Consider the following 122,658-nt stretch of genomic DNA (forward strand, 5'->3'; position numbering starts at 1 on the left):
GTTAATTTTTAAAGAGCAAGAGAACATAAATGTTGTAGATTGTAGTTTTGCTAAAACACTTGATGTGCAATATATATTCTTTGATGCCTGTGTTTAAGCACACAAAATCCTCCTTACTCCGATACCTGATGGATCCACAAATAGGAAATGAAGATGAGATTCATTACTGAAGATTAATTATAGTTTTTTTTACGAACAGGAAAATATAAAAATAAAATACCAGATTTCTTAATGGTATTTTGACTTGCTATTGTTTTTCTTGATGAATGAGTTGGAGACTTTGTAAATGATACGTAAAATAAAAAGCAAGAGAACATAAAAAAGCTGATATGTTAATTGAGTTCTGCCCTCACTGAAACATGTATTATGTTTAATGTAAGAACTGTATGTGTACTAATCTGGGAATAGTTATAGTAAAGACATTAAGGTCTGAGACAGCTGTTTCAGTTTACTTAGAGGTGTTGAGTTTATAAACAGCATGAATGTAAAGTACTGAAGGTAGTTTGAAAAGACAAAAACAGACCAGAGGCCGGCAGGGAAAAAAAGGATCAATTAAGTGAGTGTGAGAACTCATAATGGCTGATTATTGATTAATTGCATGTCTTGTTTCCTCTTGTTAATGGGTGCAGGTCCAGTCTCTGGAAGAGGCCAATCAGAGGCTGGAGAGTCAGATCCAGAAGGAGCTGGACAGAAAGAGTCCCAGAGAGCTGAGAGAGCTGGAAGGACACCTAAGGACCGCATCCCTGCTGCAGGACCAGGTCTGCTCACCAACACTGGAGACACATAAAGGAGCAAATAAATCCAATCAAATCCAATTATCAATTAACATAAATTAAAACAAAACAAAATAAGGAAAGCGAAATAAATCACTCAGAGTGAAATAAAAAAATAACACCGTAAAGTGAAAATATTTGAGAAAATGAATAACACTGCATTGGACCGCATACACTAGGAGGATTAGGAGGACACTCAGGAGGATTTTCAACACACATAACATCCCTGTGTTTTTTAAACCCAAGAACACACTAAGACAGATGCTGGTCCACCCCAAAGGCCGCACACCCAAACACAAGAAAAGCAATCTAGTGTATGCGGTCCAATGCAGTGAGGAATGCACAGACCTGGATATTGGGGAGACTAAACAACCACGACACAAACGCATGGCTCAACACAGAAGGGCCAACTCCTCAGGTCAAGACTCTGCAGTCTACTTACATCTGAAGGACAGAGGACACTCGTTTGAGGACCACCAGGTGCACATTTTAGAAAGAGAAGATGGATGGTTTGAAAGAGGTGTCAAGGAAGCCATCTACACCAGGGTGGAGCAGCCGTCATTGAACAGGGGAGGGGGTCTACGCCACCACTTATCCCCCACTTACAATGCTGTCCTTTCATCACTTCCCAGGAAACTCAACAAACGTAACCTATTGGCCTCAGGTGAAGATACCAACGATGGTCGTTCAGTCTTGGCCACAGGTAGTCTTAACGACTGTAACGACTGTCGTCACAGCAACCAGGAACACTAACGAACCAGCGGTATCGATGACCCGGGCCAACGACCCCACTGAGGTTAAATAGCTGAGTTTCCCTGCCAGTCAGTCAGAACTGAAGAAGTCCTTCGGATGAGGGATGAAACGTCTTCCAGTATCTTCAACCAAGTCCAGTTGCCCTTGATTTTAACCTTCATTGGATATATATGAGGTGGCCCTGCGATGGACTTGCGACCTGTCCAGGGTGTACCCCGCCTTTCGCCCAATGTCAGCTGGGATTGGCTCCAGCCCCCCCGCGACCCTGTACGCAGGATAAGCGGCTGACGATGGATAGATGGACATTATATATGAGATATTATAAAATAATAATAATAATAATAGGTGTAATAAAAAAGACCAAATATAAATCAAATATAATTAGAATAAATAAAAATGTTAATGTAAATTAAAACAAACAGAACTACAAAAAAACAATATGACAAAAAATTAACAAAATTAAATAACATAAAGATAATTCACTGATCAAGTATTGACACAGAAATCAACTGATGGAAGAAAAGTTAAAAATAATGTTTTCACCCACAAAGAGTTTTACAGTTTAACAAAAGCCACACTGGGGACATTACACTGATCAACCACAAATAAAAGAACCATCTTCACATGACATACATTAAAACCCTGCTGTCCTAGGGCTAAATTTACAAGCCAAAAACAGGGAAACCCAGGGCCAAAAACTAGGAACAAACCAAACCAAAGTCCAAACTAGGCCAGATGCAGCTCAGCAGGTAAACTGAGGTGCAGCATCTCAGGCCGGTTGTGACTCGTCAGGAACTGGTTCAAGGTCAAACAGGTTGAGACAAGTCTGACTCGTGTCTGAAATGTCATTGATTAAAATGTCAAGCTCAAACTTGAACTTCAGCATGTCCTTTAAAAACAAAAGTGTCTTTTGTTAATGAACGATTACAGACAACAGAGTCAGCAAGCCTGAGACTGACTTCATATTGAATATATTCTAGCAGCTTCCTGATCAAACAGGACTAAATATGATAACTCACATTCATGAAGGTTTTTAACGCTTGAAATCCATAAATTTTCACAGCTGTCATGTGAAGACCAATAAGTCCTGAATCTGTTACGTTCAGTGGTGTTTATGGCAGAGTAGAGCAAGTTGGAGGACCCAAACACAGGACACGTACACTAGCAGGTAAAGTTCAGATGGTTTATTCCAAGCAACAAAAAGCGAGCACACCTTCAAACTGAGTGGCTGATGACAAAGTCCAGAAACACAAAAGCTGTCCAAACAGAAATCCAACAGTGAAGGGAAACACGATGAATAGGCAGACAACGAGGGATCATAACGCACATAGAAAGCAACACGAACAATGACTGGACAAGGGCTGAACAGAAAGACCACACATATATACCAGGGATAACGAGCAGGGCAGGAGCAACACAGGTGACAGGCATGAGGGTAACGAGGCAGAGAGACAGCAGGAAAACAGAGAGGCAGGCAGGCAGAGACAACAGAGAGAGCACTTGGACAAGCAGACATGGGGCAGAGTGAATAACCAAGAATGCGACAGAGCTAAACAGAACCAGTAAAAGAACAAGGGAATACACAAGACTAAACAGGGAACACAAGACCAGGAGTAAACACAAAAGATATTAACTAACGTACAGGACTAGGAACTAACTGAACAATTCAATTCAATTCAATTTTATTTATATAGCGCCAAATCACAACAACAGTTATCTCACAGCGCTTTTCATAAAAGAGCAGGTCTAGACCGTACTCTATGATGCTATTTACAGAAGCCCAACAGTTCCCACCAAGAGCAGCACTAGGAGACAGAAGCAAGGAAAAACTTCCTTTTAAGAGGCAGAAACCACGAGCAGAACCATGGCTCAGGGTGGGCGGCCATCTGCCTCGACCGGTTGGGGTGAAGGAGAGAGAGAGAGAGAGAGAGAGAGAGAGAGAGAGAGAGAGAGAGGGAGAGAGAGGGAGAGAGAGGGAGAGAGAGGGAGAGAGGGAGAGAGCAGGAGAGGAACAGAGAGGAAAAGAGAGGGATGTAAGGAGAGAGAGAGGGGGAGGGAGGCAGCCTACACAATATACACACAGAGGTACAGACAGTAAAGGTGATGTTGCTATAGACTAAATGAAAAATGGTACAGATATTTATAGTAGTGTTAATGGTAACAGTCATAATGTTAATGATTATAATAACAATAATAACAATAAGACTAGCAACAATAGTCGTTGCAGCAGAGGGTGTCGAGCAGGAACACGGGGGCAGCAGGTGACCCGCAGCCACAGATCCAGACTCCACAGCTCCAGAGCCAGAAAACCTGCAGGAAGTGATAGGAGGAGAGAGGAGAGAGACGAGAAAGCACAAGACTACCAGAAAGGGGAGAAGTTGTGTTAGTAACATGCAATAATGGGATGAGGTTGCATACAGAGGGAGAGAAAGTAGAGGAGAGAGGAGCTCAGTGCATCATGGGAAATCCCCCGGCAGTCTAGGCCTATAGCAGCATAACTAAGGGATGGCTCAGGACTCACCTGTGCCAGCCCTAACTATAAGCTTTATCAAAGAGGAAAGTCTTAAGCCTACTCTTAAATGTGGAGATGGTGTCTGCCTCCTGAACCCAAACTGGAACCTGGTTCCACAGGAGAGGAGCTTGATAGCTGAACGCTCTGGCTCCTAGTCTACTTTTGGAGACTCTAGGAACCACAAGTAACCCTGCATTCTGGGAGCGCAGTGCTCTGGTGGGGTAGTAAGGTACTATGAGCTCTTTAAGATAAGATGGTGCCTGACCATTAACAGCTTTGTAGGTAAGAAGAATGATTTTAAATTCTATTCTGGATTTCACTGGAAGCCAATGCAAAGAAGCTAAAACAGGAGAAATGTGATCTCTTTTCCTGGTTCCTGTCAGAACACGTGCTGCAGCATTCTGGATCAGCTGAAGAGTCTTAACGGACTTTTTAGAGCAGCCTGATAATAAAGAATTGCAGTAATCCAGCCTAGAAGTAACAAATGCATGGACTAGTTTTTCTGCATCATTTTTAGACAGGATGTTCCTGATTTTCGCAATATTACGTAGGTGAAAAAAGGCGGTCCTTGAAATTTGCTTAATGTGAGACTTAAACGACATGTCCTGATCAAAGATAACTCCAAGATTCCTCACAGTGGTGCTGGAGGCCAGGGTGATGCCATCCAGGGAAACTATATCTTTAGATAATGCATCACGGAGGTGCTTAGGCCCCAGAACAATAACTTCAGTTTTATCTGAGTTTAACATTAGAAAATTACAGGTCATCCAGGTTTTAACATCCTGAAGGCACATTTGAAGTTTAGCTAACTGATGAGTTTCATCTGGCTTGATCGATAGATATAACTGAGTATCATCTGCATAACAATGAAAGCTTATGGAATGTTTCCTGATAATATTGCCTAAAGGAAGCATATATAAAGTGAAGAGGATTGGTCCGAGGACAGATCCTTGAGGAACTCCATGACTAACTTTGGCATGCATGGAGGACTCATCGTTAACATGTACAAACTGAAATCGATCTGATAAATAGGACTTAAACCAGCTTAGAGCAGTTCCTTTAATGCCAATGAAATATTCCAGTCTCTGCAATAGGATCTGATGGTCAGTGGTATCAAATGCAGCACTAAGATCTAATAAAACCAGTACAGAGACAAGTCCTTTGTCTGATGCAATAAGGAGGTCGTTAGTAATTTTCACCAGTGCTGTCTCTGTGCTATGATGAGCTCTAAATCCTGACTGAAAATCCTCAAATAAACTATTGCTCTGTAGAAAGTCACACAGCTGTTTAGCAACTGCTTTCTCCAGAACCTTAGAGAGAAATGGAAGGTTAGATATAGGTCTATAGTTGGCTAAAACATCCGGATCAAGTTTGGACTTTTTCAGAAGAGGTTTAATTACAGCTACCTTAAAGTACTGTGGTACATAGCCTGTTGATAAAGATAGATTGATCATATCTAGTATAGAGGTGCTGACTAAAGGTAAAACATCTTTAAGCAACCTAGTCGGGATGGGGTCTAAGAGGCAGGTTGATGGTTTAGATGAAGAAATTATTGAAGTTAGTTGGTAAAGATTGAGGGAAGCAAAACAGTCTAAACATGTATCTGGTTCTACAGCTGTTTCTAAAGTTCCTGAGTTTAGAGATAAGTTGGTGCCAGTTGAGGGCAGGTCTTGGTGAATTTTGTCTCTAATAGCTAGAATTTTATCATTAAAGAAGCTCATGAAGTCGTAACTACTGAGAGCTATGGGAATACTTGGCTCAATAGAGCTGTGACTCTCTATTTTCCTCTATTAATGACGAGTAGTACGCTGCTCTGGCATTACGTAGGGCCTTCCTATAAGTTTTAAGACTATCTTGCCAAATTAAACGAGAATTTTCCACTTTGGTGGAACGCCAATTCCTCTCAAGTTTCTGCGATATTTGCTTTAATTTGCGAGTTTCAGTATTATACCATGGAGCTAACCGTCTTTGTTTTAGTATTTTCTTTTTTAGAGGGGCTACAGAGTCGAGTGTCATTCGCAGCGAGCCTGCAGCACTATCAACAAGATGATCAATTTGGGAGGGACTGAAATTAGCATAGGAGTCCTCCGTTACTTTGTGACTAGATAATGTATTTAGAGCTGATGGAATCGCATCCTTAAATTTAGCTACAGCACTATCAGACAGACATCTTGTGTAGAAGTTTTTGCCCAAGACTACAGAGAAACATAGAACCAAAAACAGACTTAAACAGGAAAGACATGAACACAAATACCACACTCCTAACAGAATCACGTTCAAAAAGTCCTGAATCAGATTCAGAAAGTCCCAATTCAAGACCAACAAGTGAAGACCAGCAAGTTACAAGTCAAGACCAACAAGTCCTGAGTCAAGTTCAAAAAGGCACAAGTCAAGACAAAAACGTCTCAAGTAAAGACCAACAAGTCAAGACCAGCAAGTTACAAGTCAAGACCAGGAAGTCCCAAGTCAGAACCAAAAACTCCCATGCAAGACCTATAAGTCCCAAGTGAAGACCAGCAAGTCCCAAATCAAGACCAACAAGTCCCATATCAAGAGACAAGATCAAAAAGTCCCAAGTCAGGACCAACAAGTCCTGAGTCAAGTTCAAAAAGGTACAAGTCAGGACAAAAACATCTCAAGTAAAGACCAATAAGTCAAGACCAGCAAGTTACAAGTCAAGACCAGGAAGTTACAAGTCAAGACCAAAAACTCCCATGCAAGGCCTATAAGTCCCAAGTGAAGACCAGCTAGTCCCAAATCAAGACCAACAAGTTCCATATCAAGAGACAAGATCAAAAAGTCCCAAGTCAAGACCAACAAGTCCTGAGTCAAGTTTGAAGAGTTACAAATCAAGACCAACAAGTCCTGAGTCAAGTTCAAAAAGTTACAAGTCAAGACCAACATGTCCCAAGTCAAGACCAACACGTCCCATGTCAAGACCAACAAGCTCCAAGTCAAGTTTAAAGAGTTACAAATCAAGACCAACATGTCCTGAGTCAAGTTCAAAAAGTTACAAATCAAGACCAACATGTCCTGAGTCAAGTTCAAAAAATTACAAGTCAAGACCAACATGTCACATGTCAAGTTTAAAAAGTTACAAGTCAAAACCAACTAGTCCAGAGCAACAACTCCCAAGTAAAGTTTGAAAAGTCCCATGTCAAGACCGACAAATCCCAAGTCAAGACCAACAAGTCCTGAATCTTAAACAGGTCCCTAGTCCTAAACAGGTCCCGAGTCCCAAACAAGTCTTTTTTGATTTATGACTCGAATCTGTCCAAGTCATGAAACTCAAGTTCACATACCTCTGACTGTTACTAATAATACTGCAACTACTGTTACAGTAGCAGTATAACTTCCAGCTGGTTGTGCCACATTTGCTGCTAGTAATAAAGCTTTCTGAAAAATAAGATCAAACCTCATCCAGATAATATCTGTTCTTCTCTCTCACTTTCAGATCAGCGAATGTCTCTCGGCCCAGGCCCAGGTGAAGCTGCAGCTGCTCAGTGCAGAGCTCACCGCCTTCGACCTCAGCGCCAGGTAGATCCACATACCTTCAACACACATACAGAGCACATGTAGACATATCCCATTATCTCCTGCTGTGTGGACAGGTGTGAAAAGGAGCGTGAAAGTCGTGGTTGTGTGGAGGCAGAGCTTAGCGACCTGAAGCTGCTGGAGAAGGAGCTGAAGGTTCACAGACTGCCAGAGCTTGAGACTAAGCTGGACAATCAAGCACAACAACTGATGGAGCTGCAGATACAACACCAACAGGTAAAACAAAAAAACCCACATGGATAATTCAAATGGGTGAACTGTATCTACTGTATATTGTGTTTACTTGCGCAGGACATGCAGGGTCTCCTGGACCAGGTGTCAGGGGGCATTGCCGTAGAGGTGCAGCCTGCTGAGTCAACAGATCTGATCCAGCAGATGGACGACCTGAGACAGACAGGTGTGATGCAGCTCGACAATTACCAGGACGAGAGGTGGTTCAACACCCAGGTGGATAAACATTTACAGCATTTTGAAATAAACTAATGATGAGTGAAAATAATCCATTTTAAATATTCTTATTTCAGTGAAGTTTTAATGTGCACAAACACAAATACGTTATCAGGTTTTGTTGTGTTCAGGTGTCCAAGCTGAGTTCTCAAGAGACGACCTCTGACCCTCCAGCAGGGTCAAAGGTCATCCAGGAACTGAGGAGAAAAGCAGCGAGTCTGGAAGAAGAGCTGACACAGTTGCAGGCGCTGGTGAGAAAAAACTACTAGACACTAATTTAAAAACAAAAAACATTGTTAGTCCAATCATGGCTTAGCATCAGTAACTACGTGAGCATGGAGATGTTCCCACAAAGTGTATACATAGAGTTTGGAGGGTAGTGACTTTTTTATCTTTCAAGAACCAAAAACAGAATATATTAATAAATACAATAATTCTTGTTACGATTTATTCATTATAAATCCCATAAAAATGACAGAGTCTGATGTAGAGCATGTGTTTTAATGTGACGCACCAGAAGAAAATGAGTTATTGTCACAAACAATTATACACAGTACAATGCATGCAAGATATGTCCTCTGCATTTGAACACATCCTAACTAGGACCAGTGGACAGCAATTGTGCAGCTCGCAGGGGATGCCTAGTGGTTCAACCCCCGTTGGATTTCAAGTCCAACGCCTTAACCACTCGGCCATCACAACCACGTACTGACAGCATATTCGCTATCCTGCTGATGGTGTTGCCTAACCAAAAGTATAGAGCTGCCTAACTTGGCTTATTAACTACTGTAAGTCAAAACACACCCCAGACTGTCAAACCAGCGTAAAAACTGTAACGATGCGTGATCAACCTGTTTTTCGCAGAGCACAACCATGTAATGTGCAATGCAATCAAGGACAGCTTAAACTACTGTAAGTCAACACACCCCGAAGACTCTCAAACCAGGGTAACATTATAATTAAATAACACTGTAACGTTCCATGATCAACAATAAACCTGTAACCTGTTTGCAGTCGGCGTTTGGTTCTCTGGTTCAGGGTCTTGCTCAAGGGCACCTTCAGCAATGTGTTCAGTCCGTGCTGGCCTCAAACCAGCGACCATAGCCTCCGGAACATTTTCAAATATTAGACTGTGTCATCATAAAGGACGCTGTGAGCAGGGTTCGAACCTGCGCGGGGAACCCCCATTGGATTTCAAGTCCAACGCCTTAACCACTCGGCCATCACAGCCACGTTCGGACACCATTTTCGCTATGAAATGTGAAATGCAATCAATGACAGCTTAAACTACTGTCAGTCAACACACCCCGCAGACTCTCAAACCCGTTATGTTACATGATTAACAATAAACCTGTAACATGTTTTTCACAGAACACAACCATGAAATGTTGATGGTGTTGCCTAACCAAAAGTATAGAGCTGCCTAACTTGGCATCATTGAACTCGAACGGTTTGTTAAACCCCTCCCTGAACAGTGATAATCCAATCATAGCTTAGCATCAGTAACGAGGTGAGTACGGAGATGTTCCCACAAAGTTTGGAGGTATTTAAATTGAGCATGTCATAAGTATGGAATCCAGTCAAGTCTCAAGTCTCTGAGCTAGAGTCCATGTCAACTCTCAAGTCACTTGGGTTATAATGAATGTTGTATCAGCTGCTGCGTTCAATCCAGGCTGCTTATAACACTGCATAGCTACAAGGAATTCTGTAACTGTGAGCCGTTTTTCACTTACAGAGCACAACCATGTAATGTGCAATGCAATCAATGACAGCTTAAACTACTGTCAGTCAACACACCCCGAAGACTCTCAAACCCAGTGTAATGTTAAGTAATGTTAAATAGAAATGTAACGAGCACAACCATGTAATGTGCAATCCAAACTAAATTGAACTTTACGAGGCAAACAGCAGCAAGTCTGGAAGAAGAGCTGACACAACTGCACGACACTAATTTGAAAACAGGGAGAACAGACCCTTTGTTAAACCCCTCCCTGAACAGTGATAGTCCAATCATAGCTTAGCATCAGTAACGAGGTGAGTACGGAGATGTTCCCACAAAGTACATACAAAGAGTTTGGAGGGTAGTGACTTCTTTGGTCGTTCCAAAACCAAAAACACAAGATCAGAAGTCTAAGGAATGGATTAAACTGCATGTTTATCTGCTGCTAACTTTAGCATGTCCAGCTAACTAGCTTACAACCTGCGAAAGTAACCTACTGTTACTTCCAAGGCCAATAGTTAGCATAAAGTTGAGTTATTATCACACATTTTTACACAGTACACGGGATATAACCGATCCTAACTAGGAGCCGTGGGCAGCCATTGTGCAGCTCTTGCTCGATGGCACCTTTGGGCTGGACTCAAACGGGCGAGTATAATCTGCAAAAAAGTCGAATATGGGTCACTTTGGCCTGCAGTCTGAAGTTTAACCTAATATTGGTGGCTGTGATGGCCGAGTGGTTAATCCAATGGGGTTTCCCCGCGCAGGTTCAAACCCTGCTCACAGCGGTCCTGTAATGTGTTTAATGACATGGTTCAACATGTAACATAAAAAACTATCCTATCATTTAAATAATATGCTACTTAGCATGTCATAAGTATATATATAATACAATTAACCAAATGAGATCTATGGTATGAAGGTCAGGTAAGTTACAGTATAGGTAAAACAACAATAAATCTACATTGAACTTTACACTGGAGTCTGGAAGAAGAGATATGTTAAACCCCTCCCTGAACAGTGATAATCCAATCATAGCTTAGCATCAGTAACGAGGTGAGCACCACAAAGTTTGGAGGTATTTAAACTGAGCATGTCGTAAGTATGGAAACCAGTCAAGTCTCAAGTGTCTGAGCTAGAGTCCATGTCAACTCTCAAGTCACTTGGGTTATAATGAATGTTGTATCAGCTGCTGCGTTCAATCCAGGCTGCTTATAACACTGCATAGCTACAAGGAATTCTGTAACTGTAAGCCGTTTTTCACTTACAGAGCACAACCATGTAATGTGCAATGCAATCAATGACAGCTTAAACTACTGTCAGTCAACACACCCCGCAGACTCTCAAACCGTGTAATGTTAACCAATGTTAAATAAAAATGTAACGTTACATGATTAACAATAAACCTGTAACATGTTTTTGACAGAGCACAACCATGAAATGGGAAATGCAATCAATGACAGCTTAACCTACTGTCAGTCAACACACCCCGCAGACTCTCAAACCCAGTGTAATGTTAAGTAATGTTAAATAAGAATGTAACGAGCACAACCATGTAATGTGCAATGCAATCAATGACAGCTTATTAACTAGCCTACTGTCAGTCAACACACCCCGCAGACTCTCAAACCGTGTAATGTTAACTAATGTTAAATAAGAATGTAACGAGCACAACCATGTAATGTGCAATGCAATCAATGACAGCTTAAACTACTGTAAGTCAACAGATTCCCCAGACTCTCAAACCCAGTGTAATGCTAACTAATGTTAAATAAAAATGTAACGTTACATGATTAACAATAAACTTGTAACCTGTTTTTCACAGAGCACAACCATGTAGCCTAATGTACCATGCGTCTACAAGTAATGGCAGCTTATTAACTACTGTAAGTCAAAACACACCCCAGACTGTCAAACCAGCGTAAAAACTGTAACGATGCATGATCAACCTGTTTTTCGCAGAGCACAACCATGTAATGTGCAATGCAATCAAGGACAGCTTAAACTACTGTAAGTCAACACACCCCGAAGACTCTCAAAGCAGGGTAACATTATAATTAAATAACACTGTAACGTTCCATGATCAACAATAAACCTGTAACCTGTTTGCAGTCGGCGTTTGGTTCTCTGGTTCAGGGTCTTGCTCAAGGGCACCTTCAGCAATGTGTTCAGTCCGTGCTGGCCTCAAACCAGCGACCATAGCCTCCGGAACATTTTCAAATATTAGACTGTGTCATCATAAAGGACGCTGTGAGCAGGGTTCGAACCTGCGCGGGGAACCCCCATTGGATTTCAAGTCCAACGCCTTAACCACTCGGCCATCACAGCCACGTTCGGATGCCATTTTCGCAATGAATTGTGAAATGCAATCAATGACAGCTTAAACTACTGTCAGTCAACACACCCCGCAGACTCTCAAACCCGTTATGTTACATGATTAACAATAAACCTGTAACATGTTTTTCACAGAACACAACCATGAAATGTTGATGGTGTTGCCTAACCAAAAGTATAGAGCTGCCTAACTTGGCATCATTGAACTCGAACGGTTTGTTAAACCCCTCCCTGAACAGTGATAATCCAATCATAGCTTAGCATCAGTAACGAGGTGAGTACGGAGATGTTCCCACAAAGTTTGGAGGTATTTAAACTGAGCATGTCATAAGTATGGAAACCAGTCAAGTCTCAAGTCTCTGAGCTAGAGTCCATGTCAACTCTCAAGTCACTTGGGTTATAATGAATGTTGTATCAGCTGCTGCGTTCAATCCAGGCTGCTTATAACACTGCATAGCTACAAGGAATTCTGTAACTGTAAGCCGTTTTTCACTTACAGAGCTCAACCATGTAATGTGCAATGCAATCAAGGACAGCATAAACTACTGTCAGTCAACACACCCCGAAGACTCTCAAACCCAGTGCAATGTTAAATAAAAATGTAACATTACATGTTGTAACCTGTTTTTGACAGAGCACAACCATGAAATGTGCAATGCAATCAATGACAGCTTAAACTACTGTAAGTCAACAGATTCCCCAGACTCTCAAACCCAGTGTAATGCTAACTAATGTTAAATAAAAATGTAACGTTACATGATTAACAATAAACTTGTAACCTGTTTTTCACAGAGCACAACCATGTAGCCTAATGTACCATGCGTCTACAAGTAATGGCAGCTTATTAACTACTGTAAGTCAAAACACACCCCAGACTGTCAAACCAGCGTAAAAACTGTAACGATGCATGATCAACCTGTTTTTCGCAGAGCACAACCATGTAATGTGCAATGCAATCAATGACAGCTTATCTACTGTCAGTCAACACACCCCGAAGACTCTCAAACCCAGTGTAATGTTAAGTAATGTTAAATAGAAATGTAACGAGCACAACCATGTAATGTGCAATCCAAACTAAATTGAACTTTACGAGGCAAACAGCAGCGAGTCTGGAAGAAGAGCTGACACAACTGCACGACACTAATTTGAAAACAGGGAGAACAGACCGTTTGTTAAACCCCTCCCTGAACAGTGATAGTCCAATCATAGCTTAGCATCAGTAACGAGGTGAGTACGGAGATGTTCCCACAAAGTACATACAAAGAGTTTGGAGGGTAGTGACTTCTTTGGTCGTTCCAAAACCAAAAACAACAATAATGTTAACTAATGTTAAATAAAAATGTAACGAGCACAACCATGTAATGTGCAATGCAATCAATGACAGCTTAAACTACTGTCAGTCAACACACCCCGAAGACTCTCAAACCCAGTGTAATGTTAAGTAATGTTAAATAAAAATGTAACGAGCACAACCATGTAATGTGCAATCCAAACTAAATTGAACTTTACGAGGCAAACAGCAGCGAGTCTGGAAGAAGAGCTGACACAACTGCACGACACTAATTTGAAAACAGGGAGAACAGACCGTTTGTTAAACCCCTCCCTGAACAGTGATAGTCCAATCATAGCTTAGCATCAGTAACGAGGTGAGTACGGAGATGTTCCCACAAAGTACATACAAAGAGTTTGGAGGGTAGTGACTTCTTTGGTCGTTCCAAAACCAAAAACACAAGATCAGAAGTCTAAGGAATGGATTAAACTGCATGTTTATCTGCTGCTAACTTTAGCATGTCCAGCTAACTAGCTTACAACCTGCGAAAGTAACCTACTGTTACTTCCAAGGCCAATAGTTAGCATAAAGTTGAGTTATTATCACACATTTTTACACAGTACACGGGATATAACCGATCCTAACTAGGAGCCGTGGGCAGCCATTGTGCAGCTCTTGCTCGATGGCACCTTTGGGCTGGACTCAAACGGGCGAGTATAATCTGCAAAAAAGTCGAATATGGGTCACTTTGGCCTGCAGTCTGAAGTTTAACCTAATATTGGTGGCTGTGATGGCCGAGTGGTTAAGGCGTTGGACTCGAAATCCAATGGGGTTTCCCCGCGCAGGTTCAAACCCTGCTCACAGCGGTCCTGTAATGTGTTTAATGACATGGTTCAACATGTAACATAAAAAACTATCCTATCATTTAAATAATATGCTACTTAGCATGTCATATTTAAATAATATGCTACTTAGCATGTCATAAGTATATATATATAATACAATTAACCAAATGAGATCTATTGTATGGTATGAAGGTCAGGTAAGTTACAGTATAGGTAAAACAACAATAAATCTACATTGAACTTTACACTGGAGTCTGGAAGAAGAGATATGTTAAACCCCTCCCTGAACAGTGATAATCCAATCATAGCTTAGCATCAGTAACGAGGTAAGCACCACAAAGTTTGGAGGTATTTAAACTGAGCATGTCATAAGTATGGAAACCAGTCAAGTCTCAAGTCTCTGAGCTAGAGTCCATGTCAACTCTCAAGTCACTTGGGTTATAATGAATGTTGTATCAGCTGCTGCGTTCAATCCAGGCTGCTTATAACACTGCATAGCTACAAGGAATTCTGTAACTGTGAGCCGTTTTTCACTTACAGAGCACAACCATGTAATGTGCAATGCAATCAATGACAGCTTAAACTACTGTCAGTCAACACACCCCGAAGACTCTTAAACCCAGTGCAATGTTAAATAAAAATGTAACGTTACATGTTGTAACCTGTTTTTGACAGAGCACAACCGTGAAATGTGCAATGCAATCAATGACAGCTTAAACTACTGTCAGTCAACACACCCCGCAGACTCTCAAACCGTGTAATGTTAACCAATGTTAAATAAAAATGTAACGTTACATGATTAACAATAAACCTGTAACATGTTTTTGACAGAGCACAACCATGAAATGTGAAATGCAATCAATGACAGCTTAACCTACTGTCAGTCAACACACCCCGCAGACTCTCAAACCCAGTGTAATGTTAAGTAATGTTAAATAAGAATGTAACGAGCACAACCATGTAATGTGCAATGCAATCAATGACAGCTTATTAACTAGCCTACTGTCAGTCAACACACCCCGCAGACTCTCAAACCGTGTAATGTTAACTAATGTTAAATAAGAATGTAACGAGCACAACCATGTAATGTGCAATGCAATCAATGACAGCTTAAACTACTGTAAGTCAACAGATTCCCCAGACTCTCAAACCCAGTGTAATGCTAACTAATGTTAAATAAAAATGTAACGTTACATGATTAACAATAAACTTGTAACCTGTTTTTCACAGAGCACAACCATGTAGCCTAATGTACCATGCGTCTACAAGTAATGGCAGCTTATTAACTACTGTAAGTCAAAACACACCCCAGACTGTCAAACCAGCGTAAAAACTGTAACGATGCATGATCAACCTGTTTTTCGCAGAGCACAACCATGTAATGTGCAATGCAATCAAGGACAGCTTAAACTACTGTAAGTCAACACACCCCGAAGACTCTCAAAGCAGGGTACATTATAATAAATAACACTGTAACGTTCCATGATCAACAATAAACCTGTAACCTGTTTGCAGTCGGCGTTTGGTTCTCTGGTTCAGGGTCTTGCTCAAGGGCACCTTCAGCAATGTGTTCAGTCCGTGCTGGCCTCAAACCAGCGACCATAGCCTCCGGAACATTTTCAAATATTAGACTGTGTCATCATAAAGGACGCTGTGAGCAGGGTTCGAACCTGCGCGGGGAACCCCCATTGGATTTCAAGTCCAACGCCTTAACCACTCGGCCATCACAGCCACGTTCGGATGCCATTTTCGCTATGAAATGTGAAATGCAATCAATGACAGCTTAAACTACTGTCAGTCAACACACCCCGCAGACTCTCAAACCCGTTATGTTACATGATTAACAATAAACCTGTAACATGTTTTTCACAGAACACAACCATGAAATGTTGATGGTGTTGCCTAACCAAAAGTATAGAGCTGCCTAACTTGGCATCATTGAACTCGAACGGTTTGTTAAACCCCTCCCTGAACAGTGATAATCCAATCATAGCTTAGCATCAGTAACGAGGTGAGTACGGAGATGTTCCCACAAAGTTTGGAGGTATTTAAACTGAGCATGTCATAAGTATGGAAACCAGTCAAGTCTCAAGTCTCTGAGCTAGAGTCCATGTCAACTCTCAAGTCACTTGGGTTAAAATGAATGTTGTATCAGCTGCTGCGTTCAATCCAGGCTGCTTATAACACTGCATAGCTACAAGGAATTCTGTAACTGTAAGCCGTTTTTCACTTACAGAGCTCAACCATGTAATGTGCAATGCAATCAAGGACAGCATAAACTACTGTCAGTCAACACACCCCGAAGACTCTCAAACCCAGTGTAATGTTAAATAAAAATGTAACGAGCACAACCATGTAATGTGCAATGCAATCAATGACAGCTTAAACTACTGTCAGTCAACACACCCCGAAGACTCTCAAACCCAGTGTAATGTTAAGTAATGTTAAATAAAAATGTAACGAGCACAACCATGTAATGTGCAATCCAAACTAAATTGAACTTTACGAGGCAAACAGCAGCGAGTCTGGAAGAAGAGCTGACACAACTGCACGACACTAATTTGAAAACAGGGAGAACAGACCGTTTGTTAAACCCCTCCCTGAACAGTGATAGTCCAATCATAGCTTAGCATCAGTAACGAGGTGAGTACGGAGATGTTCCCACAAAGTACATACAAAGAGTTTGGAGGGTAGTGACTTCTTTGGTCGTTCCAAAACCAAAAACACAAGATCAGAAGTCTAAGGAATGGATTAAACTGCATGTTTATCTGCTGCTAACTTTAGCATGTCCAGCTAACTAGCTTACAACCTGCGAAAGTAACCTACTGTTACTTCCAAGGCCAATAGTTAGCATAAAGTTGAGTTATTATCACACATTTTTACACAGTACACGGGATATAACCGATCCTAACTAGGAGCCGTGGGCAGCCATTGTGCAGCTCTTGCTCGATGGCACCTTTGGGCTGGACTCAAACGGGCGAGTATAATCTGCAAAAAAGTCGAATATGGGTCACTTTGGCCTGCAGTCTGAAGTTTAACCTAATATTGGTGGCTGTGATGGCCGAGTGGTTAATCCAATGGGGTTTCCCCGCGCAGGTTCAAACCCTGCTCACAGCGGTCCTGTAATGTGTTTAATGACATGGTTCAACATGTAACATAAAAAACTATCCTATCATTTAAATAATATGCTACTTAGCATGTCATAAGTATATATATAATACAATTAACCAAATGAGATCTATGGTATGAAGGTCAGGTAAGTTACAGTATAGGTAAAACAACAATAAATCTACATTGAACTTTACACTGGAGTCTGGAAGAAGAGATATGTTAAACCCCTCCCTGAACAGTGATAATCCAATCATAGCTTAGCATCAGTAACGAGGTGAGCACCACAAAGTTTGGAGGTATTTAAACTGAGCATGTCATAAGTATGGAAACCAGTCAAGTCTCAAGTCTCTGAGCTAGAGTCCATGTCAACTCTCAAGTCACTTGGGTTATAATGAATGTTGTATCAGCTGCTGCGTTCAATCCAGGCTGCTTATAACACTGCATAGCTACAAGGAATTCTGTAACTGTAAGCCGTTTTTCACTTACAGAGCACAACCGTGAAATGTGCAATGCAATCAATGACAGCTTAAACTACTGTCAGTCAACACACCCCGCAGACTCTCAAACCGTGTAATGTTAACCAATGTTAAATAAAAATGTAACGTTACATGATTAACAATAAACCTGTAACCTGTTTTTGACAGAGCACAACCATGAAATGTGCAATGCAATCAATGACAGCTTAACCTACTGTCAGTCAACACACCCCGCAGACTCTCAAACCCAGTGTAATGTTAAGTAATGTTAAATAAGAATGTAACGAGCACAACCATGTAATGTGCAATGCAATCAATGACAGCTTATTAACTAGCCTACTGTCAGTCAACACACCCCGCAGACTCTCAAACCGTGTAATGTTAACTAATGTTAAATAAGAATGTAACGAGCACAACCATGTAATGTGCAATGCAATCAATGACAGCTTAAACTACTGTAAGTCAACAGATTCCCCAGACTCTCAAACCCAGTGTAATGCTAACTAATGTTAAATAAAAATGTAACGTTACATGATTAACAATAAACTTGTAACCTGTTTTTCACAGAGCACAACCATGTAGCCTAATGTACCATGCGTCTACAAGTAATGGCAGCTTATTAACTACTGTAAGTCAAAACACACCCCAGACTGTCAAACCAGCGTAAAAACTGTAACGATGCATGATCAACCTGTTTTTCGCAGAGCACAACCATGTAATGTGCAATGCAATCAAGGACAGCTTAAACTACTGTAAGTCAACACACCCCGAAGACTCTCAAACCAGGGTAACATTATAATTAAATAACACTGTAACGTTCCATGATCAACAATAAACCTGTAACCTGTTTGCAGTCGGCGTTTGGTTCTCTGGTTCAGGGTCTTGCTCAAGGGCACCTTCAGCAATGTGTTCAGTCCGTGCTGGCCTCAAACCAGCGACCATAGCCTCCGGAACATTTTCAAATATTAGACTGTGTCATCATAAAGGACGCTGTGAGCAGGGTTCGAACCTGCGCGGGGAACCCCCATTGGATTTCAAGTCCAACGCCTTAACCACTCGGCCATCACAGCCACGTTCGGATGCCATTTTCGCTATGAATTGTGAAATGCAATCAATGACAGCTTAAACTACTGTCAGTCAACACACCCCGCAGACTCTCAAACCCGTTATGTTACATGATTAACAATAAACCTGTAACATGTTTTTCACAGAACACAACCATGAAATGTTGATGGTGTTGCCTAACCAAAAGTATAGAGCTGCCTAACTTGGCATCATTGAACTCGAACGGTTTGTTAAACCCCTCCCTGAACAGTGATAATCCAATCATAGCTTAGCATCAGTAACGAGGTGAGTACGGAGATGTTCCCACAAAGTTTGGAGGTATTTAAACTGAGCATGTCATAAGTATGGAAACCAGTCAAGTCTCAAGTCTCTGAGCTAGAGTCCATGTCAACTCTCAAGTCACTTGGGTTATAATGAATGTTGTATCAGCTGCTGCGTTCAATCCAGGCTGCTTATAACACTGCATAGCTACAAGGAATTCTGTAACTTTAAGCCGTTTTTCACTTACAGAGCTCAACCATGTAATGTGCAATGCAATCAATGACAGCTTAAACTACTGTCAGTCAACACACCCCGAAGACTCTCAAACCCAGTGTAATGTTAAGTAATGTTAAATAGAAATGTAACGAGCACAACCATGTAATGTGCAATCCAAACTAAATTGAACTTTACGAGGCAAACAGCAGCGAGTCTGGAAGAAGAGCTGACACAACTGCACGACACTAATTTGAAAACATGGAGAACAGACCGTTTGTTAAACCCCTCCCTGAACAGTGATAGTCCAATCATAGCTTAGCATCAGTAACGAGGTGAGTACGGAGATGTTCCCACAAAGTACATACAAAGAGTTTGGAGGGTAGTGACTTCTTTGGTCGTTCCAAAACCAAAAACACAAGATCAGAAGTCTAAGGAATGGATTAAACTGCATGTTTATCTGCTGCTAACTTTAGCATGTCCAGCTAACTAGCTTACAACCTGCGAAAGTAACCTACTGTTACTTCCAAGGCCAATAGTTAGCATAAAGTTGAGTTATTATCACACATTTTTACACAGTACACGGGATATAACCGATCCTAACTAGGAGCCGTGGGCAGCCATTGTGCAGCTCTTGCTCAATGGCACCTTTGGGCTGGACTCATACGGGCGAGTATAATCTGCAAAAAAGTCGAATATGGGTCACTTTGGCCTGCAGTCTGAAGTTTAACCTAATATTGGTGGCTGTGATGGCCGAGTGTTTAAGGCGTTGGACTCGAAATCCAATGGGGTTTCCCCGCGCAGGTTCAAACCCTGCTCACAGCGGTCCTGTAATGTGTTTAATGACATGGTTCAACATGTAACATAAAAAACTATCCTATCGTTTAAATAATATGCTATTTAGCATGTCATAAGTATATATAATACAATTAACCAAATGAGATCTATTGTATGGTATGAAGGTCAGGTAAGTTACAGTATAGGTAAAACAACAATAAATCTACATTGAACTTTACACTGGAGTCTGGAAGAAGAGATATGTTAAACCCCTCCCTGAACAGTGATAATCCAATCATAGCTTAGCATCAGTAACGAGGTGAGCACCACAAAGTTTGGAGGTATTTAAACTGAGCATGTCATAAGTATGGAAACCAGTCAAGTCTCAAGTCTCTGAGCTAGAGTCCATGTCAACTCTCAAGTCACTTGGGTTATAATGAATGTTGTATCAGCTGCTGCGTTCAATCCAGGCTGCTTATAACACTGCATAGCTACAAGGAATTCTGTAACTGTGAGCCGTTTTTCAATTACAGAGCACAACCATGTAATGTGCAATGCAATCAATGACAGCTTAAACTACTGTCAGTCAACACACCCCGAAGACTCTCAAACCCAGTGTAATGTTAAATAAAAATGTAACGAGCACAACCATGTAATGTGCAATGCAATCAATGACAGCTTAAACTACTGTCAGTCAACACACCCCGAAGACTCTCAAACCCAGTGTAATGTTAAGTAATGTTAAATAGAAATGTAACGAGCACAACCATGTAATGTGCAATCCAAACTAAATTGAACTTTACGAGGCAAACAGCAGCGAGTCTGGAAGAAGAGCTGACACAACTGCACGACACTAATTTGAAAACATGGAGAACAGACCGTTTGTTAAACCCCTCCCTGAACAGTGATAGTCCAATCATAGCTTAGCATCAGTAACGAGGTGAGTACGGAGATGTTCCCACAAAGTACATACAAAGAGTTTGGAGGGTAGTGACTTCTTTGGTCGTTCCAAAACCAAAAACACAAGATCAGAAGTCTAAGGAATGGATTAAACTGCATGTTTATCTGCTGCTAACTTTAGCATGTCCAGCTAACTAGCTTACAACCTGCGAAAGTAACCTACTGTTACTTCCAAGGCCAATAGTTAGCATAAAGTTGAGTTATTATCACACATTTTTACACAGTACACGGGATATAACCGATCCTAACTAGGAGCCGTGGGCAGCCATTGTGCAGCTCTTGCTCAATGGCACCTTTGGGCTGGACTCATACGGGCGAGTATAATCTGCAAAAAGTCGAATATGGGTCACTTTGGCCTGCAGTCTGAAGTTTAACCTAATATTGGTGGCTGTGATGGCCGAGTGTTTAAGGCGTTGGACTCGAAATCCAATGGGGTTTCCCCGCGCAGGTTCAAACCCTGCTCACAGCGGTCCTGTAATGTGTTTAATGACATGGTTCAACATGTAACATAAAAAACTATCCTATCGTTTAAATAATATGCTATTTAGCATGTCATAAGTATATATAATACAATTAACCAAATGAGATCTATTGTATGGTATGAAGGTCAGGTAAGTTACAGTATAGGTAAAACAACAATAAATCTACATTGAACTTTACACTGGAGTCTGGAAGAAGAGATATGTTAAACCCCTCCCTGAACAGTGATAATCCAATCATAGCTTAGCATCAGTAACGAGGTGAGCACCACAAAGTTTGGAGGTATTTAAACTGAGCATGTCATAAGTATGGAAACCAGTCAAGTCTCAAGTCTCTGAGCTAGAGTCCATGTCAACTCTCAAGTCACTTGGGTTATAATGAATGTTGTATCAGCTGCTGCGTTCAATCCAGGCTGCTTATAACATTGCATAGCTACAAGGAAATCTGTAACTGTAAGCCGTTTTTCACTTACAGAGCACAACCATGTAATGTGCAATGCAATCAAGGACAGCATAAACTACTGTAAGTCAACACACCCCGAAGACTCTTAAACCCAGTGCAATGTTAAATAAAAATGTAACGTTACATGTTGTAACCTGTTTTTCACAGAGCACAACCATGAAATGTGCAATGCAATCAATGACACATTAAACTACTGTCAGTCAACACACCCCACAGACTCTCAAACCGTGTAATGTTAACCAATGTTAAATAAAAATGTAACGTTACATGATTAACAATAAACCTGTAACATGTTTTTGACAGAGCACAACCATGAAATGTGAAATGCAATCAATGACAGCTTAAACTACTGTCAGTCAACACACCCCACAGACTCTCAAACCCAGTGTAATGTTAAGTAATGTTAAATAAAAATGTAACGAGCACAACCATGTAATGTGCAATGCAATCAATGACAGCTTATTAACTAGCCTACTGTAAGTCAACACACCCCGAAGACTCTCAAACCATGTAACGTTCGGACGCCATTTTCGCTATGAAATGTGCAATGCAATCAATGACAGCTTAAACTACTGTCAGTCAACACACCCCGCAGACTCTCAAACCCGTTATGTTACATGATTAACAATAAACCTGTAACATGTTTTTCACAGAACACAACCATGAAATGTTGATGGTGTTGCCTAACCAAAAGTATAGAGCTGCCTAACTTGGCATCATTGAACTCGAACGGTTTGTTAAACCCCTCCCTGAACAGTGATAATCCAATCATAGCTTAGCATCAGTAACGAGGTGAGTACGGAGATGTTCCCACAAAGTTTGGAGGTATTTAAACTGAGCATGTCATATGTATGGAATCCAGTCAAGTCTCAAGTCTCTGAGCTAGAGTCCATGTCAACTCTCAAGTCACTTGGGTTATAATGAATGTTGTATCAGCTGCTGCGTTCAATCCAGGCTGCTTATAACACTGCATAGCTACAAGGAATTCTGTAACTGTGAGCCGTTTTTCACTTACAGAGCACAACCATGTAATGTGCAATGCAATCAATGACAGCTTAAACTACTGTCAGTCAACACACCCCGCAGACTCTCAAACCCGTTATGTTACATGATTAACAATAAACCTGTAACATGTTTTTCACAGAACACAACCATGAAATGTTGATGGTGTTGCCTAACCAAAAGTATAGAGCTGCCTAACTTGGCATCATTGAACTCGAACGGTTTGTTAAACCCCTCCCTGAACAGTGATAATCCAATCATAGCTTAGCATCAGTAACGAGGTGAGTACGGAGATGTTCCCACAAAGTTTGGAGGTATTTAAACTGAGCATGTCATAAGTATGGAAACCAGTCAAGTCTCAAGTCTCTGAGCTAGAGTCCATGTCAACTCTCAAGTCACTTGGGTTATAATGAATGTTGTATCAGCTGCTGCGTTCAATCCAGGCTGCTTATAACACTGCATAGCTACAAGGAATTCTGTAACTGTAAGCTGTTTTTCACTTACAGAGCACAACCATGTAATGTGCAATGCAATCAAGGACAGCATAAACTACTGTCAGTCAACACACCCCGAAGACTCTCAAACCCAGTGCAATGTTAAATAAAAATGTAACGTTACATGTTGTAACCTGTTTTTGACAGAGCACAACCATGAAATGTGCAATGCAATCAATGACAGCTTAAACTACTGTAAGTCAACAGATTCCCCAGACTCTCAAACCCAGTGTAATGCTAACTAATGTTAAATAAAAATGTAACGTTACATGATTAACAATAAACTTGTAACCTGTTTTTCACAGAGCACAACCATGTAGCCTAATGTACCATGCGTCTACAAGTAATGGCAGCTTATTAACTACTGTAAGTCAAACACACCCCAGACTGTCAAACCAGCGTAAAAACTGTAACGATGCATGATCAACCTGTTTTTCGCAGAGCACAACCATGTAATGTGCAATGCAATCAATGACAGCTTAAACTACTGTCAGTCAACACACCCCGAAGACTCTCAAACCCAGTGTAATGTTAAGTAATGTTAAATAGAAATGTAACGAGCACAACCATGTAATGTGCAATCCAAACTAAATTGAACTTTACGAGGCAAACAGCAGCGAGTCTGGAAGAAGAGCTGACACAACTGCACGACACTAATTTGAAAACAGGGAGAACAGACCGTTTGTTAAACCCCTCCCTGAACAGTGATAGTCCAATCATAGCTTAGCATCAGTAACGAGGTGAGTACGGAGATGTTCCCACAAAGTACATACAAAGAGTTTGGAGGGTAGTGACTTCTTTGGTCGTTCCAAAACCAAAAACAACAATAATGTTAACTAATGTTAAATAAAAATGTAACGAGCACAACCATGTAATGTGCAATGCAATCAATGACAGCTTAAACTACTGTCAGTCACACACCCCGAAGACTCTCAAACCCAGTGTAATGTTAAGTAATGTTAAATAGAAATGTAACGAGCACAACCATGTAATGTGCAATCCAAACTAAATTGAACTTTACGAGGCAAACAGCAGCGAGTCTGGAAGAAGAGCTGACACAACTGCACGACACTAATTTGAAAACAGGGAGAACAGACCGTTTGTTAAACCCCTCCCTGAACAGTGATAGTCCAATCATAGCTTAGCATCAGTAACGAGGTGAGTACGGAGATGTTCCCACAAAGTACATACAAAGAGTTTGGAGGGTAGTGACTTCTTTGGTCGTTCCAAAACCAAAAACACAAGATCAGAAGTCTAAGGAATGGATTAAACTGCATGTTTATCTGCTGCTAACTTTAGCATGTCCAGCTAACTAGCTTACAACCTGCGAAAGTAACCTACTGTTACTTCCAAGGCCAATAGTTAGCATAAAGTTGAGTTATTATCACACATTTTTACACAGTACACGGGATATAACCGATCCTAACTAGGAGCCGTGGGCAGCCATTGTGCAGCTCTTGCTCGATGGCACCTTTGGGCTGGACTCAAACGGGCGAGTATAATCTGCAAAAAAGTCGAATATGGGTCACTTTGGCCTGCAGTCTGAAGTTTAACCTAATATTGGTGGCTGTGATGGCCGAGTGGTTAATCCAATGGGGTTTCCCCGCGCAGGTTCAAACCCTGCTCACAGCGGTCCTGTAATGTGTTTAATGACATGGTTCAACATGTAACATAAAAAACTATCCTATCGTTTAAATAATATGCTACTTAGCATGTCATAAGTATATATATAATACAATTAACCAAATGAGATCTATGGTATGAAGGTCAGGTAAGTTACAGTATAGGTAAAACAACAATAAATCTACATTGAACTTTACACTGGAGTCTGGAAGAAGAGATATGTTAAACCCCTCCCTGAACAGTGATAATCCAATCATAGCTTAGCATCAGTAACGAGGTGAGCACCACAAAGTTTGGAGGTATTTAAACTGAGCATGTCATAAGTATGGAAACCAGTCAAGTCTCAAGTCTCTGAGCTAGAGTCCATGTCAACTCTCAAGTCACTTGGGTTATAATGAATGTTGTATCAGCTGCTGCGTTCAATCCAGGCTGCTTATAACACTGCATAGCTACAAGGAATTCTGTAACTGTAAGCCGTTTTTCACTTACAGAGCACAACCGTGAAATGTGCAATGCAATCAATGACAGCTTAAACTACTGTCAGTCAACACACCCCGCAGACTCTCAAACCGTGTAATGTTAACCAATGTTAAATAAAAATGTAACGTTACATGATTAACAATAAACCTGTAACATGTTTTTGACAGAGCACAACCATGAAATGTGAAATGCAATCAATGACAGCTTAACCTACTGTCAGTCAACACACCCCGCAGACTCTCAAACCCAGTGTAATGTTAAGTAATGTTAAATAAGAATGTAACGAGCACAACCATGTAATGTGCAATGCAATCAATGACAGCTTATTAACTAGCCTACTGTCAGTCAACACACCCCGCAGACTCTCAAACCGTGTAATGTTAACTAATGTTAAATAAGAATGTAACGAGCACAACCATGTAATGTGCAATGCAATCAATGACAGCTTAAACTACTGTAAGTCAACAGATTCCCCAGACTCTCAAACCCAGTGTAATGCTAACTAATGTTAAATAAAAATGTAACGTTACATGATTAACAATAAACTTGTAACCTGTTTTTCACAGAGCACAACCATGTAGCCTAATGTACCATGCGTCTACAAGTAATGGCAGCTTATTAACTACTGTAAGTCAAAACACACCCCAGACTGTCAAACCAGCGTAAAAACTGTAACGATGCATGATCAACCTGTTTTTCGCAGAGCACAACCATGTAATGTGCAATGCAATCAAGGACAGCTTAAACTACTGTAAGTCAACACACCCCGAAGACTCTCAAACCCAGTGTAATGTTAAGTAATGTTAAATAGAAATGTAACGAGCACAACCATGTAATGTGCAATCCAAACTAAATTGAACTTTACGAGGCAAACAGCAGCGAGTCTGGAAGAAGAGCTGACACAACTGCACGACACTAATTTGAAAACAGGGAGAACAGACCGTTTGTTAAACCCCTCCCTGAACAGTGATAGTCCAATCATAGCTTAGCATCAGTAACGAGGTGAGTACGGAGATGTTCCCACAAAGTACATACAAAGAGTTTGGAGGGTAGTGACTTCTTTGGTCGTTCCAAAACCAAAAACACAAGATCAGAAGTCTAAGGAATGGATTAAACTGCATGTTTATCTGCTGCTAACTTTAGCATGTCCAGCTAACTAGCTTACAACCTGCGAAAGTAACCTACTGTTACTTCCAAGGCCAATAGTTAGCATAAAGTTGAGTTATTATCACACATTTTTACACAGTACACGGGATATAACCGATCCTAACTAGGAGCCGTGGGCAGCCATTGTGCAGCTCTTGCTCGATGGCACCTTTGGGCTGGACTCAAACGGGCGAGTATAATCTGCAAAAAAGTCGAATATGGGTCACTTTGGCCTGCAGTCTGAAGTTTAACCTAATATTGGTGGCTGTGATGGCCGAGTGGTTAAGGCGTTGGACTCGAAATCCAATGTGGTTTCCCCGCGCAGGTTCAAACCCTGCTCACAGCGGTCCTGTAATGTGTTTAATGACATGGTTCAACATGTAACATAAAAAACTATCCTATCATTTAAATAATATGCTATTTAGCATGTCATAAGTATATATATAATACAATTAACCAAATGAGATCTATTGTATGGTATGAAGGTCAGGTAAGTTACAGTATAGGTAAAACAACAATAAATCTACATTGAACTTTACACTGGAGTCTGGAAGAAGAGATATGTTAAACCCCTCCCTGAACAGTGATAATCCAATCATAGCTTAGCATCAGTAACGAGGTGAGCACCACAAAGTTTGGAGGTATTTAAACTGAGCATGTCATAAGTATGGAAACCAGTCAAGTCTCAAGTCTCTGAGCTAGAGTCCATGTCAACTCAGCTGCTGCGTTCAATCCAGGCTGCTTATAACACTGCATAGCTACAAGGAATTCTGTAACTGTAAGCCGTTTTTCACTTACAGAGCACAACCATGTAATGTGCAATGCAATCAATGACAGCTTAAACTACTGTCAGTCAACACACCCCGAAGACTCTTAAACCCAGTGCAATGTTAAATAAAAATGTAACGTTACATGTTGTAACCTGTTTTTCACAGAGCACAACCATGAAATGTGCAATGCAATCAATGACAGCTTAAACTACTGTCAGTCAACACACCCCACAGACTCTCAAACCGTGTAATGTTAACCAATGTTAAATAAAAATGTAACGTTACATGATTAACAATAAACCTGTAACATGTTTTTGACAGAGCACAACCATGAAATGTGAAATGCAATCAATGACAGCTTAACCTACTGTCAGTCACACACCCCGCAGACTCTCAAACCCAGTGTAATGTTAAGTAATGTTAAATAAGAATGTAACGAGCACAACCATGTAATGTGCAATGCAATCAATGACAGCTTATTAACTAGCCTACTGTCAGTCAACACACCCCGCAGACTCTCAAACCGTGTAATGTTAACTAATGTTAAATAAGAATGTAACGAGCACAACCATGTAATGTGCAATGCAATCAATGACAGCTTAAACTACTGTAAGTCAACAGATTCCCCAGACTCTCAAACCCAGTGTAATGCTAACTAATGTTAAATAAAAATGTAACGTTACATGATTAACAATAAACTTGTAACCTGTTTTCACAGAGCACAACCATGTAGCCTAATGTACCATGCGTCTACAAGTAATGGCAGCTTATTAACTACTGTAAGTCAAAACACACCCCAGACTGTCAAACCAGCGTAAAAACTGTAACGATGCATGATCAACCTGTTTTTCGCAGAGCACAACCATGTAATGTGCAATGCAATCAAGGACAGCTTAAACTACTGTAAGTCAACACACCCCGAAGACTCTCAAAGCAGGGTAACATTATAATTAAATAACACTGTAACGTTCCATGATCAACAATAAAGCTGTAACCTGTTTGCAGTCGGCGTTTGGTTCTCTGGTTCAGGGTCTTGCTCAAGGGCACCTTCAGCAATGTGTTCAGTCCGTGCTGGCCTCAAACCAGCGACCATAGCCTCCGGAACATTTTCAAATATTAGACTGTGTCATCATAAAGGACGCTGTGAGCAGGGTTCGAACCTGCGCGGGGAACCCCCATTGGATTTCAAGTCCAACGCCTTAACCACTCGGCCATCACAGCCACGTTTGGAAGCCATTTTCGCTATGAAATGTGAAAAGCAATCAATGACAGCTTAAACTACTGTCAGTCAACACACCCCGCAGACTCTCAAACCTGTTATGTTACATGATTAACAATAAACCTGTAACATGTTTTTCACAGAACACAACCATGAAATGTTGATGGTGTTGCCTAACCAAAAGTATAGAGCTGCCTAACTTGGCATCATTGAACTCGAACGGTTTGTTAAACCCCTCCCTGAACAGTGATAATCCAATCATAGCTTAGCATCAGTAACGAGGTGAGTACGGAGATGTTCCCACAAAGTTTGGAGGTATTTAAACTGAGCATGTCATAAGTATGGAAACCAGTCAAGTCTCAAGTCTCTGAGCTAGAGTCCATGTCAACTCTCAAGTCACTTGGGTTATAATGAATGTTGTATCAGCTGCTGCGTTCAATCCAGGCTGCTTATAACACTGCATAGCTACAAGGAATTCTGTAACTGTAAGCCGTTTTTCACTTACAGAGCACAACCATGTAATGTGCAATGCAATCAATGACAGCTTAAACTACTGTCAGTCAACACACCCCGAAGACTGTCAAACCCAGTGCAATGTTAAATAAAAATGTAACGTTACATGTTGTAACCTGTTTTTGACAGAGCACAACCATGAAATGTGCAATGCAATCAATGACAGCTTAAACTACTGTCAGTCAACACACCCCGCAGACTCTCAAACCGTGTAATGTTAACCAATGTTAAATAAAAATGTAACGTTACATGATTAACAATAAACCTGTAACATGTTTTTGACAGAGCACAACCATGAAATGTGAAATGCAATCAATGACAGCTTAACCTACTGTCAGTCAACACACCCCGCAGACTCTCAAACCCAGTGTAATGTTAAGTAATGTTAAATAAAAATGTAACGAGCACAACCATGTAATGTGCAATGCAATCAATGACAGCTTAAACTACTGTCAGTCAACACACCCCGAAGACTCTTAAACCCAGTGCAATGTTAAATAAAATGTAACGTTACATGTTGTAACCTGTTTTTGACAGAGCACAACCATGAAATGTGCAATGCAATCAATGACAGCTTAAACTACTGTCAGTCAACACACCCCGCAGACTCTCAAACCGTGTAATGTTAATCAATGTTAAATAAAAATGTAACGTTACATGATTAACAATAAACCTGTAACATGTTTTTGACAGAGCACAACCATGAAATGTGAAATGCAATCAATGACAGCTTAAACTATTGTAAGTCAACAGATTCCCCAGACTCTCAAACCCAGTGTAATGCTTACTAATGTTAAATAAAAATGTAGGTGAGGTGAGTACGGAGATGTTCCCACAAAGTTTGGAGGTATTTAAACTGAGCATGTCATAAGTATGGAAACCAGTCAAGTCTCAAGTCTCTGAGCTAGAGTCCATGTCAACTCTCAAGTCACTTGGGTTATAATGAATGTTGTATCAGCTGCTGCGTTCAATCCAGGCTGCTTATAACACTGCATAGCTACAAGGAATTCTGTAACTGTGAGCCGTTTTTCAATTACAGAGCACAACCATGTAATGTGCAATGCAATCAATGACAGCTTATTAACTAGCCTACTGTAAGTCAACACACCCCGAAGACTCTCAAACCCAGTGCAATGTTAACTAATGTTAAATAAAAATGTAACGAGCACAACCATGTAATGTGCAATGCAATCAATTACAGCTTAAACTACTGTCAGTCAACACACCCCGAAGACTCTCAAACCCAGTGTAATGTTAAGTAATGTTAAATAAAAATGTAACGAGCACAACCATGTAATGTGCAATTCAATCAAGGACAGCATAAACTACTGTAAGTCAACACACCCTGCAGACTCTCAAACCGTCATAAGTGCATGTCATAAGTATGGAAACCAGTCAAGTCTCAAGTCTCTGAGCTAGAGTCCATGTCATCTCTCAAGTCACTTGGGTTATAATGAATGTTGTATCAGCTGCTGCGTTCAATCCAGGCTGCTTATAACACTGCATAGCTACAAGGAATTCTGTAACTTTAAGCCGTTTTTCACTTACAGAGCACAACCATGTAATGTGCAATGCAATCAAGGACAGCATAAACTACTGTAAGTCAACACACCCCGAAGACTCTTAAACCCAGTGCAATGTTAAATAAAAATGTAACGTTACATGTTGTAACATGTTTTTGACAGAGCACAACCATGAAATGTGCAATGCAATCAATGACAGCTTAAACTACTGTCAGTCAACACACCCCGCAGACTCTCAAACCGTGTAATGTTAACCAATGTTAAATAAAAATGTAACGTTACATGATTAACAATAAACCTGTAACATGTTTTTGACAGAGCACAACCATGAAATGTGAAATGCAATCAATGACAGCTTAACCTACTGTCAGTCAACACACCCCGCAGACTCTCAAACCCAGTGTAATGTTAAGTAATGTTAAATAAGAATGTAACGAGCACAACCATGTAATGTGCAATGCAATCAATGACAGCTTATTAACTAGCCTACTGTCAGTCAACACACCCCGCAGACTCTCAAACCGTGTAATGTTAACTAATGTTAAATAAGAATGTAACGAGCACAACCATGTAATGTGCAATGCAATCAATGACAGCTTAAACTACTGTAAGTCAACAGATTCCCCAGACTCTCAAACCCAGTGTAATGCTAACTAATGTTAAATAAAAATGTAACGTTACATGATTAACAATAAACTTGTAACCTGTTTTTCACAGAGCACAACCATGTAGCCTAATGTACCATGCGTCTACAAGTAATGGCAGCTTATTAACTACTGTAAGTCAAAACACACCCCAGACTGTCAAACCAGCGTAAAAACTGTAACGATGCATGATCAACCTGTTTTTCGCAGAGCACAACCATGTAATGTGCAATGCAATCAAGGACAGCTTAAACTACTGTAAGTCAACACACCCCGAAGACTCTCAAACCAGGGTAACATTATAATTAAATAACACTGTAACGTTCCATGATCAACAATAAACCTGTAACCTGTTTGCAGTCGGCGTTTGGTTCTCTGGTTCAGGGTCTTGCTCAAGGGCACCTTCAGCAATGTGTTCAGTCCGTGCTGGCCTCAAACCAGCGACCATAGCCTCCGGAACATTTTCAAATATTAGACTGTGTCATCATAAAGGACGCTGTGAGCAGGGTTCGAACCTGCGCGGGGAACCCCCATTGGATTTCAAGTCCAACGCCTTAACCACTCGGCCATCACAGCCACGTTCGGATGCCATTTTCGCTATGAATTGTGAAATGCAATCAATGACAGCTTAAACTACTGTCAGTCAACACACCCCGCAGACTCTCAAACCCGTTATGTTACATGATTAACAATAAACCTGTAACATGTTTTTCACAGAACACAACCATGAAATGTTGATGGTGTTGCCTAACCAAAAGTATAGAGCTGCCTAACTTGGCATCATTGAACTCGAACGGTTTGTTAAACCCCTCCCTGAACAGTGATAATCCAATCATAGCTTAGCATCAGTAACGAGGTGAGTACGGAGATGTTCCCACAAAGTTTGGAGGTATTTAAACTGAGCATGTCATAAGTATGGAAACCAGTCAAGTCTCAAGTCTCTGAGCTAGAGTCCATGTCAACTCTCAAGTCACTTGGGTTATAATGAATGTTGTATCAGCTGCTGCGTTCAATCCAGGCTGCTTATAACACTGCATAGCTACAAGGAATTCTGTAACTTTAAGCCGTTTTTCACTTACAGAGCTCAACCATGTAATGTGCAATGCAATCAATGACAGCTTAAACTACTGTCAGTCAACACACCCCGAAGACTCTCAAACCCAGTGTAATGTTAAGTAATGTTAAATAGAAATGTAACGAGCACAACCATGTAATGTGCAATCCAAACTAAATTGAACTTTACGAGGCAAACAGCAGCGAGTCTGGAAGAAGAGCTGACACAACTGCACGACACTAATTTGAAAACAGGGAGAACAGACCGTTTGTTAAACCCCTCCCTGAACAGTGATAGTCCAATCATAGCTTAGCATCAGTAACGAGGTGAGTACGGAGATGTTCCCACAAAGTACATACAAAGAGTTTGGAGGGTAGTGACTTCTTTGGTCGTTCCAAAACCAAAAACAACAATAATGTTAACTAATGTTAAATAAAAATGTAACGAGCACAACCATGTAATGTGCAATGCAATCAATGACAGCTTAAACTACTGTCAGTCAACACACCCCGAAGACTCTCAAACCCAGTGTAATGTTAAGTAATGTTAAATAGAAATGTAACGAGCACAACCATGTAATGTGCAATCCAAACTAAATTGAACTTTACGAGGCAAACAGCAGCGAGTCTGGAAGAAGAGCTGACACAACTGCACGACACTAATTTGAAAACAGGGAGAACAGACCGTTTGTTAAACCCCTCCCTGAACAGTGATAGTCCAATCATAGCTTAGCATCAGTAACGAGGTGAGTACGGAGATGTTCCCACAAAGTACATACAAAGAGTTTGGAGGGTAGTGACTTCTTTGGTCGTTCCAAAACCAAAAACACAAGATCAGAAGTCTAAGGAATGGATTAAACTGCATGTTTATCTGCTGCTAACTTTAGCATGTCCAGCTAACTAGCTTACAACCTGCGAAAGTAACCTACTGTTACTTCCAAGGCCAATAGTTAGCATAAAGTTGAGTTATTATCACACATTTTTACACAGTACACGGGATATAACCGATCCTAACTAGGAGCCGTGGGCAGCCATTGTGCAGCTCTTGCTCAATGGCACCTTTGGGCTGGACTCAAACGGGCGAGTATAATCTGCAAAAAAGTCGAATATGGGTCACTTTGGCCTGCAGTCTGAAGTTTAACCTAATATTGGTGGCTGTGATGGCCGAGTGGTTAAGGCGTTGGACTCGAAATCCAATGGGGTTTCCCAGCGCAGGTTCAAACCCTGCTCACAGCGGTCCTGTAATGTGTTTAATGACATGGTTCAACATGTAACATAAAAAACTATCCTATCATTTAAATAATATGCTACTTAGCATGTCATAAGTATATATATATAATACAATTAACCAAATGAGATCTATTGTATGGTATGAAGGTCAGGTAAGTTACAGTATAGGTAAAACAACAATAAATCTACATTGAACTTTACACTGGAGTCTGGAAGAAGAGATATGTTAAACCCCTCCCTGAACAGTGATAATCCAATCATAGCTTAGCATCAGTAACGAGGTGAGCACCACAAAGTTTGGAGGTATTTAAACTGAGCATGTCATAAGTATGGAAACCAGTCAAGTCTCAAGTCTCTGAGCTAGAGTCCATGTCAACTCAGCTGCTGCGTTCAATCCAGGCTGCTTATAACACTGCATAGCTACAAGGAATTCTGTAACTGTAAGCCGTTTTTCACTTACAGAGCACAACCATGTAATGTGCAATGCAATCAATGACAGCTTAAACTACTGTCAGTCAACACACCCCGAAGACTCTTAAACCCAGTGCAATGTTAAATAAAAATGTAACGTTACATGTTGTAACCTGTTTTTCACAGAGCACAACCATGAAATGTGAAATGCAATCAATGACAGCTTAACCTACTGTCAGTCAACACACCCCGCAGACTCTCAAACCCAGTGTAATGTTAAGTAATGTTAAATAAGAATGTAACGAGCACAACCATGTAATGTGCAATGCAATCAATGACAGCTTATTAACTAGCCTACTGTCAGTCAACACACCCCGCAGACTCTCAAACCGTGTAATGTTAACTAATGTTAAATAAGAATGTAACGAGCACAACCATGTAATGTGCAATGCAATCAATGACAGCTTAAACTACTGTAAGTCAACAGATTCCCCAGACTCTCAAACCCAGTGTAATGCTAACTAATGTTAAATAAAAATGTAACGTTACATGATTAACAATAAACTTGTAACCTGTTTTTCACAGAGCACAACCATGTAGCCTAATGTACCATGCGTCTACAAGTAATGGCAGCTTATTAACTACTGTAAGTAAAACACACCCCAGACTGTCAAACCAGCGTAAAAACTGTAACGATGCATGATCAACCTGTTTTTCGCAGAGCACAACCATGTAATGTGCAATGCAATCAAGGACAGCTTAAACTACTGTAAGTCAACACACCCCGAAGACTCTCAAAGCAGGGTAACATTATAATTAAATAACACTGTAACGTTCCATGATCAACAATAAAGCTGTAACCTGTTTGCAGTCGGCGTTTGGTTCTCTGGTTCAGGGTCTTGCTCAAGGGCACCTTCAGCAATGTGTTCAGTCCGTGCTGGCCTCAAACCAGCGACCATAGCCTCCGGAACATTTTCAAATATTAGACTGTGTCATCATAAAGGACGCTGTGAGCAGGGTTCGAACCTGCGCGGGGAACCCCCATTGGATTTCAAGTCCAACGCCTTAACCACTCGGCCATCACAGCCACGTTTGGACGCCATTTTCGCTATGAAATGTGAAAAGCAATCAATGACAGCTTAAACTACTGTCAGTCAACACACCCCGCAGACTCTCAAACCCGTTATGTTACATGATTAACAATAAACCTGTAACATGTTTTTCACAGAACACAACCATGAAATGTTGATGGTGTTGCCTAACCAAAAGTATAGAGCTGCCTAACTTGGCATCATTGAACTCGAACGGTTTGTTAAACCCCTCCCTGAACAGTGATAATCCAATCATAGCTTAGCATCAGTAACGAGGTGAGTACGGAGATGTTCCCACAAAGTTTGGAGGTATTTAAACTGAGCATGTCATAAGTATGGAAACCAGTCAAGTCTCAAGTCTCTGAGCTAGAGTCCATGTCAACTCTCAAGTCACTTGGGTTATAATGAATGTTGTATCAGCTGCTGCGTTCAATCCAGGCTGCTTATAACACTGCATAGCTACAAGGAATTCTGTAACTGTAAGCCGTTTTTCACTTACAGAGCACAACCATGTAATGTGCAATGCAATCAATGACAGCTTAAACTACTGTCAGTCAACACACCCTGAAGACTGTCAAACCCAGTGCAATGTTAAATAAAAATGTAACGTTACATGTTGTAACCTGTTTTTGACAGAGCACAACCATGAAATGTGCAATGCAATCAATGACAGCTTAAACTACTGTCAGTCAACACACCCCGCAGACTCTCAAACCGTGTAATGTTAACCAATGTTAAATAAAAATGTAACGTTACATGATTAACAATAAACCTGTAACATGTTTTTGACAGAGCACAACCATGAAATGTGAAATGCAATCAATGACAGCTTAACCTACTGTCAGTCAACACACCCCGCAGACTCTCAAACCCAGTGTAATGTTAAGTAATGTTAAATAAAAATGTAACGAGCACAACCATGTAATGTGCAATGCAATCAATGACAGCTTAAACTACTGTAAGTCAACACACCCCGCAGACTGTCAAACCCAGTGCAATGTTAAATAAAAATGTAACGTTACATGTTGTAACCTGTTTTTGACAGAGCACAACCATGAAATGTGCAATGCAATCAATGACAGCTTAAACTACTGTCAGTCAACACACCCCGCAGACTCTCAAACCGTGTAATGTTAACCAATGTTAAATAAAAATGTAACGTTACATGATTAACAATAAACCTGTAACATGTTTTTGACAGAGCACAACCATGTAATGTGCAATGCAATCAATGACAGCTTAAACTACTGTCAGTCAACACACCCCGAAGACTCTCAAACCCAGTGTAATGTTAAGTAATGTTAAATAGAAATGTAACGAGCACAACCATGTAATGTGCAATCCAAACTAAATTGAACTTTACGAGGCAAACAGCAGCGAGTCTGGAAGAAGAGCTGACACAACTGCACGACACTAATTTGAAAACAGGGAGAACAGACCGTTTGTTAAACCCCTCCCTGAACAGTGATAGTCCAATCATAGCTTAGCATCAGTAACGAGGTGAGTACGGAGATGTTCCCACAAAGTACATACAAAGAGTTTGGAGGGTAGTGACTTCTTTGGTCGTTCCAAAACCAAAAACACAAGATCAGAAGTCTAAGGAATGGATTAAACTGCATGTTTATCTGCTGCTAACTTTAGCATGTCCAGCTAACTAGCAACCTGCGAAAGTAACCTACTGTTACTTCCAAGGCCAATAGTTAGCATAAAGTTGAGTTATTATCACACATTTTACACAGTACACGGGATATAACCGATCCTAACTAGGAGCCGTGGGCAGCCATTGTGCAGCTCTTGCTCGATGGCACCTTTGGGCTGGACTCAAACGGGCGAGTATAATCTGCAAAAAAGTCGAATATGGGTCACTTTGGCCTGCAGTCTGAAGTTTAACCTAATATTGGTGGCTGTGATGGCCGAGTGGTTAAGGCGTTGGACTCGAAATCCAATGGGGTTTCCCGCGCAGGTTCAAACCCTGTAATGTGTTTAATGACATGGTTCAACATGTAACATAAAAAATTATCCTATCATTTAAATAATATGCTACTTAGCATGTCATAAGTATATATATATAATACAATTAACCAAATGAGATCTATTGTATGGTATGAAGGTCAGGTAAGTTACAGTATAGGTAAAACAACAATAAATCTACATTGAACTTTACACTGGAGTCTGGAAGAAGAGATATGTTAAACCCCTCCCTGAACAGTGATAATCCAATCATAGCTTAGCATCAGTAACGAGGTGAGCACCACAAAGTTTGGAGGTATTTAAACTGAGCATGTCATAAGTATGGAAACCAGTCAAGTCTCAAGTCTCTGAGCTAGAGTCCATGTCAACTCTCAAGTCACTTGGGTTATAATGAATGTTGTATCAGCTGCTGCGTTCAATCCAGGCTGCTTATAACACTGCATAGCTACAAGGAATTCTGTAACTGTAAGCCGTTTTTCACTTACAGAGCACAACCATGTAATGTGCAATGCAATCAATGACAGCTTAAACTACTGTAAGTCAACACACCCCGCAGACTGTCAAACCCAGTGCAATGTTAAATAAAAATGTAACGTTACATGTTGTAACCTGTTTTTGACAGAGCACAACCATGAAATGTGCAATGCAATCAATGACAGCTTAAACTACTGTCAGTCAACACACCCCGCAGACTCTCAAACCGTGTAATGTTAACCAATGTTAAATAAAAATGTAACGTTACATGATTAACAATAAACCTGTAACATGTTTTTGACAGAGCACAACCATGTAATGTGCAATGCAATCAATGACAGCTTAAACTACTGTCAGTCAACACACCCCGAAGACTCTCAAACCCAGTGTAATGTTAAGTAATGTTAAATAGAAATGTAACGAGCACAACCATGTAATGTGCAATCCAAACTAAATTGAACTTTACGAGGCAAACAGCAGCGAGTCTGGAAGAAGAGCTGACACAACTGCACGACACTAATTTGAAAACAGGGAGAACAGACCGTTTGTTAAACCCCTCCCTGAACAGTGATAGTCCAATCATAGCTTAGCATCAGTAACGAGGTGAGTACGGAGATGTTCCCACAAAGTACATACAAAGAGTTTGGAGGGTAGTGACTTCTTTGGTCGTTCCAAAACCAAAAACACAAGATCAGAAGTCTAAGGAATGGATTAAACTGCATGTTTATCTGCTGCTAACTTTAGCATGTCCAGCTAACTAGCAACCTGCGAAAGTAACCTACTGTTACTTCCAAGGCCAATAGTTAGCATAAAGTTGAGTTATTATCACACATTTTTACACAGTACACGGGATATAACCGATCCTAACTAGGAGCCGTGGGCAGCCATTGTGCAGCTCTTGCTCGATGGCACCTTTGGGCTGGACTCAAACGGGCGAGTATAATCTGCAAAAAAGTCGAATATGGGTCACTTTGGCCTGCAGTCTGAAGTTTAACCTAATATTGGTGGCTGTGATGGCCGAGTGGTTAAGGCGTTGGACTCGAAATCCAATGGGGTTTCCCCGCGCAGGTTCAAACCCTGTAATGTGTTTAATGACATGGTTCAACATGTAACATAAAAAATTATCCTATCATTTAAATAATATGCTACTTAGCATGTCATAAGTATATATATAATACAATTAACCAAATGAGATCTATTGTATGGTATGAAGGTCAGGTAAGTTACAGTATAGGTAAAACAACAATAAATCTACATTGAACTTTACACTGGAGTCTGGAAGAAGAGATATGTTAAACCCCTCCCTGAACAGTGATAATCCAATCATAGCTTAGCATCAGTAACGAGGTGAGCACCACAAAGTTTGGAGGTATTTAAACTGAGCATGTCATAAGTATGGAAACCAGTCAAGTCTCAAGTCTCTGAGCTAGAGTCCATGTCAACTCTCAAGTCACTTGGGTTATAATGAATGTTGTATCAGCTGCTGCGTTCAATCCAGGCTGCTTATAACACTGCATAGCTACAAGGAATTCTGTAACTGTAAGCCGTTTTTCACTTACAGAGCACAACCATGTAATGTGCAATGCAATCAATGACAGCTTAAACTACTGTCAGTCAACACACCCCGAAGACTCTCAAACCCAGTGTAATGTTAAGTAATGTTAAATAGAAATGTAACGAGCACAACCATGTAATGTGCAATCCAAACTAAATTGAACTTTACGAGGCAAACAGCAGCGAGTCTGGAAGAAGAGCTGACACAACTGCACGACACTAATTTGAAAACAGGGAGAACAGACCGTTTGTTAAACCCCTCCCTGAACAGTGATAGTCCAATCATAGCTTAGCATCAGTAACGAGGTGAGTACGGAGATGTTCCCACAAAGTACATACAAAGAGTTTGGAGGGTAGTGACTTCTTTGGTCGTTCCAAAACCAAAAACACAAGATCAGAAGTCTAAGGAATGGATTAAACTGCATGTTTATCTGCTGCTAACTTTAGCATGTCCAGCTAACTAGCAACCTGCGAAAGTAACCTACTGTTACTTCCAAGGCCAATAGTTAGCATAAAGTTGAGTTATTATCACACATTTTTACACAGTACACGGGATATAACCGATCCTAACTAGGAGCCGTGGGCAGCCATTGTGCAGCTCTTGCTCGATGGCACCTTTGGGCTGGACTCAAACGGGCGAGTATAATCTGCAAAAAAGTCGAATATGGGTCACTTTGGCCTGCAGTCTGAAGTTTAACCTAATATTGGTGGCTGTGATGGCCGAGTGGTTAAGGCGTTGGACTCGAAATCCAATGGGGTTTCCCCGCGCAGGTTCAAACCCTGTAATGTGTTTAATGACATGGTTCAACATGTAACATAAAAAATTATCCTATCATTTAAATAATATGCTACTTAGCATGTCATAAGTATATATATAATACAATTAACCAAATGAGATCTATTGTATGGTATGAAGGTCAGGTAAGTTACAGTATAGGTAAAACAACAATAAATCTACATTGAACTTTACACTGGAGTCTGGAAGAAGAGATATGTTAAACCCCTCCCTGAACAGTGATAATCCAATCATAGCTTAGCATCAGTAATGAGGTGAGCACCACAAAGTTTGGAGGTATTTAAACTGAGCATGTCATAAGTATGGAAACCAGTCAAGTCTCAAGTCTCTGAGCTAGAGTCCATGTCAACTCTCAAGTCACTTGGGTTATAATGAATGTTGTATCAGCTGCTGCGTTCAATCCAGGCTGCTTATAACACTGCATAGCTACAAGGAATTCTGTAACTGTAAGCCGTTTTTCACTTACAGAGCACAACCATGTAATGTGCAATGCAATCAATGACAGCTTAAACTACTGTAAGTCAACACACCCCGCAGACTGTCAAACCCAGTGCAATGTTAAATAAAAATGTAACGTTACATGTTGTAACCTGTTTTTGACAGAGCACAACCATGAAATGTGCAATGCAATCAATGACAGCTTAAACTACTGTCAGTCAACACACCCCGCAGACTCTCAAACCGTGTAATGTTAACCAATGTTAAATAAAAATGTAACGTTACATGATTAACAATAAACCTGTAACATGTTTTTGACAGAGCACAACCATGAAATGTGAAATGCAATCAATGACAGCTTAAACTACTGTAAGTCAACACACCCCGCAGACTCTCAAACCCAGTGTAATGCTAACTAATGTTAAATAAAAATGTAACGTTACATGATTAACAATAAACTTGTAACCTGTTTTTCACAGAGCACAACCATGTAGCCTAATGTACCATGCGTCTACAAGTAATGGCAGCTTATTAACTACTGTAAGTCAAAACACACCCGAAGACTCTCAAACCCAGTGTAATGTTAACTAATGTTAAATAAAATGTAACGAGCACAACCATGTAATGTGCAATGCAATCAATGACAGCTTAAACTACTGTCAGTCAACACACCCCGAAGACTCTCAAACCCAGTGTAATGTTAAGTAATGTTAAATAGAAATGTAACGAGCACAACCATGTAATGTGCAATCCAAACTAAATTGAACTTTACGAGGCAAACAGCAGCGAGTCTGGAAGAAGAGCTGACACAACTGCACGACACTAATTTGAAAACAGGGAGAACAGACCGTTTGTTAAACCCCTCCCTGAACAGTGATAGTCCAATCATAGCTTAGCATCAGTAACGAGGTGAGTACGGAGATGTTCCCACAAAGTACATACAAAGAGTTTGGAGGGTAGTGACTTCTTTGGTCGTTCCAAAACCAAAAACACAAGATCAGAAGTCTAAGGAATGGATTAAACTGCATGTTTATCTGCTGCTAACTTTAGCATGTCCAGCTAACTAGCAACCTGCGAAAGTAACCTACTGTTACTTCCAAGGCCAATAGTTAGCATAAAGTTGAGTTATTATCACACATTTTTACACAGTACACGGGATATAACCGATCCTAACTAGGAGCCGTGGGCAGCCATGTGCAGCTCTTGCTCGATGGCACCTTTGGGCTGGACTCAAACGGGCGAGTATAATCTGCAAAAAAGTCGAATATGGGTCACTTTGGCCTGCAGTCTGAAGTTTAACCTAATATTGGTGGCTGTGATGGCCGAGTGGTTAAGGCGTTGGACTCGAAATCCAATGGGGTTTCCCCGCGCAGGTTCAAACCCTGTAATGTGTTTAATGACATGGTTCAACATGTAACATAAAAAATTATCCTATCATTTAAATAATATGCTACTTAGCATGTCATAAGTATATATATATAATACAATTAACCAAATGAGATCTATTGTATGGTATGAAGGTCAGGTAAGTTACAGTATAGGTAAAACAACAATAAATCTACATTGAACTTTACACTGGAGTCTGGAAGAAGAGATATGTTAAACCCCTCCCTGAACAGTGATAATCCAATCATAGCTTAGCATCAGTAACGAGGTGAGCACCACAAAGTTTGGAGGTATTTAAACTGAGCATGTCATAAGTATGGAAACCAGTCAAGTCTCAAGTCTCTGAGCTAGAGTCCATGTCAACTCTCAAGTCACTTGGGTTATAATGAATGTTGTATCAGCTGCTGCGTTCAATCCAGGCTGCTTATAACACTGCATAGCTACAAGGAATTCTGTAACTGTAAGCCGTTTTTCACTTACAGAGCACAACCATGTAATGTGCAATGCAATCAATGACAGCTTAAACTACTGTAAGTCAACACACCCGCAGACTGTCAAACCCAGTGCAATGTTAAATAAAAATGTAACGTTACATGTTGTAACCTGTTTTTGACAGAGCACAACCATGAAATGTGCAATGCAATCAATGACAGCTTAAACTACTGTCAGTCAACACACCCCGCAGACTCTCAAACCGTGTAATGTTAACCAATGTTAAATAAAATGTAACGTTACATGATTAACAATAAACCTGTAACATGTTTTTGACAGAGCACAACCATGTAATGTGCAATGCAATCAATGACAGCTTAAACTACTGTCAGTCAACACACCCCGAAGACTCTCAAACCCAGTGTAATGTTAAGTAATGTTAAATAGAAATGTAACGAGCACAACCATGTAATGTGCAATCCAAACTAAATTGAACTTTACGAGGCAAACAGCAGCGAGTCTGGAAGAAGAGCTGACACAACTGCACGACACTAATTTGAAAACAGGGAGAACAGACCGTTTGTTAAACCCCTCCCTGAACAGTGATAGTCCAATCATAGCTTAGCATCAGTAACGAGGTGAGTACGGAGATGTTCCCACAAAGTACATACAAAGAGTTTGGAGGGTAGTGACTTCTTTGGTCGTTCCAAAACCAAAAACACAAGATCAGAAGTCTAAGGAATGGATTAAACTGCATGTTTATCTGCTGCTAACTTTAGCATGTCCAGCTAACTAGCAACCTGCGAAAGTAACCTACTGTTACTTCCAAGGCCAATAGTTAGCATAAAGTTGAGTTATTATCACACATTTTTACACAGTACACGGGATATAACCGATCCTAACTAGGAGCCGTGGGCAGCCATTGTGCAGCTCTTGCTCGATGGCACCTTTGGGCTGGACTCAAACGGGCGAGTATAATCTGCAAAAAAGTCGAATATGGGTCACTTTGGCCTGCAGTCTGAAGTTTAACCTAATATTGGTGGCTGTGATGGCCGAGTGGTTAAGGCGTTGGACTCGAAATCCAATGGGGTTTCCCCGCGCAGGTTCAAACCCTGTAATGTGTTTAATGACATGGTTCAACATGTAACATAAAAAATTATCCTATCATTTAAATAATAGCATGTCATAAGTATATATATAATACAATTAACCAAATGAGATCTATTGTATGGTATGAAGGTCAGGTAAGTTACAGTATAGGTAAAACAACAATAAATCTACATTGAACTTTACACTGGAGTCTGGAAGAAGAGATATGTTAAACCCCTCCCTGAACAGTGATAATCCAATCATAGCTTAGCATCAGTAATGAGGTGAGCACCACAAAGTTTGGAGGTATTTAAACTGAGCATGTCATAAGTATGGAAACCAGTCAAGTCTCAAGTCTCTGAGCTAGAGTCCATGTCAACTCTCAAGTCACTTGGGTTATAATGAATGTTGTATCAGCTGCTGCGTTCAATCCAGGCTGCTTATAACACTGCATAGCTACAAGGAATTCTGTAACTGTAAGCCGTTTTTCACTTACAGAGCACAACCATGTAATGTGCAATGCAATCAATGACAGCTTAAACTACTGTAAGTCAACACACCCCGCAGACTGTCAAACCCAGTGCAATGTTAAATAAAAATGTAACGTTACATGTTGTAACCTGTTTTTGACAGAGCACAACCATGAAATGTGCAATGCAATCAATGACAGCTTAAACTACTGTCAGTCAACACACCCCGCAGACTCTCAAACCGTGTAATGTTAACCAATGTTAAATAAAAATGTAACGTTACATGATTAACAATAAACCTGTAACATGTTTTTGACAGAGCACAACCATGAAATGTGAAATGCAATCAATGACAGCTTAAACTACTGTAAGTCAACACACCCCGCAGACTCTCAAACCCAGTGTAATGCTAACTAATGTTAAATAAAAATGTAACGTTACATGATTAACAATAAACTTGTAACCTGTTTTTCACAGAGCACAACCATGTAGCCTAATGTACCATGCGTCTACAAGTAATGGCAGCTTATTAACTACTGTAAGTCAAAACACACCCCAGACTGTCAAACCAGCGTAAAAACTGTAACGATGCATGATCAACCTGTTTTTCGCAGAGCACAACCATGTAATGTGCAATGCAATCAAGGACAGCTTAAACTACTGTAAGTCAACACACCCCGAAGACTCTCAAACCAGGGTAACATTATAATTAAATAACACTGTAACGTTCCATGATCAACAATAAACCTGTAACCTGTTTGCAGTCGGCGTTTGGTTCTCTGGTTCAGGGTCTTGCTCAAGGGCACCTTCAGCAATGTGTTCAGTCCGTGCTGGCCTCAAACCAGCGACCATAGCCTCCGGAACATTTTCAAATATTAGACTGTCATCATAAAGGACGCTGTGAGCAGGGTTCGAACCTGCGCGGGGAACCCCCATTGGATTTCAAGTCCAACGCCTTAACCACTCGGCCATCACAGCCACGTTCGGACGCCATTTTCGCTATGAAATGTGAAATGCAATCAATGACAGCTTAAACTACTGTCAGTCAACACACCCGCAGACTCTCAAACCCGTTATGTTACATGATTAACAATAAACCTGTAACATGTTTTTCACAGAACACAACCATGAAATGTTGATGGTGTTGCCTAACCAAAAGTATAGAGCTGCCTAACTTGGCATCATTGAACTCGAACGGTTTGTTAAACCCCTCCCTGAACAGTGATAATCCAATCATAGCTTAGCATCAGTAACGAGGTGAGTACGGAGATGTTCCCACAAAGTTTGGAGGTATTTAAACTGAGCATGTCATAAGTATGGAAACCAGTCAAGTCTCAAGTCTCTGAGCTAGAGTCCATGTCAACTCTCAAGTCACTTGGGTTATAATGAATGTTGTATCAGCTGCTGCGTTCAATCCAGGCTGCTTATAACACTGCATAGCTACAAGGAATTCTGTAACTGTAGCCGTTTTTCACTTACAGAGCACAACCATGTAATGTGCAATGCAATCAAGGACAGCATAAACTACTGTCAGTCAACACACCCCGAAGACTCTTAAACCCAGTGCAATGTTAAATAAAAATGTAACGTTACATGTTGTAACATGTTTTTGACAGAGCACAACCATGAAATGTGCAATGCAATCAATGACAGCTTAAACTACTGTCAGTCAACACACCCCGCAGACTCTCAAACCGTGTAATGTTAACCAATGTTAAATAAAAATGTAACGTTACATGATTAACAATAAACCTGTAACATGTTTTTGACAGAGCACAACCATGAAATGTGAAATGCAATCAATGACAGCTTAAACTACTGTAAGTCAACAGATTCCCCAGACTCTCAAACCCAGTGTAATGCTAACTAATGTTAAATAAAAATGTAACGTTACATGATTAACAATAAACTTGTAACCTGTTTTTCACAGAGCACAACCATGTAGCCTAATGTACCATGCGTCTACAAGTAATGGCAGCTTATTAACTACTGTAAGTCAAAACACACCCCAGACTGTCAAACCAGCGTAAAAACTGTAACGATGCATGATCAACCTGTTTTTCGCAGAGCACAACCATGTAATGTGCAATGCAATCAAGGACAGCTTAAACTACTGTAAGTCAACACACCCCGAAGACTCTCAAACCAGGGTAACATTATAATTAAATAACACTGTAACGTTCCATGATCAACAATAAACCTGTAACCTGTTTGCAGTCGGCGTTTGGTTCTCTGGTTCAGGGTCTTGCTCAAGGGCACCTTCAGCAATGTGTTCAGTCCGTGCTGGCCTCAAACCAGCGACCATAGCCTCCGGAACATTTTCAAATATTAGACTGTGTCATCATAAAGGACGCTGTGAGCAGGGTTCGAACCTGCGCGGGGAACCCCCATTGGATTTCAAGTCCAACGCCTTAACCACTCGGCCATCACAGCCACGTTCAGACGCCATTTTCGCTATGAAATGTGAAATGCAATCAATGACAGCTTAAACTACTGTCAGTCAACACACCCCGCAGACTCTCAAACCGTTATGTTACATGATTAACAATAAACCTGTAACATGTTTTTCACAGAACACAACCATGAAATGTTGATGGTGTTGCCTAACCAAAAGTATAGAGCTGCCTAACTTGGCATCATTGAACTCGAACGGTTTGTTAAACCCCTCCCTGAACAGTGATAATCCAATCATAGCTTAGCATCAGTAACGAGGTGAGTACGGAGATGTTCCCACAAAGTTTGGAGGTATTTAAACTGAGCATGTCATAAGTATGGAAACCAGTCAAGTCTCAAGTCTCTGAGCTAGAGTCCATGTCAACTCTCAAGTCACTTGGGTTATAATGAATGTTGTATCAGCTGCTGCGTTCAATCCAGGCTGCTTATAACACTGCATAGCTACAAGGAATTCTGTAACTGTGAGCCGTTTTTCACTTACAGAGCACAACCATGTAATGTGCAATGCAATCAATGACAGCTTAAACTACTGTCAGTCAAAACACCCCGAAGACTCTTAAACCCAGTGCAATGTTAAATAAAAATGTAACGTTACATGTTGTAACCTGTTTTTGACAGAGCACAACCATGAAATGTGCAATGCAATCAATGACAGCTTAAACAACTGTCAGTCAACACACCCCGCAGACTCTCAAACCGTGTAATGTTAACCAATGTTAAATAAAAATGTAACGTTACATGATTAACAATAAACCTGTAACATGTTTTTGACAGAGCACAACCATGAAATGTGAAATGCAATCAATGACAGCTTAAACTACTGTAAGTCAACAGATTCCCCAGACTCTCAAACCCAGTGTAATGCTAACTAATGTTAAATAAAAATGTAACGTTACATGATTAACAATAAACTTGTAACCTGTTTTTCACAGAGCACAACCATGTAGCCTAATGTACCATGCGTCTACAAGTAATGGCAGCTTATTAACTACTGTAAGTCAAAACACCCCGAAGACTCTCAAACCCAGTGTAATGTTAACTAATGTTAAATAAAAATGTAACGAGCACAACCATGTAATGTGCAATGCAATCAATGACAGCTTAAACTACTGTCAGTCAACACACCCCGAAGACTCTCAAACCCAGTGTAATGTTAAGTAATGTTAAATAGAAATGTAACGAGCACAACCATGTAATGTGCAATCCAAACTAAATTGAACTTTACGAGGCAAACAGCAGCGAGTCTGGAAGAAGAGCTGACACAACTGCACGACACTAATTTGAAAACAGGGAGAACAGACCGTTTGTTAAACCCCTCCCTGAACAGTGATAGTCCAATCATAGCTTAGCATCAGTAACGAGGTGAGTACGGAGATGTTCCCACAAAGTACATACAAAGAGTTTGGAGGGTAGTGACTTCTTTGGTCGTTCCAAAACCAAAAACACAAGATCAGAAGTCTAAGGAATGGATTAAACTGCATGTTTATCTGCTGCTAACTTTAGCATGTCCAGCTAACTAGCAACCTGCGAAAGTAACCTACTGTTACTTCCAAGGCCAATAGTTAGCATAAAGTTGAGTTATTATCACACATTTTTACACAGTACACGGGATATAACCGATCCTAACTAGGAGCCGTGGGCAGCCATTGTGCAGCTCTTGCTCGATGGCACCTTTGGGCTGGACTCAAACGGGCGAGTATAATCTGCAAAAAAGTCGAATATGGGTCACTTTGGCCTGCAGTCTGAAGTTTAACCTAATATTGGTGGCTGTGATGGCCGAGTGGTTAAGGCGTTGGACTCGAAATCCAATGGGGTTTCCCCGCGCAGGTTCAAACCCTGTAATGTGTTTAATGACATGGTTCAACATGTAACATAAAAAATTATCCTATCATTTAAATAATATGCTACTTAGCATGTCATAAGTATATATATATAATACAATTAACCAAATGAGATCTATTGTATGGTATGAAGGTCAGGTAAGTTACAGTATAGGTAAAACAACAATAAATCTACATTGAACTTTACACTGGAGTCTGGAAGAAGAGATATGTTAAACCCCTCCCTGAACAGTGATAATCCAATCATAGCTTAGCATCAGTAACGAGGTGAGCACCACAAAGTTTGGAGGTATTTAAACTGAGCATGTCATAAGTATGGAAACCAGTCAAGTCTCAAGTCTCTGAGCTAGAGTCCATGTCAACTCTCAAGTCACTTGGGTTATAATGAATGTTGTATCAGCTGCTGCGTTCAATCCAGGCTGCTTATAACACTGCATAGCTACAAGGAATTCTGTAACTGTAAGCCGTTTTTCACTTACAGAGCACAACCATGTAATGTGCAATGCAATCAATGACAGCTTAAACTACTGTAAGTCAACACACCCCGCAGACTGTCAAACCCAGTGCAATGTTAAATAAAAATGTAACGTTACATGTTGTAACCTGTTTTTGACAGAGCACAACCATGAAATGTGCAATGCAATCAATGACAGCTTAAACTACTGTCAGTCAACACACCCCGCAGACTCTCAAACCGTGTAATGTTAACCAATGTTAAATAAAAATGTAACGTTACATGATTAACAATAAACCTGTAACATGTTTTTGACAGAGCACAACCATGAAATGTGAATGCAATCAATGACAGCTTAAACTACTGTAAGTCAACACACCCGCAGACTCTCAAACCCAGTGTAATGCTAACTAATGTTAAATAAAAATGTAACGTTACATGATTAACAATAAACTTGTAACCTGTTTTTCACAGAGCACAACCATGTAGCCTAATGTACCATGCGTCTACAAGTAATGGCAGCTTATTAACTACTGTAAGTCAAACACACCCCAGACTGTCAAACCAGCGTAAAAACTGTAACGATGCATGATCAACCTGTTTTTCGCAGAGCAAACCATGTAATGTGCAATGCAATCAATGACAGCTTAAACTACTGTCAGTCAACACACCCCGAAGACTCTCAAACCCAGTGTAATGTTAAGTAATGTTAAATAGAAATGTAACGAGCACAACCATGTAATGTGCAATCCAAACTAAATTGAACTTTACGAGGCAAACAGCAGCGAGTCTGGAAGAAGAGCTGACACAACTGCACGACACTAATTTGAAAACAGGGAGAACAGACCGTTTGTTAAACCCCTCCCTGAACAGTGATAGTCCAATCATAGCTTAGCATCAGTAACGAGGTGAGTACGGAGATGTTCCCACAAAGTACATACAAAGAGTTTGGAGGGTAGTGACTTCTTTGGTCGTTCCAAAACCAAAAACACAAGATCAGAAGTCTAAGGAATGGATTAAACTGCATGTTTATCTGCTGCTAACTTTAGCATGTCCAGCTAACTAGCAACCTGCGAAAGTAACCTACTGTTACTTCCAAGGCCAATAGTTAGCATAAAGTTGAGTTATTATCACACATTTTTACACAGTACACGGGATATAACCGATCCTAACTAGGAGCCGTGGGCAGCCATTGTGCAGCTCTTGCTCGATGGCACCTTTGGGCTGGACTCAAACGGGCGAGTATAATCTGCAAAAAAGTCGAATATGGGTCACTTTGGCCTGCAGTCTGAAGTTTAACCTAATATTGGTGGCTGTGATGGCCGAGTGGTTAAGGCGTTGGACTCGAAATCCAATGGGGTTTCCCCGCGCAGGTTCAAACCCTGTAATGTGTTTAATGACATGGTTCAACATGTAACATAAAAAACTATCCTATCATTTAAATAATATGCTACTTAACATGTCATAAGTATATATATATAATACAATTAACCAAATGAGATCTATTGTATGGTATGAAGGTCAGGTAAGTTACAGTATAGGTAAAACAACAATAAATCTACATTGAACTTTACACTGGAGTCTGGAAGAAGAGATATGTTAAACCCCTCCCTGAACAGTGATAATCCAATCATAGCTTAGCATCAGTAACGAGGTGAGCACCACAAAGTTTGGAGGTATTTAAACTGAGCATGTCATAAGTATGGAAACCAGTCAAGTCTCAAGTCTCTGAGCTAGAGTCCATGTCAACTCTCAAGTCACTTGGGTTATAATGAATGTTGTATCAGCTGCTGCGTTCAATCCAGGCTGCTTATAACACTGCATAGCTACAAGGAATTCTGTAACTGTAAGCCGTTTTTCACTTACAGAGCACAACCATGTAATGTGCAATGCAATCAATGACAGCTTAAACTACTGTAAGTCAACACACCCCGCAGACTGTCAAACCCAGTGCAATGTTAAATAAAAATGTAACGTTACATGTTGTAACCTGTTTTTGACAGAGCACAACCATGAAATGTGCAATGCAATCAATGACAGCTTAAACTACTGTCAGTCAACACACCCGCAGACTCTCAAACGTGTAATGTTAACCAATGTTAAATAAAAATGTAACGTTACATGATTAACAATAAACCTGTAACAGTTTTTGACAGAGCACAACCATGTAATGTGCAATGCAATCAATGACAGCTTAAACTACTGTCAGTCAACACACCCCGAAGACTCTCAAACCCAGTGTAATGTTAAGTAATGTTAAATAGAAATGTAACGAGCACAACCATGTAATGTGCAATCCAAACTAAATTGAACTTACGAGGCAAACAGCAGCGAGTCTGGAAGAAGAGCTGACACAACTGCACGACACTAATTTGAAAACAGGGAGAACAGACCGTTTGTTAAACCCCTCCCTGAACAGTGATAGTCCAATCATAGCTTAGCATCAGTAACGAGGTGAGTACGGAGATGTTCCCACAAAGTACATACAAAGAGTTTGGAGGGTAGTGACTTCTTGGTCGTTCCAAAACCAAAAACACAAGATCAGAAGTCTAAGGAATGGATTAAACTGCATGTTTATCTGCTGCTAACTTTAGCATGTCCAGCTAACTAGCAACCTGCGAAAGTAACCTACTGTTACTTCCAAGGCCAATAGTTAGCATAAAGTTGAGTTATTATCACACATTTTTACACAGTACACGGGATATAACCGATCCTAACTAGGAGCCGTGGGCAGCCATTGTGCAGCTCTTGCTCGATGGCACCTTTGGGCTGGACTCAAACGGGCGAGTATAATCTGCAAAAAAGTCGAATATGGGTCACTTTGGCCTGCAGTCTGAAGTTTAACCTAATATTGGTGGCTGTGATGGGCGAGTGGTTAAGGCGTTGGACTCGAAATCCAATGGGGTTTCCCGCGCAGGTTCAAACCCTGTAATGTGTTTAATGACATGGTTCAACATGTAACATAAAAAATTATCCTATCATTTAAATAATATGCTACTTAGCATGTCATAAGTATATATATAATACAATTAACCAATGAGATCTATTGTATGGTATGAAGGTCAGGTAAGTTACAGTATAGGTAAAACAACAATAATCTACATTGAACTTTACACTGGAGTCTGGAAGAAGAGATATTAAACCCCTCCTGAACAGTGATAATCCAATCATAGCTTAGCATCAGTAATGAGGTGAGCACCACAAAGTTTGGAGGTATTTAAACTGAGCATGTCATAAGTATGGAAACCAGTCAAGTCTCAAGTCTCTGAGCTAGAGTCCATGTCAACTCTCAAGTCACTTGGGTTATAATGAATGTTGTATCAGCTGCTGCGTTCAATCCAGGCTGCTTATAACACTGCATAGCTACAAGGAATTCTGTAACTGTAAGCCGTTTTTCACTTACAGAGCACAACCATGTAATGTGCAATGCAATCAATGACAGCTTAAACTACTGTAGTCAACACACCCGCAGACTGTCAAACCCAGTGCAATGTTAAATAAAAATGTAACGTTACATGTTGTAACCTGTTTTTGACAGAGCACAACCATGAAATGTGCAATGCAATCAATGACAGCTTAAACTACTGTCAGTCAACACACCCCGCAGACTCTCAAACCGTGTAATGTTAACCAATGTTAAATAAAAATGTAACGTTACATGATTAACAATAAACCTGTAACATGTTTTTGACAGAGCACAACCATGAAATGTGAAATGCAATCAATGACAGCTTAAACTACTGTAAGTCAACACACCCCGCAGACTCTCAAACCCAGTGTAATGCTAACTAATGTTAAATAAAAATGTAACGTTACATGATTAACAATAAACTTGTAACCTGTTTTTCACAGAGCACAACCATGTAGCCTAATGTACCATGCGTCTACAAGTAATGGCAGCTTATTAACTACTGTAAGTCAAAACACACCCCAGACTGTCAAACCAGCGTAAAAACTGTAACGATGCATGATCAACCTGTTTTTCGCAGAGCAAACCATGTAATGTGCAATGCAATCAAGGACAGCTTAAACTACTGTAAGTCAACACACCCGAAGACTCTCAAACCAGGGTAACATTATAATTAAATAACACTGTAACGTTCCATGATCAACAATAAACCTGTAACCTGTTTGCAGTCGGCGTTTGGTTCTCTGGTTCAGGGTCTTGCTCAAGGGCACCTTCAGCAATGTGTTCAGTCCGTGCTGGCCTCAAACCAGCGACCATAGCCTCCGGAACATTTTCAAATATTAGACTGTGTCATCATAAAGGACGCTGTGAGCAGGGTTCGAACCTGCGCGGGGAACCCCCATTGGATTTCAAGTCCAACGCCTTAACCACTCGGCCATCACAGCCACGTTTGGACGCCATTTTCGCTATGAAATGTGAAAAGCAATCAATGACAGCTTAAACTACTGTCAGTCAACACACCCCGCAGACTCTCAAACCCGTTATGTTACATGATTAACAATAAACCTGTAACATGTTTTTCACAGAACACAACCATGAAATGTTGATGGTGTTGCCTAACCAAAAGTATAGAGCTGCCTAACTTGGCATCATTGAACTCGAACGGTTTGTTAAACCCCTCCCTGAACAGTGATAATCCAATCATAGCTTAGCATCAGTAACGAGGTGAGTACGGAGATGTTCCCACAAAGTTTGGAGGTATTTAAACTGAGCATGTCATAAGTATGGAAACCAGTCAAGTCTCAAGTCTCTGAGCTAGAGTCCATGTCAACTCTCAAGTCACTTGGGTTATAATGAATGTTGTATCAGCTGCTGCGTTCAATCCAGGCTGCTTATAACACTGCATAGCTACAAGGAATTCTGTAACTGTGAGCCGTTTTTCACTTACAGAGCACAACCATGTAATGTGCAATGCAATCAATGACAGCTAAACTACTGTCAGTCAACACACCCCGAAGACTCTTAAACCCAGTGCAATGTTAAATAAAAATGTAACGTTACATGTTGTAACCTGTTTTTGACAGAGCACAACCATGAAATGTGCAATGCAATCAATGACAGCTTAAACAACTGTCAGTCAACACACCCCGCAGACTCTCAAACCGTGTAATGTTAACCAATGTTAAATAAAAATGTAACGTTACATGATTAACAATAAACCTGTAACATGTTTTTGACAGAGCACAACCATGAAATGTGAAATGCAATCAATGACAGCTTAAACTACTGTAAGTCAACAGATTCCCCAGACTCTCAAACCCAGTGTAATGCTAACTAATGTTAAATAAAAATGTAACGTTACATGATTAACAATAAACTTGTAACCTGTTTTTCACAGAGCACAACCATGTAGCCTAATGTACCATGCGTCTACAAGTAATGGCAGCTTATTAACTACTGTAAGTCAAAACACACCCCGAAGACTCTCAAACCAGTGTAATGTTAACTAATGTAAATAAAAATGTAACGAGCACAACCATGTAATGTGCAATGCAATCAATGACAGCTTAAACTACTGTCAGTCAACACACCCCGAAGACTCTCAAACCCAGTGTAATGTTAAGTAATGTTAAATAGAAATGTAACGAGCACAACCATGTAATGTGCAATCCAAACTAAATTGAACTTTACGAGGCAAACAGCAGCGAGTCTGGAAGAAGAGCTGACACAACTGCACGACACTAATTTGAAAACAGGGAGAACAGACCGTTTGTTAAACCCCTCCCTGAACAGTGATAGTCCAATCATAGCTTAGCATCAGTAACGAGGTGAGTACGGAGATGTTCCCACAAAGTACATACAAAGAGTTTGGAGGGTAGTGACTTCTTTGGTCGTTCCAAAACCAAAAACACAAGATCAGAAGTCTAAGGAATGGATTAAACTGCATGTTTATCTGCTGCTAACTTTAGCATGTCCAGCTAACTAGCAACCTGCGAAAGTAACCTACTGTTACTTCCAAGGCCAATAGTTAGCATAAAGTTGAGTTATTATCACACATTTTTACACAGTACACGGGATATAACCGATCCTAACTAGGAGCCGTGGGCAGCCATTGTGCAGCTCTTGCTCGATGGCACCTTTGGGCTGGACTCAAACGGGCGAGTATAATCTGCAAAAAAGTCGAATATGGGTCACTTTGGCCTGCAGTCTGAAGTTTAACCTAATATTGGTGGCTGTGATGGCCGAGTGGTTAAGGCGTTGGACTCGAAATCCAATGGGGTTTCCCCGCGCAGGTTCAAACCCTGTAATGTGTTTAATGACATGGTTCAACATGTAACATAAAAAATTATCCTATCATTTAAATAATATGCTACTTAGCATGTCATAAGTATATATATAATACAATTAACCAAATGAGATCTATTGTATGGTATGAAGGTCAGGTAAGTTACAGTATAGGTAAAACAACAATAAATCTACATTGAACTTTACACTGGAGTCTGGAAGAAGAGATATGTTAAACCCCTCCCTGAACAGTGATAATCCAATCATAGCTTAGCATCAGTAATGAGGTGAGCACCACAAAGTTTGGAGGTATTTAAACTGAGCATGTCATAAGTATGGAAACCAGTCAAGTCTCAAGTCTCTGAGCTAGAGTCCATGTCAACTCTCAAGTCACTTGGGTTATAATGAATGTTGTATCAGCTGCTGCGTTCAATCCAGGCTGCTTATAACACTGCATAGCTACAAGGAATTCTGTAACTGTAAGCCGTTTTTCACTTACAGAGCACAACCATGTAATGTGCAATGCAATCAATGACAGCTTAAACTACTGTAAGTCAACACACCCCGCAGACTGTCAAACCCAGTGCAATGTTAAATAAAAATGTAACGTTACATGTTGTAACCTGTTTTTGACAGAGCACAACCATGAAATGTGCAATGCAATCAATGACAGCTTAAACTACTGTCAGTCAACACACCCCGCAGACTCTCAAACCGTGTAATGTTAACCAATGTTAAATAAAAATGTAACGTTACATGATTAACAATAAACCTGTAACATGTTTTTGACAGAGCACAACCATGAAATGTGAAATGCAATCAATGACAGCTTAAACTACTGTAAGTCAACACCCCGCAGACTCTCAAACCCAGTGTAATGCTAACTAATGTTAAATAAAAATGTAACGTTACATGATTAACAATAAACTTGTAACCTGTTTTTCACAGAGCACAACCATGTAGCCTAATGTACCATGCGTCTACAAGTAATGGCAGCTTATTAACTACTGTAAGTCAAAACACACCCCAGACTGTCAAACCAGCGTAAAAACTGTAACGATGCATGATCAACCTGTTTTTCGCAGAGCAAAACCATGTAATGTGCAATGCAATCAAGGACAGCTTAAACTACTGTAAGTCAACACACCCCGAAGACTCTCAAACCAGGGTAACATTATAATTAAATAACACTGTAACGTTCCATGATCAACAATAAACTGTAACCTGTTTGCAGTCGGCGTTTGGTTCTCTGGTTCAGGGTCTTGCTCAAGGGCACCTTCAGCAATGTGTTCAGTCCGTGCTGGCCTCAAACCAGCGACCATAGCCTCCGGAACATTTTCAAATATTAGACTGTGTCATCATAAAGGACGCTGTGAGCAGGGTTCGAACCTGCGCGGGGAACCCCCATTGGATTTCAAGTCCAACGCCTTAACCACTCGGCCATCACAGCCACGTTCGGACGCCATTTTCGCTATGAAATGTGAAATGCAATCAATGACAGCTTAAACTACTGTCAGTCAACACACCCCGCAGACTCTCAAACCCGTTATGTTACATGATTAACAATAAACCTGTAACATGTTTTTCACAGAACACAACCATGAAATGTTGATGGTGTTGCCTAACCAAAAGTATAGAGCTGCCTAACTTGGCATCAATGAACTCGAACGGTTTGTTAAACCCCTCCCTGAACAGTGATAATCCAATCATAGCTTAGCATCAGTAACGAGGTGAGTACGGAGATGTTCCCACAAAGTTTGGAGGTATTTCAACTGAGCATGTCATAAGTATGGAAACCAGTCAAGTCTCAAGTCTCTGAGCTAGAGTCCATGTCAACTCTCAAGTCACTTGGGTTATAATGAATGTTGTATCAGCTGCTGCGTTCAATCCAGGCTGCTTATAACACTGCATAGCTACAAGGAATTCTGTAACTGTGAGCCGTTTTTCACTTACAGAGCACAACCATGTAATGTGCAATGCAATCAATGACAGCTTAAACTACTGTCAGTCAACACACCCCGAAGACTCTTAAACCCAGTGCAATGTTAAATAAAAATGTAACGTTACATGTTGTAACCTGTTTTTGACAGAGCACAACCATGAAATGTGCAATGCAATCAATGACAGCTTAAACAACTGTCAGTCAACACACCCCGCAGACTCTCAAACCGTGTAATGTTAACCAATGTTAAATAAAAATGTAACGTTACATGATTAACAATAAACCTGTAACATGTTTTTGACAGAGCACAACCATGAAATGTGAAATGCAATCAATGACAGCTTAAACTACTGTAAGTCAACAGATTCCCCAGACTCTCAAACCCAGTGTAATGCTAACTAATGTTAAATAAAAATGTAACGTTACATGATTAACAATAAACTTGTAACCTGTTTTTCACAGAGCACAACCATGTAGCCTAATGTACCATGCGTCTACAAGTAATGGCAGCTTATTAACTACTGTAAGTCAAAACACACCCCGAAGACTCTCAAACCCAGTGTAATGTTAACTAATGTTAAATAAAAATGTAACGAGCACAACCATGTAATGTGCAATGCAATCAATGACAGCTTAAACTACTGTCAGTCAACACACCCCGAAGACTCTCAAACCCAGTGTAATGTTAAGTAATGTTAAATAGAAATGTAACGAGCACAACCATGTAATGTGCAATCCAAACTAAATTGAACTTTACGAGGCAAACAGCAGCGAGTCTGGAAGAAGAGCTGACACAACTGCACGACACTAATTTGAAAACAGGGAGAACAGACCGTTTGTTAAACCCCTCCCTGAACAGTGATAGTCCAATCATAGCTTAGCATCAGTAACGAGGTGAGTACGGAGATGTTCCCACAAAGTACATACAAAGAGTTTGGAGGGTAGTGACTTCTTTGGTCGTTCCAAAACCAAAAACACAAGATCAGAAGTCTAAGGAATGGATTAAACTGCATGTTTATCTGCTGCTAACTTTAGCATGTCCAGCTAACTAGCAACCTGCGAAAGTAACCTACTGTTACTTCCAAGGCCAATAGTTAGCATAAAGTTGAGTTATTATCACACATTTTTACACAGTACACGGGATATAACCGATCCTAACTAGGAGCCGTGGGCAGCCATTGTGCAGCTCTTGCTCGATGGCACCTTTGGGCTGGACTCAAACGGGCGAGTATAATCTGCAAAAAAGTCGAATATGGGTCACTTTGGCCTGCAGTCTGAAGTTTAACCTAATATTGGTGGCTGTGATGGCCGAGTGGTTAAGGCGTTGGACTCGAAATCCAATGGGGTTTCCCCGCGCAGGTTCAAACCCTGTAATGTGTTTAATGACATGGTTCAACATGTAACATAAAAAATTATCCTATCATTTAAATAATATGCTACTTAGCATGTCATAAGTATATATATAATACAATTAACCAAATGAGATCTATTGTATGGTATGAAGGTCAGGTAAGTTACAGTATAGGTAAAACAACAATAAATCTACATTGAACTTTACACTGGAGTCTGGAAGAAGAGATATGTTAAACCCCTCCCTGAACAGTGATAATCCAATCATAGCTTAGCATCAGTAACGAGGTGAGCACCACAAAGTTTGGAGGTATTTAAACTGAGCATGTCATAAGTATGGAAACCAGTCAAGTCTCAAGTCTCTGAGCTAGAGTCCATGTCAACTCTCAAGTCACTTGGGTTATAATGAATGTTGTATCAGCTGCTGCGTTCAATCCAGGCTGCTTATAACACTGCATAGCTACAAGGAATTCTGTAACTGTAAGCCGTTTTTCACTTACAGAGCACAACCATGTAATGTGCAATGCAATCAATGACAGCTTAAACTACTGTAAGTCAACACACCCCGCAGACTGTCAAACCCAGTGCAATGTTAAATAAAAATGTAACGTTACATGTTGTAACCTGTTTTTGACAGAGCACAACCATGAAATGTGCAATGCAATCAATGACAGCTTAAACTACTGTCAGTCAACACACCCCGCAGACTCTCAAACCGTGTAATGTTAACCAATGTTAAATAAAAATGTAACGTTACATGATTAACAATAAACCTGTAACATGTTTTGACAGAGCACAACCATGTAATGTGAAATGCAATCAATGACAGCTTAAACTACTGTCAGTCAACACACCCCGAAGACTCTCAAACCCAGTGTAATGTTAAGTAATGTTAAATAGAAATGTAACGAGCACAACCATGTAATGTGCAATCCAAACTAAATTGAACTTTACGAGGCAAACAGCAGCGAGTCTGGAAGAAGAGCTGACACAACTGCACGACACTAATTTGAAAACAGGGAGAACAGACCGTTTGTTAAACCCCTCCCTGAACAGTGATAGTCCAATCATAGCTTAGCATCAGTAACGAGGTGAGTACGGAGATGTTCCCACAAAGTACATACAAAGAGTTTGGAGGGTAGTGACTTCTTTGGTCGTTCCAAAACCAAAAACACAAGATCAGAAGTCTAAGGAATGGATTAAACTGCATGTTTATCTGCTGCTAACTTTAGCATGTCCAGCTAACTAGCAACCTGCGAAAGTAACCTACTGTTACTTCCAAGGCCAATAGTTAGCATAAAGTTGAGTTATTATCACACATTTTTACACAGTACACGGGATATAACCGATCCTAACTAGGAGCCGTGGGCAGCCATTGTGCAGCTCTTGCTCGATGGCACCTTTGGGCTGGACTCAAACGGGCGAGTATAATCTGCAAAAAAGTCGAATATGGGTCACTTTGGCCTGCAGTCTGAAGTTTAACCTAATATTGGTGGCTGTGATGGCCGAGTGGTTAAGGCGTTGGACTCGAAATCCAATGGGGTTTCCCCGCGCAGGTTCAAACCCTGTAATGTGTTTAATGACATGGTTCAACATGTAACATAAAAAATTATCCTATCATTTAAATAATATGCTACTTAGCATGTCATAAGTATATATATAATACAATTAACCAAATGAGATCTATTGTATGGTATGAAGGTCAGGTAAGTTACAGTATAGGTAAAACAACAATAAATCTACATTGAACTTTACACTGGAGTCTGGAAGAAGAGATATGTTAAACCCCTCCCTGAACAGTGATAATCCAATCATAGCTTAGCATCAGTAATGAGGTGAGCACCACAAAGTTTGGAGGTATTTAAACTGAGCATGTCATAAGTATGGAAACCAGTCAAGTCTCAAGTCTCTGAGCTAGAGTCCATGTCAACTCTCAAGTCACTTGGGTTATAATGAATGTTGTATCAGCTGCTGCGTTCAATCCAGGCTGCTTATAACACTGCATAGCTACAAGGAATTCTGTAACTGTAAGCCGTTTTTCACTTACAGAGCACAACCATGTAATGTGCAATGCAATCAATGACAGCTTAAACTACTGTAAGTCAACACACCCCGCAGACTGTCAAACCCAGTGCAATGTTAAATAAAAATGTAACGTTACATGTTGTAACCTGTTTTTGACAGAGCACAACCATGAAATGTGCAATGCAATCAATGACAGCTTAAACTACTGTCAGTCAACACACCCCGCAGACTCTCAAACCGTGTAATGTTAACCAATGTTAAATAAAAATGTAACGTTACATGATTAACAATAAACCTGTAACATGTTTTTGACAGAGCACAACCATGAAATGTGAAATGCAATCAATGACAGCTTAAACTACTGTAAGTCAACACACCCCGCAGACTCTCAAACCCAGTGTAATGCTAACTAATGTTAAATAAAAATGTAACGTTACATGATTAACAATAAACTTGTAACCTGTTTTTCACAGAGCACAACCATGTAGCCTAATGTACCATGCGTCTACAAGTAATGGCAGCTTATTAACTACTGTAAGTCAAAACACACCCCAGACTGTCAAACCAGCGTAAAAACTGTAACGATGCATGATCAACCTGTTTTTCGCAGAGCACAACCATGTAATGTGCAATGCAATCAAGGACAGCTTAAACTACTGTAAGTCAACACACCCCGAAGACTCTCAAACCAGGGTAACATTATAATTAAATAACACTGTAACGTTCCATGATCAACAATAAACCTGTAACCTGTTTGCAGTCGGCGTTTGGTTCTCTGGTTCAGGGTCTTGCTCAAGGGCACCTTCAGCAATGTGTTCAGTCCGTGCTGGCCTCAAACCAGCGACCATAGCCTCCGGAACATTTTCAAATATTAGACTGTGTCATCATAAAGGACGCTGTGAGCAGGGTTCGAACCTGCGCGGGGAACCCCCATTGGATTTCAAGTCCAACGCCTTAACCACTCGGCCATCACAGCCACATTCGGACGCCATTTTCGCTATGAAATGTGAAATGCAATCAATGACAGCTTAAACTACTGTCAGTCAACACACCCCGCAGACTCTCAAACCCGTTATGTTACATGATTAACAATAAACCTGTAACATGTTTTTCACAGAACACAACCATGAAATGTTGATGGTGTTGCCTAACCAAAAGTATAGAGCTGCCTAACTTGGCATCATTGAACTCGAACGGTTTGTTAAACCCCTCCCTGAACAGTGATAATCCAATCATAGCTTAGCATCAGTAACGAGGTGAGTACGGAGATGTTCCCACAAAGTTTGGAGGTATTTAAACTGAGCATGTCATAAGTATGGAAACCAGTCAAGTCTCAAGTCTCTGAGCTAGAGTCCATGTCAACTCTCAAGTCACTTGGGTTATAATGAATGTTGTATCAGCTGCTGCGTTCAATCCAGGCTGCTTATAACACTGTATAGCTACAAGGAATTCTGTAACTGTAAGCCGTTTTTCACTTACAGAGCACAACCATGTAATGTGCAATGCAATCAAGGACAGCATAAACTACTGTCAGTCAACACACCCCGAAGACTCTTAAACCCAGTGCAATGTTAAATAAAAATGTAACGTTACATGTTGTAACATGTTTTTGACAGAGCACAACCATGAAATGTGCAATGCAATCAATGACAGCTTAAACTACTGTCAGTCAACACACCCCGCAGACTCTCAAACCGTGTAATGTTAACCAATGTTAAAAAAATGTAACGTTACATGATTAACAATAAACCTGTAACATGTTTTTGACAGAGCACAACCATGAAATGTGAAATGCAATCAATGACAGCTTAAACTACTGTAAGTCAACAGATTCCCCAGACTCTCAAACCCAGTGTAATGCTAACTAATGTTAAATAAAAATGTAACGTTACATGATTAACAATAAACTTGTAACCTGTTTTTCACAGAGCACAACCATGTAGCCTAATGTACCATGCGTCTACAAGTAATGGCAGCTTATTAACTACTGTAAGTCAAAACACACCCCGAAGACTCTCAAACCCAGTGTAATGTTAACTAATGTTAAATAAAAATGTAACGAGCACAACCATGTAATGTGCAATGCAATCAATGACAGCTTAAACTACTGTCAGTCAACACACCCCGAAGACTCTCAAACCCAGTGTAATGTTAAGTAATGTTAAATAGAAATGTAACGAGCACAACCATGTAATGTGCAATCCAAACTAAATTGAACTTTACGAGGCAAACAGCAGCGAGTCTGGAAGAAGAGCTGACACAACTGCACGACACTAATTTGAAAACAGGGAGAACAGACCGTTTGTTAAACCCCTCCCTGAACAGTGATAGTCCAATCATAGCTTAGCATCAGTAACGAGGTGAGTACGGAGATGTTCCCACAAAGTACATACAAAGAGTTTGGAGGGTAGTGACTTCTTTGGTCGTTCCAAAACCAAAAACACAAGATCAGAAGTCTAAGGAATGGATTAAACTGCATGTTTATCTGCTGCTAACTTTAGCATGTCCAGCTAACTAGCAACCTGCGAAAGTAACCTACTGTTACTTCCAAGGCCAATAGTTAGCATAAAGTTGAGTTATTATCACACATTTTTACACAGTACACGGGATATAACCGATCCTAACTAGGAGCCGTGGGCAGCCATTGTGCAGCTCTTGCTCGATGGCACCTTTGGGCTGGACTCAAACGGGCGAGTATAATCTGCAAAAAAGTCGAATATGGGTCACTTTGGCCTGCAGTCTGAAGTTTAACCTAATATTGGTGGCTGTGATGGCCGAGTGGTTAAGGCGTTGGACTCGAAATCCAATGGGGTTTCCCCGCGCAGGTTCAAACCCTGTAATGTGTTTAATGACATGGTTCAACATGTAACATAAAAAATTATCCTATCATTTAAATAATATGCTACTTAGCATGTCATAAGTATATATATAATACAATTAACCAAATGAGATCTATTGTATGGTATGAAGGTCAGGTAAGTTACAGTATAGGTAAAACAACAATAAATCTACATTGAACTTTACACTGGAGTCTGGAAGAAGAGATATGTTAAACCCCTCCCTGAACAGTGATAATCCAATCATAGCTTAGCATCAGTAACGAGGTGAGCACCACAAAGTTTGGAGGTATTTAAACTGAGCATGTCATAAGTATGGAAACCAGTCAAGTCTCAAGTCTCTGAGCTAGAGTCCATGTCAACTCTCAAGTCACTTGGGTTATAATGAATGTTGTATCAGCTGCTGCGTTCAATCCAGGCTGCTTATAACACTGCATAGCTACAAGGAATTCTGTAACTGTAAGCCGTTTTTCACTTACAGAGCACAACCATGTAATGTGCAATGCAATCAATGACAGCTTAAACTACTGTAAGTCAACACACCCCGCAGACTGTCAAACCCAGTGCAATGTTAAATAAAAATGTAACGTTACATGTTGTAACCTGTTTTTGACAGAGCACAACCATGAAATGTGCAATGCAATCAATGACAGCTTAAACTACTGTCAGTCAACACACCCCGCAGACTCTCAAACCGTGTAATGTTAACCAATGTTAAATAAAAATGTAACGTTACATGATTAACAATAAACCTGTAACATGTTTTTGACAGAGCACAACCATGAAATGTGAAATGCAATCAATGACAGCTTAAACTACTGTAAGTCAACACCCCGCAGACTCTCAAACCCAGTGTAATGCTAACTAATGTTAAATAAAAATGTAACGTTACATGATTAACAATAAACTTGTAACCTGTTTTTCACAGAGCACAACCATGTAGCCTAATGTACCATGCGTCTACAAGTAATGGCAGCTTATTAACTACTGTAAGTCAAACACACCCCAGACTGTCAAACCAGCGTAAAAACTGTAACGATGCATGATCAACCTGTTTTTCGCAGAGCAAAACCATGTAATGTGCAATGCAATCAAGGACAGCTTAAACTACTGTAAGTCAACACACCCCGAAGACTCTCAAACCAGGGTAACATTATAATTAAATAACACTGTAACGTTCCATGATCAACAATAAAGCTGTAACCTGTTTGCAGTCGGCGTTTGGTTCTCTGGTTCAGGGTCTTGCTCAAGGGCACCTTCAGCAATGTGTTCAGTCCGTGCTGGCCTCAAACCAGCGACCATAGCCTCCGGAACATTTTCAAATATTAGACTGTGTCATCATAAAGGACGCTGTGAGCAGAGTTCGAACCTGCGCGGGGAACCCCCATTGGATTTCAAGTCCAATGCCTTAACCACTCGGCCATCACAGCCACGTTCGGACGCCATTTTCGCTATGAAATGTGAAATGCAATCAATGACAGCTTAAACTACTGTCAGTCAACACACCCCGCAGACTCTCAAACCCGTTATGTTACATGATTAACAATAAACCTGTAACATGTTTTTCACAGAACACAACCATGAAATGTTGATGGTGTTGCCTAACCAAAAGTATAGAGCTGCCTAACTTGGCATCATTGAACTCGAACGGTTTGTTAAACCCCTCCCTGAACAGTGATAATCCAATCATAGCTTAGCATCAGTAACGAGGTGAGTACGGAGATGTTCCCACAAAGTTTGGAGGTATTTAAACTGAGCATGTCATAAGTATGGAAACCAGTCAAGTCTCAAGTCTCTGAGCTAGAGTCCATGTCAACTCTCAAGTCACTTGGGTTATAATGAATGTTGTATCAGCTGCTGCGTTCAATCCAGGCTGCTTATAACACTGCATAGCTACAAGGAATTCTGTAACTTTAAGCCGTTTTTCACTTACAGAGCACAACCATGTAATGTGCAATGCAATCAAGGACAGCATAAACTACTGTAAGTCAACACACCCCGAAGACTCTTAAACCCAGTGCAATGTTAATAAAAATGTAACGTTACATGTTTAACCTGTTTTTGACAGAGCACAACCATGAAATGTGCAATGCAATCAATGACAGCTTAAACTACTGTCAGTCAACACACCCCGCAGACTCTCAAACCGTGTAATGTTAACCAATGTTAAATAAAAATGTAACGTTACATGATTAACAATAAACCTGTAACATGTTTTTGACAGAGCACAACCATGAAATGTGAAATGCAATCAATGACAGCTTAAACTACTGTAAGTCAACAGATTCCCCAGACTCTCAAACCCAGTGTAATGCTAACTAATGTTAAATAAAAATGTAACGTTACATGATTAACAATAAACTTGTAACCTGTTTTTCACAGAGCACAACCATGTAGCCTAATGTACCATGCGTCTACAAGTAATGGCAGCTTATTAACTACTGTAAGTCAAAACACACCCCAGACTGTCAAACCAGCGTAAAAACTGTAACGATGCATGATCAACCTGTTTTTCGCAGAGCACAACCATGTAATGTGCAATGCAATCAATGACAGCTTAAACTACTGTCAGTCAACACACCCCGAAGACTCTCAAACCCAGTGTAATGTTAAGTAATGTTAAATAGAAATGTAACGAGCACAACCATGTAATGTGCAATCCAAACTAAATTGAACTTTACGAGGCAAACAGCAGCGAGTCTGGAAGAAGAGCTGACACAACTGCACGACACTAATTTGAAAACAGGGAGAACAGACCGTTTGTTAAACCCCTCCCTGAACAGTGATAGTCCAATCATAGCTTAGCATCAGTAACGAGGTGAGTACGGAGATGTTCCCACAAAGTACATACAAAGAGTTTGGAGGGTAGTGACTTCTTTGGTCGTTCCAAAACCAAAAACACAAGATCAGAAGTCTAAGGAATGGATTAAACTGCATGTTTATCTGCTGCTAACTTTAGCATGTCCAGCTAACTAGCTTACAACCTGCGAAAGTAACCTACTGTTACTTCCAAGGCCAATAGTTAGCATAAAGTTGAGTTATTATCACACATTTTTACACAGTACACGGGATATAACCGATCCTAACTAGGAGCCGTGGGCAGCCATTGTGCAGCTCTTGCTCGATGGCACCTTTGGGCTGGACTCAAACGGGCGAGTATAATCTGCAAAAAAGTCGAATATGGGTCACTTTGGCCTGCAGTCTGAAGTTTAACCTAATATTGGTGGCTGTGATGGCCGAGTGGTTAAGGCGTTGGACTCGAAATCCAATGGGGTTTCCCCGCGCAGGTTCAAACCCTGCTCACAGCGGTCCTGTAATGTGTTTAATGACATGGTTCAACATGTAACATAAAAAACTATCCTATCATTTAAATAATATGCTACTTAGCATGTCATAAGTATATATATATAATACAATTAACCAAATGAGATCTATTGTATGGTATGAAGGTCAGGTAAGTTACAGTATAGGTAAAACAACAATAAATCTACATTGAACTTTACACTGGAGTCTGGAAGAAGAGATATGTTAAACCCCTCCCTGAACAGTGATAATCCAATCATAGCTTAGCATCAGTAACGAGGTGAGCACCACAAAGTTTGGAGGTATTTAAACTGAGCATGTCATAAGTATGGAAACCAGTCAAGTCTCAAGTCTCTGAGCTAGAGTCCATGTCAACTCTCAAGTCACTTGGGTTATAATGAATGTTGTATCAGCTGCTGCGTTCAATCCAGGCTGCTTATAACACTGCATAGCTACAAGGAATTCTGTAACTGTAAGCCGTTTTTCACTTACAGAGCACAACCATGTAATGTGCAATGCAATCAATGACAGCTTAAACTACTGTAAGTCAACACACCCCGCAGACTGTCAAACCCAGTGCAATGTTAAATAAAAATGTAACGTTACATGTTGTAACCTGTTTTTGACAGAGCACAACCATGAAATGTGCAATGCAATCAATGACAGCTTAAACTACTGTCAGTCAACACACCCCGCAGACTCTCAAACCGTGTAATGTTAACCAATGTTAAATAAAAATGTAACGTTACATGATTAACAATAAACCTGTAACATGTTTTTGACAGAGCACAACCATGAAATGTGAAATGCAATCAATGACAGCTTAAACTACTGTAAGTCAACAGATTCCCCAGACTCTCAAACCCAGTGTAATGCTAACTAATGTTAAATAAAAATGTAACGTTACATGATTAACAATAAACTTGTAACCTGTTTTTCACAGAGCACAACCATGTAGCCTAATGTACCATGCGTCTACAAGTAATGGCAGCTTATTAACTACTGTAAGTCAAAACACACCCCAGACTGTCAAACCAGCGTAAAAACTGTAACGATGCATGATCAACCTGTTTTTCGCAGAGCACAACCATGTAATGTGCAATGCAATCAATGACAGCTTAAACTACTGTCAGTCAACACACCCCGAAGACTCTCAAACCCAGTGTAATGTTAAGTAATGTTAAATAGAAATGTAACGAGCACAACCATGTAATGTGCAATCCAAACTAAATTGAACTTTACGAGGCAAACAGCAGCGAGTCTGGAAGAAGAGCTGACACAACTGCACGACACTAATTTGAAAACAGGGAGAACAGACCGTTTGTTAAACCCCTCCCTGAACAGTGATAGTCCAATCATAGCTTAGCATCAGTAACGAGGTGAGTACGGAGATGTTCCCACAAAGTACATACAAAGAGTTTGGAGGGTAGTGACTTCTTTGGTCGTTCCAAAACCAAAAACACAAGATCAGAAGTCTAAGGAATGGATTAAACTGCATGTTTATCTGCTGCTAACTTTAGCATGTCCAGCTAACTAGCTTACAACCTGCGAAAGTAACCTACTGTTACTTCCAAGGCCAATAGTTAGCATAAAGTTGAGTTATTATCACACATTTTTACACAGTACACGGGATATAACCGATCCTAACTAGGAGCCGTGGGCAGCCATTGTGCAGCTCTTGCTCGATGGCACCTTTGGGCTGGACTCAAACGGGCGAGTATAATCTGCAAAAAAGTCGAATATGGGTCACTTTGGCCTGCAGTCTGAAGTTTAACCTAATATTGGTGGCTGTGATGGCCGAGTGGTTAAGGCGTTGGACTCGAAATCCAATAGGGTTTCCCTGCGCAGGTTCAAACCCTGCTCACAGCGGGTTACATGGTTCAACATGTAACATAAAAAACTATCCTATCATTTAAATAATATGCTACTTAACATGTCATAAGTATATATATATAATACAATTAACCAAATGAGATCTATTGTATGGTATGAAGGTCAGGTAAGTTACAGTATAGGTAAAACAACAATAAATCTACATTGAACTTTACACTGGAGTCTGGAAGAAGAGATATGTTAAACCCCTCCCTGAACAGTGATAATCCAATCATAGCTTAGCATCAGTAACGAGGTGAGCACCACAAAGTTTGGAGGTATTTAAACTGAGCATGTCATAAGTATGGAAACCAGTCAAGTCTCAAGTCTCTGAGCTAGAGTCCATGTCAACTCTCAAGTCACTTGGGTTATAATGAATGTTGTATCAGCTGCTGCGTTCAATCCAGGCTGCTTATAACACTGCATAGCTACAAGGAATTCTGTAACTGTAAGCCGTTTTTCACTTACAGAGCACAACCGTGTAATGTGCAATGCAATCAATGACAGCTTAAACTACTGTAAGTCAACACACCCCGCAGACTGTCAAACCCAGTGCAATGTTAAATAAAAATGTAACGTTACATGTTGTAACCTGTTTTTGACAGAGCACAACCATGAAATGTGCAATGCAATCAATGACAGCTTAAACTACTGTCAGTCAACACACCCCGCAGACTCTCAAACCGTGTAATGTTAACCAATGTTAAATAAAAATGTAACGTTACATGATTAACAATAAACCTGTAACATGTTTTTGACAGAGCACAACCATGAAATGTGAAATGCAATCAATGACAGCTTAAACTACTGTAAGTCAACACACCCCGCAGACTCTCAAACCCAGTGTAATGCTAACTAATGTTAAATAAAAATGTAACGTTACATGATTAACAATAAACTTGTAACCTGTTTTTCACAGAGCACAACCATGTAGCCTAATGTACCATGCGTCTACAAGTAATGGCAGCTTATTAACTACTGTAAGTCAAAACACACCCCAGACTGTCAAACCAGCGTAAAAACTGTAACGATGCATGATCAACCTGTTTTTCGCAGAGCACAACCATGTAATGTGCAATGCAATCAAGGACAGCTTAAACTACTGTAAGTCAACACACCCCGAAGACTCTCAAATCCAGTGTAATGTTAAGTAATGTTAAATAGAAATGTAACGAGCACAACCATGTAATGTGCAATCCAAACTAAATTGAACTTTACGAGGCAAACAGCAGCGAGTCTGGAAGAAGAGCTGACACAACTGCACGACACTAATTTGAAAACAGGGAGAACAGACCGTTTGTTAAACCCCTCCTGAACAGTGATAGTCCAATCATAGCTTAGCATCAGTAATGAGGTGAGTACGGAGATGTTCCCACAAAGTACATACAAAGAGTTTGGAGGGTAGTGACTTCTTTGGTCGTTCCAAAACCAAAAACAACAATAATGTTAACTAATGTTAAATAAAAATGTAACGAGCACAACCATGTAATGTGCAATGCAATCAATGACAGCTTAAACTACTGTCAGTCAACACACCCGAAGACTCTCAAACCCAGTGTAATGTTAAGTAATGTTAAATAGAAATGTAACGAGCACAACCATGTAATGTGCAATCCAAACTAAATTGAACTTTACGAGGCAAACAGCAGCGAGTCTGGAAGAAGAGCTGACACAACTGCACGACACTAATTTGAAAACAGGGAGAACAGACCGTTTGTTAAACCCCTCCCTGAACAGTGATAGTCCAATCATAGCTTAGCATCAGTAACGAGGTGAGTACGGAGATGTTCCCACAAAGTACATACAAAGAGTTTGGAGGGTAGTGACTTCTTTGGTCGTTCCAAAACCAAAAACACAAGATCAGAAGTCTAAGGAATGGATTAAACTGCATGTTTATCTGCTGCTAACTTTAGCATGTCCAGCTAACTAGCTTACAACCTGCGAAAGTAACCTACTGTTACTTCCAAGGCCAATAGTTAGCATAAAGTTGAGTTATTATCACACATTTTTACACAGTACACGGGATATAACCGATCCTAACTAGGAGCCGTGGGCAGCCATTGTGCAGCTCTTGCTCGATGGCACCTTTGGGCTGGACTCAAACGGGCGAGTATAATCTGCAAAAAAGTCGAATATGGGTCACTTTGGCCTGCAGTCTGAAGTTTAACCTAATATTGGTGGCTGTGATGGCCGAGTGGTTAAGGCGTTGGACTCGAAATCCAATGGGGTTTCCCCGCGCAGGTTCAAACCCTGCTCACAGCGGTCCTGTAATGTGTTTAATGACATGGTTCAACATGTAACATAAAAAACTATCCTATCATTTAAATAATATGCTACTTAGCATGTCATAAGTATATATATATAATACAATTAACCAAATGAGATCTATTGTATGGTATGAAGGTCAGGTAAGTTACAGTATAGGTAAAACAACAATAAATCTACATTGAACTTTACACTGGAGTCTGGAAGAAGAGATATGTTAAACCCCTCCCTGAACAGTGATAATCCAATCATAGCTTAGCATCAGTAACGAGGTGAGCACCACAAAGTTTGGAGGTATTTAAACTGAGCATGTCATAAGTATGGAAACCAGTCAAGTCTCAAGTCTCTGAGCTAGAGTCCATGTCAACTCTCAAGTCACTTGGGTTATAATGAATGTTGTATCAGCTGCTGCGTTCAATCCAGGCTGCTTATAACACTGCATAGCTACAAGGAATTCTGTAACTGTAAGCCGTTTTTCACTTACAGAGCACAACCATGTAATGTGCAATGCAATCAATGACAGCTTAAACTACTGTAAGTCAACACACCCCGCAGACTGTCAAACCCAGTGCAATGTTAAATAAAAATGTAACGTTACATGTTGTAACCTGTTTTTGACAGAGCACAACCATGAAATGTGCAATGCAATCAATGACAGCTTAAACTACTGTCAGTCAACACACCCCGCAGACTCTCAAACCGTGTAATGTTAACCAATGTTAAATAAAAATGTAACGTTACATGATTAACAATAAACCTGTAACATGTTTTTGACAGAGCACAACCATGAAATGTGAAATGCAATCAATGACAGCTTAAACTACTGTAAGTCAACAGATTCCCCAGACTCTCAAACCCAGTGTAATGCTAACTAATGTTAAATAAAAATGTAACGTTACATGATTAACAATAAACTTGTAACCTGTTTTTCACAGAGCACAACCATGTAGCCTAATGTACCATGCGTCTACAAGTAATGGCAGCTTATTAACTACTGTAAGTCAAAACACACCCCAGACTGTCAAACCAGCGTAAAAACTGTAACGATGCATGATCAACCTGTTTTTCGCAGAGCACAACCATGTAATGTGCAATGCAATCAATGACAGCTTAAACTACTGTCAGTCAACACACCCCGAAGACTCTCAAACCCAGTGTAATGTTAAGTAATGTTAAATAGAAATGTAACGAGCACAACCATGTAATGTGCAATCCAAACTAAATTGAACTTTACGAGGCAAACAGCAGCGAGTCTGGAAGAAGAGCTGACACAACTGCACGACACTAATTTGAAAACAGGGAGAACAGACCGTTTGTTAAACCCCTCCCTGAACAGTGATAGTCCAATCATAGCTTAGCATCAGTAACGAGGTGAGTACGGAGATGTTCCCACAAAGTACATACAAAGAGTTTGGAGGGTAGTGACTTCTTTGGTCGTTCCAAAACCAAAAACACAAGATCAGAAGTCTAAGGAATGGATTAAACTGCATGTTTATCTGCTGCTAACTTTAGCATGTCCAGCTAACTAGCTTACAACCTGCGAAAGTAACCTACTGTTACTTCCAAGGCCAATAGTTAGCATAAAGTTGAGTTATTATCACACATTTTTACACAGTACACGGGATATAACCGATCCTAACTAGGAGCCGTGGGCAGCCATTGTGCAGCTCTTGCTCGATGGCACCTTTGGGCTGGACTCAAACGGGCGAGTATAATCTGCAAAAAAGTCGAATATGGGTCACTTTGGCCTGCAGTCTGAAGTTTAACCTAATATTGGTGGCTGTGATGGCCGAGTGGTTAAGGCGTTGGACTCGAAATCCAATGGGGTTTCCCCGCGCAGGTTCAAACCCTGCTCACAGCGGGTTACATGGTTCAACATGTAACATAAAAAACTATCCTATCATTTAAATAATATGCTACTTAACATGTCATAAGTATATATATAATACAATTAACCAAATGAGATCTATTGTATGGTATGAAGGTCAGGTAAGTTACAGTATAGGTAAAACAACAATAAATCTACATTGAACTTTACACTGGAGTCTGGAAGAAGAGATATGTTAAACCCCTCCCTGAACAGTGATAATCCAATCATAGCTTAGCATCAGTAACGAGGTGAGCACCACAAAGTTTGGAGGTATTTAAACTGAGCATGTCATAAGTATGGAAACCAGTCAAGTCTCAAGTCTCTGAGCTAGAGTCCATGTCAACTCTCAAGTCACTTGGGTTATAATGAATGTTGTATCAGCTGCTGCGTTCAATCCAGGCTGCTTATAACACTGCATAGCTACAAGGAATTCTGTAACTGTAAGCCGTTTTTCACTTACAGAGCACAACCGTGTAATGTGCAATGCAATCAATGACAGCTTAAACTACTGTAAGTCAACACACCCCGCAGACTGTCAAACCCAGTGCAATGTTAAATAAAAATGTAACGTTACATGTTGTAACCTGTTTTTGACAGAGCACAACCATGAAATGTGCAATGCAATCAATGACAGCTTAAACTACTGTCAGTCAACACACCCCGCAGACTCTCAAACCGTGTAATGTTAACCAATGTTAAATAAAAATGTAACGTTACATGATTAACAATAAACCTGTAACATGTTTTTGACAGAGCACAACCATGAAATGTGAAATGCAATCAATGACAGCTTAAACTACTGTAAGTCAACACACCCCGCAGACTCTCAAACCCAGTGTAATGCTAACTAATGTTAAATAAAAATGTAACGTTACATGATTAACAATAAACTTGTAACCTGTTTTTCACAGAGCACAACCATGTAGCCTAATGTACCATGCGTCTACAAGTAATGGCAGCTTATTAACTACTGTAAGTCAAAACACACCCCAGACTGTCAAACCAGCGTAAAAACTGTAACGATGCATGATCAACCTGTTTTTCGCAGAGCACAACCATGTAATGTGCAATGCAATCAAGGACAGCTTAAACTACTGTAAGTCAACACACCCCGAAGACTCTCAAATCCAGTGTAATGTTAAGTAATGTTAAATAGAAATGTAACGAGCACAACCATGTAATGTGCAATCCAAACTAAATTGAACTTTACGAGGCAAACAGCAGCGAGTCTGGAAGAAGAGCTGACACAACTGCACGACACTAATTTGAAAACAGGGAGAACAGACCGTTTGTTAAACCCCTCCCTGAACAGTGATAGTCCAATCATAGCTTAGCATCAGTAATGAGGTGAGTACGGAGATGTTCCCACAAAGTACATACAAAGAGTTTGGAGGGTAGTGACTTCTTTGGTCGTTCCAAAACCAAAAACAACAATAATGTTAACTAATGTTAAATAAAAATGTAACGAGCACAACCATGTAATGTGCAATGCAATCAATGACAGCTTAAACTACTGTCAGTCAACACACCCCGAAGACTCTCAAACCCAGTGTAATGTTAAGTAATGTTAAATAGAAATGTAACGAGCACAACCATGTAATGTGCAATCCAAACTAAATTGAACTTTACGAGGCAAACAGCAGCGAGTCTGGAAGAAGAGCTGACACAACTGCACGACACTAATTTGAAAACAGGGAGAACAGACCGTTTGTTAAACCCCTCCCTGAACAGTGATAGTCCAATCATAGCTTAGCATCAGTAACGAGGTGAGTACGGAGATGTTCCCATAAAGTACATACAAAGAGTTTGGAGGGTAGTGACTTCTTTGGTCGTTCCAAAACCAAAAACACAAGATCAGAAGTCTAAGGAATGGATTAAACTGCATGTTTATCTGCTGCTAACTTTAGCATGTCCAGCTAACTAGCTTACAACCTGCGAAAGTAACCTACTGTTACTTCCAAGGCCAATAGTTAGCATAAAGTTGAGTTATTATCACACATTTTTACACAGTACACGGGATATAACCGATCCTAACTAGGAGCCGTGGGCAGCCATTGTGCAGCTCTTGCTCGATGGCACCTTTGGGCTGGACTCAAACGGGCGAGTATAATCTGCAAAAAAGTCGAATATGGGTCACTTTGGCCTGCAGTCTGAAGTTTAACCTAATATTGGTGGCTGTGATGGCCGAGTGGTTAAGGCGTTGGACTCGAAATCCAATGGGATTTCCCCGCGCAGGTTCAAACCCTGCTCACAGCGGTCCTGTAATGTGTTTAATGACATGGTTCAACATGTAACATAAAAAACTATCCTATCATTTAAATAATATGCTACTTAACATGTCATAAGTATATATATATAATACAATTAACCAAATGAGATCTATTGTATGGTATGAAGGTCAGGTAAGTTACAGTATAGGTAAAACAACAATAAATCTACATTGAACTTTACACTGGAGTCTGGAAGAAGAGATATGTTAAACCCCTCCCTGAACAGTGATAATCCAATCATAGCTTAGCATCAGTAACGAGGTGAGCACCACAAAGTTTGGAGGTATTTAAACTGAGCATGTCATAAGTATGGAAACCAGTCAAGTCTCAAGTCTCTGAGCTAGAGTCCATGTCAACTCTCAAGTCACTTGGGTTATAATGAATGTTGTATCAGCTGCTGCGTTCAATCCAGGCTGCTTATAACACTGCATAGCTACAAGGAATTCTGTAACTTTAAGCCGTTTTTCACTTACAGAGCACAACCATGTAATGTGCAATGCAATCAATGACAGCTTAAACTACTGTAAGTCAACACACCCCGCAGACTGTCAAACCCAGTGCAATGTTAAATAAAAATGTAACGTTACATGTTGTAACCTGTTTTTGACAGAGCACAACCATGAAATGTGCAATGCAATCAATGACAGCTTAAACTACTGTCAGTCAACACACCCCGCAGACTCTCAAACCGTGTAATGTTAACCAATGTTAAATAAAAATGTAACGTTACATGATTAACAATAAACCTGTAACATGTTTTTGACAGAGCACAACCATGAAATGTGAAATGCAATCAATGACAGCTTAAACTACTGTAAGTCAACACACCCCGCAGACTCTCAAACCCAGTGTAATGCTAACTAATGTTAAATAAAAATGTAACGTTACATGATTAACAATAAACTTGTAACCTGTTTTTCACAGAGCACAACCATGTAGCCTAATGTACCATGCGTCTACAAGTAATGGCAGCTTATTAACTACTGTAAGTCAAAACACACCCCAGACTGTCAAACCAGCGTAAAAACTGTAACGATGCATGATCAACCTGTTTTTCGCAGAGCACAACCATGTAATGTGCAATGCAATCAAGGACAGCTTAAACTACTGTAAGTCAACACACCCCGAAGACTCTCAAACCAGGGTAACATTATAATTAAATAACACTGTAACGTTCCATGATCAACAATAAAGCTGTAACCTGTTTGCAGTCGGCGTTTGGTTCTCTGGTTCAGGGTCTTGCTCAAGGGCACCTTCAGCAATGTGTTCAGTCCGTGCTGGCCTCAAACCAGCGACCATAGCCTCCGGAACATTTTCAAATATTAGACTGCGTCATCATAAAGGACGCTGTGAGCAGGGTTCGAACCTGCGCGGGGAACCCCCATTGGATTTCAAGTCCAACGCCTTAACCACTCGGCCATCACAGCCACGTTCGGACGCCATTTTCGCTATGAAATGTGAAATGCAATCAATGACAGCTTAAACTACTGTCAGTCAACACACCCCGCAGACTCTCAAACCCGTTATGTTACATGATTAACAATAAACCTGTAACATGTTTTTCACAGAACACAACCATGAAATGTTGATGGTGTTGCCTAACCAAAAGTATAGAGCTGCCTAACTTGGCATCATTGAACTCGAACGGTTTGTTAAACCCCTCCCTGAACAGTGATAATCCAATCATAGCTTAGCATCAGTAACGAGGTGAGTACGGAGATGTTCCCACAAAGTTTGGAGGTATTTAAACTGAGCATGTCATAAGTATGGAAACCAGTCAAGTCTCAAGTCTCTGAGCTAGAGTCCATGTCAACTCTCAAGTCACTTGGGTTATAATGAATGTTGTATCAGCTGCTGCGTTCAATCCAGGCTGCTTATAACACTGCATAGCTACAAGGAATTCTGTAACTGTGAGCCGTTTTTCACTTACAGAGCACAACCATGTAATGTGCAATGCAATCAAGGACAGCATAAACTACTGTCAGTCAACACACCCCGAAGACTCTTAAACCCAGTGCAATGTTAAATAAAAATGTAACGTTACATGTTGTAACATGTTTTTGACAGAGCACAACCATGAAATGTGCAATGCAATCAATGACAGCTTAAACTACTGTCAGTCAACACACCCCGCAGACTCTCAAACCGTGTAATGTTAACCAATGTTAAATAAAAATGTAACGTTACATGATTAACAATAAACCTGTAACATGTTTTTGACAGAGCACAACCATGAAATGTGAAATGCAATCAATGACAGCTTAAACTACTGTAAGTCAACAGATTCCCCAGACTCTCAAACCCAGTGTAATGCTAACTAATGTTAAATAAAAATGTAACGTTACATGATTAACAATAAACTTGTAACCTGTTTTTCACAGAGCACAACCATGTAGCCTAATGTACCATGCGTCTACAAGTAATGGCAGCTTATTAACTACTGTAAGTCAAAACACACCCCAGACTGTCAAACCAGCGTAAAAACTGTAACGATGCATGATCAACCTGTTTTTCGCAGAGCACAACCATGTAATGTGCAATGCAATCAAGGACAGCTTAAACTACTGTAAGTCAACACACCCCGAAGACTCTCAAACCAGGGTAACATTATAATTAAATAACACTGTAACGTTCCATGATCAACAATAAACCTGTAACCTGTTTGCAGTCGGCGTTTGGTTCTCTGGTTCAGGGTCTTGCTCAAGGGCACCTTCAGCAATGTGTTCAGTCCGTGCTGGCCTCAAACCAGCGACCATAGCCTCCGGAACATTTTCAAATATTAGACTGTGTCATCATAAAGGACGCTGTGAGCAGGGTTCGAACCTGCGCGGGGAACCCCCATTGGATTTCAAGTCCAACGCCTTAACCACTCGGCCATCACAGCCACGTTCAGACGCCATTTTCGCTATGAAATGTGAAATGCAATCAATGACAGCTTAAACTACTGTCAGTCAACACACCCCGCAGACTCTCAAACCCGTTATGTTACATGATTAACAATAAACCTGTAACATGTTTTTCACAGAACACAACCATGAAATGTTGATGGTGTTGCCTAACCAAAAGTATAGAGCTGCCTAACTTGGCATCATTGAACTCGAACGGTTTGTTAAACCCCTCCCTGAACAGTGATAATCCAATCATAGCTTAGCATCAGTAACGAGGTGAGTACGGAGATGTTCCCACAAAGTTTGGAGGTATTTAAACTGAGCATGTCATAAGTATGGAAACCAGTCAAGTCTCAAGTCTCTGAGCTAGAGTCCATGTCAACTCTCAAGTCACTTGGGTTATAATGAATGTTGTATCAGCTGCTGCGTTCAATCCAGGCTGCTTATAACACTGCATAGCTACAAGGAATTCTGTAACTGTGAGCCGTTTTTCACTTACAGAGCACAACCATGTAATGTGCAATGCAATCAATGACAGCTTAAACTACTGTCAGTCAAAACACCCCGAAGACTCTTAAACCCAGTGCAATGTTAAATAAAAATGTAACGTTACATGTTGTAACCTGTTTTTGACAGAGCACAACCATGAAATGTGCAATGCAATCAATGACAGCTTAAACAACTGTCAGTCAACACACCCCGCAGACTCTCAAACCGTGTAATGTTAACCAATGTTAAATAAAAATGTAACGTTACATGATTAACAATAAACCTGTAACATGTTTTTGACAGAGCACAACCATGAAATGTGAAATGCAATCAATGACAGCTTAAACTACTGTAAGTCAACAGATTCCCCAGACTCTCAAACCCAGTGTAATGCTAACTAATGTTAAATAAAAATGTAACGTTACATGATTAACAATAAACTTGTAACCTGTTTTTCACAGAGCACAACCATGTAGCCTAATGTACCATGCGTCTACAAGTAATGGCAGCTTATTAACTACTGTAAGTCAAAACACACCCCGAAGACTCTCAAACCCAGTGTAATGTTAACTAATGTTAAATAAAAATGTAACGAGCACAACCATGTAATGTGCAATGCAATCAATGACAGCTTAAACTACTGTCAGTCAACACACCCCGAAGACTCTCAAACCCAGTGTAATGTTAAGTAATGTTAAATAGAAATGTAACGAGCACAACCATGTAATGTGCAATCCAAACTAAATTGAACTTTACGAGGCAAACAGCAGCGAGTCTGGAAGAAGAGCTGACACAACTGCACGACACTAATTTGAAAACAGGGAGAACAGACCGTTTGTTAAACCCCTCCCTGAACAGTGATAGTCCAATCATAGCTTAGCATCAGTAACGAGGTGAGTACGGAGATGTTCCCACAAAGTACATACAAAGAGTTTGGAGGGTAGTGACTTCTTTGGTCGTTCCAAAACCAAAAACACAAGATCAGAAGTCTAAGGAATGGATTAAACTGCATGTTTATCTGCTGCTAACTTTAGCATGTCCAGCTAACTAGCAACCTGCGAAAGTAACCTACTGTTACTTCCAAGGCCAATAGTTAGCATAAAGTTGAGTTATTATCACACATTTTTACACAGTACACGGGATATAACCGATCCTAACTAGGAGCCGTGGGCAGCCATTGTGCAGCTCTTGCTCGATGGCACCTTTGGGCTGGACTCAAACGGGCGAGTATAATCTGCAAAAAAGTCGAATATGGGTCACTTTGGCCTGCAGTCTGAAGTTTAACCTAATATTGGTGGCTGTGATGGCCGAGTGGTTAAGGCGTTGGACTCGAAATCCAATGGGGTTTCCCCGCGCAGGTTCAAACCCTGTAATGTGTTTAATGACATGGTTCAACATGTAACATAAAAAATTATCCTATCATTTAAATAATATGCTACTTAGCATGTCATAAGTATATATATAATACAATTAACCAAATGAGATCTATTGTATGGTATGAAGGTCAGGTAAGTTACAGTATAGGTAAAACAACAATAAATCTACATTGAACTTTACACTGGAGTCTGGAAGAAGAGATATGTTAAACCCCTCCCTGAACAGTGATAATCCAATCATAGCTTAGCATCAGTAACGAGGTGAGCACCACAAAGTTTGGAGGTATTTAAACTGAGCATGTCATAAGTATGGAAACCAGTCAAGTCTCAAGTCTCTGAGCTAGAGTCCATGTCAACTCTCAAGTCACTTGGGTTATAATGAATGTTGTATCAGCTGCTGCGTTCAATCCAGGCTGCTTATAACACTGCATAGCTACAAGGAATTCTGTAACTGTAAGCCGTTTTTCACTTACAGAGCACAACCATGTAATGTGCAATGCAATCAATGACAGCTTAAACTACTGTAAGTCAACACACCCCGCAGACTGTCAAACCCAGTGCAATGTTAAATAAAAATGTAACGTTACATGTTGTAACCTGTTTTTGACAGAGCACAACCATGAAATGTGCAATGCAATCAATGACAGCTTAAACTACTGTCAGTCAACACACCCCGCAGACTCTCAAACCGTGTAATGTTAACCAATGTTAAATAAAAATGTAACGTTACATGATTAACAATAAACCTGTAACATGTTTTTGACAGAGCACAACCATGAAATGTGAAATGCAATCAATGACAGCTTAAACTACTGTAAGTCAACACACCCCGCAGACTCTCAAACCCAGTGTAATGCTAACTAATGTTAAATAAAAATGTAACGTTACATGATTAACAATAAACTTGTAACCTGTTTTTCACAGAGCACAACCATGTAGCCTAATGTACCATGCGTCTACAAGTAATGGCAGCTTATTAACTACTGTAAGTCAAAACACACCCCAGACTGTCAAACCAGCGTAAAAACTGTAACGATGCATGATCAACCTGTTTTTCGCAGAGCAAAACCATGTAATGTGCAATGCAATCAAGGACAGCTTAAACTACTGTAAGTCAACACACCCCGAAGACTCTCAAACCAGGGTAACATTATAATTAAATAACACTGTAACGTTCCATGATCAACAATAAAGCTGTAACCTGTTTGCAGTCGGCGTTTGGTTCTCTGGTTCAGGGTCTTGCTCAAGGGCACCTTCAGCAATGTGTTCAGTCCGTGCTGGCCTCAAACCAGCGACCATAGCCTCCGGAACATTTTCAAATATTAGACTGTGTCATCATAAAGGACGCTGTGAGCAGAGTATCGTACCTGCGCGGGGAACCCCCATTGGATTTCAAGTCCAATGCCTTAACCACTCGGCCATCACAGCCACGTTCGGACGCCATTTTCGCTATGAAATGTGAAATGCAATCAATGACAGCTTAAACTACTGTCAGTCAACACACCCCGCAGACTCTCAAACCCGTTATGTTACATGATTAACAATAAACCTGTAACATGTTTTTCACAGAACACAACCATGAAATGTTGATGGTGTTGCCTAACCAAAAGTATAGAGCTGCCTAACTTGGCATCATTGAACTCGAACGGTTTGTTAAACCCCTCCCTGAACAGTGATAATCCAATCATAGCTTAGCATCAGTAACGAGGTGAGTACGGAGATGTTCCCACAAAGTTTGGAGGTATTTAAACTGAGCATGTCATAAGTATGGAAACCAGTCAAGTCTCAAGTCTCTGAGCTAGAGTCCATGTCAACTCTCAAGTCACTTGGGTTATAATGAATGTTGTATCAGCTGCTGCGTTCAATCCAGGCTGCTTATAACACTGCATAGCTACAAGGAATTCTGTAACTTTAAGCCGTTTTTCACTTACAGAGCACAACCATGTAATGTGCAATGCAATCAAGGACAGCATAAACTACTGTAAGTCAACACACCCCGAAGACTCTTAAACCCAGTGCAATGTTAAATAAAAATGTAACGTTACATGTTATAACCTGTTTTTGACAGAGCACAACCATGAAATGTGCAATGCAATCAATGACAGCTTAAACTACTGTCAGTCAACACACCCCGCAGACTCTCAAACCGTGTAATGTTAACCAATGTTAAATAAAAATGTAACGTTACATGATTAACAATAAACCTGTAACATGTTTTTGACAGAGCACAACCATGAAATGTGAAATGCAATCAATGACAGCTTAAACTACTGTAAGTCAACAGATTCCCCAGACTCTCAAACCCAGTGTAATGCTAACTAATGTTAAATAAAAATGTAACGTTACATGATTAACAATAAACTTGTAACCTGTTTTTCACAGAGCACAACCATGTAGCCTAATGTACCATGCGTCTACAAGTAATGGCAGCTTATTAACTACTGTAAGTCAAAACACACCCCAGACTGTCAAACCAGCGTAAAAACTGTAACGATGCATGATCAACCTGTTTTTCGCAGAGCACAACCATGTAATGTGCAATGCAATCAATGACAGCTTAAACTACTGTCAGTCAACACACCCCGAAGACTCTCAAACCCAGTGTAATGTTAAGTAATGTTAAATAGAAATGTAACGAGCACAACCATGTAATGTGCAATCCAAACTAAATTGAACTTTACGAGGCAAACAGCAGCGAGTCTGGAAGAAGAGCTGACACAACTGCACGACACTAATTTGAAAACAGGGAGAACAGACCGTTTGTTAAACCCCTCCCTGAACAGTGATAGTCCAATCATAGCTTAGCATCAGTAACGAGGTGAGTACGGAGATGTTCCCACAAAGTACATACAAAGAGTTTGGAGGGTAGTGACTTCTTTGGTCGTTCCAAAACCAAAAACACAAGATCAGAAGTCTAAGGAATGGATTAAACTGCATGTTTATCTGCTGCTAACTTTAGCATGTCCAGCTAACTAGCTTACAACCTGCGAAAGTAACCTACTGTTACTTCCAAGGCCAATAGTTAGCATAAAGTTGAGTTATTATCACACATTTTTACACAGTACACGGGATATAACCGATCCTAACTAGGAGCCGTGGGCAGCCATTGTGCAGCTCTTGCTCGATGGCACCTTTGGGCTGGACTCAAACGGGCGAGTATAATCTGCAAAAAAGTCGAATATGGGTCACTTTGGCCTGCAGTCTGAAGTTTAACCTAATATTGGTGGCTGTGATGGCCGAGTGGTTAAGGCGTTGGACTCGAAATCCAATGGGATTTCCCCGCGCAGGTTCAAACCCTGCTCACAGCGGTCCTGTAATGTGTTTAATGACATGGTTCAACATGTAACATAAAAAACTATCCTATCATTTAAATAATATGCTACTTAACATGTCATAAGTATATATATATAATACAATTAACCAAATGAGATCTATGGTATGAAGGTCAGGTAAGTTACAGTATAGGTAAAACAACAATAAATCTACATTGAACTTTACACTGGAGTCTGGAAGAAGAGATATGTTAAACCCCTCCCTGAACAGTGATAATCCAATCATAGCTTAGCATCAGTAACGAGGTGAGCACCACAAAGTTTGGAGGTATTTAAACTGAGCATGTCATAAGTATGGAAACCAGTCAAGTCTCAAGTCTCTGAGCTAGAGTCCATGTCAACTCTCAAGTCACTTGGGTTATAATGAATGTTGTATCAGCTGCTGCGTTCAATCCAGGCTGCTTATAACACTGCATAGCTACAAGGAATTCTGTAACTGTAAGCCGTTTTTCACTTACAGAGCACAACCGTGTAATGTGCAATGCAATCAATGACAGCTTAAACTACTGTAAGTCAACACACCCCGCAGACTGTCAAACCCAGTGCAATGTTAAATAAAAATGTAACGTTACATGTTGTAACCTGTTTTTGACAGAGCACAACCATGAAATGTGCAATGCAATCAATGACAGCTTAAACTACTGTCAGTCAACACACCCCGCAGACTCTCAAACCGTGTAATGTTAACCAATGTTAAATAAAAATGTAACGTTACATGATTAACAATAAACCTGTAACATGTTTTTGACAGAGCACAACCATGAAATGTGAAATGCAATCAATGACAGCTTAAACTACTGTAAGTCAACACACCCCGCAGACTCTCAAACCCAGTGTAATGCTAACTAATGTTAAATAAAAATGTAACGTTACATGATTAACAATAAACTTGTAACCTGTTTTTCACAGAGCACAACCATGTAGCCTAATGTACCATGCGTCTACAAGTAATGGCAGCTTATTAACTACTGTAAGTCAAAACACACCCCAGACTGTCAAACCAGCGTAAAAACTGTAACGATGCATGATCAACCTGTTTTTCGCAGAGCACAACCATGTAATGTGCAATGCAATCAAGGACAGCTTAAACTACTGTAAGTCAACACACCCCGAAGACTCTCAAATCCAGTGTAATGTTAAGTAATGTTAAATAGAAATGTAACGAGCACAACCATGTAATGTGCAATCCAAACTAAATTGAACTTTACGAGGCAAACAGCAGCGAGTCTGGAAGAAGAGCTGACACAACTGCACGACACTAATTTGAAAACAGGGAGAACAGACCGTTTGTTAAACCCCTCCCTGAACAGTGATAGTCCAATCATAGCTTAGCATCAGTAATGAGGTGAGTACGGAGATGTTCCCACAAAGTACATACAAAGAGTTTGGAGGGTAGTGACTTCTTTGGTCGTTCCAAAACCAAAAACAACAATAATGTTAACTAATGTTAAATAAAAATGTAACGAGCACAACCATGTAATGTGCAATGCAATCAATGACAGCTTAAACTACTGTCAGTCAACACACCCCGAAGACTCTCAAACCCAGTGTAATGTTAAGTAATGTTAAATAGAAATGTAACGAGCACAACCATGTAATGTGCAATCCAAACTAAATTGAACTTTACGAGGCAAACAGCAGCGAGTCTGGAAGAAGAGCTGACACAACTGCACGACACTAATTTGAAAACAGGGAGAACAGACCGTTTGTTAAACCCCTCCCTGAACAGTGATAGTCCAATCATAGCTTAGCATCAGTAACGAGGTGAGTACGGAGATGTTCCCACAAAGTACATACAAAGAGTTTGGAGGGTAGTGACTTCTTTGGTCGTTCCAAAACCAAAAACACAAGATCAGAAGTCTAAGGAATGGATTAAACTGCATGTTTATCTGCTGCTAACTTTAGCATGTCCAGCTAACTAGCTTACAACCTGCGAAAGTAACCTACTGTTACTTCCAAGGCCAATAGTTAGCATAAAGTTGAGTTATTATCACACATTTTTACACAGTACACGGGATATAACCGATCCTAACTAGGAGCCGTGGGCAGCCATTGTGCAGCTCTTGCTCGATGGCACCTTTGGGCTGGACTCAAACGGGCGAGTATAATCTGCAAAAAAGTCGAATATGGGTCACTTTGGCCTGCAGTCTGAAGTTTAACCTAATATTGGTGGCTGTGATGGCCGAGTGGTTAAGGCGTTGGACTCGAAATCCAATGGGATTTCCCCGCGCAGGTTCAAACCCTGCTCACAGCGGTCCTGTAATGTGTTTAATGACATGGTTCAACATGTAACATAAAAACTATCCTATCATTTAAATAATATGCTACTTAACATGTCATAAGTATATATATATAATACAATTAACCAAATGAGATCTATTGTATGGTATGAAGGTCAGGTAAGTTACAGTATAGGTAAAACAACAATAAATCTACATTGAACTTTACACTGGAGTCTGGAAGAAGAGATATGTTAAACCCCTCCCTGAACAGTGATAATCCAATCATAGCTTAGCATCAGTAACGAGGTGAGCACCACAAAGTTTGGAGGTATTTAAACTGAGCATGTCATAAGTATGGAAACCAGTCAAGTCTCAAGTCTCTGAGCTAGAGTCCATGTCAACTCTCAAGTCACTTGGGTTATAATGAATGTTGTATCAGCTGCTGCGTTCAATCCAGGCTGCTTATAACACTGCATAGCTACAAGGAATTCTGTAACTTTAAGCCGTTTTTCACTTACAGAGCACAACCATGTAATGTGCAATGCAATCAATGACAGCTTAAACTACTGTAAGTCAACACACCCCGCAGACTGTCAAACCCAGTGCAATGTTAAATAAAAATGTAACGTTACATGTTGTAACCTGTTTTTGACAGAGCACAACCATGAAATGTGCAATGCAATCAATGACAGCTTAAACTACTGTCAGTCAACACACCCCGCAGACTCTCAAACCGTGTAATGTTAACCAATGTTAAATAAAAATGTAACGTTACATGATTAACAATAAACCTGTAACATGTTTTTGACAGAGCACAACCATGAAATGTGAAATGCAATCAATGACAGCTTAAACTACTGTAAGTCAACACACCCCGCAGACTCTCAAACCCAGTGTAATGCTAACTAATGTTAAATAAAAATGTAACGTTACATGATTAACAATAAACTTGTAACCTGTTTTTCACAGAGCACAACCATGTAGCCTAATGTACCATGCGTCTACAAGTAATGGCAGCTTATTAACTACTGTAAGTCAAAACACACCCCAGACTGTCAAACCAGCGTAAAAACTGTAACGATGCATGATCAACCTGTTTTTCGCAGAGCACAACCATGTAATGTGCAATGCAATCAAGGACAGCTTAAACTACTGTAAGTCAACACACCCCGAAGACTCTCAAACCAGGGTAACATTATAATTAAATAACACTGTAACGTTCCATGATCAACAATAAAGCTGTAACCTGTTTGCAGTCGGCGTTTGGTTCTCTGGTTCAGGGTCTTGCTCAAGGGCACCTTCAGCAATGTGTTCAGTCCGTGCTGGCCTCAAACCAGCGACCATAGCCTCCGGAACATTTTCAAATATTAGACTGCGTCATCATAAAGGACGCTGTGAGCAGGGTTCGAACCTGCGCGGGGAACCCCCATTGGATTTCAAGTCCAACGCCTTAACCACTCGGCCATCACAGCCACGTTCGGACGCCATTTTCGCTATGAAATGTGAAATGCAATCAATGACAGCTTAAACTACTGTCAGTCAACACACCCCGCAGACTCTCAAACCCGTTATGTTACATGATTAACAATAAACCTGTAACATGTTTTTCACAGAACACAACCATGAAATGTTGATGGTGTTGCCTAACCAAAAGTATAGAGCTGCCTAACTTGGCATCATTGAACTCGAACGGTTTGTTAAACCCCTCCCTGAACAGTGATAATCCAATCATAGCTTAGCATCAGTAACGAGGTGAGTACGGAGATGTTCCCACAAAGTTTGGAGGTATTTAAACTGAGCATGTCATAAGTATGGAAACCAGTCAAGTCTCAAGTCTCTGAGCTAGAGTCCATGTCAACTCTCAAGTCACTTGGGTTATAATGAATGTTGTATCAGCTGCTGCGTTCAATCCAGGCTGCTTATAACACTGCATAGCTACAAGGAATTCTGTAACTGTGAGCCGTTTTTCACTTACAGAGCACAACCATGTAATGTGCAATGCAATCAAGGACAGCATAAACTACTGTCAGTCAACACACCCCGAAGACTCTTAAACCCAGTGCAATGTTAAATAAAAATGTAACGTTACATGTTGTAACATGTTTTTGACAGAGCACAACCATGAAATGTGCAATGCAATCAATGACAGCTTAAACTACTGTCAGTCAACACACCCCGCAGACTCTCAAACCGTGTAATGTTAACCAATGTTAAATAAAAATGTAACGTTACATGATTAACAATAAACCTGTAACATGTTTTTGACAGAGCACAACCATGAAATGTGAAATGCAATCAATGACAGCTTAAACTACTGTAAGTCAACACCCCGCAGACTCTCAAACCCAGTGTAATGCTAACTAATGTTAAATAAAAATGTAACGTTACATGATTAACAATAAACTTGTAACCTGTTTTTCACAGAGCACAACCATGTAGCCTAATGTACCATGCGTCTACAAGTAATGGCAGCTTATTAACTACTGTAAGTCAAAACACACCCCAGACTGTCAAACCAGCGTAAAAACTGTAACGATGCATGATCAACCTGTTTTTCGCAGAGCAAACCATGTAATGTGCAATGCAATCAAGGACAGCTTAAACTACTGTAAGTCAACACACCCCGAAGACTCTCAAACCAGGGTAACATTATAATTAAATAACACTGTAACGTTCCATGATCAACAATAAAGCTGTAACCTGTTTGCAGTCGGCGTTTGGTTCTCTGGTTCAGGGTCTTGCTCAAGGGCACCTTCAGCAATGTGTTCAGTCCGTGCTGGCCTCAAACCAGCGACCATAGCCTCCGGAACATTTTCAAATATTAGACTGTGTCATCATAAAGGACGCTGTGAGCAGAGTATCGTACCTGCGCGGGGAACCCCCATTGGATTTCAAGTCCAATGCCTTAACCACTCGGCCATCACAGCCACGTTCGGACGCCATTTTCGCTATGAAATGTGAAATGCAATCAATGACAGCTTAAACTACTGTCAGTCAACACACCCCGCAGACTCTCAAACCCGTTATGTTACATGATTAACAATAAACCTGTAACATGTTTTTCACAGAACACAACCATGAAATGTTGATGGTGTTGCCTAACCAAAAGTATAGAGCTGCCTAACTTGGCATCATTGAACTCGAACGGTTTGTTAAACCCCTCCCTGAACAGTGATAATCCAATCATAGCTTAGCATCAGTAACGAGGTGAGTACGGAGATGTTCCCACAAAGTTTGGAGGTATTTAAACTGAGCATGTCATAAGTATGGAAACCAGTCAAGTCTCAAGTCTCTGAGCTAGAGTCCATGTCAACTCTCAAGTCACTTGGGTTATAATGAATGTTGTATCAGCTGCTGCGTTCAATCCAGGCTGCTTATAACACTGCATAGCTACAAGGAATTCTGTAACTTTAAGCCGTTTTTCACTTACAGAGCACAACCATGTAATGTGCAATGCAATCAAGGACAGCATAAACTACTGTAAGTCAACACACCCCGAAGACTCTTAAACCCAGTGCAATGTTAAATAAAAATGTAACGTTACATGTTATAACCTGTTTTTGACAGAGCACAACCATGAAATGTGCAATGCAATCAATGACAGCTTAAACTACTGTCAGTCAACACACCCCGCAGACTCTCAAACCGTGTAATGTTAACCAATGTTAAATAAAAATGTAACGTTACATGATTAACAATAAACCTGTAACATGTTTTTGACAGAGCACAACCATGAAATGTGAAATGCAATCAATGACAGCTTAAACTACTGTAAGTCAACAGATTCCCCAGACTCTCAAACCCAGTGTAATGCTAACTAATGTTAAATAAAAATGTAACGTTACATGATTAACAATAAACTTGTAACCTGTTTTTCACAGAGCACAACCATGTAGCCTAATGTACCATGCGTCTACAAGTAATGGCAGCTTATTAACTACTGTAAGTCAAAACACACCCCAGACTGTCAAACCAGCGTAAAAACTGTAACGATGCATGATCAACCTGTTTTTCGCAGAGCACAACCATGTAATGTGCAATGCAATCAATGACAGCTTAAACTACTGTCAGTCAACACACCCCGAAGACTCTCAAACCCAGTGTAATGTTAAGTAATGTTAAATAGAAATGTAACGAGCACAACCATGTAATGTGCAATCCAAACTAAATTGAACTTTACGAGGCAAACAGCAGCGAGTCTGGAAGAAGAGCTGACACAACTGCACGACACTAATTTGAAAACAGGGAGAACAGACCGTTTGTTAAACCCCTCCCTGAACAGTGATAGTCCAATCATAGCTTAGCATCAGTAACGAGGTGAGTACGGAGATGTTCCCACAAAGTACATACAAAGAGTTTGGAGGGTAGTGACTTCTTTGGTCGTTCCAAAACCAAAAACACAAGATCAGAAGTCTAAGGAATGGATTAAACTGCATGTTTATCTGCTGCTAACTTTAGCATGTCCAGCTAACTAGCTTACAACCTGCGAAAGTAACCTACTGTTACTTCCAAGGCCAATAGTTAGCATAAAGTTGAGTTATTATCACACATTTTTACACAGTACACGGGATATAACCGATCCTAACTAGGAGCCGTGGGCAGCCATTGTGCAGCTCTTGCTCGATGGCACCTTTGGGCTGGACTCAAACGGGCGAGTATAATCTGCAAAAAGTCGAATATGGGTCACTTTGGCCTGCAGTCTGAAGTTTAACCTAATATTGGTGGCTGTGATGGCCGAGTGGTTAAGGCGTTGGACTCGAAATCCAATGGGATTTCCCCGCGCAGGTTCAAACCCTGCTCACAGCGGTCCTGTAATGTGTTTAATGACATGGTTCAACATGTAACATAAAAAACTATCCTATCATTTAAATAATATGCTACTTAACATGTCATAAGTATATATATAATACAATTAACCAAATGAGATCTATTGTATGGTATGAAGGTCAGGTAAGTTACAGTATAGGTAAAACAACAATAAATCTACATTGAACTTTACACTGGAGTCTGGAAGAAGAGATATGTTAAACCCCTCCCTGAACAGTGATAATCCAATCATAGCTTAGCATCAGTAACGAGGTGAGCACCACAAAGTTTGGAGGTATTTAAACTGAGCATGTCATAAGTATGGAAACCAGTCAAGTCTCAAGTCTCTGAGCTAGAGTCCATGTCAACTCTCAAGTCACTTGGGTTATAATGAATGTTGTATCAGCTGCTGCGTTCAATCCAGGCTGCTTATAACACTGCATAGCTACAAGGAATTCTGTAACTTTAAGCCGTTTTTCACTTACAGAGCACAACCATGTAATGTGCAATGCAATCAATGACAGCTTAAACTACTGTAAGTCAACACACCCCGCAGACTGTCAAACCCAGTGCAATGTTAAATAAAAATGTAACGTTACATGTTGTAACCTGTTTTTGACAGAGCACAACCATGAAATGTGCAATGCAATCAATGACAGCTTAAACTACTGTAAGTCAACACACCCCGCAGACTCTCAAACCCAGTGTAATGCTAACTAATGTTAAATAAAAATGTAACGTTACATGATTAACAATAAACTTGTAACCTGTTTTTCACAGAGCACAACCATGTAGCCTAATGTACCATGCGTCTACAAGTAATGGCAGCTTATTAACTACTGTAAGTCAAAACACACCCCAGACTGTCAAACCAGCGTAAAAACTGTAACGATGCATGATCAACCTGTTTTTCGCAGAGCACAACCATGTAATGTGCAATGCAATCAAGGACAGCTTAAACTACTGTAAGTCAACACACCCCGAAGACTCTCAAAGCAGGGTAACATTATAATTAAATAACACTGTAACGTTCCATGATCAACAATAAAGCTGTAACCTGTTTGCAGTCGGCGTTTGGTTCTCTGGTTCAGGGTCTTGCTCAAGGGCACCTTCAGCAATGTGTTCAGTCCGTGCTGGCCTCAAACCAGCGACCATAGCCTCCGGAACATTTTCAAATATTAGACTGCGTCATCATAAAGGACGCTGTGAGCAGGGTTCGAACCTGCGCAGGGAACCCCCATTGGATTTCAAGTCCAACGCCTTAACCACTCGGCCATCACAGCCACGTTCGGACGCCATTTTCGCTATGAAATGTGAAATGCAATCAATGACAGCTTAAACTACTGTCAGTCAACACACCCCGCAGACTCTCAAACCCGTTATGTTACATGATTAACAATAAACCTGTAACATGTTTTTCACAGAACACAACCATGAAATGTTGATGGTGTTGCCTAACCAAAAGTATAGAGCTGCCTAACTTGGCATCATTGAACTCGAACGGTTTGTTAAACCCCTCCCTGAACAGTGATAATCCAATCATAGCTTAGCATCAGTAACGAGGTGAGTACGGAGATGTTCCCACAAAGTTTGGAGGTATTTAAACTGAGCATGTCATAAGTATGGAAACCAGTCAAGTCTCAAGTCTCTGAGCTAGAGTCCATGTCAACTCTCAAGTCACTTGGGTTATAATGAATGTTGTATCAGCTGCTGCGTTCAATCCAGGCTGCTTATAACACTGCATAGCTACAAGGAATTCTGTAACTGTGAGCCGTTTTTCACTTACAGAGCACAACCATGTAATGTGCAATGCAATCAAGGACAGCATAAACTACTGTAAGTCAACACACCCCGAAGACTCTTAAACCCAGTGCAATGTTAAATAAAAATGTAACGTTACATGTTGTAACCTGTTTTTGACAGAGCACAACCATGAAATGTGCAATGCAATCAATGACAGCTTAAACTACTGTCAGTCAACACACCCCGCAGACTCTCAAACCGTGTAATGTTAACCAATGTTAAATAAAAATGTAACGTTACATGATTAACAATAAACCTGTAACATGTTTTTGACAGAGCACAACCATGAAATGTGAAATGCAATCAATGACAGCTTAAACTACTGTAAGTCAACAGATTCCCCAGACTCTCAAACCCAGTGTAATGCTAACTAATGTTAAATAAAAATGTAACGTTACATGATTAACAATAAACTTGTAACCTGTTTTTCACAGAGCACAACCATGTAGCCTAATGTACCATGCGTCTACAAGTAATGGCAGCTTATTAACTACTGTAAGTCAAACACACCCCAGACTGTCAAACCAGCGTAAAAACTGTAACGATGCATGATCAACCTGTTTTTCGCAGAGCACAACCATGTAATGTGCAATGCAATCAATGACAGCTTAAACTACTGTCAGTCAACACACCCCGAAGACTCTCAAACCCAGTGTAATGTTAAGTAATGTTAAATAGAAATGTAACGAGCACAACCATGTAATGTGCAATCCAAACTAAATTGAACTTTACGAGGCAAACAGCAGCGAGTCTGGAAGAAGAGCTGACACAACTGCACGACACTAATTTGAAAACAGGGAGAACAGACCGTTTGTTAAACCCCTCCCTGAACAGTGATAGTCCAATCATAGCTTAGCATCAGTAACGAGGTGAGTACGGAGATGTTCCCACAAAGTACATACAAAGAGTTTGGAGGGTAGTGACTTCTTTGGTCGTTCCAAAACCAAAAACACAAGATCAGAAGTCTAAGGAATGGATTAAACTGCATGTTTATCTGCTGCTAACTTTAGCATGTCCAGCTAACTAGCTTACAACCTGCGAAAGTAACCTACTGTTACTTCCAAGGCCAATAGTTAGCATAAAGTTGAGTTATTATCACACATTTTTACACAGTACACGGGATATAACCGATCCTAACTAGGAGCCGTGGGCAGCCATTGTGCAGCTCTTGCTCGATGGCACCTTTGGGCTGGACTCAAACGGGCGAGTATAATCTGCAAAAAAGTCGAATATGGGTCACTTTGGCCTGCAGTCTGAAGTTTAACCTAATATTGGTGGCTGTGATGGCCGAGTGGTTAAGGCGTTGGACTCGAAATCCAATGGGGTTTCCCCGCGCAGGTTCAAACCCTGCTCACAGCGGTCCTGTAATGTGTTTAATGACATGGTTCAACATGTAACATAAAAAACTATCCTATCATTTAAATAATATGCTACTTAGCATGTCATAAGTATATATATATAATACAATTAACCAAATGAGATCTATTGTATGGTATGAAGGTCAGGTAAGTTACAGTATAGGTAAAACAACAATAAATCTACATTGAACTTTACACTGGAGTCTGGAAGAAGAGATATGTTAAACCCCTCCCTGAACAGTGATAATCCAATCATAGCTTAGCATCAGTAACGAGGTGAGCACCACAAAGTTTGGAGGTATTTAAACTGAGCATGTCATAAGTATGGAAACCAGTCAAGTCTCAAGTCTCTGAGCTAGAGTCCATGTCAACTCTCAAGTCACTTGGGTTATAATGAATGTTGTATCAGCTGCTGCGTTCAATCCAGGCTGCTTATAACACTGCATAGCTACAAGGAATTCTGTAACTGTAAGCCGTTTTTCACTTACAGAGCACAACCATGTAATGTGCAATGCAATCAATGACAGCTTAAACTACTGTAAGTCAACACACCCCGCAGACTGTCAAACCCAGTGCAATGTTAAATAAAAATGTAACGTTACATGTTGTAACCTGTTTTTGACAGAGCACAACCATGAAATGTGCAATGCAATCAATGACAGCTTAAACTACTGTCAGTCAACACACCCCGCAGACTCTCAAACCGTGTAATGTTAACCAATGTTAAATAAAAATGTAACGTTACATGATTAACAATAAACCTGTAACATGTTTTTGACAGAGCACAACCATGAAATGTGAAATGCAATCAATGACAGCTTAAACTACTGTAAGTCAACACAGCCCGCAGACTCTCAAACCCAGTGTAATGCTAACTAATGTTAAATAAAAATGTAACGTTACATGATTAACAATAAACTTGTAACCTGTTTTTCACAGAGCACAACCATGTAGCCTAATGTACCATGCGTCTACAAGTAATGGCAGCTTATTAACTACTGTAAGTCAAAACACACCCCAGACTGTCAAACCAGCGTAAAAACTGTAACGATGCATGATCAACCTGTTTTTCGCAGAGCACAACCATGTAATGTGCAATGCAATCAAGGACAGCTTAAACTACTGTAAGTCAACACACCCCGAAGACTCTCAAACCAGGGTAACATTATAATTAAATAACACTGTAACGTTCCATGATCAACAATAAAGCTGTAACCTGTTTGCAGTCGGCGTTTGGTTCTCTGGTTCAGGGTCTTGCTCAAGGGCACCTTCAGCAATGTGTTCAGTCCGTGCTGGCCTCAAACCAGCGACCATAGCCTCCGGAACATTTTCAAATATTAGACTGCGTCATCATAAAGGACGCTGTGAGCAGGGTTCGAACCTGCGCAGGGAACCCCCATTGGATTTCAAGTCCAACGCCTTAACCACTCGGCCATCACAGCCACGTTCGGACGCCATTTTCGCTATGAAATGTGAAATGCAATCAATGACAGCTTAAACTACTGTCAGTCAACACACCCCGCAGACTCTCAAACCCGTTATGTTACATGATTAACAATAAACCTGTAACATGTTTTTCACAGAACACAACCATGAAATGTTGATGGTGTTGCCTAACCAAAAGTATAGAGCTGCCTAACTTGGCATCATTGAACTCGAACGGTTTGTTAAACCCCTCCCTGAACAGTGATAATCCAATCATAGCTTAGCATCAGTAACGAGGTGAGTACGGAGATGTTCCCACAAAGTTTGGAGGTATTTAAACTGAGCATGTCATAAGTATGGAAACCAGTCAAGTCTCAAGTCTCTGAGCTAGAGTCCATGTCAACTCTCAAGTCACTTGGGTTATAATGAATGTTGTATCAGCTGCTGCGTTCAATCCAGGCTGCTTATAACACTGCATAGCTACAAGGAATTCTGTAACTGTGAGCCGTTTTTCACTTACAGAGCACAACCATGTAATGTGCAATGCAATCAAGGACAGCATAAACTACTGTAAGTCAACACACCCCGAAGACTCTTAAACCCAGTGCAATGTTAAATAAAAATGTAACGTTACATGTTATAACCTGTTTTTGACAGAGCACAACCATGAAATGTGCAATGCAATCAATGACAGCTTAAACTACTGTCAGTCAACACACCCCGCAGACTCTCAAACCGTGTAATGTTAACCAATGTTAAATAAAAATGTAACGTTACATGATTAACAATAAACCTGTAACATGTTTTTGACAGAGCACAACCATGAAATGTGAAATGCAATCAATGACAGCTTAAACTACTGTAAGTCAACAGATTCCCCAGACTCTCAAACCCAGTGTAATGCTAACTAATGTTAAATAAAAATGTAACGTTACATGATTAACAATAAACTTGTAACCTGTTTTTCACAGAGCACAACCATGTAGCCTAATGTACCATGCGTCTACAAGTAATGGCAGCTTATTAACTACTGTAAGTCAAAACACACCCCAGACTGTCAAACCAGCGTAAAAACTGTAACGATGCATGATCAACCTGTTTTTCGCAGAGCACAACCATGTAATGTGCAATGCAATCAATGACAGCTTAAACTACTGTCAGTCAACACACCCCGAAGACTCTCAAACCCAGTGTAATGTTAAGTAATGTTAAATAGAAATGTAACGAGCACAACCATGTAATGTGCAATCCAAACTAAATTGAACTTTACGAGGCAAACAGCAGCGAGTCTGGAAGAAGAGCTGACACAACTGCACGACACTAATTTGAAAACAGGGAGAACAGACCGTTTGTTAAACCCCTCCCTGAACAGTGATAGTCCAATCATAGCTTAGCATCAGTAACGAGGTGAGTACGGAGATGTTCCCACAAAGTACATACAAAGAGTTTGGAGGGTAGTGACTTCTTTGGTCGTTCCAAAACCAAAAACACAAGATCAGAAGTCTAAGGAATGGATTAAACTGCATGTTTATCTGCTGCTAACTTTAGCATGTCCAGCTAACTAGCTTACAACCTGCGAAAGTAACCTACTGTTACTTCCAAGGCCAATAGTTAGCATAAAGTTGAGTTATTATCACACATTTTTACACAGTACACGGGATATAACCGATCCTAACTAGGAGCCGTGGGCAGCCATTGTGCAGCTCTTGCTCGATGGCACCTTTGGGCTGGACTCAAACGGGCGAGTATAATCTGCAAAAAAGTCGAATATGGGTCACTTTGGCCTGCAGTCTGAAGTTTAACCTAATATTGGTGGCTGTGATGGCCGAGTGGTTAAGGCGTTGGACTCGAAATCCAATAGGGTTTCCCTGCGCAGGTTCAAACCCTGCTCACAACCCTGTAATGTGTTTAATGACATGGTTCAACATGTAACATAAAAAACTATCCTATCATTTAAATAATATGCTACTTAGCATGTCATAAGTATATATATAATACAATTAACCAAATGACATCTATTGTATGGTATGAAGGTCAGGTAAGTTACAGTATAGGTAAAACAACAATAAATCTACATTGAACTTTACACTGGAGTCTGGAAGAAGAGATATGTTAAACCCCTCCCTGAACAGTGATAATCCAATCATAGCTTAGCATCAGTAACGAGGTGAGCACCACAAAGTTTGGAGGTATTTAAACTGAGCATGTCATAAGTATGGAAACCAGTCAAGTCTCAAGTCTCTGAGCTAGAGTCCATGTCAACTCAGCTGCTGCGTTCAATCCAGGCTGCTATAACACTGCATAGCTACAAGGAATTCTGTAACTGTAAGCCGTTTTTCACTTACAGAGCACAACCATGTAATGTGCAATGCAATCAATGACAGCTTAAACTACTGTCAGTCAACACACCCCGAAGACTCTTAAACCCAGTGCAATGTTAAATAAAAATGTAACGTTACATGTTGTAACCTGTTTTTCACAGAGCACAACCATGAAATGTGCAATGCAATCAATGACAGCTTAAACTACTGTCAGTCAACACACCCCACAGACTCTCAAACCGTGTAATGTTAACCAATGTTAAATAAAAATGTAACGTTACATGATTAACAATAAACCTGTAACATGTTTTTGACAGAGCACAACCATGAAATGTGAAATGCAATCAATGACAGCTTAACCTACTGTCAGTCAACACACCCCGCAGACTCTCAAACCCAGTGTAATGTTAAGTAATGTTAAATAAGAATGTAACGAGCACAACCATGTAATGTGCAATGCAATCAATGACAGCTTATTAACTAGCCTACTGTCAGTCAACACACCCCGAAGACTCTCAAACCGTGTAATGTTAACTAATGTTAAATAAGAATGTAACGAGCACAACCATGTAATGTGCAATGCAATCAATGACAGCTTAAACTACTGTAAGTCAACAGATTCCCCAGACTCTCAAACCCAGTGTAATGCTAACTAATGTTAAATAAAATGTAACGTTACATGATTAACAATAAACTTGTAACCTGTTTTTCACAGAGCACAACCATGTAGCCTAATGTACCATGCGTCTACAAGTAATGGCAGCTTATTAACTACTGTAAGTCAAAACACACCCCAGACTGTCAAACCAGCGTAAAAACTGTAACGATGCATGATCAACCTGTTTTTCGCAGAGCACAACCATGTAATGTGCAATGCAATCAAGGACAGCTTAAACTACTGTAAGTCAACACACCCCGAAGACTCTCAAAGCAGGGTAACATTATAATTAAATAACACTGTAACGTTCCATGATCAACAATAAAGCTGTAACCTGTTTGCAGTCGGCGTTTGGTTCTCTGGTTCAGGGTCTTGCTCAAGGGCACCTTCAGCAATGTGTTCAGTCCGTGCTGGCCTCAAACCAGCGACCATAGCCTCCGGAACATTTTCAAATATTAGACTGCGTCATCATAAAGGACGCTGTGAGCAGGGTTCGAACCTGCGCAGGGAACCCCCATTGGATTTCAAGTCCAACGCCTTAACCACTCGGCCATCACAGCCACGTTCGGACGCCATTTTCGCTATGAAATGTGAAAAGCAATCAATGACAGCTTAAACTACTGTCAGTCAACACACCCCGCAGACTCTCAAACCCGTTATGTTACATGATTAACAATAAACCTGTAACATGTTTTTCACAGAACACAACCATGAAATGTTGATGGTGTTGCCTAACCAAAAGTATAGAGCTGCCTAACTTGGCATCATTGAACTCGAACGGTTTGTTAAACCCCTCCCTGAACAGTGATAATCCAATCATAGCTTAGCATCAGTAACGAGGTGAGTACGGAGATGTTCCCACAAAGTTTGGAGGTATTTAAACTGAGCATGTCATAAGTATGGAAACCAGTCAAGTCTCAAGTCTCTGAGCTAGAGTCCATGTCAACTCTCAAGTCACTTGGGTTATAATGAATGTTGTATCAGCTGCTGCGTTCAATCCAGGCTGCTTATAACACTGCATAGCTACAAGGAATTCTGTAACTTAAGCCGTTTTTCACTTACAGAGCTCAACCATGTAATGTGCAATGCAATCAAGGACAGCATAAACTACTGTCAGTCAACACCCCGAAGACTCTTAAACCCAGTGCAATGTTAAATAAAAATGTAACGTTACATGTTGTAACCTGTTTTTGACAGAGCACAACCATGAAATGTGCAATGCAATCAATGACAGCTTAAACAACTGTCAGTCAACACACCCCGCAGACTCTCAAACCGTGTAATGTTAACCAATGTTAAATAAAAATGTAACGTTACATGATTAACAATAAACCTGTAACATGTTTTTGACAGAGCACAACCATGAAATGTGAAATGCAATCAATGACAGCTTAAACTACTGTAAGTCAACAGATTCCCCAGACTCTCAAACCCAGTGTAATGCTAACTAATGTTAAATAAAAATGTAACGTTACATGATTAACAATAAACTTGTAACCTGTTTTTCACAGAGCACAACCATGTAGCCTAATGTACCATGCGTCTACAAGTAATGGCAGCTTATTAACTACTGTAAGTCAAAACACACCCCGAAGACTCTCAAACCCAGTGTAATGTTAACTAATGTTAAATAAAAATGTAACGAGCACAACCATGTAATGTGCAATGCAATCAATGACAGCTTAAACTACTGTCAGTCAACACACCCCGAAGACTCTCAAACCCAGTGTAATGTTAAGTAATGTTAAATAGAAATGTAACGAGCACAACCATGTAATGTGCAATCCAAACTAAATTGAACTTTACGAGGCAAACAGCAGCGAGTCTGGAAGAAGAGCTGACACAACTGCACGACACTAATTTGAAAACAGGGAGAACAGACCGTTTGTTAAACCCCTCCCTGAACAGTGATAGTCCAATCATAGCTTAGCATCAGTAACGAGGTGAGTACGGAGATGTTCCCACAAAGTACATACAAAGAGTTTGGAGGGTAGTGACTTCTTTGGTCGTTCCAAATCCAAAAACAACAATAATGTTAACTAATGTTAAATTAAAATGTAACGAGCACAACCATGTAATGTGCAATGCAATCAATGACAGCTTAAACTACTGTCAGTCAACACACCCCGAAGACTCTCAAACCCAGTGTAATGTTAAGTAATGTTAAATAGAAATGTAACGAGCACAATCATGTAATGTGCAATCCAAACTAAATTGAACTTTACGAGGCAAACAGCAGCGAGTCTGGAAGAAGAGCTGACACAACTGCACGACACTAATTTGAAAACAGGGAGAACAGACCGTTTGTTAAACCCCTCCCTGAACAGTGATAGTCCAATCATAGCTTAGCATCAGTAACGAGGTGAGTACGGAGATGTTCCCACAAAGTACATACAAAGAGTTTGGAGGGTACCCCCATTGGATTTCAAGTCCAACGCCTTAACCACTCGGCCATCACAGCCACGTTTGGACGCCATTTTCGCTATGAAATGTGAAAAGCAATCAATGACAGCTTAAACTACTGTCAGTCAACACACCCCGCAGACTCTCAAACCCGTTATGTTACATGATTAACAATAAACCTGTAACATGTTTTTCACAGAACACAACCATGAAATGTTGATGGTGTTGCCTAACCAAAAGTATAGAGCTGCCTAACTTGGCATCATTGAACTCGAACGGTTTGTTAAACCCCTCCCTGAACAGTGATAATCCAATCATAGCTTAGCATCAGTAACGAGGTGAGTACGGAGATGTTCCCACAAAGTTTGGAGGTATTTAAACTGAGCATGTCATAAGTATGGAAACCAGTCAAGTCTCAAGTCTCTGAGCTAGAGTCCATGTCAACTCTCAAGTCACTTGGGTTATAATGAATGTTGTATCAGCTGCTGCGTTCAATCCAGGCTGCTTATAACACTGCATAGCTACAAGGAATTCTGTAACTGTAAGCCGTTTTTCACTTACAGAGCACAACCATGTAATGTGCAATGCAATCAATGACAGTTTAAACTACTGTCAGTCAACACACCCCGAAGACTGTCAAACCCAGTGCAATGTTAAATAAAAATGTAACGTTACATGTTGTAACCTGTTTTTGACAGAGCACAACCATGAAATGTGCAATGCAATCAATGACAGCTTAAACTACTGTCAGTCAACACACCCCGCAGACTCTCAAACCGTGTAATGTTAACCAATGTTAAATAAAAATGTAACGTTACATGATTAACAATAAACCTGTAACATGTTTTTGACAGAGCACAACCATGAAATGTGAAATGCAATCAATGACAGCTTAAACTACTGTCAGTCAACACACCCCGCAGACTCTCAAACCCAGTGTAATGTTAAGTAATGTTAAATAAAAATGTAACGAGCACAACCATGTAATGTGCAATGCAATCAATGACAGCTTAAACTACTGTCAGTCAACACACCCCGAAGACTCTTAAACCCAGTGCAATGTTAAATAAAAATGTAACGTTACATGTTGTAACCTGTTTTTGACAGAGCACAACCATGAAATGTGCAATGCAATCAATGACAGCTTAAACTACTGTCAGTCAACACACCCCGCAGACTCTCAAACCGTGTAATGTTAATCAATGTTAAATAAAAATGTAACGTTACATGATTAACAATAAACCTGTAACATGTTTTTGACAGAGCACAACCATGAAATGTGAAATGCAATCAATGACAGCTTAAACTATTGTAAGTCAACAGATTCCCCAGACTCTCAAACCCAGTGTAATGCTTACTAATGTTAAATAAAAATGTAGGTGAGGTGAGTACAGAGATGTTCCCACAAAGTTTGGAGGTATTTAAACTGAGCATGTCATAAGTATGGAAACCAGTCAAGTCTCAAGTCTCTGAGCTAGAGTCCATGTCAACTCTCAAGTCACTTGGGTTATAATGAATGTTGTATCAGCTGCTGCGTTCAATCCAGGCTGCTTATAACACTGCATAGCTACAAGGAATTCTGTAACTGTGAGCCGTTTTTCAATTACAGAGCACAACCATGTAATGTGCAATACAATCAATGACAGCTTATTAACTAGCCTACTGTAAGTCAACACACCCCGAAGACTCTCAAACCCAGTGCAATGTTAACTAATGTTAAATAAAAATGTAACGAGCACAACCATGTAATGTGCAATGCAATCAATTACAGCTTAAACTACTGTCAGTCAACACACCCCGAAGACTCTCAAACCCAGTGTAATGTTAACTAATGTTAAATAAAAATGTAACGAGCACAACCATGTAATGTGCAATTCAATCAAGGACAGCATAAACTACTGTAAGTCAACACACCCCGCAGACTCTCATACCCAGTGTAATGTTAAGTAATGTTAAATAAAAATGTAACGAGCACAACCATGTAATGTGCAATTCAATCAAGGACAGCATAAACTACTGTAAGTCAACACACCCTGCAGACTCTCAAACCGTCATAAGTGCATGTCATAAGTATGGAAACCAGTCAAGTCTCAAGTCTCTGAGCTAGAGTCCATGTCAACTCTCAAGTCACTTGGGTTATAATGAATGTTGTATCAGCTGCTGCGTTCAATCCAGGCTGCTTATAACACTGCATAGCTACAAGGAATTCTGTAACTTTAAGCCGTTTTTCACTTACAGAGCACAACCATGTAATGTGCAATGCAATCAAGGACAGCATAAACTACTGTAAGTCAACACACCCCGCAGACTGTCAAACCCAGTGCAATGTTAAATAAAAATGTAACGTTACATGTTGTAACCTGTTTTTCACAGAGCACAACCATGAAATGTGCAATGCAATCAATGACAGCTTAAACTACTGTCAGTCAACACACCCCGCAGACTCTCAAACCGTGTAATGTTAACCAATGTTAAATAAAAATGTAACGTTACATGATTAACAATAAACCTGTAACATGTTTTTGACAGAGCACAACCATGAAATGTGAAATGCAATCAATGACAGCTTAAACTACTGTAAGTCAACAGATTCCCCAGACTCTCAAACCCAGTGTAATGCTAACTAATGTTAAATAAAAATGTAACGTTACATGATTAACAATAAACTTGTAACCTGTTTTTCACAGAGCACAACCATGTAGCCTAATGTACCATGCGTCTACAAGTAATGGCAGCTTATTAACTACTGTAAGTCAAAACACACCCCAGACTGTCAAACCAGCGTAAAAACTGTAACGATGCATGATCAACCTGTTTTTCGCAGAGCACAACCATGTAATGTGCAATGCAATCAAGGACAGCTTAAACTACTGTAAGTCAACACACCCCGAAGACTCTCAAACCAGGGTAACATTATAATTAAATAACACTGTAACGTTCCATGATCAACAATAAACCTGTAACCTGTTTGCAGTCGGCGTTTGGTTCTCTGGTTCAGGGTCTTGCTCAAGGGCACCTTCAGCAATGTGTTCAGTCCGTGCTGGCCTCAAACCAGCGACCATAGCCTCCGGAACATTTTCAAATATTAGACTGCGTCATCATAAAGGATGCTGTGAGCAGGGTTCGAACCTGCGCAGGAAACCCCCATTGGATTTCAAGTCCAACGCCTTAACCACTCGGCCATCACAGCCACGTTCGGACACCATTTTCGCTATGAAATGTGAAATGCAATCAATGACAGCTTAAACTACTGTCAGTCAACACACCCCGCAGACTCTCAAACCTGTTATGTTACATGATTAACAATAAATCTGTAACATGTTTTTCACAGAACACAACCATGAAATGTTGATGGTGTTGCCTAACCAAAAGTATAGAGCTGCCTAACTTGGCATCATTGAACTCGAACGGTTTGTTAAACCCCTCCCTGAACAGTGATAATCCAATCATAGCTTAGCATCAGTAACGAGGTGAGTACGGAGATGTTCCCACAAAGTTTGGAGGTATTTAAACTGAGCATGTCATAAGTATGGAAACCAGTCAAGTCTCAAGTCTCTGAGCTAGAGTCCATGTCAACTCTCAAGTCACTTGGGTTATAATGAATGTTGTATCAGCTGCTGCGTTCAATCCAGGCTGCTTATAACACTGCATAGCTACAAGGAATTCTGTAACTTTAAGCCATTTTTCACTTACAGAGCACAACCATGTAATGTGCAATGCAATCAAGGACAGCATAAACTACTGTAAGTCAACACACCCCGAAGACTCTTAAACCCAGTGCAATGTTAAATAAAAATGTAACGTTACATGTTGTAACCTGTTTTTGACAGAGCACAACCATGAAATGTGCAATGCAATCAATGACAGCTTAAACTACTGTCAGTCAACACACCCCGCAGACTCTCAAACCGTGTAATGTTAACCAATGTTAAATAAAAATGTAACGTTACATGATTAACAATAAACCTGTAACATGTTTTTGACAGAGCACAACCATGAAATGTGAAATGCAATCAATGACAGCTTAAACTACTGTAAGTCAACAGATTCCCCAGACTCTCAAACCCAGTGTAATGCTAACTAATGTTAAATAAAAATGTAACGTTACATGATTAACAATAAACTTGTAACCTGTTTTTCACAGAGCACAACCATGTAGCCTAATGTACCATGCGTCTACAAGTAATGGCAGCTTATTAACTACTGTAAGTCAAAACACACCCCGAAGACTCTCAAACCCAGTGTAATGTTAACTAATGTTAAATAAAAATGTAACGAGCACAACCATGTAATGTGCAATGCAATCAATGACAGCTTAAACTACTGTCAGTCAACACACCCCGCAGACTCTCAAACCGTCATAAGTGCATGTCATAAGTATGGAAACCAGTCAAGTCTCAAGTCTCTGAGCTAGAGTCCATGTCAACTCTCAAGTCACTTGGGTTATAATGAATGTTGTATCAGCTGCTGCGTTCAATCCAGGCTGCTTATAACACTGCATAGCTACAAGGAATTCTGTAACTGTAAGCCGTTTTTCACTTACAGAGCACAACCATGAAATGTGCAATGCAATCAAGGACAGCATAAACTACTGTAAGTCAACACACCCCGAAGACTCTTAAACCCAGTGCAATGTTAAATAAAAATGTAACGTTACATGTTGTAACCTGTTTTTGACAGAGCACAACCATGAAATGTGCAATGCAATCAATGACAGCTTAAACTACTGTCAATCAACACACCCCGCAGACTCTCAAACCCAGGGTAATGTTAAGTAATGTTAAATAAAAATGTTACGAGCACAACCATGTAATGTGCAATGCAATCAATGACAGCTTATTAACTAGCCTACTGTCAGTCAACACACCCCGTAGGCTCTCAAACCGTGTAATGTTAACTAATGTTAAATAAGAATGTAACGAGCACAACCATGTAATGTGCAATGCAATCAAGGAAAGCATAAACTACTGTAAGTCAACACACCCCGAAGACTCTTAAACCCAGTGCAATGTTAAATAAAAATGTAACGTTACATGTTGTAACCTGTTTTTGACAGAGCACAACCATGAAATGTGCAATGCAATCAATGACAGCTTAAACTACTGTCCGTCAACACACCCCGCAGACTGTCAAACCCAGTGCAATGTTAAATAAAAATGTAACGTTACATGTTGTAACCTGTTTTTCACAGAGCACAACCATGAAATGTGCAATGCAATCAATGACAGCTTAAACTACTGTCAGTCAACACACCCCGCAGACTCTCAAACCGTGTAATGTTAACCAATGTTAAATAAAAATGTAACGTTACATGATTAACAATAAACCTGTAACATGTTTTTGACAGAGCACAACCATGAAATGTGAAATGCAATCAATGACAGCTTAAACTACTGTAAGTCAACAGATTCCCCAGACTCTCAAACCCAGTGTAATGCTAACTAATGTTAAATAAAAATGTAACGTTACATGATTAACAATAAACTTGTAACCTGTTTTTCACAGAGCACAACCATGTAGCCTAATGTACCATGCGTCTACAAGTAATGGCAGCTTATTAACTACTGTAAGTCAAAACACACCCCGAAGACTCTCAAACCCAGTGTAATGTTAACTAATGTTAAATAAAAATGTAACGAGCACAACCATGTAATGTGCAATGCAATCAATGACAGCTTAAACTACTGTCAGTCAACACACCCCGAAGACTCTCAAACCCAGTGTAATGTTAAGTAATGTTAAATAGAAATGTAACGAGCACAACCATGTAATATGCAATCCAAACTAAATTGAACTTTACGAGGCAAACAGCAGCGAGTCTGGAAGAAGAGCTGACACAACTGCACGACACTAATTTGAAAACAGGGAGAACAGACCGTTTGTTAAACCCCTCCCTGAACAGTGATAGTCCAATCATAGCTTAGCATCAGTAACGAGGTGAGTACGGAGATGTTCCCACAAAGTACATACAAAGAGTTTGGAGGGTAGTGACTTCTTTGGTCGTTCCAAAACCAAAAACAACAATAATGTTAACTAATGTTAAATAAAAATGTAACGAGCACAACCATGAAATGTGCAATGCAATCAATGACAGCTTAAACTACTGTCAGTCAACACACCCCGCAGACTCTCAAACCGTGTAATGTTAACCAATGTTAAATAAAATGTAACGTTACATGATTAACAATAAACCTGTAACATGTTTTTGACAGAGCACAACCATGAAATGTGAAATGCAATCAATGACAGCTTAAACTACTGTAAGTCAACAGATTCCCCAGACTCTCAAACCCAGTGTAATGCTAACTAATGTTAAATAAAAATGTAACGTTACATGATTAACAATAAACTTGTAACCTGTTTTTCACAGAGCACAACCATGTAGCCTAATGTACCATGCGTCTACAAGTAATGGCAGCTTATTAACTACTGTAAGTCAAAACACACCCCGAAGACTCTCAAACCCAGTGTAATGTTAACTAATGTTAAATAAAAATGTAACGAGCACAACCATGTAATGTGCAATGCAATCAATGACAGCTTAAACTACTGTCAGTCAACACACCCCGAAGACTCTCAAACCCAGTGTAATGTTAAGTAATGTTAAATAGAAATGTAACGAGCACAACCATGTAATGTGCAATCCAAACTAAATTGAACTTTACGAGGCAAACAGCAGCGAGTCTGGAAGAAGAGCTGACACAACTGCACGACACTAATTTGAAAACAGGGAGAACAGACCGTTTGTTAAACCCCTCCCTGAACAGTGATAGTCCAATCATAGCTTAGCATCAGTAACGAGGTGAGTACGTAGATGTTCCCACAAAGTACATACAAAGAGTTTGGAGGGTAGTGACTTCTTTGGTCGTTCCAAAACCAAAAACACAAGATCAGAAGTCTAAGGAATGGATTAAACTGCATGTTTATCTGCTGCTAACTTTAGCATGTCCAGCTAACTAGCTTACAACCTGCGAAAGTAACCTACTGTTACTTCCAAGGCCAATAGTTAGCATAAAATTGTTCGCTAACAGGTTTTGGATTACAGGCTACATTAGAAAAAGCTGGGTTTACAGTAGCACGTCCACTTTGTTCCTCCAGACACTGTAAAGTACTTACAACTGATTATGATTTATTCTCCCTGTTTTCAAATTAGTGTCTAGTAGTTTTATCTCACCAGCGCTTGCAGTTGTGTCAGCTCTTCTTCCAGACTCGCTGCTGTTTGTGTAACCTGTTTTTCACAGAGCACAACCATGTAGCCTAATGCACCATGCGTCTACAAGTAATGACAGCTTATCAACTACTGTAAGTCAAAACACACCCCAGACTGTCAAACCAGCGTAAAAACTGTAACGATGCATGATCAACCTGTTTTTCACAGAGCACAACCATGTAATGTGCAATGCAATCAATCAGAGCTTAAACTACTGTAAGTCAACACACCCCGAAGATTCTCAATCCCAGTGCAATGTTAAATAATGTAAAATAAAAATGTAACATTACATGATTAACAATAAACTTGTAACCTGTTTTTCACAGAGCACAATCACAGCCACATACACAGCTGTCCTCCTTATGGTGTTGCCTAACCAAAAGTATAGAGCTGCCTACCTTGGCATCATTAAATTAAATTGAACTTCATGAGGCAAACAGCAGCGAGTCTGAAAGAAGAGCTGACACAACTGCAAGCACTGGTGAGATAAAACTACTAGACACTAATTTGAAAACGGGGAGAACAGACCGTTTGTTAAACCCCTCCCTGAATAGTGATCTCTTCAGCTTGTCAAGATTAAAGCGGAGCTACCCGCAATGTCTGCACACAAACACAGTACAGGATTCTACTATCAGTCGTCTATAGGCACGACTTGGCAATTCTGATTCCACTATGTAAATCCTTAATCATGGTAAGCCCCATTGTGCTAGTTTTGTAGTCTGATGTTATCTTGAAGCGCTTTTTTTCCCCAGTCCACCCTACCTTTAACTACAGCACAGACTCGCAGACAGCTGTGAGGGTCGAGTGCTCAAGCCATCCGATGACCGAGGTTGTAAATTTGTTCACAGTACTTCTTTAAAGATATGTTGTGGTGTTATGTTTTCTAGTTCAATCCACACGTCTACTGAAAACACAACAGGGGTGCACTCTGCATTCCTGAAGACCATTCCTGATCTGGGTCCTGCTTCAGTGACGTCCTACAGAAGTCTAGATATTACAGACTGAAAACAGTTTAACCTAATATTTTCTTTCAGAAATATCAGGCTTGCTGGTTTTGACAATTCTGATTTAGGTGAGAGGAAGTATTAGCTAAAGAAAGTTGATAAAATCAGAACGTGCTGGGATGGCCGAGTTGTTAAGGCGTTGCACTTGAAAAAGGGGTTTCCCCGCTCAGGTTCAAACCCTGCTCACAGCTCAGGTTCAAACCCTGCTCACAGCGTTTCTTTGCAGAGGACACCGAGTTCTCCAATCCTGATATGTACTTACGTAGAAATACAGTGGTGCTTATGGGTTTTAAAAAAACTTGTGCCTAACCTAAGTCAAGAGCAAAATTCCATAACTGCTGAAACTCATGCTGTTTTACATTTTTAAATACAGACCCTGAGCTTTTGTTTGCTGTCTTAACATAAACAAAAACACAAGATCTTATTAAAGCTGCAGAAGAAAGACCAATGTCCACACTACACTAACATATAGCATCACATATGTCTGTCTGTGCAGAATATGGTGTTAGAGGCCTCAGGTCTGGAGCAGGCCGAGTCCTTCGTCCAGCAGCTGGTGGTCCTGCAGCAGAGAGCAGGCAGTCTGTGCAGAGACCTGAACTCAGTGCTGCAAGCTGTAGCTCAGCGGGCTAAAGACCATCAGGTCCTGCTGGACACCAAGAGCCGACTGGAGACCGAGATTCAAGACTATAGAAGGCTCCTGGATGGACTGAGCCCTCTGGAGTATGTGATGATGATAATCTTTGCATCACAACTAATTGTTTTGCAAAACAACCATGTTGTTTAAGAAATTGTTTTTTTGTTGTTGCTTGTCCAGCCATCTATTAATTTTCTTATCTTGCCCATTGGTGTAAAACACTGACCCGTTTCAACCTTCCATGGCACAAATAGTACGTTTATTCTCAAACATAATCAAACAAACAGAAAGGAAGTATCACAATGATATCAACATATTCATATGAATGTCATTGTGTTGTTTTTCTTTGTGTATCTGATGGAACAATTTGGTGTATTGTTTAGAAAGGGCACCGGGTGTAAAAAATCTTTTTTTTATTTTGCTCCGTCACAGTGAAGGTTGCGATAACAAAAGTTTAAAAACATCATAGCACTGTAGAAAAAGCAAGATACACATATAACTCAACATTTTTATAAATTATTGGGTAAAATTCCCAGAAATTTAATTCGAATATTACATGATTTTTTTTTTATCATACCTTTGTGTCCTAAACAACTATTTGAGCTATGTTCTTTCCATTCTTCTTGTCTTTATTTTTCATGTTGTTCACAGGGTCTCAAGTCTTCAACCAAACTCTGCGGCTAACGTCACATCTTTCTCTGCTACAACCAGCCCCCCTGCCTTCAGGAGAAATGTCATCGCTAACAAAACAGTCTATGTTCAGGAAGGAAATCTCAGGATGATGGAGGTTCAGACTGACTCTAGAGGCAACATTCATAACGTCAGACCAACACCTGTAGTTGACCCACTCTCAAGAACAGTGACTACAGTCCCATCAATCAGGGTCCACAGCAAAGCAAACAACTCACCAGTGACAGTGATTAATGCTTCAGATCTGATGGGCCCATTCCACAAGTCTGAGATACAGAGAACTGAAGCTTCTCCCGAAATGACCGGGAGTGAATCCATGGCCATCGGCACAACAATCAACAAGAAAGAGCAGCAGAGCAGCCCTGTGGAAGATAAAGTCCATGATGAAAATCGTGATCTGCACAACTTATGTTTTGTTAGTACACAGATTAGCCAAGGTTTAGATGAAAGAGCTGTTTTCAAGGTATCTAAACCAGAAATAGATTCTGCACAAGGAATCACGACATCGGTTGTTGACACACAATCTGTCAGGTGTGCCACTGTTCAGGCCAAACCAGAAAACTTAACTTCCAAACAAACTACCGCTAAGATTGGTTTGCAGACTAATACAACAGGGATCACCACCAAAACCATTGTTTGTGTAGAACCAGAAGTAAAGGAAGGGCCACATTTTGCAACACATACAACAACAACAAATGACCCCAGCAAACAAACTGCTGCAGAGGTAAAGAAAGAAACAGAAACTGTGATTTCAGCTCAAATGAATTGCTCCAACCAGGCTAAGAACCAGGATCCTGCACAGGTTGTGTATTTTTTGACTCCAGCAGAAGCTGTTGGAGACAGAGGGGAAATTGCTGCTACCATGGTGGAGATAGACATAGACATAGATAGACAAGAAAAAAAAGGAGAAGTTGCAGTAGTAGAAGTACAGGGAACTTCACTTGTACTCAGATTAGATCAGAGCTCAGCACTGTCCAATGCACACAATGGTGAGCAAAACAGTCAGGTCATGGAGGTTGCAAATACACAGTCCGGCATTGCAAGTGTTTTATCTGGTAGCCGAGAAAGCAATGACAAAATTGAGGGTAAAACTCCAAGTACAGAGAGTTTGAAGAAAGTAAAATTAGAAGTGAACAAGGGGAAGGCTCTCAATGGTTTCCGTGATACCAGCAAGGAGAAGCTGGACCCTACTGAGTCGGACATTGAGATTGTTAATCTAGCAGGGAAAGAAGCATTGTTGGGTACCACAGAGTCAAAAAAGTCTACAAGTCTAACAGATAGTGGGGAAGAGCTTCTGAGTCCAAGAGAATACGATGTATTTGTGACCCCAGTGGAATTCTTGAGTCCAGAAATGTGCCTGAGCCCAGTGGAGACAGAGGTCTTAATGACAGATCAAGTATTTTTCCCAGTTGATCTAGAAGAGCACGTTACTCCTGATTTGCTTCTGAGTCCAGATGATCCAATAATTTTACTCAGCCCCAATGACTCACACACATGTTTGAGTCAAGTCGAGGCTAAAGTGCATTTAAGTCCAAATGGTGAAGAAGAAGACGAGGAAGGATGTCTGAGTCTAACTGAGGCAAATGCACACGTGAGACCAGTCGAGAAATACATACTCACTACAAAAGAGGAAGGCCAGTCCCTGTCATTTAGTGAAGATCAAGCTTTGCCACAAGAGGAGAGAAAAAGTAAAGTCCACATTTCAGTGAAAAATGAGGACAGCATGTGTTTTGGATCATTTGAAGGTACTCTGAATGATGCAAACACCAATTCTAGACCAACCAGTCGAGGTATTGGCTTTCAGCTCAGCAGTGGTTTTGGAGGCTATGAGTTTAGAGGTCCAACCGGTCGTAGCATCATAGCAGACAAGGAGGAACAGGTTGGTTTTGGAGGCCTGTATCGGAAAAGCGCTAGAGATGTAAGTAGTGCCAGAGATAGGTACAAAGATTCAAGTGGCATTGAAGATAACAAGGATGTCCAGAATCCAGAAGCCAGTCCAGGAGGCAGGCATGGCTTAGAGGACCAGAAAGAGACTGTAAGTGTGGTTAGTAAGTTTAGTAGACAAAAAAACAGTGATGGGCTGACAGGTAGCAGTGAAAGAGTTTTAGATAAATCGGCTAATGTCCCTGCCAATGGAGGAACTACCTTTAGCAGCATGGCTAGTAATTCAGGTGGTATAGCTGCTAGCAAAAGTGGTATGGCTAGAGATCTGGTAGCTAGATTTAGTGGCACAGCTGCAAATTCATCAGGTTCAGTTGGTAATGCAGAAGCTGCATCTAGAGTAGTAGTAGAAGGAAGATTCAGGCGTGGCAGTGGAGAGTGGATGGTTTATGGCGGCAGTCGTAGAAGTACGAGTTTACCCAGCACAGGGATCGAAGAAAGCAAGTCAGGTGCCATGTTAACTACAACAAGCCGACCAGAAGCATGGAGTTTCAGCAGTAGCGGAAGTGGAGAGCAGATGGTTTATAGCGGAAGTCTTGAACATAAGAGCATCCTGGATTGGGGCACTTGCTTAACAAGCAAAGGGAAAGAAGAAGGCACATCAAAGGCTACCAACCCTGCAACAAGCCCACCAGAAACAGGGAGATTTGGCAGTCGAGGGAGTGGAGAGTGGATGTTTTATGGAGGTAGCCTTCGACGTCAGAGCAGCTTAACTAGCGTAGAGAGTGAAGAAAGCCCTTCAGTGGGCATTGGCTCTGCAACAAGCCCACTGGAAAGAAGGAGGTTTGGTAGCGGAGCGAGTGGAGAGTGGATGGTTTACAGGGGCAGTTTTAAACGTACTAGCAGCCTGGCTAAAAGTGATAGCTTACACAACACAGAGAGCAGAGAAAGCCTGCAAACCGCTATACACCTGGCAACAAGCCCCCCAGGAACAGGGAGGTTTGGCAACAGAGGGAGTGGAGGGTGGAAAGTCTATGGTGGGAGTACTGGACGTATGAGCAGCCTGGCTGGCAGTGATAGCTTTCCCAATGCAGAAAGCCCATCAGAACCCATGCAACTTGCAACAAGCCCACCAGGAGCAGGGAGGTTTAGCAGTGGAGGCAGTGGGGAGTGGAGAGTTTATGGTGGTAGCACTGGACGTTTGAGTAGGGCCAGTAGTGCAGACGGAGTCAGTGTCAGCACCAATTATGGCCAAATGATCAGTCCACCAAGTAGCCACAGAAGTAGCAGACCAAGACTTAGTAGTGCTGGTAGTGGTGGCAGGCTCAGCTCAGGAAGTGTTGTTAGGCGCAGCAGCAGCGTAGGTAGTGGATGTAGGTTAAGTAGCTCAGGTAGTGGTGGCATGGTCAGCAGCTCATCCGGGAGCCAGAGGACAAGTCGTTCTGGGAGATTCACAAGCACTGGCAGTGGCGAATGGAAACCCGTTTACAGCTCTGCTAGCGCACGTAAAAACAGTGTGGGGAGTGCAGGGCAATCAAGTGGAGGGGGGACGACCAGCAGCCAAAGAGCCATGAGCCCCGGGGGAAGAATGAGTGTCAGTGGGGGTAGCGGAGGGTGGCTGAGCAGTTCAACAGCCAGCGGTAACCGCACTAGCAGCCCTGGGAGCAGATCTAAACTTAGCAGTGCAGAAAGCAGCGACAGAATTAGCAGCCGAGCTAAAGGAAGGATTACCAGCTTCTCTGGGTCAGGCAGGACCAATAGCACGGGGGGGAGGATCATCAGCAGCAGCGACGGGCAAATCAGGAGCACCAGCAGCAGAGCAGGAGGCAACAAGGAGAGAATCAGTGTTTGTAAGATGGCGGCGCTGACAATCTCAGCAGCGGGGAGGGAGAGAAGTCAGGACAGACAAAGACAAGCTCAGAGGTCCAAAAAACAACAACAGCAACCAGCAGAAGGTGAGAACAGCTACGTTACATTCACAACAACAACAATAAAAACACTTAGGTTTAGGCACTAATATTTCTGATGGTTGTGGTAAGGGCAGGGGGCTTCTGGGGGCTGTCAACAATGTTAACACGAATGTAGGTAGCTAATACTTCCGGTCTGTACGAGACGCCCCTGAGGGGACCTTTGGCGTCAAATAACTATGTTTTGTCACTTTTTCTGAAAGCGTTGGTATTCGACGCCCTTAGATGAGAACAGTCTCAAATGAACACCACATGCCACCAAGATTAAAAATTACATTAATAATAATGCATTGATGTAAATAGCACCTTTCTGTTGGGCTAGAACAGTGACATTACATTTTGGCATGGAAAAAGGAAACATCGAAACATTTGTTATGCAGAAAGTTGTATCAGCACTAAAACAAGTTTCACTAAAAAATAAAACACAGGCGTTAAAAAACTACTTCTAATATATCCACTATTACAGGGGCAAGGAGAGCGTGTTTACACTATAACATTGTTGGAGCACTGAGCTTTGACTCCAGCTATAGAAGACTATATTTAGATTTATTCACCTAAATCAGAAAACACATAGGATAGATTTGTCCTGTGGAGGCTAGAGGAAGAAGTTCAACATAGTCAGAGGTCAAAGCACCACAGTGTCTCTCATATTGATAACACAAATAGTAGAGTTAATTAAAAGCAGAGCAACTCTAAAACAATGAATGATGTGGACTCAATGGAATCAATGATGTTGAACAATGAGTTATAGTTAGTGATCAATATACAAGCTGCTGTCACTCATGAATCCAGTTGTTTTTATTAGATGGAGGCTGGATCAGGAGCTGTTGAATATTATGGCTGGACAGCACTCATTAGCAAAGAAAATACTAAGTTGCTATAAACCTTATACTCTAAATGTCACTTTAAATAATCTTAAAAACAAATGTGATTGCTCATTGTAAATGTCTACTCATATTTATAAATTTTACATATATACACAGATATACAAAGTAATGTAAATACTACAGTGAACGAGGTAGTGTTTCAACAAAAATTGTTGTATTACAGTAAGTAGAAATAAAGAATAATCCTTCCCTTGCAGGTGCGTCTCCTCTCGTCCAGCGCTGGCTAACCACAGGTGTCGGGGTCACGAGTGCCGATCCTGATCCTGATCTGTTAGTTTTGAAGTTTTGATAGTTTAAAGATAAAATAGAAATAAAATCTCTAATACAAACATTCAGGTGTAGTTTAAAGCTTGATTGATTTTTTAAAATGAAGTCAAGAGACTCTAAGTTTTCACTGGGTTTATATGTGGTTTACAGCAGGTTTGACATCTCTCTAATAGATTGCCTTAATACTCACGATATAATCCTTCCTTCAGTATTCAGCCTTTACTGTGTGCAGTTTGATTCTTAACACATCAGTTCGCTAAACTTTAAAAATCTGGATCTTCACATGTTAAATATAAGCTCATGTATGTTTGAACACCTCTCATCGTGTCTTAAACACCAGATCCAAAGTATTAATCTGAAAATAAAGCTGAGAAATGACCGTGTCCTTTTTGTACCTCTTGTAATATGTTAAAATAATATATTTTGTTTGTGAAAAAGGCAGGAAGAGGTGTTACAGCTGAGTCGTTAGCTGAATTTAAACCAGACCGCAAGACAAACCTTTAAGTGAACTACTGCAGTGTCTGAGAATTTGTTTTTTATGATGGAGAAAAAGTTAAGGAGTGCCACTCCACATGCTCTATAGTCACAAACAGAGGTCCATCAAGTGTCCTAAAAAGAGTTTTATAGTCCTCATAACATTAATGACGCTGCAGAGCAACAGTTAATCCATATTTTGTGTTTGTGTTGCTATTTTGTGTTCAGATATTTAAATCTTTAAAACTTAGAACATGAGACGACGTGTGTGCTGCTGCAAGTTAGGAACAGTTTCTTCCTGCAGCTGGCCTCATCAACAAGGCCCAAACCTCCCCCATTTTACAGTGTAAATGTTTGCACAATACAAATCCAATACACATGGAAATAACTGCCATATTGCACGTAGTCAGTATGTGCAATATGGCAGTTATTTCGATGTGCATTTTTATTATTATTTATCTTTATCTTGTCTATTTCATATTTCTGTATGTTTAGGTCTAGTGCTACACACCCAGTTACCATTTAGCAAATTCCTTGTATCTGTAAAAACCACTTGGGAATAAATCATTTCTGATTCTGATGTCAGATTTTTCCTTGACTTGAATGGATGGTCAGTGGTGGAAAGTAATTACTGTTTTGAGGTACATGTACTTCACTTGAGTATTTCTATTTTATGTAACTTTATACTTCTACTCCACCACATCTCAGAGGAAATATTGTACTTTTTACAATATTTATTTGATAACTTTAGGTACACAAAAACACATAATAATCTTATTCATAATAATCTTATTATTCACCCCTAATCAGGGTTGGGGCCCTTTATCACGTTTCTGGATGTTTGCTTAGATAATAAGAGTGTCATGAGCTACACATGTGCATGTGGAGACCATCCTTCATTTGAATAATAAGCTATAAGGACAATTAAAAATGTCTTGTCTCCAGATTTAAACTGTATGTAACTGAAACAATCATGGAGCTTGTTTTTTGATGAGTTGTGGAGAAACAGTTTCACCAGCAGGCGGCAGCACAACCAAATCCATTCAACTAAAGACTCAGCAGGAACTTTTAATGCGGGACAGTCTGCTGCCAAGGATTTGCTCATTAGTGATGCTGCTAATAATCAATCATGTGATGGATTCAGGGAGACAGAAGAACACAAAGCTTCATTACAACAGTGCTGAGGGCCCGTCTGGAGGAAGGACAGGAGTCAGACATGATCAGATTCCTCAGTCTGTGTTCCAGGTGTGAACATGCCGTCCTCTCCTGTCTGACGTCACTTGTTGGCGAGTGTTGAGTATTTAATGCCCCTTTTCAGTTTTGCTGCATTCACTGATTCTGAAAATTGATCTTAAACGGACCCCCGCCTCTGACTCTGTATCCAGTTCCCTTTTTACAGCCATGCCTTAGACTCGTTCTGGGGTGCGTTTCCCGTACAACCACGATAGGTAGCACTGAACTATCTTGGTACGATACATTGTTAAACTAACAGACATCTGAAGTACGACCATTTCTCCAAACTGCCGTACCTTGTTGGTACCACCGTGGTTTGAACTAACTTCGTCTGAACCAACGTAGTTCAAACTAACATGTTTCCAGGTGTGTGTGACTTTCACAGCACGAAACTCACAAAACGTTGTCATATTCTGCCTAAATATGTCAGCTGTGACCGATATTAAGTGACTTTATTATGCTAACTTATTATTTAGGCTTTTTATATTATAGTCGTACCGGCAATAACAAGAAAATCAACATTAGTGTTAATGAAATCAACAATATAAATAATAAATAACCTAATCATTTTATTTAGCCTACATAGTCTATAAACTATTAGCGATTACGAGACATTAAATAGGTTTAATCTGCAAGTATTTTCATGTCAACTTTAACATTATTATTATTAACACAACATTATACACAATATTATTATTAACATATCCTTCAGGTCTTGAGAATAGCTCAGTGCTATAAGTGTCTGACCTTGTGTATGTCCTCTATTGAGACAGGGTTCAACTCCCATGAGTTCTCTATTTATCTTTGTTATAAAGGCAACAAAAACTCTCAGGGATTTATTCATTACAGTACTTTCATGAATTATATGCTGTCCCTTTTTATATTTATGTTTGTAATGACAACTAGAGAACGCTCATCTTCCTCAGAGGCCTGGAAATGTAAACATTAAGGTAATAAAAGTATTCTCTTTACATTCACTGTTTTGTCCTTTAAACAAATATTACATTATGTTATTGTGAACAGATGGGTAATTTGTGAGAAAATGGTCTACAGATAGGCTACCTAGGACTGAAATAATGCAACCCTACTCATGACCCAACAAATACATTCAAAAGTACTTTTACAACTACATTTAAAAATATCTTCACCTTAAATATGTTTGTCCAGCAGGATTATCTAACATTCCCTGCTTAAAACACATCCACCTCCACACTGCATTTTCTGCTATCTGTGATTTAGTCACCGTGAACTAAGCTTCTAGCCACAGGTCAGGAGCTGTAGTTCCAACTATGCAACTTAACAACAGTTCGTTGGAACTATAGATTCGGTGAACACCTGCATCGTTTAATGATGGTTCGTACCATGTAAGTTACCAACTTAGTTACCTCCATAGTTTGAACTAGGGTTTTGGGAAACAGTTGCGTCGCAACTGCATAGTTCCAACCAAGGAAGTTGCTACCGAAGTTTGCAACGATGCTTTTGGGAAAAGCACCCCTGGTTGTGTCTGGTCCTGTTTGTTTCTGTGGAGTCAGTCTCACTCTGACCACCAGAGGGCAGCAGATGTACCTGCAGTGTCCACAGACAGGTGACAGGTGAATAAACTGTATTTAGAGACGTCACAGTGAGAACATATGCACACAAGTCAAAACAAACACAGAAACATGGAAACAGAGGAAGGTCTCATGAGATGAGATGCTTTAGAAAGACGTCCACACTGTCTGCAGACCTTTGAAAAACTGTCGACAGGACGCCTCCAGCTGAAAACAAACTCAGCTGGTTAGTGAAAAGTGTGCTATTCATTCGCAGCATGTCGACCATAAACTTCCCAGATCTTTCCCACTTTGTTTGAACCAATCAGATAGCATCCAATCAAGTTGCAGGAGAGAACCATGAAGGACTAACGTCACGTTACTGAGCCACAAAAGATCAAACAGCCTGCAGAGACAACAGTAACAAGGTGTGTCTCTGTACTATACTACAACTAAAGAAAGTACATACTTGTACTACAGAGAAAAAATACAATCATTTATTAACTGAAGTTTTTATAATGTCTAATTTTAGGCGCTGCAGCCTCCTTTGCAGCTGCGTCCGTGGAAACATCTCAACAGCTGTTGTAATGAAAGGTGTTTCAGACCTTCATTTTCCCCTCAGGATGAACTGTAGAACTTTAGATGTTTCATCTAGCGCCATCATCAGGTCAACATATTATTCATTTATGTGCGTTTGATTCCATGCAGCTCCTCGCAGCGCTGACTTAACGTGATAAAAGCTGGAACAGACTTAAAGCATGCTGGATAGAAATTTTGTCCAACCTTTGTTCAACATGACATGAAAACCTCAAGGGAGCAAGGTGGCTGAAGTTGATTTTCTTCAGCTGAACCAAGTGGGAACCACCTTTTGCCTGATCTCGGGGGTATTTGCTTCAGGCATTGTTCTAAGCTCACTCACTCTACATGAAGTAGAATGTGTCCAACTTAACGGCAGCAAATGTTTGACTATCCAGTCAGCGAAAGTCATCCGCAGTCATCTTGAAAGCACTTGCCAGATCTGCTAAAGGTTTGCGTGAGTAAAAATGCGTGCAAACTTGATATCACCAGCAAATTCCCATGTAATCTACTAACATTGTGCACGCAGAATGACATCTTCCAAAAGTGCAAAATAGCACCTGTTACTACTTTTTCCTTAATGAACATGAAATTTGGAGAGTTTCAATTTTATTGTGAAAAATAATGGGAGGGTAACATGCAAATGCATTTATTTACCAGACGCAATGTGATCTAAGAAGCCTAAAAGCAATTTCATGTGAGTGCAACAGCATCTGTATTTAATACGTTTGAAAGGAAGGTGCAAGCCGCCAAGTGTTGCGCAGACATGGCTGCTGTTATCGTTGCAAGAAGGAGACACAGCTGTAATGAAAGAAGACGTAGAAAAATGGTACTTTCCATTCGTGTCAATATTTGTTGCAAGACTGAGGAACATATAACGCGCAAATTTCACCTCTCCAGCCATGCCATGTTGGAGCTGTTGGATGACCTAAGAGCCAGTTACAAGAAGGAGACACGCAATAGCTTTCATGCCCAAACTTCTTGCAACTCTACATTTCCTCGCGTCTGGGTCACTCCAGCATACTGTATCTGTTTCTGCTGGGGTTTCCCAAAGCAGTTTTTCAGGTGTGCTGTCCCAAGCAAATGTTGACAGCCGCGTAAATGATTGATGGCTGGATGAAAGGAGGAGAGAAACCCAGATCCTATGCGATTTAATTCATCTCATAATGTTATCTGAGCAACAGACACCAACATTATGCATTAAAGAACAATCACAAATCCAGAAGATAGACAGGAAGATTTACCGTCTGATATCCATCTGTCCAAACAGCTTTGTGTTATCGCCAGTCCCGATCTCTGCTCCTACTCCACCACATCCCGGTAATTTTTATTGCACTAAGGTTTACACATAAAATATATGTTCAGTAACACATGACACATTATAGATCAACGGGGAAGAACCATGCCTGCCATCCAAAGCCGGATTAGTACCCCCAGGGGCGCCTGGGCACTGAAGCCCCCCTCCCCTTCATACACCCACACCTTTGATAACAAAGCTTTTGACACCCTGCAAACTACAGGCACATGATAGACCCTTCGCCCCACCAGACAGACTCCACAAACACGCACACACGATGCTAAGGCCCACCTTAATTAGGCTTTTTGAACTTCCAGCCAAGCTGGCATGTCAAATCACACACACATTGGTTAAAAGTCGGATGACTAGATCAGCTGAGCATGCAGCAAGTATGCCTGTCCAGTTCAATGAACCACGTACTGCCATCTCACTCACATCATCCCAAGACTATGGCAAAATAGTGTTCATGAAAATCACCCAAGCAGAAGCATACTAGTAATTCTGAAACATGACTGACCGAAGATACAACAGTGCACAAAACCACACAACACTGCTGAGTGCAGTTTGCAAAAGAACAGTCGCTAAGTGAGCTGGGCAACTTCACACACTCCAAAGGCCAACATATACTGCACTTGACAAACTAATTCACACAGGTTTATAGCAGCTATCACAGCATAATGATACAATACACATGTTATGCAAACAACATATAAACTCATAAAAGAATTCATTATCTTGTCACACAATCAGATTATAGATTAGCCTGAGTTACTTGTTTTACAGTAGCCGATCAAGTCCAGCTAGCAACAAGCAAAGCAATATATTTTTCTGGTGGACGTTGACTGTATAATAATAATATAATTGTGTGTCTTTCCACCGGCCTTATTCCTCCTCTGTGATGCTGGATAGTTAGCAGCCAGATTCTGAAATACCCTTGAGAAGAATTTCCCCAATACAAAATCCGGGAAGAGGATTGTGTGCACCACTTCCAGGAACTGCAGCTTCCCTCTCAAATCATTTCCCAGGAGCCGGCAGTTTCCAGCAGGTTGGGCTTTGGTCTTTTGGTTGAGAAAGGTCTGGCTCTCTCCCTGAAGAAGGGGATGGCCTTTCTCAACTTTGTGCCGGTTGGCCTCTTCTTGCATCTCTCCCGCTCTACTGTGTGTCAGCATGAGACAAAAGCACCATATCGTGGCCCAACTTATACCGTCCTTGAGTGAGAGATGTTTTACCCACGGAGAGTGTGTGTCCCCTTTTGACCACAGAGCTTGCAGTATGGGTCTTCTCTCAGCCCCATGTGTGCAGATTTGATAGTGAGGAAAGGGTGTCATGCACAGATTGCAAGAGGAGGGAAAAGCTGACGGACTCGCGTCTCCACAGCTCTGCCCATGAGGCAAGTTTATTTGTATAGCACATTTCAACAACAAGGTAATTCAAAGTGCTTCCCACCACTCCACAGGTCTCCCACCTTTGCTTATTTTACTCCTTTGATTCCCCATCTCCCACTCTATCCCCCCTTTAGGTACTTGCAATAAAGGGACTCTAACCCTTCTTTAGATACAGTCATCACTGTAAATCCAGATTGTCCACGCTACAAACTCTGGTAAAAGCGGTTGACAGCGGGACCCTGTCAACAAGTTACTTAGGGACTCTAACCCTTAGGGGACTCTAACCCATTAACACTTGGGGACTCACCTTAGATACAGTCGTTTCTGGGTGGGCCAGAAACCGGACATACTGTAGGACCTAGGAGACCAGTTCTTGTTTCCGGTGTGTAACAAAAAGCCAACATCTAATGTTTTTATTTAGAGGAGGTCATGTTATGCTCATTTTCAGGTTCAAAATCTTATTTAGGGGTTGTACCACAACAGCTTTACATGGTTTCATTTTCAAAAAACACATACTGCACATTGCTGCAGCTCCTCTTTTCACCCTGTGTTGAAGGCTTTGTTGTAGCTATGGAGTGATACACCTTGCCTCGACATGTTCTTTGTTGGGAGTTGCACATGCGCAGTTCCTAAATAAGGACTACTAGCCAATCAGAAGCAGAGAAGGGCGGGTCGTAAGAAACTGGTAAACTCGGCTCGGGTTCAGCTGTACATGTTGCCGACCAGCTTGGCAACATGGACTGGAGCGAGAGTTTCAGAGCGGTGAGTTATTAATCTGTATCCATAAAGTTTTAACTGAGCTCTGTCTCTACATCACAGGAACAGCTTTATGTCCACTGACTGCCTGGAGGGTAGTGTGGTGGGAAAAAGCGTGTTTAAATAAACAGCTCAGACAAACACTTTCTTTCCATGAATTTTATACATGTCTTCTGCAGAAGGAACTCATAGGGACACATACGCATTAGAGAGTATCATCTGAGTGAGCTGCAGTGTAACAGCACATGCAGCTTTTATCTTAGTCTCAGGGTCGGAGTACTATCTCATGAAAGGAACATGGTGTCTTTCAGTGTTCCCTAGGTATCTATAGAAAGACACCGATGTCCAAGGTACATGTGGTGAACCACTTAAAGTCCTGACCCCTCTGGACATATGCTAAAGCATCACACACCTTTACCTTCTATTGACCCCATACCCAAGAGGCTGGAGGCCCCTAGTGAGATTAGTTACATGGCAGTGTTTTAAAGATGGGATGGTTCTCATGAAATTCCCATTACATTACTCCCTTTTAGCATTTTATGCTAACACAACATAATGAGAATATAAACATTTCATGTAACTTCGGCAGTACTTGAAGAGAAGGTGATTATGTAAAAATATAAGAATATGAGAATATAAGAATATATATGAGTCTCCAAAAGTAGACTGGGAGCCAGAGCGTTGAGCTATCAAGCTCCTCTCCTGTGGAACCAGGTTCCAATTTGGGTTCAGGAGGCAGACACCATCTCCACATTTAAGAGTAGGCTTAAGACTTTCCTCTTTGATAAAGCTTATAGTTAGGGCTGGCTCAGGTGAGTCCTGAACCATCCCTTAGTTATGCTGCTATAGGCCTAGACTGCCGGGGGATTTCCCATGATGCACTGAGCTCCTCTCTCCTCTACTTTCTCTCCCTCTGTATGCAACCTCATCCCATTATTGCATGTTACTAACACAACTTCTCCCCTTTCCGGTAGTCTTGTGCTTTCTCGTCCCTCTCCTCTCTCCTCCTATCACTTCCTGCAGGTGTTTCTGGCTCTGGAGCTGTGGAGTCTGGATCTGTGGTTGCAGGTCACCTGCAACTCAATTTGCTTTGGGGTGAGAGGGCTTTTTCTTTTTCCCTTTTGCAGTGATCACATGATCCAAAACAATATCATTCAGAAACAGACTGCAGTTTAGATCTGCTAGCTTCATGGCCATCATCAGGAAGGTGTGAAATCTAGAGACGTCTTTCACAAAGATTTGTTTTTTTGTTTTCTCCCATCGGTCATCAAATTTGACATCAGAAAAT

General features: G+C 40.6%; 37 non-coding genes across 37 annotated transcripts; 15 read left to right on the forward strand and 22 right to left on the reverse strand.

Annotated features, from left to right (window-relative positions):
- Positions 1-9,188: 9,188 nt before the first annotated feature.
- On the reverse strand, positions 9,189-9,270 carry trnas-uga. The gene has a single exon. It is a non-coding gene; the product is annotated as a tRNA-Ser (tRNA).
- A 2,736-nt stretch (positions 9,271-12,006) lies between these two features.
- trnas-uga lies at positions 12,007-12,088 on the reverse strand. The gene has a single exon. It is a non-coding gene; the product is annotated as a tRNA-Ser (tRNA).
- A 2,060-nt stretch (positions 12,089-14,148) lies between these two features.
- Positions 14,149-14,230, forward strand: trnas-cga. The gene has a single exon. It is a non-coding gene; the product is annotated as a tRNA-Ser (tRNA).
- Positions 14,231-15,858: 1,628 nt separating this feature from the next.
- trnas-uga lies at positions 15,859-15,940 on the reverse strand. The gene has a single exon. It is a non-coding gene; the product is annotated as a tRNA-Ser (tRNA).
- A 2,844-nt stretch (positions 15,941-18,784) lies between these two features.
- Positions 18,785-18,866, reverse strand: trnas-uga. Its single transcript has one exon. It is a non-coding gene; the product is annotated as a tRNA-Ser (tRNA).
- Positions 18,867-20,078: 1,212 nt separating this feature from the next.
- On the forward strand, positions 20,079-20,160 carry trnas-cga. Its single transcript has one exon. It is a non-coding gene; the product is annotated as a tRNA-Ser (tRNA).
- Positions 20,161-21,459: 1,299 nt separating this feature from the next.
- trnas-cga lies at positions 21,460-21,541 on the forward strand. Its single transcript has one exon. It is a non-coding gene; the product is annotated as a tRNA-Ser (tRNA).
- A 5,482-nt stretch (positions 21,542-27,023) lies between these two features.
- Positions 27,024-27,105, forward strand: trnas-cga. The gene has a single exon. It is a non-coding gene; the product is annotated as a tRNA-Ser (tRNA).
- A 1,563-nt stretch (positions 27,106-28,668) lies between these two features.
- On the reverse strand, positions 28,669-28,750 carry trnas-uga. The gene has a single exon. It is a non-coding gene; the product is annotated as a tRNA-Ser (tRNA).
- Positions 28,751-31,922: 3,172 nt separating this feature from the next.
- Positions 31,923-32,004, reverse strand: trnas-uga. Its single transcript has one exon. It is a non-coding gene; the product is annotated as a tRNA-Ser (tRNA).
- A 1,631-nt stretch (positions 32,005-33,635) lies between these two features.
- trnas-cga lies at positions 33,636-33,717 on the forward strand. Its single transcript has one exon. It is a non-coding gene; the product is annotated as a tRNA-Ser (tRNA).
- A 1,410-nt stretch (positions 33,718-35,127) lies between these two features.
- trnas-uga lies at positions 35,128-35,209 on the reverse strand. The gene has a single exon. It is a non-coding gene; the product is annotated as a tRNA-Ser (tRNA).
- A 9,510-nt stretch (positions 35,210-44,719) lies between these two features.
- Positions 44,720-44,801, reverse strand: trnas-uga. The gene has a single exon. It is a non-coding gene; the product is annotated as a tRNA-Ser (tRNA).
- Positions 44,802-46,174: 1,373 nt separating this feature from the next.
- trnas-uga lies at positions 46,175-46,256 on the reverse strand. Its single transcript has one exon. It is a non-coding gene; the product is annotated as a tRNA-Ser (tRNA).
- Positions 46,257-52,843: 6,587 nt separating this feature from the next.
- Positions 52,844-52,925, reverse strand: trnas-uga. Its single transcript has one exon. It is a non-coding gene; the product is annotated as a tRNA-Ser (tRNA).
- A 3,208-nt stretch (positions 52,926-56,133) lies between these two features.
- On the reverse strand, positions 56,134-56,215 carry trnas-uga. The gene has a single exon. It is a non-coding gene; the product is annotated as a tRNA-Ser (tRNA).
- Positions 56,216-60,976: 4,761 nt separating this feature from the next.
- Positions 60,977-61,058, reverse strand: trnas-uga. The gene has a single exon. It is a non-coding gene; the product is annotated as a tRNA-Ser (tRNA).
- Positions 61,059-64,267: 3,209 nt separating this feature from the next.
- Positions 64,268-64,349, reverse strand: trnas-uga. The gene has a single exon. It is a non-coding gene; the product is annotated as a tRNA-Ser (tRNA).
- A 1,796-nt stretch (positions 64,350-66,145) lies between these two features.
- On the forward strand, positions 66,146-66,227 carry trnas-cga. The gene has a single exon. It is a non-coding gene; the product is annotated as a tRNA-Ser (tRNA).
- A 1,782-nt stretch (positions 66,228-68,009) lies between these two features.
- On the forward strand, positions 68,010-68,091 carry trnas-cga. The gene has a single exon. It is a non-coding gene; the product is annotated as a tRNA-Ser (tRNA).
- A 2,183-nt stretch (positions 68,092-70,274) lies between these two features.
- trnas-cga lies at positions 70,275-70,356 on the forward strand. Its single transcript has one exon. It is a non-coding gene; the product is annotated as a tRNA-Ser (tRNA).
- A 1,782-nt stretch (positions 70,357-72,138) lies between these two features.
- Positions 72,139-72,220, forward strand: trnas-cga. The gene has a single exon. It is a non-coding gene; the product is annotated as a tRNA-Ser (tRNA).
- A 2,183-nt stretch (positions 72,221-74,403) lies between these two features.
- Positions 74,404-74,485, forward strand: trnas-cga. Its single transcript has one exon. It is a non-coding gene; the product is annotated as a tRNA-Ser (tRNA).
- Positions 74,486-75,844: 1,359 nt separating this feature from the next.
- On the reverse strand, positions 75,845-75,926 carry trnas-uga. The gene has a single exon. It is a non-coding gene; the product is annotated as a tRNA-Ser (tRNA).
- Positions 75,927-77,301: 1,375 nt separating this feature from the next.
- Positions 77,302-77,383, reverse strand: trnas-uga. The gene has a single exon. It is a non-coding gene; the product is annotated as a tRNA-Ser (tRNA).
- A 3,214-nt stretch (positions 77,384-80,597) lies between these two features.
- Positions 80,598-80,680, reverse strand: trnas-uga. Its single transcript has one exon. It is a non-coding gene; the product is annotated as a tRNA-Ser (tRNA).
- A 1,798-nt stretch (positions 80,681-82,478) lies between these two features.
- On the forward strand, positions 82,479-82,560 carry trnas-cga. Its single transcript has one exon. It is a non-coding gene; the product is annotated as a tRNA-Ser (tRNA).
- Positions 82,561-84,756: 2,196 nt separating this feature from the next.
- On the forward strand, positions 84,757-84,838 carry trnas-cga. The gene has a single exon. It is a non-coding gene; the product is annotated as a tRNA-Ser (tRNA).
- A 1,358-nt stretch (positions 84,839-86,196) lies between these two features.
- On the reverse strand, positions 86,197-86,278 carry trnas-uga. Its single transcript has one exon. It is a non-coding gene; the product is annotated as a tRNA-Ser (tRNA).
- A 1,372-nt stretch (positions 86,279-87,650) lies between these two features.
- On the reverse strand, positions 87,651-87,733 carry trnas-uga. The gene has a single exon. It is a non-coding gene; the product is annotated as a tRNA-Ser (tRNA).
- A 1,797-nt stretch (positions 87,734-89,530) lies between these two features.
- On the forward strand, positions 89,531-89,612 carry trnas-cga. Its single transcript has one exon. It is a non-coding gene; the product is annotated as a tRNA-Ser (tRNA).
- Positions 89,613-90,813: 1,201 nt separating this feature from the next.
- Positions 90,814-90,895, reverse strand: trnas-uga. Its single transcript has one exon. It is a non-coding gene; the product is annotated as a tRNA-Ser (tRNA).
- Positions 90,896-92,692: 1,797 nt separating this feature from the next.
- trnas-cga lies at positions 92,693-92,774 on the forward strand. The gene has a single exon. It is a non-coding gene; the product is annotated as a tRNA-Ser (tRNA).
- Positions 92,775-94,133: 1,359 nt separating this feature from the next.
- Positions 94,134-94,215, reverse strand: trnas-uga. Its single transcript has one exon. It is a non-coding gene; the product is annotated as a tRNA-Ser (tRNA).
- A 1,798-nt stretch (positions 94,216-96,013) lies between these two features.
- On the forward strand, positions 96,014-96,095 carry trnas-cga. Its single transcript has one exon. It is a non-coding gene; the product is annotated as a tRNA-Ser (tRNA).
- A 1,560-nt stretch (positions 96,096-97,655) lies between these two features.
- trnas-uga lies at positions 97,656-97,737 on the reverse strand. Its single transcript has one exon. It is a non-coding gene; the product is annotated as a tRNA-Ser (tRNA).
- Positions 97,738-102,688: 4,951 nt separating this feature from the next.
- On the reverse strand, positions 102,689-102,770 carry trnas-uga. The gene has a single exon. It is a non-coding gene; the product is annotated as a tRNA-Ser (tRNA).
- Positions 102,771-122,658: the final 19,888 nt, after the last annotated feature.

The sequence above is a fragment of the Micropterus salmoides genome, unplaced genomic scaffold (genome assembly GCF_014851395.1).
Source record: "Micropterus salmoides isolate LMB-PRFRI ecotype aquatic unplaced genomic scaffold, ASM1485139v1 Ms_hic_scaffold_10, whole genome shotgun sequence".
In the NCBI taxonomy this organism is placed as follows: Eukaryota; Metazoa; Chordata; class Actinopteri; order Centrarchiformes; family Centrarchidae; genus Micropterus; species Micropterus salmoides.